General features: G+C 37.6%; 4 protein-coding genes and 2 long non-coding RNA genes across 6 annotated transcripts; 2 read left to right on the plus strand and 4 right to left on the minus strand.

The window, feature by feature from the left end:
• Positions 1–44,821: 44,821 nt before the first annotated feature.
• On the minus strand, positions 44,822–50,055 carry LOC110735706. Its single transcript, XR_002514155.1, has 6 exons — positions 49,046–50,055; positions 47,535–47,681; positions 46,734–47,446; positions 46,509–46,648; positions 45,943–46,389; positions 44,822–45,568 (listed from the first exon to the last, which is right to left on the minus strand). It is a non-coding gene; the product is annotated as an uncharacterized LOC110735706 (long non-coding RNA).
• A 7,613-nt stretch (positions 50,056–57,668) lies between these two features.
• Positions 57,669–60,309, minus strand: LOC110735803. Its single transcript, XM_021915989.1, has 2 exons — positions 59,746–60,309; positions 57,669–59,579 (listed from the first exon to the last, which is right to left on the minus strand). The coding sequence occupies exons 1-2, from the start codon at positions 60,307–60,309 to the stop codon at positions 57,669–57,671; spliced, it is 2,475 nt and encodes an 824-aa protein (XP_021771681.1).
• An 8,326-nt stretch (positions 60,310–68,635) lies between these two features.
• On the minus strand, positions 68,636–71,521 carry LOC110735707. The gene is made up of 2 exons (XR_002514156.1): positions 71,296–71,521; positions 68,636–69,187 (listed from the first exon to the last, which is right to left on the minus strand). It is a non-coding gene; the product is annotated as an uncharacterized LOC110735707 (long non-coding RNA).
• A 17,823-nt stretch (positions 71,522–89,344) lies between these two features.
• On the plus strand, positions 89,345–91,810 carry LOC110735708 (uclacyanin 1-like). Its single transcript, XM_021915895.1, has 4 exons — positions 89,345–89,795; positions 89,990–90,105; positions 90,203–90,601; positions 91,512–91,810. Exons 1-4 carry the CDS (start codon positions 89,642–89,644, stop codon positions 91,587–91,589), a joined length of 747 nt encoding a protein of 248 aa, XP_021771587.1. The 5' UTR covers positions 89,345–89,641; the 3' UTR covers positions 91,590–91,810.
• An 11,526-nt stretch (positions 91,811–103,336) lies between these two features.
• LOC110735559 lies at positions 103,337–104,785 on the plus strand. Its single transcript, XM_021915751.1, has 2 exons — positions 103,337–103,547; positions 103,665–104,785. Exons 1-2 carry the CDS (start codon positions 103,403–103,405, stop codon positions 104,372–104,374), a joined length of 855 nt encoding a protein of 284 aa, XP_021771443.1. The 5' UTR covers positions 103,337–103,402; the 3' UTR covers positions 104,375–104,785.
• A 6,272-nt stretch (positions 104,786–111,057) lies between these two features.
• LOC110735709 lies at positions 111,058–113,428 on the minus strand. Its single transcript, XM_021915896.1, has one exon. The coding sequence runs from the start codon at positions 112,759–112,761 to the stop codon at positions 111,568–111,570; it is 1,194 nt and encodes a 397-aa protein (XP_021771588.1). The 5' UTR covers positions 112,762–113,428; the 3' UTR covers positions 111,058–111,567.
• Between the last annotated feature and the right edge of the window lie 13,796 nt (positions 113,429–127,224).

Consider the following 127,224-nt stretch of genomic DNA (forward strand, 5'->3'; position numbering starts at 1 on the left):
TTGGTGTTACTTGACTCATTGTGCGACTCAATGCACTCAACTTGACTCGATGTGATGTGACACATATGTGCAGACTCAACTCGATGTGGTATGACATGACTCAACTGTATTCGTGTGACTCGAAAATGCAGAAAAGCGAAAATTTTCCGCCATTTTTGTGGAGGGTATCGACTTTCTCCCGAAAAAGAAAGACGTGAAAAGGAAGAGGTAGAGTGTTGGTGAAAGATGAAGGTTTTGAACTTTTCCAAATGGAAAAAGAGATGAAAAGAATAAATCAAGCGATGGTTCATGTTGAATGAGCTTAATCAAGCGTATGTGTTGATGTTGTATCACGTGGTGCAAGGATTGTAGCATCCTAGACTATCTTAATTAATGATTCGATAATGAAAGTATTTGGGTAACTTAGGCGCGGAGGCTAAGTACTTCATACTTTGTGGTGCAATGATGATAATGAGTGATTCTAAGATGACAAGGCGTGCTTTGGAGTTGTTTCAAGATTTCATGACAAATGGTTCCTAAGAGAAGGATTATTTGGCCATGTATCTGTGATGTGCTTGAAAGTGACACTAAGGTTAACCTACAAAGGCTAAGGGTGTGGAAAAATATTTTGAGAAGAGCCAAATGATGGTGACTCTTAAGCTGGGTAGGCTAATGAAGTAGGGATCAAGCCCCCAAGTCTAGCTCTAAATGGATAAGGATGAGCATTGGAGTTCCCTCGATATGATCACGCATGGATGTAAATATGAATGTGATGAATACATTTTTATTACGACCAGACCTCAATGCGAGGTTGCTTACGTATCCGTTAGGAATCAGGCCGAACGTAGCTCTAGCCGAATCTCGCACAAGTGTGTGTATACCTCAAAAGGTCTTTTAAGTGTTGTAACGGGGTTAGGCTAAAGGTTGAATAAGAAGGGATAAGGCCCAAGACCCAAAATAAGCCCCCAAGGTGTGCAACCTTGCATTTAAATCTTGGTATTTGTATGCTTGAGGCTTCTCACTTTTGAACTCATTTTTCTTTATTTTTTGCACTTGAAATTTGTTTTTGAATTTTCTTTTGTATAAGTGTGGGCAATCCCGGTCATGCGGTCTATTATTCACTTGGCATTCATGTTTCTCAGGCACGGTACCAAGCACTCGATAAGAGACGCAATCTGAGACGTGTTCATGACAAAGACATGTTCATATCAAAGACATTAGAACACTTGCCCTTTTGCACACTATTATTGTTTTTTTTTTTTTGATCTTTCAAAATTTTCTTTGGTAAAAATCACTCAAGCTTTTGTATTTTGCTTTGAAAATTGCATAATTTGCACACCATCCCATCCCATGGTTAGATAGATATGGGTTGAAAAAATGAAAGGTATATCGTTAGACGAGGCTCAAAGTTGTTTATCAAAAGAGGTTGTATATTTGAAAGGGTGAAGGGGATATGACGTGGATATAAGGGGTGCCTCAAATCATTGGTATACCTTATGCTTAGTTCGGCGATTTTTTTTTTTTTTAATGCAATTCGATGATCATATGTAAGGAAAGAAATGCTCATTTTATTAAAATGGAAAGGGTAAAACAAACTCATGAAGTAAATCTAGGAAATGATGGAGGGTGCCTATGCTAGACTTATTGGGGAAGGGGAAATCAAAAAGAAAAAGAATCATAAAATCTTGTCGTTGAAGCCCGCCTCGCGCTTCGTGCTGATCAACACTCGGTCTTCTTGCTGGCTGGAGGAACAGGAAGCTTGTTATTATCCATCAAATGTTGGATGACCTCCTTTAGGTTTCAACAACTCTCGGTAGTGTGACCCCTACCTTGATGGTATTTGCAATGTGCATTTGGATTCCAACTAGGCAACCTCTTTTCAAGTGCGGGATCTTGAATGGGTCCGATAGGAGTGATATGTCCCTTGGCATGGAGACGATCGAAGGTAGTATCATAGCTCATCCCAATAGGGGTGAAATCTTTCCTTAGTTGCTTTCTTGGGCCTTGATTATCCATGGCTAAGACATCATTAAGATTAAAGGTGCTAACATTGTTACTAGAGTGGGTGTTTTCGGAAGAAGAAGGATTTTTGTTCTTCTTTCCTTTCCAGCCACTGTTGTTACTATTGTTAGCAGGTTTCTATTTTACGAGATCATCTTCAATTTCAATGCCTATGTTGTAAACAACTTTGAAAGTGTTTAAATTGCATTGATATTTCAAATGCTTTTGATACTTGTCTTGGAGGTTCTTAATGAACATCCTTATAGATTCTTTTTTACTAGGAACTTCAATCATTTTAGCAAAAGTTTCCCTCCACTTACTATAGAAAGCAGTAAATCCTTCATTTTCTTTCTGTTTATGTATCTCAAGTTCCCTATGATCGGTTTGAATATTACATTTGTATCTATCAATGAAAGCATGTGTAATAGATTCCCAAGTAGCGATCTTCTCTTTGGCTATAGAGAAGAACCATTGCTGGCATACTTTTTCAAGGGAAAGTAGGAAGAGTGAATGGAAAACTCGCCTATCAATTCCCTTAATGTCCATGATTGCTTCGAAAGCTCTTAAGTGAAAGTAGGGATTGTCAGTTGGCTTGAACTTAGGGATGTCATTGGCAGAGAACTTTTGCAGAAGAAGTTCCTTATGCAAAGAGACCCCTTTGGAGCTAATCCCAAGGTACTTGTAGTCATTGGACATTTGACTCAAGCTTTCTTCTATACGCTTGATGGTATCGACTGACACTTGCTTGTTAGGGTCGTTGACTTGAGTGGTAAGCTCCTTAAGTATTTCAATGAGTCCATTGACAGTTTCTTTGAGTTGGTCAAATTCTTCTTAACTGGCCATTATTACGAACTTTTTCCGACGTCGAATTGGTTTATAAAAAAGTAGTACTTGAACAAAGATGTTGTCCTTGATTAAACGCCCTTCTCTCCTTGTCAAACGCTGTGGAAAGGGAAACCATGAACACTTATTGTCAATCACATGACTCGAACTCGATTCTACATGCATAGGTGTATGAGGTGAATAATATGTATGGGGAATGCAAGTAAGATGAGAGAATGTGGAAAGTGTTATAAGAAAGAAAGTGTAAGGTATGTGATGGTGTAAAAGGAAAGAGTGTATTTGTGGAAAGATGTGGAAAAATCCGGGAATAGAATGATCCCTCAACTCAAATGACGGAAATGACGACTCATGTATGGACCTAAGACATGGTCATGGTGTGAGAAAAGACATGTACAAGGTGTGTGCAACAGTGCAAGGACTCGTGAGTGTAACTGTTATTTACAAGACTCGTGTAATGACCATGTGACTAAACATGTGGTTAGGCTCATATAAGACCAAAGAAGACCTTGTTTATTCATTGAACCGGTTAATTATGAAAATTAGACTTGACACAAAAAGAAATAAAAAAAAGGTTCGACACTAATAAGAACTCCTAAACTGGACAAGCTGTAGTATTTCAGTCATAACTTTTGATTTGTGACTCTAATTTAGACGAAACGAACGCCAAATGAAAGATAAAACCCGGGGCTACAGATCCATAGGTTATAAACTCGTAAATATTTCTAGAACTCTGGCAATGACCAAAACAAGTTGACGCTTGTCCAGGATACGGGAATAAAAAATCCGGGTTGACTCAAAATAAAAAAAAGAACTATGACTTGACTTAATAAAAAAAGAAGAGGGTTAAATAAGAGGAACAAGTCCTTGGTTACTATGTTAAGGCTTTATTTACAAAGACAATTCAACACAAAGGGTTAGTTTAATCACAAACAAGCTATGCACAAGTAAGATATGCACAAGTAGTCAAATAGTCACAACATGGTGCAATGAGTTTGCAAACTAACCATGGCTCTAGTTCTCTAAAGTTCAAGGATTATGGTGGTCAAAAGAGGGTCCATGGTTATGAGTCTGGATGCATCGCGCGGAAGCCTTACGTTTGGAAGGGTTGGCGCGTATGGATGGGATCCCGCAAGTTAGGCTTTCTTCCATGGTTTGGTGAATTCACAAACTCGGATGTACCCGTCGTTGCACGGAGCGTTTGATTGGGTAGATGGAGCGTGAATTCCCAAGGTCTATAGCCATATGTAGTACACATATGGGTTAAGAAAAGAAGGAAAAACTCAATCAGGAAGTAGAATCGGCGAAACAGTACTAGAATCGGTCAAAACAAGAAGGTAGACCCCTGGCTTGATGTTGAAAGAACATGGTGCGAGAAAACGGGGTCCATCGCGCAGCGATAGCAATATCGCGACACGGTATTGCTATCACATGGCCATAGACTCCGCTGTCTCACGTTAGTTCCTGCGCTTCACGATATTTTTCTGTGTTATTCGGTTTTTTCGATTTTTGCAGTATTTTTTTCGATTCTAGTTGTGAAAGATAATTCTTGCTTTTCCTACGTGTAAAAATCCTATGTTTTTGACGCATTACGGATGGTTTTTCCAATGCGGACCTTTTTATGCTTATGCCACAATGTTAATCAAAATTACGCACATGAATTTTTAGAATTTTTCAAGTCTCATCCACTCATTCTAAAGTTAATTGCCAAAATAAATTTTAGAAATCAAAATTAGAAATCCTCCCCAGTGGAGTTGCCAAAAAACTGTAGGGAATATTTCAAACATCAACTTTGAGCCCCACTGTGATCATGCACTTAAGCATGGTGGCGTCTAATGGGAAAGAAGCTAGAGCAAAAGAGTTGCCAACAAGTTTTAGGAACTTGTAAACCGTTCACGGGTGTGAAGGTTACACCCCATTCACGATCACAGAGATCGCTAACTCCACAGTGGTCTGGAACCATGACCGGATATTCGGGGATGATGGTACGAATCCAACCTAAAAGAGATTAAACCCGTCCTAAATCGGCCTCTACTTAATTCTTATGATATTCATGTGCGCTTTTCGATCAACATACATCCAACAAGTTAGCCCTAAACCTGTTTAATCTACGTTGGTTGATTATCTATGCACAAATAAATCTATTATTGGTAATCACTTGAAATAAAATCATATTAGCCTAAACAAATTATTAATTATCTTATTAGGCGTGATTCAAGTACAAATTCCCTTTAAACCTACAAGAAAGGGCGTGATCAAGCAATAACAACAAATCATAGAATAATGAAGCAACATGATAATTAATGACACAACAAATCATCATCATGATAAAGCAATATCCTCAAAATAATATTAGCAAGATCCTAGGCATGATACTAAATGGATTAATAACAAACCCTAGCATGTCACTGAATAATAAAGATCAAAGCTTTAGCCTAAACATGATACTAGAAATCAACATGATATTAGAAATGTTAAAATAAAACCCTAACGTGATACTAGAAATCATGATTTCTATATCAAAAGCGAGGAATAAAGATAGTAGATCCACTCACTTTGATGCTTCGTATCTCTTTCTATTAAAACAATACACACGTTAGTAACTTCAAGAAAGATTAAATCAAACAAACCAAATAAATCAAATAATTGAAATAGGGATTTGGGATCAAACGCTTAGAACTATCAACCTTTCACGTCAAGGTCGAAGGCGAATTCTAGCTTGGCTTGGAGTATTCGAAGCTCGTGAAGGAAGTATGATATCAAGAAGGTGTTGGGATGTGTTTAGGCTAGGGCTAAGGTTAGAAAGAAAGAGAATAAGCTTTAGCTTAGAGAGGGAGGGGATTAGATGATGATTGTTGGTGATCAAGCTTGTTGATGATTTGAACCGAGGTGAAACGACTTCTATTTATAGGGGAAAAAGTGGGTCGAAGGATTAGAAAAGATCCGAATTCGAATCGGAATAAAACTTCGTCGATGGACAACAGCTTTTACGGTTTTTGTTTTTATCATAACTTTTGATCCAGAACTCGGAATAAGATAAATAATATGCCTTTGGAAAGCTTTAGAAGTCTACTTTCCAACCCAATTATAAGCAGATTAAAAGATTTTGTAGAATAAAATAAATAGCCGAAAGAGTAGGACGGTGTCAATTTTGAATAGAGTTTGGGATTTCATTCATATCTTTTTCGTTATACCTCGAAATTGGGATTATAATATATCATTAGAAAGATAATTTCAAGAAATATGCAATCATACAAGATTTAGATAAAAATTATGAGACACGAAAATAATATGTGACTGTCTTTCAATTTGAATGGATCAAGGATTATCAAAAAGAGGAGTTTTATTCAATTTCAAACTCTCTTGATCTTTATCTTTCGAAAAGGATAGATTAGAACCTTCTAGAGACCTCTAGAAGCTCCTTATAAATCCTAATTGGTTTTGGATTGGGATTTTGGTTAATGGACCCTCCACATGATCATTGGGTCGTAGGTAAGATGGACCTAAGTCCGGTTTGGGCTTGGTTTAGTATTTTGGACATAACTTATTTGTTTTAAGTCGGATTTGGGCTTATAACATATCGTTGGAAAGCTTTTTCAAACCCTATCCAACTTCAAAATCATTGGAACCAGATTATGGACCAAAATAGACTGGTTTAGACGATTTTATAAATTGGACACGAAATGAATGATTTTAAGGACACGAAATGAATGATTTTGGGTTTAAAGACAAGAAATGAATTATTTTAGGTTTAAAGACACGAAATGAATGATTTTGGCTAAAAACATTTTAAGAAAAGGTTAGAAATAGTCAAGGCTTAAGGGAAATTCAAGAGATTCTTCAACTCTTCACCTAACTTGATAATCAAAGACATGAAAGGTACTCAATACTGGGTTTGGTTTTTAGGGAGACATAATCAGGTGTCTACAAATTTTAAACCCAAAATCTTGCAGAGCACGAGACAGCTTCGAAAACCACTGCATCGGGGCTTGTTTCAAGCCATCCATATTAAGACTTTCGTAAACTTTGCCAGGTGTCAAAGTACTGTACCTTGGAGTAAAATGCATGTATACTTCTTCATTCAAATCACCATGAAGAAACGCATTATGAACATCCATCTAATACAACTCCCAATTCAAAGACATAACAACAGTTAGATTAAGACGTACCGTACCCATCTTTGCAACAAGAGCAAACGTCTCATTGTAATCAACCCCAGCAACCTGTGGATTGCCATGAACAACCAAATGAGCCTTGAGACGTTCCACCTTTGACTTGTCAATGTACTTGATTTTATACACCCAACCACTTCCAATTGCCTTCTTGCCGGGAGGAAGATCCTCAACGGTCCATGTGCCATTACGCTATAAAGCGTCAATCACATGTTGCATTGCCTTATACAAACCGACGTCTTTAATCGCCTCTTTGAATGATGATGGTTCCTTTCCCTTAGTAATCGTCGCCAGAAAACACCTGTGTCTCATAGAAAAACGATTATATTCAACATGACAAGTTATGGGGAAAGGTTTACCAGAAGAATGAGATTGAGGTAGGACCACAGTTAGGGGTGTACATAAACAGGACCGGACCTGAAAACCGACCTGATCTGGACCTGTTGGGACCGGACCTGACCCGGACCTGTAGATTCAGGTCCGGTCCCGGTCCTTAAAATTCAAGGTTCCCGGTCCCGGTCCGGATCAGGTCCAAACCCGGGGTGTTCAAGTCTGGACCTGAAACCCGGTAAAAATGTATTTTTAAAAAAAAAAAACTTTTTTTTCCCAAATATCAAAACAAGAAGTCAGTTCATTTCTAACCCTAACTTAATCACTCACTCCCTAACCCACTCAGCCGACACAAGTCACACAACACACTTACAAACCCACTCCCTCACGCTGCACACTCCTCTAGCGACCACTGGATCGCGCGACTCTAGCAACCCCAGCCACTAGAACGTGCGACTCTAGCAACCGCAACCACCACATTGCGCGACTCCAGCAACCACAACCACCAAAACACGCGACTCTAGCGACCGCAGCCACCAGATCGTGCGACTCCAGCGACTGCAGCCACCAGAACGCGCGACACTAGAGGCCGCAACCACCAGATCGCGCGATTCCAGCGAACGCAGCCACCAGAACGCGCGACTCCGGCGACCGCATCCACCAGATCGCGCGACTCCAGCGACTGCAGCCACCCAATCATACACCAATCGCCCTCTTACTCGCTTCACGATCTACCCCGACCTTCCTTCGCGACCATCTACTTTGAAGGTGGTAGATCTGGTGGTTGATGTTGTCTAGTATTTTTGGTGTTTGGGAATTGGGACTTTAGTCAATTTATACAATTTATGTAGTATTCATGATTGATAATATCAGATTTTATGTTATTATTTATTTTATTTTTTAAATAAAAAATCAAAAAATAAATAAAAAAACAGGTCTATTCAGGTCCGAACCCGGACCGGACCTGATTTTTCAGGTCTAACCCGGAACCGGACCTGTTGAATCAGGTCCGGTCTCCGATCCTCAAAATTCCCTGATTCAGGCCCCGGTCCCAACAAGTCCGCTCCAGGTCCGGTCTGGTTTTGGACCGGTGTACAGCCCTAACCACAGTTGATGTAGCAGGGTCTATATTTTCAGTTATAACAATATTCGTAACATAATGATGATGTCTTGAAGAAGGACGTTTTTCATGATGACCACGACCTAAGTTATCCAACAAACTCCCCCTCAAATTCAATGGCGAGATGACAATATTTTCATCGTCAATTTCATGCTCAAAAACACTATGAGGTCGCGCGTCACCACCAAGACCACCAAGGGACGGCGAACCACCATCAAACGCCACCACCGGCTGCTAGACAACCACTGACTAAGGTGTGGAATGCCAAGCACCGATGGCTGGCTCGGACAGCCAAGCCTGCGCAGCACTAGATGGGTGGTTGTTGCTGCTATGCTGCCGCGGATGGTCAGCTATGCTACTTAGAAGTCACCCGTAGCACCCCCCTTGCACACCTTGATACACCAAAACAGCGCCGTCGTCATCTTCCCACACCGGGGGGTTTGCAAAATACTTTTTTCACAAAGAACGCTGCTCATCAGGAAGAGATTCGAGATATGGGAATTTATCTTCGAAAAATTGTACATCCCGACTTGGCTAAAACTCCTAAAAGATATACATGACAAATATACATACATTAACATAAAACCAACCGACTTATATTACTCCCTCTGAAGTTGGAGCATGCAAATCACGAATGCCCAACTTGCGTTGTATATAGATTACCAAAAAAATTCTCTACAAATTAGCTTGGCTTTGATACCATGTTAAAGTCAATAAGAATTGGAGAAAACGGCTTAAGCCTTGTATTGATATTCACAACAATATATATAATACAATACAAAAGAGACCCGACTTGCTTAAAACTCTTAAAAGATATGCATGCCAAATATACATATATTAACATAAAACCAACCGAATTATATTAATTGTTAACATTAATGATGGAAAGGATACCTCTCTATTGTATCACCACTAGATAGGTGATAACTGATAAACCTCTATATATACTTCAGAATATAATTATCCCTACTCACTAGAGAGTTTCTAATATAGTCAGAAACAATGAATGGTTTCTAAATGATATTCCTTACATTATCCCTCCTCAAATCCAACTTTTAATTGAAGCTACTCCCCTCACTAAATTCCACTCAACTTCCGACTCTTTAAGATGGACCTTAGATAAGACTGGCAAATTCACTATTAAATCAGCTTATAATTCCACCCTCGCCAGTTCCAACCTAAATACTACTTTTCTTCAAGGTACTTCTTGGAAGAAAATGTGGAAATTTAGGGTTCCTTATAAATATAATATGCTTCTCTGGAATCTAGTGGAGGATCCTTCCAGTTGCTTTAGTTATAGCAAGGAAAATTCCTAATTTCGGTATCACTTGTACTAGATGCGATGCACCTGTCAAGGATAACTTGCATCTATTCCGTGACTGCCCTTACATTGCGGTTTTTGGTCTTTAATATTAAAAAAAAAAAAAAAAAAAAGAATCCTTAGACAGATTTCAATTACAACTCCTTTTTTAACACTAATTTTTGTGAATGGCTGAATCTTAACTAGAATCTTAGTGAACCTTGGAATATACGAGTAATATTTTATGTTTCCATCTGGCATATCTGGTTTATCAGTAACATGGCGGTCTTTGGACTAAAAAGGATTTCTGTCACTCCTCTTTTAACAAATTTTGGTTGATTATCAGACGACTCTAAAAATGAAACAGGTTGATTTGAATCTTCCCTCTGTTCTTGTCTGCTGCTCTCCACGTGTTTGGGTCCTCCTCAAATAGGCTACTACAAGTTGAACACTGACAGTTCCTAGATCTCCATGGATAACGCTGGTGGAGGTGGTGTTACTAGATGCGAGAAAGGAATATGGCAAATTGGGTATTTAATGAAGTTCAAAACTATTGGTGTTGCATCTGCTGAGCTCCTAGCTATTCGAGAAGGTCTACTCACAGCTTGGGAAAGGAAGATTAAATTCCTCGAACTCGAAATTGATGCCCAAGCTATAAAATATATGCTTGACAACTCTGCTGCATGCGTACATTAATCATGAACTAGGAAGTATAGTCAGGGATGTTTTCGATCTCCTTCGCAGAGACTGGTCGGTTACTGTGTTTCACGCTATAAGGGCAGCCAACTATTTGGCTCATGGCCTTGCACACAAAGGGAAAATCCAATCTACCCCTTCATCCCACCTGCAGGATTGGCAGATATCTTAGGATCAGCTTTAGTGTTACTCTAATCCAGGCTACAGCTCCACTCTTATCAAACAAGTTTCTTTATGTTGCAAGTTCTATTTCTGTGTTTTTGGCTCTTATAAGCATAGGTATGGCTTTCCAATCTATCCGGTCTTCCTATTCCTACTTTTACTATAAAACTTTTGCTTTCCAAGGAGTTTTTGACTCCTTGATGTAATGTACACATCTTCCTTTATGCGTAAAAAAAAAAAGAAGAGGTGGTCAGAGTTTAGGCGGCACATACTCTACCAATTCTCGTTTAACCGTAGACAATTAGGATTAATTATTGTGAATTCTTAGATCAACAACAATGTCTTTTTTTAAAGCAAACTACGATCGATCTTAGAGTTGCAAGTTGCAACAATGTCTGGTTTCGTCGGAGGAGTACAATTTTGATGACGATTTTGACACAGATGTTATAGGAGTAGGAGTATATATTTAGAAGATGGATCCCAAGGAAAAACATTTATAAAAAATTTACAAAGTTGTCATAATATTTCAGGATTTTAAACCTTGGAGTTTTGTACAAGAATACTATCAAGTTGCTTTGTCTTTAGCATTAAAAGATAGTTAGCGATAAAAATTGCTAATAAAACGATACGGTCTTATTCGAATTTAGTTTTTCTAATCTGATCTGAAATAAGTAATAAGATACTGAAATAAAGTGAACTAAACATAGCCTAATACTACCTCTATTTCTTTAAGATATTTACACTTGTCTTTTCATAATAATGCACATTTTTAGCCATAAATATTTATTGAAAGGAATTTAACAACAATACAACATGATAATGTGTATTCATATATTTTGTAATTCATTACTTCCACTGTTTTTTTTTTTTTTTTTTGTTTGGTAAGTAAGGAAGAAATTATATTAACTCATCAAAGGAAATAAACCATTACAACCTAGCAGAAAAGACAGACAAAAAACAACCCAACAAGGCAGCAACATAAAACAAGCTAAGGACAGACAAACCTAGGCACCATTCAACAAAGAATTGGCCCACTCATGGTCTCTGTCTTTCCATTTTACCTTATCTAAGCTATTAATCCTACTTCTAACATCATGCTTAATAAGGTTACAAAGTACATCAATTCTAAGGACCGCAGAGTCCCATAAAGCTTTGTTCCTAGCTTTCCATATATGATAGATGATAGCTGTAAAGATACAAAATATAATCTTCTTTTTCACCTTCCCTTCATATCTATTCTTCCACTCTTTCCAGCACATAAGGGCACTATTCCCTTGCAAAACACTAACATCAGTCAAGCCCGTTTCTAAGATTCCAGTGGCCTATGGCGAAATAGCAAATTGGGCCCTAACTTATAAAATAAAGTAAAAAAAATTACATTTGCATGTATAGAATATTTTTTCTTCAAAATAATACATTTGTTTTATTATTACAGCGGTTGAATATCTTAAAATGCACATTTCAAACTTGTCTTTTGTTTTAGTTTATGTTTTGGTTATGTGTAATTTGGTAAATACTTAAAGCACATTTGTAGGCAGTCATGTAGTAGGGTGGCATAGTTTATTGTCAACACTTTTGTTACTAACACAACTTTTTGAATGAATGAAAACAAAAACCTTTTGTAGCTAGTCCATCAAATAGGGTATTTTCACTCAAATCAATCTTGAAAATGGGTACCTCAACAGCAACTTCAAGTTGAAGTCACTAGAGCATCCTCTCTTAACAATAAGCTATCAGCTGAGTCCTTTCATCATTTGGAACATAAACACAGTGATGCATTACATGGTTAGGGACTCAATGCATCTAGCAAAGGACCTAAGAGGGGACTCAGATGTTAATAGGCAATTAAGGGCAACACCATACCAACAAAAGTTGCCACAATTACTCAAATAAGGCAACAACAAGTAACATTAATGAACACTAAATAACATCAGGCCACAAAGTAACATCAGGCCACCATAATGGTCAAGACAAGTAACATAAGGCCACCAAGTAACATCATACTAACAACTAACAGGCCACAAGTAAAGCCAACCAGGTGAAACAGAAAGATCAGGGTTTCAACAAACAGCCCACAATTACAAACAAAGGCACAAAACCACAAAAAATAAGCAACCAGTAACAGTTCAAGGAAACAGAGCCAACATCAACCCAATAACATGGTGAAAAGCCAACAAACAACACCATCACAATGCAATAGTTAGGGTTTCCAAGGCAAACAACAATCCAAACCACAATTAACCAAAATTCATCCAAAAAAATGTTAGGGTTTTAGAATTTACGCTGCCCAATTATTAGTTTGGGGGAATGTAGTACTGGGGGTAGTAGATCTGAAGATAAGCCATGTACACATCATCTGGCTCAAGACCTTCAGGGAGGCCAGATCTGACGTGCTTTCCACCAGAACTAGGCCTAACAGCACTCTCATCCATCATAGGATGGGAATAAGGTGACTGGAGCACTTCCAAGCATTGAGCTCAACAAAGCCGGAGTCCCCAGTCTCAGATCCTACATCTGGGACCCCTCCAGCACCTTCAACAACCACCACATCATTAGAGCTCCCCTTAGCGGCAGGTTTCTAATTAAACCAGATCTACGGCGGGGAGTAGGTGGAACGCCGTTCTTAGATCTAGAAGCCCCATCAACGACCTTTGATGGTTTCACCTCCCCGTCGTTGGAGATATACTCCATGAGTTTAGCCCCACGAATCTTCTTCCTTGCAATTATAGAAGCGCGGCTTACTGGTTTCATGATACCAGATCCACGGCGAGGTTTGTACCTCTGAAAAGATGGACGAGGCAAAGAGAGTTGAGTAGCAGAAGGAAGGTACTCTAGCGTTGCATATCTGGGTTTTCTTCGTTTGAAGAACTCATGGTGAAAGAGAAGCGAAATTAGAGAGAGGAAAGCAAGAGAGGGAAAGGTGAAACCCAGAAATTGAAGAGAGAGAAAAAGAGCGTTTTTGGAGAGAGGGAAGAGGGGGAATGTGAAGAACTAGGCTTTGGGGGTGGGTTTTCTGGAAAAATTTCCAGAATTGAATGCACCCAACCATCTTCAAGATGAATTGAATGTAGATGCATTCAATGAAGGTGGTTGGGAGATGGGGGATTTTAAAAGGTTGGGGGGTAATTTTGGTGGGAATGGATAAGGTAATTAATCTGATGTTAAAAATAATGAAATTACATTAGGAGTAGTAATAAGGTGTTATAAAAAAGTAAGGGTAAAATAGTCATTTTGCAAGAAAAAGCTTACTAAATAAGGAAAGAAAAATATTTGTTGTGAGTAATGTGAAGCAGCCATTTTTGGCAAATGTTGCGAGTACTATGAAGCGGAGGTAGTATTAAATTTGGAGAAAATAATTGGTGGAGAAATTATGCATGCGGATTGCGAAAGTAGTAGAAAACAGGAGCTTTTATTATTCATCTAATCTAAGAATAATAATTTAAAAAAAAAAAAAAAAAAAAAAAAAAAAAAAAAAAAAAAAGCTAAGAATTTATTCATCAAATTCCTATAGCTAAATTGAACCAATTGTAAGTGGGCCCCTCATCCCTTGGGAGGATAACACTGGTAGTATAGTCACAGTTGAAGAAGAAATGGCTTATTGATTGCCACAAAATAAGCAAATATCATAAGCACTAATACTAAAATGAGAGAGCCTGTCTCTAGTTTTAAGCTTTTCTAGTGCCACCAACCAAGAGATAAAAGAGTGCTTAGGAGTATTGTATCTTTTCCACACCCAAGCAGTCCAAAGAGCATCCTGAAGCCAAGCATAACCATCAGCAATGGTGTATTTGTGAACATTAGTAGCCCAGCTGAAAACCCATGATTCAAAACCTCTTTGACTTTGTTGGTTCTGGTGTGGTTTTGAATGATACCCATGGGAACAACATACATGAAGAGTACCTATTCAAATTCAGTTTGTTGGTTCTGGTGTGGTTTTGAATGATACCCAGCAGCTAGGCTTATCTAGAAATTTTGTGGGCAAGGATGTGAAAGATGCTTTGTTTGATATTGATGATGTTAAGGCCCTCCGTTACTTGACAGGCTAAAGTCGTATTACCTAATCAAAAGTAATTCCTAAAACCACTAACTAAAATAGATAGGGAAGTAGGGTCGAATCTACAGGGAAACAATGTTCTTTTATTCCTAATTAATTATTATAATCTAAATTATCAAGTAACAAATATGATTTTATGTGAATTAAAGTAAGGGAACTAATTAAACTAAGCAATAAGACTAAGAGAATATCAATAAAATAAAAGCCTAGGGCATAGGTCACCAATAAATAATACTCCGAGATGAAAGACAACAATCAATTATCAATGCACACTAGCATAAATTAACCAGATTATAAAGGGCTTTCGCTATGTATTACAATCACAGAATTAAATTAGCGGTATTAAATCGCATCTCTCGAATCTTGACTTAACCATTTATAAATTAACCTGCCTATTGAAACTAAGCCTAAATATCAATTCTCATCTGTCGAATCTCGAATCAATATTGCAGAACTCATACAATTAAACCTAACCAAATCTAATTGCATAACAGTAAATCAATCAATAGGAATTAATCTAAAACATTAACAATCAACAATAATAAATCACCCCTTCATATTATTAACGGATCCCCAAGAACCCTAGAATAAGACTACTCAGACATAATTAAATCTAAGCTAATTAAAACAATTAAACAAAGCATCATTAAAAGCAATACAATATTAAACTAGATATGAAAAATAATATTTTTGCTTTTTTTTTTTTTGAGGGAAATGAAAATAATAAATTAAATAAAAGCAAAACAAAAGTATTAATATAACTAAAGCAATAAACTGAACTAATGAAAAACTAAATTCATAAAAAAACAAACCTAAAAACTAAAACTAAAAGTAAGCTAATAAGTACCTAATCTAAAAGCTAAGCTAAGAAAACTTGCTAGCCACGAACCTACGTACTACTATTGTTTTTATAAAACAATGAAGAGGAGTTTTAGAGGAAGTCAAACTACTACTCCCACTAAAACTAATATTACTACTCCTAAACCGACATTCATCAATCATCAGCAACCGGGCCCAAGAATGCACAAGCCCAATAGCTGAAGTAGCCTAGCGCTGATATCCGCCCATTTGAGTGATCTTCAAAATCTAATTTAATTGTTAGGCTCTTCTCCTTTGGGACGTAATTCCTTCTTTTCCATATTCAAGTATTACACTACCAACAAAATTAGTATTCCAAACGAACCGAGCCCTTAATCACCGAATCAAATTTAATTAGCTCGACCTTAGGCTTCAAATATACGGTCATAAAATACGATCAAACTCTAATATCTTCGTAGTGGTCTAATAAGCCCGGAAATTGTCATAATTATGCAAATTCCTACAAAATAATACTAATTATACAAAAACACTAGAAAACGTATATTAGTAATAAAAATAACTCCGTATAGCTCAAATAAGCACAAATACGACCGTAGGATGGAGAATAAAAATATATATAAAATAGACTCATCACTACTCAAGCAAGTTTTTCAAGAGTGCCTGGAGCATTGTTGGTGAAGATTTCATTGTTGCAGTTGTGGATTTTTTCAACTCTGGTCAGTTGCTCAAACAGGTTAATACAACCACTCTCACTTTGATCCCTAAGGTTGTTGTGCCTACCCATGTATGTCAGTTTCGTCCTATTTCTTGCCTTAATCATCTTTATAAGATCATTTCTAAAATCATATGCTCGAGACTTCATGAGGTTTTGCCTGTGCTTATTAATGATGTCCAGAGTGCTTTTAATAGTGGTAGATTGCTCAAAATATTTTTCTCTGTCAGGATGTTATGAAGCAATACAATTACAGTAATAAACCCCCCAAATGCACTATCAAAATCGATCTTAGAAAGGCATATGATTCCCTTAGCTGGGAATTCATTAAAGTGATGTTGATTTCTTTGCATTTTCCTAAAAAGGTGGTAAACTGGATTATGTGTTGTGTTTCTTCTCCTTCCTATTCCCTTCTCATCAATGGTTGTCTTCATGGTTCTTTCAAAAGAAAAGGGGGGATTAGATAAGGTGACCCCATGTCCCCCCTTTTGTTTGCTATTGCTATGGAATATCTTTCTAGACGCCTTTGTACTCTTGGTGACAATGTGGGTTTCAAATTTCATTATCGATGTGCTAGAGAGAAGATTAATCATTTCATGTTTGCTGATGATTTAATGAATTTTTCTTATGGTGATTGTTAATCTGTTAGTCTCAATTTGGATGCCCTGAATGAGTTTTTTCTTGTCTCTGGCTTGTATGCTAATTTGGATAAATATGCCATTTATTTTGGTAATGCCCAAAAGATCTGAATAGAAATCAAGGAACGCTTCAGCGACACCATCAAAAGAATCCCTCCCATTACCCTGCATATTTGTAATTTTACACCCCATCAAGGAATCAAGGAACGCTTCAGCGACACCATCAAAAGAATCAAGGAACGCTTCAGCGACACCATCAAAAGAATCCTTCTTTTATTCAGGCTAGCATGAAAGTAAGCAGAGTTGTCATCACCATGTTTACTCCATCTGGTTTTTGCTTTCTGAGTTAGGAAACTCATCCTTGCCTTGTGAGTTACAGTAAAATGAGCCCTAGCTTCACTTTCAGCCTACTTCAAAACCACATCACCGGGCTTCTCTTGGATCTTCAACTAGCAAAGATTAAGAGCATGTTTGGCAGCCTCATCAGCCTTTTTTAATATCATTGAATAATTCATAGTAGTTCAGACTTTTCAAAATGTTTTTCAACATTTTCAATGTAGACACCACTTTGAACATAAACACTTTTCACCTTATCTAAAAAGAAGTCGGCATAAGTCCACATGTTTAAAAATCGGAAAGGTTTCTTCCCCAGGCCATACTAGTATCATCAAAGAATCTAAGGACACAAGGACAATGATCAAATAAACCCTATGGAAAGAAACAAGTTGTAACAGTAGGAAATTTATTTTTACATTCTATATTAGACACCAATCTGCTTGTCCATTCTGGAACAAACATTAAACTCATCCAGCTACTTATTAGTCCAAGTATAAAATGCACCAGAACAAGGATGATCAGATAAATAACAATCATCCAGACAAGATTTAAAAGGTTCAACCTCGGAGAGTGAAATAGCAGAACCTAGTCTTTCATTAAGGTTCTGAATAGAGTTAAAGTCACCACCAACAAACCAAGCACCATTCACACCCCTACTTATTCTTCTCAAAGCATCCCATAATTCCAATCTTAGGTCTGGGTTATTGTATCCATACCTAAAGGTGAAATCAAAACAATCCCATGTCCCAATATGAGAGATAAGTACATGGATCCATTGATTTTCTACATCAATAATGTTAACAGAATATACATAGGGAAACCACACCAAAATAATTCTACCATTATCATCAAAATCGTAATTAGCACAGAATCACCAATTCGAACCTAGAACATAAGAGACTCTAGCAAAGCTTTGAGGCTTTACCTTTATCTCTATAGAAACACAAATAGACCAATGTTTTGTTACTTAAGAAACAACACTACATTATTCAATCTCCCCCGTCTATTTAGGCCTCTAATATTCCAAAAACTATCCATTTGGGATAATCTCAGCAGGCACCCCAACATCATGCATTGTATTTGAGTTCATCAAGACTCCAAAAGAATTATTATTTTGCACACCGAGAATACCATCAACCATATCAGCACTACTATCTTCAGTCATCTCTAAAGGAGCTGCTAATTGTATTTGTTGCTCATTAATATTAGGAACATTTGGTTGTTGCTGCTTTCTAACCCAGACCTTTTTAGTCCTCTTCTTAGGCACTTCATTCCCCTCGAAAATGCCCCATACCTTTACAATGATTACATTTAATCGGGATCCATTCATAATTAACCTTCTGATATACCATATTGCCTAGTTCATTATCAAAAGAAATTTCACTAGGGAAATCTTGCTGAATTTTAACTTCCACCATAATGCGAGCATATTCCAAAATGTCCTTTCTAGTAGTCGCCTTATCAGTTTTGATTGGTTTACCAATCAGGCTAGCAATTTTGATTAACGCACTTCTACCCTAATATTTTAGATCAAGCTTATGGAGCTTAACCCAGATAGAAACCGTACATATCAGCTCAAGGTCCAAATCCATGCCATCCAACCATTTTTTTAACAATTATTGGTCTACCATCAAACATAACAGGATCAACATTAAGAGTCTTCTCCCTTCCTTCAACATTCTTAAAATGAACAATGAAGACCCCATTTCCCATTTTCATCACTTTATCCACACCAAATTTCCCCCAAACACTTCTAGCAAAAGCATTTAACACATGGCAAGGTGGTTTACCACCATGAACAAGCCCAACAATAGCACAACTCCAATATTCAAGTTCAATTTGGATATCATCAAAAGAAATTTTCAAAGTACCATTATCAGAATTATTAATCACATCAGCATGATTTGGTTCGAGATTTATACCTTCATCACAGACGTTTTCAAACAAAGAAGCTCTCCATGTTTGTCTAGCATTGTGATAACTTGATTGTCTAATTTCAGAATCTCTGATTGTCCCCTCTCTACAAACTCCAACAAGGACTTTCTCAATAACCCCCATACAACCCTCACCAATATCAAACAATGATCTCAAACCCACATTTGCTCCAGCCATAGGACGATTACTCACACCACCAATCCTAGCGACGCTAGGCAATATTGCAGACCAAGTGTTTGTTGTTTCCACCTGCACCTGAGGAGTAACCAGCCCCGAAGAAATTCCCACACCATCTGTTTCGGGCTTTTTTATGTGTCCTACAGGAGAGTCACAACACCAAGACTGGATCCCCGCGCCTGTACCTGCAAAACAACGGAGACTCTCGGGGGTGGGAGTTCCGCCTCCGACGATCAAGTTAGCACGTGTTCGGATGTAAAAAGTGCGGAAAAGTAAAGGGGATCAGGCCTCTCTTAGGAGAGAAGTGATCATCCGGCTGTCTGAGACAGCCTCAATATCCGAGAGTTTCACTCACTAATTTGTGTAGATTGAATTTGTATTCAATTGAGTTCTTCGTAACTGATGTATATGATTAATATTTATAGCCCTCTGGGGACAGGTGCCCTTTTAGGTTATTTTAACCTAAGTAGATTGGCTTCCCACCGTTTTACGGTTTCTAGGGTTATGGGGTTAAAGCCCGTTTTCCCCTTTGAATGACACGTGTTATGCTCTAATTGGCTCATTCAGCGCTGATCTTAGGGACACGTGTCGCAGTGGCGTTGGTTCTTATGTCAAGGGTATTTTTACCCTAAACATTAGCCCCTCGGAAGGAGTAATCTCTATTTCAAGAGGGATTATTCCTTCCAAATATAAGACCCTTAAAGCCTCTCTGGTCGGCATTGATACCTTTTAAGAGGGATTGTTCCTTCCGAATATAAGACCCTTAAAGCCTCTCTAGTCGGCATTTAATAAAAGAGGGATTTGATTAACTTGGAAAATTTTGATACCTTGAACGGTATGACATTTTCAAAGTTAATCAATCATAATAATGATTGCCGCTGAACTAGACAGATGTCGAATCTTATTGCTTTTAGCCCCACTATGTTGATAGCCCCAGATCAGGCGGACTGTCGACTATCGAGTAGGGGGTAAGTGCTCAATATTATCTAGCCATTGGCCTCTTTTAGGTTGTTCTAAAAGGAACAATGCTTAGCTGCTTAGTTTTTGGGCTTAGCTTACGTCTGCTCATGTTGGAGTAGACGGCTTTAAATATCATCCGGCCATCGGCCTCAGTATCCGGCCATAGGCCTCATAGAGTTGTTCTTAAAGGAACAACACTTAACTGCTATGCTTTTGGACTTAGCTTATATCCTCAAATGAAGCCGACGGTATTGCTTTTGAGCAACAGCAAGCGGCATCTGACCAAGATAGTTACTGGGTACCACTGGTATTTAATAGTCGGCAGTTTGTTATCTTGGTCTCGTTTGATCAATTCAAATGGCTGCAAGCTTGCCTTTTTTGACAGTCGTAAGTTTATAGAGCAATGTGCCACCCGAATGGGAGATGCTCTCTGCGACGAATTCACCCAAATGGATGTCGCCGGACGCCTCCTCATGTTGGAGCAGACGTATTGTTTAATTTAATAAGATCATCCGGCCATAGGCCTCAAGTTGATCATCCGGCCATAGGCCTCAATTTGATCATCCGGACATAGGCCTCATTTGGTTGTTCTAAAAGGAACAAAACGTAGCCGCTAAGTTGTTTAGACTTAGCTTATATCTACTCATGCTGGAGCAGATGGTTGATTTAGATTTTTCCGCCTGTACATTGCACAGGCGGTGCTTCTACTTAAGCCAATTAGACCTTTTCGGTTGGTATGCTGCCCTTGAGGGAGACTTAATCCAATATATAATTTCTCAATGGGAGTTTGAACGGTCTTTTTAAGCCGTCAAACTTTAGTGTTGAATCAATAATAATATTAATAATAACGTAATAACAATATAATGTTTATACCGAGTTATTAGAACGGTACCTTTCAATGGAGGATTTCATCAACATGCTGGACGACATGATGCCTCCTACTTGATTCATGAGAATGAGCTCTTCAAATGGTGATAGGCGACCGTGGGATGCCGAGTAACCGAGCTCGAGAAACGAATTTGCTCTCGGATTATACAGACGACTCTTTATTGAGATGCCTGCTCTCTTTTTTTTTTTTTTAAATCATAATAATGATAATTCTTAAACACTCATGACAACCGAGCTATAATAATGGTTTAACCATGCCGCTTGCTTTCATTCGGCCTCAAACCACACTCATGATAATACTTGACCTCGAACTCTATTCATTCGACAGGGTATCCAAACACTCGGTTATTACCCATGGAATTTCATGAGGTTGCATTAGACCATATACATTCGGCAAGGCTTGAGCCATACACAAGGGCAATCCGTTCAGCTTCGAAGTCACGCTTGCGGTGATGCCGCTTGTTGTTAGTACAACCACGAGGCTTTGCTTGATTGTGCCGGCCATCCAGGCTATTCATGGCTTAGCTTGTATACATACAACCAGACTATTCATGTCGTATGCTAGGTGATTGGGTTATTTTATGCATCCCATAACTCAAACGGATCTATTTGAACCATACTCATGCCGGATGATAAAGCCGACCACTCTAAAATGCCCGGACATCCGGACTGTCCATGGTGGCTTTGAATAATCACAGCCGTTAGCAACATGGCCGAATGCTCGCTCGGCAATGCTGCCATTTGGACGCACGAAGGAGAGGCATTCCTTACATGGAGCTCGGTGAACAACATGCTAGATGCATCATAACTTAAACACTCACAACCGGTTTTTAATGTCATTCTCCTAGTCATCCGGACACTAAACGGCGGCTGAACTTCCTGATAGCCACAACATAGAGAACGTCTCTCTCAAGGATGCTAGTGTCGGCAGCTTATTATTTAACCCGTATACACACAGCCGGTGAGTATGCCGGCTGCATGGTTAGAGCTGGCCGGACGCTTGGCTTGTTAGAGCTGACCATGGCGTTGTAGTGTGCACCCACAACCGGTTTTATTATTGCAACCCATGCGGCACCCCTCCGGACAGTCGGGCTCGTCTAGCCTTCATACAGCCGGCTAAACATTTTGCCGCCTAGCCGGATGCTCGGTGGCTGGGATTGAGCCGGTTGTGCCTATTAATAACAACAGCGTAAGAACCGTAATGCTCATGCATGATAATGCCAGTTGCACGTAGCTTATCCCGTATATACACAGCCGGATGCTTGGTGGTTGGGATTGTGTCGGTTCTATCACCACCTTGGTGTAGCATTGTTGCCGCCTGCCAACTTAAAAACCAAGAAAGGTGCCGCTTGAGTGCTCTCGAGATAAAAAAAAACTAACCAGCTCATGGCTCCCTCTATAATGTCGCTTGTTGTTCGCATTCAAGGTTTGGCACTGAAGAGTTGAACGCTCACGGCTGCTGCCACCAAGTGCCGCCTGTCAGCTTATTTGCGAAGACCAAGAGGGTGCCTTTACCAATGCCTAACATTGAAATGCCGGCTACTCAAGCTTAGACGGTCACGAGGATTGGCTTGATAGTCTTGGCTTTGGGTTTGTTAGCTTGCTCTCGGCAAGGAGAATGTCGGCTGTACCCATTGAGTGTAATAGCTTAAGAGCCACCCACTCAATGCACGATAATGCCCTTAATAGTCATGAGGACTTGCTTGATAGCGTCGACCATCCGAGCTATTCATGATTTAGCTAGTAGACAAACAGCCGAACTATGTCAACATTTATATAGAGCACGTTTTTGAATAATACTCATGCTAGATCTAAACCAGGCCGCTTGTGTGTCAACATGTTTGGGCATGCCGACCGGTTTACCACGCTAGTAGCACAGCCAGCAAGTGTAGTGCCGCTTGTGTGTTATTCTCACACTTTGGCTGCTGGTCCGGCTGACCCTGTTTCATTCCTTGGCTTGGTTGCCGTTTGGCTTAGATGCCGCCTATGCTAACACACAGGCTCTCATTCACGCAGGAGGTGCATCCTACTTGGCTTTTATAGCGACTCATCCATTGAATACCGAGCCTAAGTTGTTGGAGCCCCTCTCGGCAAGGATAGTATCAGCTGCCCCCATTGAGTGCAATAGCATGCTCTTGATAGGGATAGTGCCGGCTGACCCTATGGATTCAACCAAGCTATTCGACCGGTTGTAGGCTTTGCTTATATGGAGCTCTTGGATGACTACGTGTACCAAGCAGCCCCTGCTCACACACATGAACGGACCCATTGAACTTGGCATTGGGGCCGCCTGTATTTGCGAAGACGAGGGGTTCCTTAAATCTATCTCGGAACAAAAGGTTTATCCCCAAATTTAAGCAGATGGGACTGTCAGTCCAAAGGTTGATCGCTCTGCACCGCCTGACCCCCACAGAGGGCCGACTGCATGTATGGTTGTCCATACAGCATATATGGCTACTGTGGCGCATACGGAGCCAAATGGATTATTAGAGGGCCAGTGTGGACGGACAAGCCGCCTGAATAACTCACTTTGCTTGATTGCGAATACCTCATTGAGGTATTCTGAAAGCTGTCTGGGTAGGTCGATGTTGAAGCCGACTTAGACATTTAGGATGGGGAGGAGGCACTCGGTCCTCGACTTCGACCGTAGGCCGTTTCTTATGTGCAAGCGGTACAGACTGCTGTGAAACCATCTTAGTAGTACTCTCCCCACAGACGACGCCAAATGTTTCGGGGTTTTATATGTGTCCTGCGAGAGAGTTACAACACCAAGACTGGATCCACGCGCATGTACCTGCAAAACAACGGAGACTCCCGGGGGTGGGAGTTTCGCCTCCGACGATCAAGTTAGAACGTGTTTGGTTGTAAAAAGTGTGGAAAAGTAAAGGGGATCAGGCTCCTCTTAGGAGAGGAGTGATCATCCGGCTGTCTGAGACAGCCTCAATATCCGAGTGTTTCGCTCTCTGATTTGTGTAAATTGAATGTGTATTCAATTGAGTTCTTCGTAACTGATGTAAATGATCAGTATTTATAACCCTCTGGGGACAGGTGCCCTTTTAAGTTATTTTAACCTAAGTAGATGGGCTTCCCACTGTTTTACGATTTTTAGGGTTATGGGCTTAAAGCTCGTTTTCCCTTTTGAATGACACGTCTCATGCTCTAATTGGCTCATTGAGCGCTGAGCTTAGGGACACGTGTCGCAGTGGCATTGGTCCATATGTCAAGGGTATTTTTACCCTAAACACCATCCATTGTAAGAGTAAGAGGACGGATTTTTAGGAATTTGTCTAGACCTAACTCCATTACCACCATGTGAACTATCACCTCCTTACACAATTGTATTGCCCAATTGTCTCTACATTTCGGCCGAACCAGAGTTCATAACCATCATCCAATGGTTGAACTGATTGCGCATCGTCTCCCTATTAATATTAGCTATTGAATCAACCACACTTCTATTTCGGATTACAAAATTCGAGTCGAATGTTTCAATCAAAACCGAATCAGTACCAACACTACTATTCAATTGAACCTCCTTCTGCAATTGTAATTGTTACTGTTTCTTTTTATTTTGATTTTGCTTTTGCTTTTTTTTTTTCTTGCTAGATGCAGATTTTTTGTTATTCTTCTTCTTTCCCCCCTTAGCCATGGCGGTAAGAAGAAAGGAACAAACCCGGAAAAGTTAGAAAGCTAGAGAAAAGGAAGAGTTTCTCTCTCTAACATTTATTTTGCGATATATTGACTCTCCACTGTTTATTTTACAAGTTATATATAACACTTCCTCCGTTCCCCTAATATTACAATATGGGGGGGGACATGGATTTTAAGATAAGGAAAGAGATAGAGAGAAATAAAGATAGGGACTCCATGTGATGGAGAGAAATAGAAGGACAACATGTGCAAATACGGAAATTTAGCAATATTGTAAAACTTTCAAAAATGGTAATTGTTGCATTATTAGGGGAACGAAAGGAGTATGACTTAAACCTCAATAACACAACATGTTTCTCATTGAAAATTGCATAATACACCAGGGTGCACCATCTGGTGATGTGGCATAACTACTTAGCATTAAATTAGTGGAAAATAAAAATAAAATAGTGGAAAAAAACAAAAAAAAAGAAATAAAAAAAAAAAACTGGGCGACATTATAGGGATTTATTCCCTTTAAACTGCTTTCATTTTTAAATTATTATCCTTAATGGACATTTTCATTTTTAAACATTTTAGAGATAGAAAATCAATTTTTAAAATTGCAGAGATTAATAGATTCAATTCTTCAATCGGTTTTCCAATAATTTAATTCCACTGTAATAGAATTCTTTGTAGAAGAAGTTAATAATGGTTTAGCAATCCGAATTTCGCCATGATTCTAATGCTAGATTTGTTGGTGTTGATGATGATGATATCAACAATGAAGGTGAATTCGAGGATATCGTAAACGAAAATGAAGGTAAATTTTATTATTGTTTTACAAATATATATTTATTTTTAGAGCAATATGTTTAAGGTTGAAAATGAAGTTCTTTTATTATTTAATTATATTCTTTTTTTCAACTTATTATATCTATTAGTGCTAAAATCAATGTTGATATTATATGTAAAACGCATGCACATTTGCTAAATATATATGTACTTTATTTTACTTTTTATGTACTTTTGCTGAACTCAAGTTGTTGAAATTAATGTTGATATTACGCATATATATTTGCTAAATATATAAGTACTTTGTTGTACTCTTTATATAATTTTCTAAAATCAATGTGCTGAAATCAATTTGTATATATTAAAAAATATTATTGACATATCCAAGATCGTTATTGATATATTAAAGAACATAGTTTTGTAAAAAAAAAATTAACAAATACATATATTGATCTACTATCTTAGGTTTTACTGAGGCAAGTGAATCAGAATTGTTTGACAGAAAAGTTAAGTCTGATGAAGAGGCTTATGAGTTGTATAATAGTTATGCCTTTAAACATTGTTTTGGTATACGTAAGGGTAAGTTAAATCGTAAAGAAGACAAAGTTAAATCGTAAGTAATATGTTCTTTTTTATAGAGGTCAGTGAGGAACAAATTGCAGCTTAGCAGTTTGATTGATAGTGGTATACCTGTTGCTGATGCAGTACGCGTTTTAAAACATCAAGCTGGTGGTGAGCCATGTATCAGTCTCATGCGGTATCTGGACCGCCTGGCTGAGCAAGGCAATCTTGACTCTTATGTCAAGAAATCTAAGGGGAACACTTCCTCGAAAAAGCAGTCGGCCAAAAAGAGTCAACAGGCTGACAGCTCTGATACAGATGATGCAGTCGTCTACACCATTGCAGGCGGCTTCTCAGGAGGCGGCCCCACTATCAGGGGCAACAAGAACAATATCAGGCGGCTAGACGTCAATTCCGTTCACCAAGACCGGTCCTCCAAATATTCATTTCCTGAAATTGTCATCACTGAAGAGGATTTAGGAGGGGTGAGGGGGCCGCATGACGACCCCATTGTTATTGAATGCAAAGTGGCCAACCAGAGAGTTGGTCGAATCCTCATAGATACCGACAGTTCTACGGACCTTATCAGTAGCAAATGTTTGTCAAAGCTCAAGTATCAGACTGACTGCATACACCCGGTATCCCACCCTCTAGTAGGGTTTGGAGGAGAAGTCGTCCACCCGGTTGGACGAGTGGATTTACCCTTGAAAAAGGGAAGGTCGACACATGGTGGTCCGGTTCCTGGTAGTTGAGGAACTCTCGGCCTACAACATGATTCTGGGACGACCAACCCTGAATTAATTCAAAAGCAGTTATAATCCCGTCTCTTATGTTGCTAAAATTTGAGAGGGACGACGGAACAGTCGGCTCCCTAAGGGGAGATCAGAAGATGGCCCGAGAGTGTTATCTCTCGGATATCAAGCCCACTGTCATGGCCGCTGGGTCAAGTGGTGGAAAAACTTTCCTTGACATAGTCAAGGAAAGTGCGCCTGATCAAGAAGCAGGCGGCAAGAAAAGAAAGGCTGCCAAGATGAGGGCCGCAAGAAAAGAGAAGAAATAGCAATCATTGGCAGAGGAGCGGTCAGATGAATTCCGCCCTCGGCCGGCTGGTGAGCATACGGACCTGATCCTAGACGACTCGTGTCCTGGCCGAACAGTCAAGGTTGGGACGACTGCTCGGAGAGTTCTTGGTGAGGAATTCTGTCAACTGTTGAAAGAATACAAAGACATCTTTGCATTCGAAGTCCATGAAATGTCAGGCATCAGTCCTGACCTGGCGGTACATAAACTGGTTGTGGATCCAAAAAAGAAGCCGGTAAGGCAGAAAAAGCGGAACCATGGCGAATAAAGAAGTCAGGCGGCAGCCGCCGAATTAAAGAAACTTCTTGATGCTGGGTTCATTCGGCAATGTTATTTCCCCAAATGGGTTGCCAATGTAGTGCTTGTTAGAAAGCCGAATGGTACCTGGCGAATGTGTGTGGACTATACAGACCTAAACAAGGCGTGCCCCAAGGACAGTTACCCTCTGCCTAAAATTGATAATCTGGTCGACTCAACAGCCGGCCATACTTTGTTGAGCTTTATGGACGCCTACTCTGGTTTCCATCAAATTCCTTTATGGAAGAAAGATCAGGAGAAGACGGCCTTCGTCACTGATCAAGGGTTATACTGTTACACGGTCATGCCGTTTGGTCTGAAAAATGCCCCGGCCACCTTCCAGAGAATGATAAATACTGTGTTCTTTGATCAGATTGGGAGAAACGTCGAGGCATACATTGACGATATGATTGTCAAGTCTAAGCTTCAGACATATCATCTGGAGTAACACCATGTCATTCTTAATCCCAAGAAATGTGTATTTGGGTTGAGTCTGGAAAATTTCTCGGATTCCTTATCAATCAGAGAGGAATAGAAGCGAACCCTGAGAAAGTGCAGGCAGTTATTGACATCCAATCGCCTAAACCCGTCCGAGAGGTTCAGAACAGGTTGTCTGGCGACCTTGGGAAGATTTCTAAGTCGATTAGGCGACAAATGCCTATACTTTTTTAGGCCATAAAGAAGAAAGCAAGGTTTGAATGGGGGCCAGATGATGAGGCGGCCTTCCAAAAATTGAAAGTTCACTAACATTCCTTGCCGAGGTTGGTCAGTCCTTTGCCCAAAGAAGTGCTTTACATGTATCTGGCCGTCTCAGATCATGCTTTAAGCGCTGTCCTTCTTGCTGAAAGAGACGGCTGCCAGCTCCCGATTTACTTTGTCAGTCATATACTGAAAAATGCCAAGTTGAGGTATCCCTTAGTAGAGAAGTTCGGCCTCGCACTCTTCATGGCCGTCAAAAAATTAAAGCCCTACTTTTTGGCACATGCAGTCGTATATACAGATCAACCTATCAAGCGGCCCCTGACCACCATGGAGTCGTCAGGCGGATGATCAAATGGGCCATAGAAATTCAGAGCCTCGAAGTCACATTCGAGCCTAGAAAAGTAGTGAAGGGGCAAGGCTTTGCTGATTTTATTGTTGAGATGACACGTCCCCCTTATTCTCAAGTCCCAAACCAAGTCTGGAAGGTATATGTGGACGGAAGCTCTACTTCAAATGGTTGTGGAGCAGGCGTCATATGTCAGTCGCTAGAAGGCGACAGGTACGAGTATGCTCTACGTTTCAACTTTCAGGCCTCAAACAATGAGGCAGAATACGAAGCTTTACTAGCCGGAATCCGCATGTGCAAGGCGGCTGGGGCAAGAAAGATAGACGCCTGTTCTGATTCACAATTGATAGTGAGTCAGTACAATGGTAAATACGAAGCGACCCATCCGGCAATGATCAAGTACTTACAGGCGGTACAACAAGCAGTCGGATCCCTTGAAGATTTTCATTTGATTCAAGTACCAAGGTCTGAAAACAATCAGGCGGATGCTCTTTCAAACTTAGCATCCTCGACTTCCTGTGATACTCCACGAACTGTTTTGTGGGAGGTGATGGAGAAAAAAAGCATCAAGGAAAACCCTATTGGAATCTTAGACAGAAGTTTAACCTGGATGGATCCAATCAGGGCATATTTGACAGACGGCACCTTGCTGAATGATCATTACCAGGCAGCTGCACTGAAAAAGCGAGCAGCCAGTTTTGAAATGATAAAGGGAGAATTACACAAAAGAGGGTATTTTCAGCCTTTCTTGAAGTGTGTTACTCCAGAAAAAGGACGAGAGATCCTAGAGACTTCATTCCTCCTAACCTATAATGCGGAAGCTGTTCTTCCAATTGAACATTACGAGCCAACTCTTCGAGTAATGTACGACGAAGAGGCGAACTAGGAATCCATGCGCCTTGCCTTGGACTCACTTCCAGAAAGGAGAGACAATGCAGTTTTGCGCCATGAAATTTACCGCCTGAGAATAACCAAATCCTACAACAAAAAAGTACACAAGCGTCCACTCAAAGTGGGGACTTTGTACTAAGAAAGATGGAATCAGTCGTAAGGCTAATGAGTCTGGAAAATTAACTCCCAATTGGGAAGGACCCTACTGAATCTATGAAGAGGTCAGGGACGGTACCTACCGTCTGGAAGCACCAGACGGCCAACCGTTGCCTCGAACCTGGAATGTAGATAATCTTTAAAAATATTACTTTTGAATGATGTAAATAGCCGAGAGCTACTTAATAAAAGTTTGTTATTTCATCCAATTTAATTTGTACTAAGAGGGGCATGCCTACTGATGAACAGTCGGCTACTCTCAATGCTTTATCTTTTACATGCTTAATTAAGAGGGGCATGCCGCTTGTTCCACACAACCGGCTACTCTCCCATTACACACTTCACCAAGAACTATCAAAGGCTCATAGCCGAAATGATCAGACCAGGCGCCAGGCCAACTGATCCAAATATTAAACTAATTCGACCTGTCCCAACATCATAGCAAACGTCCGGCGGCATCCATCCGGATGAAATTCGTCGCAAAGAGCAGCTCCCTTTTGGGTGGAACATTGTTCTATAAAATAATTACACGGCACCTATACGACTGTCTAACCAAGACAACCACGTAGCCGTTTCTCAGACAAGGATACCTCTCACTTGACCGACTAATCAGGTCCAACAAGTGTTTGCAGTAACCATCCAAGTCAAATAACCGACTGAACTACTTGGGATAAAAACAGCCGGTACCTTATGAGTTAATAGCCAACAAACATTGGCGAATAAAGGAGAACAATCGGTACCCACCGCTTCAAACCCCTACTACTCAGTCATTCGGCGACTATGTAACAATCATGTTTACTTAGTCACTCCTTAAAACTTTGTGTGAAACTAAAAAAGGTCTTCATATATCGCCTGTTCTTACTAAGTTAACACAGCAGGGACTAGCCGGCCTAGAACGCTTAGTGTCTCTTGCTTAAAACCATGGCAGGTAGGAAATCACCTTCCTACTTGGTTAATTCTAAAAATGACAGCACCGCCTGCCTAAAGGGGATCCAGTCTTTAAATGGAGTCAGATACCGGTTGGATAAATGGCCGACTGATCGCCTAGCCTGGAAACAGACAACCACTCGTCCAGGGGCATAGGCAGTGTGGCTACATCTTACCTGTCTACAACAATCGGCCAAACAAAACTGTCGGTATAGTATGCAACTGGATATCATGAGTTTCGATACTTAGCAAAACAAAAAGCACAAATTCGAAGCATGGCAAATAAGGCGACCTGAAATAATGGTTGCCTAAGTTATATTAACAGCCGGCCATAAAGACCAGCATAAATATTCAAAACCCCGGCCCCTTGGCCGGGTAAAGATACAAAAAAGAGCCGGTCATAAAGACCGGCAAAATAGTCAGAACCCCGACCCCCTGGCCGGGTAAAGAAAAGCAAACGGCACGCAGGCCGAAGAAAAAGAAGACAAGAGCTTAAGATGGGGGCAGATCTTCAACAATAGCAGCTGACGCCTGGTCAGCATTCTTCTTGCTTGACTCGGCCTCAGCTGCATCTTTCTTCGACGCATCTACCCCAATCGGCACTATGGCCACTATCGGATCCTCCTCCTCCAATGCCTCGTCCTTAGCAGCCGCCAGGATCTCTTGATTATATCTCTTAGAGCACTTGGGATATGTTTTTTCCAATGAGGCAAAGTCGGCATTGGGGAAGAGGCGGCCCCAGGTCAGGCGCTGGATTTGAGATGAGTCTTACATCATCTCTCGGACCAGATCCTTCTTTTCCTGCTCGGCCTTTGCCGAGAGCTCCTCAGTAAGACTCTTCTCTTGAGTCGCCAAGCGCTCCTTAATGTGGCCAAGGATTTCTCCAAGGTGTCGTATGAGGACATTTTTTGGCGGAGAGGTCTCAACTCGGCCTTGAGAATGTTGATGGTCGCCTCCAGCTCATTATTTCTCTTCTGCGCCGCCTCCAACTGAGCCCGGATAGTAGAAGTAGCCTGCGCCTGATAATAAAGAATATCAGTTGTCAAAATCTCATTTTGGGCAATTTGAAACATTGTCTTATCACAGTCAGAGGTGGCCATAGCTTTAACGGGCTTTACTTCTTTGTTCTTCCTATCAAGAGGCTTGCGAAGGCCGTTCACTCGGAGCAGAGACTAAGTAAAAGGAAACAGGCGTCAGGTTTTCAAACAAAAAACAGGCGTCCATAAATTAAACAACAAAGATATGCTAAGTATACCTCAGCAAGGAGCCCTCAATTTCGTCTAGGTCAAGGGTGCCGACACCCCTGACCGCCTCTCTCTCAGCCGGAGGGACGGCTTTGATCATGGACCTGGCCACCTCGACCAGGTCCGGTTCCTGAAGGCCGACTGTATCAAGCATAAACAAGCATGTTAGACATAGTAAAAAGGAAGTAGATCCGAATTCATAAAGACAGTTCCATACTTCTCGGCGGCCTGCTGGAAATTTGAGAAGGAGCGGCCGGCTGTTTCTCAACCGCCGCATTTTTCCTGACAGTGCCAGGAGAGCTCGCAACAGTCGTCCTCCGGGTCTTGGAGTCCGGCTGTTGCGAGGAGGAAGTTCGTGGTGTGCCCGTCTATAAAAAAAAGAGAGAGAAAGAGAGCACACGGTCAATATATGAACCCAACCTCAAAACACAAGAGGGGAAACGGTGAAAAGCTTGGAACCTATCAAGGGCGCCTCCTTGTTAGGGGAGTCGGAAGATTGTTGCATGATAGAAGCACGCAACATAGCAGCCTGATAGGCTTATCGCGTACCTAACAAAAATAACCTAACTATTCCTTCTAACTGTGTAGTAGGGCAAGTAAGGATCGAATCCCAAGAGACTATGGTTCATTCAATTAATCAGACTCAATTAATCACTAAGCACGTCACCAATCAATAATGGATGATAATAATCAACTAATATATTAAATAACACAATTAACTAGAGGAAATATTAATCAATAAACTAAAGCATCCAAGATCAAGCATTACCACGATTATGATTGATAAACTAATAAATCTACCCCCAATATATAAATCAATTGACAAGAAGAAAAGCAATCCCTAATAATAATACCAAAGGTCTCTTCCAAGTTATCAATGGCTTCCCAAATTAACTATCAAGCCTACTTCCGTGGAATCAAGCGAATAAGGGACATTAAACACCATGCCTAGATTCCTAATTATTCAATCATCTACTTCCGTGATGATCTTCAAACCCTTAATTGGAATAACCTAATCCCGTTAATACCCAACTTCCGTTGCAATAAGAACAAAGGGATGATAACAATACTAATTATTCCTAATCTAGTATTGGCATAAACACAATCAATTAAGCATGTCAATTGGGATTATTATTGGGGAATTTAAAGATCTACTTTATACATCAATCATAATCGAGCTTAGCAAGATCCCGGATTAAGGAAACTACTCACACATCATAATAAAATCAAAATCAAGTTCAAAAACAAGAAACAGTAAAGAAAACATATTTAGAGAACAGTGAATATCAGAAAAGAGTGAAGTAAGATAAATACCAATTACTCCAATTGAAAGAACTCAAATTGTTGATGAACAATTGATTAATCTGGGATTAAAAGATTGAAATTGCTTAAAGGAAATAAAACTAGGGTTCTTGAGAGTTTTCTAGGGCTTAAGGAGAAAAACTAATGAAAAACTCCCTTTAAAAGTTAATTACAAAAGGGTATTTATACCCCCAAAAGATAGAAATTCGGAAATAGCTGAAATCGCGCAATCTCGAACATCGCCCGGTCAGACCGGGCAGATCTCGCCCGATCGGGCGGAGGAAGGCTGCGTAAAATACGACAGTTTTCCTTCTTTGCCCGGTCAGACCGGGCGAACCTCGCCCGGTCGGGCGCGCGTAACACGTTTCCAGAATTGCATCTTCATAACTTGACTTCTTCATCGCCCGGTCTGACCGGGCGAAGCCTGCCCGATCGGGCGCGCGTTGCACCGTTCAGAATTGGGCTTCTTCCTGTGAACTCTTCATTGCCCGGTCTGCCCGGGCAAGCCATGCCCGGTCGGGCACTCCACATAAATTGCAGTTCTTGGCTATCAACTCTTCCGAATCTACTAAAAACACGTCCAATTGCCTAGAAACGCTTCATATCCCTGAAAAGCTTACTAAAACAATCGAATACACTAAAGAAGAGATTGTTAGCAAGAAATGGCTCCGTAGAGCTCAAAACCATATAAAATTACTAAGTAAAACCGGGGAAAACCATTGTATAAAACACGTATATCAAATTCCCCCAAGCTAAACCTTTGCTTGTCCCTAAGCAAAGCAATGAATAAATAAATCAATACTTCACCCCAAAAGCAATTCAAATCAATAAATACGATTAAAGGTAAACTCGACAGTTATGCATCAAAGTCAACCAATCAAATCCATCTGACTACTCATCCTGTCTGACAATAGTCAAATAGAGCAAACCCCAAGAGCATATAGAATTCAAGACTAGTGTTCACACACTCAACTCTCATTTATGTGGCGAGTAAAAGATATACTCGATCGCTCTCCATCCAACTCCTTTAAATGTGAACAATGCCCTCCCAAACTCACGCACTCGTGTGTTTAAAGAAAACAAGCACTCAACCTAGCAGTCGACTCGAAATATATCAAATCATTCTTTGCATTGGAAAACAACTAATTTCACATTCACACAACTCTATGCACAAAGGTCAGAAGGTCTTCAAAGCTTGTAATGTAAGGCTAGGATAAAAGGTAGGAAATATTTGGGAAAATGTAAGAGTAAAGCTATGCTTAAGGGAGCCAAAATCCTAATAAATAAAACCAAGGTCAAAATGAATTAATGACCAAATCATCTCCAACACAACTCAACTCTACCAAAAATTCACCAAACATCCAATTATATTAAAAATTTCCAACACTTAAAATTTCACTCATATATACAAAATATAAAATTATAGAACTTGAGTGAACAAACAAACTTTGAACTCTCCTTTTTTTTCTTGAGCAGCCTTCAATTAGAACACTTGAACATTGAAACAATTTTTTTCTTTTGCTCTTTCTTTTCCCTTTTTTTCATCTCACATTGGAATTTTTTCTTTGCACAATAAATTTTCAATTTTTTCAATCCACAACAATAAGAACAAATAAAAACTTCTCAAATCCACCCAAAATTGTGCAGATTACATGCACACTACAACTCCCTCACCTCACTCACTATTAGCTCCCCCAAGCCAAGCTTGGGACTAGTAACCAATGGGGCTTAAATAGGCTTGTAATGTGGCAAAATAAACAATAAAAGGGCACAAGCAACAACATGGGTAGCAAGAAGGGAACAAATGTATCTAATATCGTCTGAAAGCCACCTAGAGGAACAAATGCCTTCGTCCTCCTCAATGTGCATATTAATGAGTCATGCAAACATTACTCAAAGTTATAAACCAATACTCAACTTCATTGACATACCAGGAACTAACACACATTCCTAACCAAATCAACTAGTCAAGCACTATATTCACAAGTAGTTGGGCAAAATTGACTCATGTTAAGACATCCAAGTAATCAAACATCAAATCATGGCTAACCTATCCACAATACTCGTCATCATATACCAAGAATTAAAACAATTTTCATGAATGGGGCACAGGGAAGCATGATTTATTATTCATTGGATCGTATTTTTTGTATGTTTTTTTTTTTTTTTTTAAGATAAAAACAACTAAAATAACTACACTAAAATAAAACAAGAAAGATAAGAGAGATAAGGAGAGAGAATACCACATGTACGAAGCAACTCCCCCAAGCTAAATGCGGCAATGGCCTCATTGCAGCTTAAGGAGAGCATAGGAATCTCGACGGCTCCTCAAAAGGAAGCGGAGAAGAAAAGAAGACGCTGAAATCCCTAATATAAGCCCGCAGGATTCCGTCGCGCCCGATCGGGCGCTCTTTGCCCGGTCTGATTGGGCGGAGAAAAGCTTAACTTCATATTCTCTTTTTGGCTCTTTGTTTCTCGCGCCCGATCGGGCGGAATTTGCCCGGTCTGCCCGGGCGAAGAGCAAAAACGCGGTAACTCGATCTTTGACTGCTCTCTTGACATCCCACTTCGTGCTTAGCTTGATACTCTCTGTAAAACAGCATAACACAGACATAAACTGAAAGATAAAGTATAAAATACTAAGGAAAAAAAAAAAAAAAAAAAAAAAAAAGAATCGGGTTGCCTCCCGCAAGCGCTTGTTTAGAAGGTCATTAGCTTGACCGTATTCATCCTCATTGAGTTTGTGGTGGGGAAGAGAACGTGATATCTGACTTCTCTTCAATAGGATCTCCCGCTCGATAGTGCTTCACCCTTTGTCCATTGACTTTGAAGGTGCCCCCGGTGTTGTTCCATAATTCAATGGTGCCATAAGGATATGCTTTGTAGACCGTGAAAGGGCCCGACCATCTTGACCTGAGTTTCCCTGGGAATAGTTTCAACCTTGAATTGAATAGAAGGACTTGCTCTCCTTCTTTGAATTCTCTTCTTATGAGGCCCTTGTCGTGCCACCTCTTTGTTTTCTCCTTATAAAGCTTTGAACTCTCATAGGCTTCGAGGCGGAGCTCATCTAGCTCATTCAACTGCAATAGCCTCTTCTCTCCCGCGGCCTTAGCGTCAAAGTTTAGGCTTTTGATGGCCCAGAATGCTCGATGTTCTAGCTCGACGGGTAAGTGACAAGCTTTTCCGTATACAAGTCTGTACGGGGTTGTACCTATTGGAGTTTTGTAAGCTGTTCGGTAGGCCCAAAGTGCATCATCAATTTTGTCAGCCCAATCCTTTCTCGTTCTTGCAACTGTTTTCTCTAGGATGGACTTTATCTCTCGATTTGATACCTCTACTTGGCCACTGGTTTGGGGGTGATAGCCAATTCCAAGTTTATGCTGCACTCCATATTTCTTCAACATTGCTTCGAATCGGCTCTCCATGAAGTGTGTTCCCCTGTCACTAATCAACACACGTGGGATACCAAATCTATTGAAAATGTTTTTCTTGAAGAATTTACTTACCACACGGGCATCATTGCTTGGTGTAGCAATGGCCTCAACCCATTTTGACACGTAGTCAACGGCTACCAAAATGTATCGATTCCCCTTAGAGGAAGAGAAAGGGCCCATGAAATCTATCCCCCACACATCAAACAACTCGACCTCGAGTATGTTGGTGAGTGGCATTTCGTTCCTCTTGGAAATATTTCCCGTTCGTTGACAACGGTCACAGGCCTTGACATAGGAGTACACATCCTTAAACATAGTGGGCCAGTAAAATCCGCATTGTAGGATCTTCGCACTTGTTTTCGAGGGGCCTGCATGTCCACCACAAGGTAAGTCATGGCAATGAGAAATTATATTGCTTACCTCACATTCGGGAATGCACCGTCTGATCACTGCATCGGCACATAGTTTGTACAAGAAAGGGTCTTCCCAAAAGTGTCGGTGTGCCTCATAAAGGAATTTCTTCCTTTGTTGATAGGAGTACCCGTGAGGCAGTGTACCTGTAGAAAGATAGTTAGCTAAATCAGCATACCAAGGAGATTCAACCTGTAAAAGAGCTAACAAACGCTCAGCGGGAAAAGAGTCGTCAAATGGGAGGTTATCCTCATCCTCCTCATCAAGGAGGAGGCGAGAGAGATGGTCTGCGACGACATTCTCTGTCCCCTTCGTATCTCTGATCTCTATATCATAATCCTGCAATTGGAGGATCCATCTAAACAACCGCGGCTTGGCATTGCTCTTGCTCATCAGATATTTCAATGCCGCATGATCTGTATGGATAATCACTTTTGACCCAACTAAATAAGAATGAAACTTATCTATTGCATATATGACAGCTAGCATCTCTTTTTCAGTAGTTGCATAATTCATTTGAGCAGGGCTAAGAGTTTTACTAGAGTAATATATAGCATGCAATTTCTTATCCTTTCGTTGCCCCAGGACGGCCCCTATCGCATAATCACTAGCATCGCACATGATTTCAAAGGGTAGGGCCCAATCCGGGGGTTGCATAACAGGAGCAGAGGTTAAGGCTTCCTTCAACCTGTTAAAAGCTTCAAGACAAGCATCATTAAAATCAAATTGGGCGTCCTTAGCTAACAGTTCGGTTAAGGGTCGAGCAATTTTTGAAAAGTCCTTGATAAACCTGCGATAAAAACCTGCATGGCCAAGAAAACTTCGTACTCCTTTCACAGAATTTGGAGGGGGAAGTTTCTCTATTACCTCTACTTTGGCTTTGTCCACTTCAATCCCTTTGTTTGAAACTACATGGCCTAAAACGATTCCCTGTTGTACCATAAAATGGCACTTCTCCCAGTTCAATATCAGATTGACATCCTGGCATCTATGGAGCACCTTTGTTAGATTATCAAGGCAAATATCGAAAGATGAACCATAAACAGAAAAATCATCCATAAAAACTTCCATAGAATTTTCTATGAGACCTGAGAAAATAGCCATCATACACCGTTGGAACGTGGCTGGGGCATTACACAATCCGAATGGCATTCTGCGATATGCGAAGGTGCCATATGGACATGTGAATGTAGTCTTTTCCTGATCACAAGGGCGGATGGGGATTTGAAAAAAACCGGAATATCCATCCAAGTAACAGAAAAAGGAATGGTTAGCCAATCGTTCGAGCATTTGATCAATGAAAGGCAAGGGGAAATGATCTTTACGGGTGGCTTTATTTAATTTTCTGTAATCAATGCACATCCGCCACCCTGTAACAGTTCTTGTGGCAACAGGCTCGCCTTTGTCATTCTTGACAACTGTCATACCTCCTTTCTTTGGTACTACTTGTACAGGACTAACCCACTTACTATCTGAGATAGGGTAGATTATTCCTGCAGCAAGCAATTTGAGAACCTCTTTCTTGACTACCTCCATCATAGTTGGATTTAGCCTTCTTTGAGGTTCTCTAGAGGAGGCATGATCGTCCTCAAGAATGATCTTATGCATACAAAAAGAGGGATTAATACCCTTGATATCATCAATGGTATACCCAATAACATTTCTATATTTTCTTAAAACAGCGAGAAGTTTCTCTAATTCAATGTTATTAAGCTCAGCATTAACAATAACAGGGTATGTATTTTTAGGACCAAGATATGCATATTTAAGATTAGATGGAAGGGGTTTCAACTCTACCTCGGGAGGCGTCGAACTCTCCCCAACACTCGATGTACTAAGGACTTCCTTGACTGGAGCGATGATTGGATTAGCTTTTGCGTCTTCTAGTAGCCTCGTGTACTCCCTTACTTCCCAATCTTCATCATGGATACTCCCTATCAACACCGTTTCAAGAGCATCTTCCTTTTTGATCAGGGGAAGTTGTTCTTGTTGTAGATCATCGAGGACATCCACTTGACAAATAGTCTCACCCATAGACGGATTTCCCATAACATTCAGTAATGAATACTCCATTTTCTCATCCCCTACTTCAAATGTTATTTTCCCATTCTTCATGTCAATAATTGCACCTGCAGTAGCTAAGAATGGTCTACCAAGAATAATAGGGACATGGGCATCTTCTTCCATTTCCATAACAACAAAATCACATGGAATAAAGAATTTACCAACTCGCAATGGAACATCTTCAAGTATACCGAGGGGAAATTTAACTGACCTGTCTGCAAGTTGCAGAGATATCCTTGTAGGCTTTAGCTCACCCATTTGAAGCTTTTCGCAGATGGAGAGCGGCATAAGGCTTACACTTGCACCAAGATCGCATAGCGCTCTATTGATCTCTATATCTCCGAGCTTCACTGGGATTGAATAGCTGCCTGGATCACCTAGTTTCTTAGGAAGAGTGTTTTGCAGAATGGCACTACATTCTGCAGTTAGAGAAACAGTAGCATTCTCTGCAAGCTTCTTCTTGTTAGATAGCATGTCTTTCAAAAACTTTGCATAAGAAGGCATTTCAGAAATTGCATCCAAGAACGGTATATTAATGTGAAGTTTCTTAAGGATGTCTAGAAATTTACCGTACTTTTTCTCTAACTTAGCCTGGGCTAACCTCTGTGGGAAAGGGACTCTTGGCATGTATGGGGCGAGAGGTGGGATCGGTTCCCGTGGCTTTTCTTGAACATCATTCCTTGGAATTAGGCTGTCTGGATCTCCCGCCCGGTCGGGCAGTGATTGCCCGGTCTGACCGGGCGAAGAAGAGCTGCTTATGTTCTTCTGTTTGTCTGGAATTTCTTCTTGCGCCCGATCGGGCGGACCTTGCCCGGTCTGACCGGGCGAAGAAGAAATTCGCACAGTCCCCTGTTTTTCGTCGACTGCTTCTCGCGCCCGATCGGGCGGACATTGCCCGGTCTGACCGGGCGAAGAAGAATTTTGCAAAATCCCCTGTTTTTCACTCATTCCCTCAATATCTATCGTTGATGGTTCCCTTACGGGAAGGTCTTCCAACTGTTTTCCACTCCTTAAAATTACAGCATTCATGTGCCCCTTTTGTGGTTGCTCTGTTTGGCCAGGAAACGTACCTGGTGTTTTTGAAGATTGGCCGACTTGATGAGCAAGTTGGCTTATTTGATTTTCCATGAGCTTATTCTGGGCTTGTAACTGTTGGATGGAATTATTTGTGGTGTTGATGAAGTTCTCCATCATTAGTTCGAGATTGGATTTTTGAGGGAGTGGTTGCATAGGTTGCATGGGTTGTTGTACTAGGGGTGGTCTTGGTTGAAAACCAGGTGGATTATAATTGTTGTTTCGAGGTGGGGGCGGAGGTGGATTTTGCTGAGCCTGGGTGTTTTTGTATGAGAAATTTGGGTGATTCTTCCAACCTTCATTATAAGTATTAGAATGGGGATCGTATGGTCTTTTAGGGTTGGAATTGTAGAAGGCATTGGCTTCCTCAATTGATACCTCATTCGAATTTCGTGGGCAATTAGGTGCGATGTGACCTTGAGTATTACACATTTGACAAGTTTCTAGCACATTATTAGAAGATCCAGTTTGTAATCTATCGAACTTGCTTGAAAGTGCCTGCACAGAACTAGTTAAAAGAGTTAGAGCATCAACATCTAATTTACCTCCTTTCTTGACACTATTTCGGCCGCCTGGGTGATAGTTGTCATTGGCTGACATCTTCTCAACCAGCTCCTTTGCTTCGGTTGGATTTTTAGTTAAAAGGGAGCCTCCAGATGCGGCGTCGATATAGATCCGGAATTCATGGGTTAGACCGTTATAAAAGGTTTGGATTAACATCCATTCAGGTATGCCATGATGAGGGCACTGTCTCTGTAATCTCTTGAATCTCCTCCATGCGTCATATAAGGATTCTTCATCTGATTGCCTGAAAGTGGATAGCTCGTTCCTTAATCTTGCAGTCTTTTCTTGTCCCAAGAACTTGACCAGAAAAGCTTTTACTAGTTTATCCCATGTATCAAAGGAACCAGAACCCTCATCTCTTAACCATTCCTTCGTCCTATCCCGTAATGAGAATGGAAAAAGGCGAAGTCTAAGAGCATCATCTGTAACACCATTCAGCTTCATAGTGTCACACTTTTCCAAGAAACCATCTATATGATTCACTGGGCAATCAAGAGGTGTGCCAGCAAATGAATCATTGGATATGAATTGAATAAACTGCGGTTTCAATTCAAAATTCTGAGCGGTGATAGGTGGTCTAACAATGCTAGAAAGGAGTCCGGTTGTTGTGTCAGGGATACCGTACTCCAAAAGAGACTTTGTTGCTTGGTCTTCCATATTTCTGTTACCTGCTCTTCTTCTACTTCTTCGTCTTCTTGCAGTCGCTTCAATTTCTGAATCGAGAGGCACTAAGTCGTCTGACCCTGAGCGACGTGTTTGCATACAACAAAGAACTAGGCAAAGAACATCAAAAACACAGGAGGCAATAGCCGAAGCAACAAACAACGCTTAGTAAAAACGAATCACGGAAAATCAATATGAAACCGTTAGTCCCCGGCAACGGCGCCAAAATTTGATAGGCTTATCGCGTACCTAACAAAAATAACCTAACTATTCCTTCTAACTGTGTAGTAGGGCAAGTAAGGATCGAATCCCAAGAGACTATGGTTCATTCAATTAATCAGACTCAATTAATCACTAAGCACGTCACCAATCAATAATGGATGATAATAATCAACTAATATATTAAATAACACAATTAACTAGAGGAAATATTAATCAATAAACTAAAGCATCCAAGATCAAGCATTACCACGATTATGATTGATAAACTAATAAATCTACCCCCAATATATAAATCAATTGACAAGAAGAAAAGCAATCCCTAATAATAATACCAAAGGTCTCTTCCAAGTTATCAATGGCTTCCCAAATTAACTATCAAGCCTACTTCCGTGGAATCAAGCGAATAAGGGACATTAAACACCATGCCTAGATTCCTAATTATTCAATCATCTACTTCCGTGATGATCTTCAAACCCTTAATTGGAATAACCTAATCCCGTTAATACCCAACTTCCGTTGCAATAAGAACAAAGGGATGATAACAATACTAATTATTCCTAATCTAGTATTGGCATAAACACAATCAATTAAGCATGTCAATTGGGATTATTATTGGGGAATTTAAAGATCTACTTTATACATCAATCATAATCGAGCTTAGCAAGATCCCGGATTAAGGAAACTACTCACACATCATAATAAAATCAAAATCAAGTTCAAAAACAAGAAACAGTAAAGAAAACATATTTAGAGAACAGTGAATATCAGAAAAGAGTGAAGTAAGATAAATACCAATTACTCCAATTGAAAGAACTCAAATTGTTGATGAACAATTGATTAATCTGGGATTAAAAGATTGAAATTGCTTAAAGGAAATAAAACTAGGGTTCTTGAGAGTTTTCTAGGGCTTAAGGAGAAAAACTAATGAAAAACTCCCTTTAAAAGTTAATTACAAAAGGGTATTTATACCCCCAAAAGATAGAAATTCGGAAATAGCTGAAATCGCGCAATCTCGAACATCGCCCGGTCAGACCGGGCAGATCTCGCCCGATCGGGCGGAGGAAGGCTGCGTAAAATACGACAGTTTTCCTTCTTTGCCCGGTCAGACCGGGCGAACCTCGCCCGGTCGGGCGCGCGTAACACGTTTCCAGAATTGCATCTTCATAACTTGACTTCTTCATCGCCCGGTCTGACCGGGCGAAGCCTGCCCGATCGGGCGCGCGTTGCACCGTTCAGAATTGGGCTTCTTCCTGTGAACTCTTCATTGCCCGGTCTGCCGGGCAAGCCATGCCCGGTCGGGCACTCCACATAAATTGCAGTTCTTGGCTATCAACTCTTCTGAATCTACTAAAAACACGTCCAATTGCCTAGAAACGCTTCATATCCCTGAAAAGCTTACTAAAACAATCGAATACACTAAAGAAGAGATTGTTAGCAAGAAATGGCTCCGTAGAGCTCAAAACCATATAAAATTACTAAGTAAAACCGGGGAAAACCATTGTATAAAACACGTATATAAGGAAGGTGCTTCTCCAATCTTTCCATCTGTTTTCTTTACCTCTTGTCATGAGGTAGCCACGGTGGCTCGTTAATTGGTACCAGCCGGTACCGCCTACCTTAGGGGTCCGGCTGAGATAGTTTATGTGGGCGAAAGCCTCGAAGTTTGGCTGCACCCCGTGCAGTTCGCACCCGGCCACATAGCCGAGAACGTTGAACCAGGAATTTGGGGCTAATTATCATAACCTCAACTCATACCCATCCAAGATCCACTGAACAGCCGGATGTAGGGGGAAGCGCAGCCCAGCTCTAATGGCCGCCTCATAGCAGCCAAAACAGGCGCTATCGTAGCTGGTACCAACCGACCAGACGACTGTGTCCTCCGGGTCTGGCACAAAAACTAAAAAGTCAGGCCCCATTATGTGGTTCGCAATAAAGCTGCCCACTTTCTCTTGCATGGCCTTGATCCGGCCTTTCGGAACTGTGTAGTAGTAGGGAATGTTTTGTTCTCTATAGGAGGCGGATGGCTCCGCCCAATTATCTACTTTCTCAACTGCGTGAGAAAGCCTCGCCTCTTGTAGGCGGTTGTTTTTCTCCTCTGTGTATAGAGAAGCATGACCAGAAGAACTAGACTCGGACTCGTCCTCTAAAGAGTCCGAAGAGGACGACTCCACTCCTCTCCCAGAGGGGCCCTCCCTCAGAGCTGTCGGCGGTCAAGCCACCTTGGTTCACTTCAGCATCTGGCGCCTGGTCAGATGTCTCACTAATCGGCACCTGGTAGGAGGAGCCGTCTGAGTTTGTGATCCTAGCAGTTCTTTTTGTTCTGACCATTATGTTCTGCATAGATACAGAGACAGTCGGACTTTGTATAAAGAGTAAAGATTGGTTCGGAAAAGGGCAGGCGGCACTCCTAGTCCTAGATTCAGCCGTCCCTGGTGACCGGCTGATCACTAACCTAGGTCGTGTCGTGTGCTTCCGTGGTGCCATTTCAAAAAGGAAAAAAATAAAGAAAAATTAAAAGAGTCAGATAACCGACGGTTACCTGAACGAGTGAGAAGTTGATGAAGTTCTGAAAATTCTGAGTAAACAGCCGACTTGTCAGAGCAGGCGGTAAGCAGAAAGTGTCAAGAATGTCAGAGCAAGTTCAGGGGTCCGAATGTTCACTTCAAAAGTTCTCAAGTGTGAAAAAGACTGAGGTCAACACACCCTTATATAGGCAAAATGAAAAGGCGAAGGTCACTCCCAAATTCAAAATTTGAGCGGGAAAACTTCTCGGCCTTTCACCAAGTGACACCTGTAGCAGGCCGTCGTCTGTTACGGTGCGACACCTGTCACAGGTAACACGTGACCAGTTACGTGCCACCTGTGAGGGCAAATGATTAGTGGATTTTTATCCATCAATCACCATTTGACAAGTGGACCAACCATATTCCGCCACGTGTCCTTCACGTAGGCCAATTGGAGTCTGCCACGTGTCAATCAGAGATTCGTCCTCCATGGACCAATTGCGACGCGACACGTGTCCACCCACGCCAAATGGGAAAACCGGCCAACAAGGCCCTATCCTTGTGAAAGCCCAGTCAGCCCTAGGTTTAACCTAAACCTAGGTATTGGCACGCATCCCAAGGCATATAAATATGCTCGTTAATCCTCATAAAGGGGGATTACGCACATTAAACATTCTCACTTAGAGAGATTCAATTATATTATTCCGCATTAATTACTCCTTAAACAAGTATTAACTTGACCGTTGGAGGCGGATCTTCAATCATCCGGAATATCCGTTTGTTTTGCAGGTACAGGCGTCCGGTTTCAGTCTCGGAATTGTAACTCTCCCGAAGGACATCAGAAAACCCCGAAACACGTCCCACCTTCCTAACTCTCTTTGTAGTCTTAGGAGAACCTCTGCAAAATTAATTAACAAAAGATTACACATAACTATAATAATAAAAACATACATCCTTGATAAAAGAACATATAGCTAATTAAAAAAGAACATAGAGTATAAGTAAAGAATATTTACCTATTTTCCTCCATTTTTCCCTTTCTTTTTCTCCTTTTTACCCAACAACCTCTTCCACATTTACAATTAAACTAATACATAGTATAGTAAAATAAGCACCATGTTAATACATCAAAAAGCATTTTAAAAAAATATGATCATACCCTTCACTTTTTTCACTTTCTAGCTGTTCTTCCCCCACATCTGCTGTTTCCAAAACAACCTCATCTACTTTCATATCAGGTTCATTAACATGAACATGAGCATGTGGTGGTGTAGGATCTTGAATACTAGCCATCATCACATTCTTCACAACATCGTCAATCATGTTCCCAAACCAATCTGATGCAAAGAAGTCAATGTCCTGACTAAGAATTGATGCTCCCTCGACATGTTTACTTTGTGTGTGTTGTTGTATTACATTCGGCAAATTTACTCTGGCACACTTGAACCACATGGTTGTAAGATTGTACATAGTGGTCTCTTCATTCAACGAGGTTGTATGGAACCTCTCACCTAATTTCAAGATATTCGAGAGGCGTGTTAGCAATCCTTTCGATTACCTCTCGAAGCATTTGATTATACTCCTGACATTTTAATAATGAATGAAAGGTGTATTACTACACATACTATATGATATAATACGATAAACTATTTCTTTAGAATTCACCAAATAGTATACATTTAAATAATTAACATAATAGAAATGCATCCCTATTATATATACAAAGAACATAATTGACTGACAAAAAGAGCATTTGATAAAAATGTAAGAACATTGATTTAAATTCAAAAGAACATATATATTAAGAGTTGAAAATATTACCAAAATACCGTATTGAATATAATTCTATATCAAAGTGAACATTGTTTTGAACTACGATGAACATAATATTTTATTAAGATGAACATAACATATAAAGTTAAGTACATTATATCAAAAAATACATATAAATTGTACCTGCACACTTAGATGGGACTTTTTTCTCTTGTTTTTGTTATTCTCCACCATTTTGATGTTTATTTTGTTGTTGCTCTCCTTGAGGTTGTTCTTTTTGTTGCTGCCCTCCATTTTGATGTTCTTTTTGTTGCTGCTCTCCTGATTCTTCTTGTTGTTGTGCTTGATCTTGCCCAAGTTGTTCGTTTACATTACTTTCCTGTTGCTGCTCTTCCTCCTGTTGTTGTCTTATTTCATCTCTGGTTGGTTCTCATCTAATAGATGTTGTGAAATTGGGATGTCCACATTAATTGGTGGTTGCACTCTATCCAACAAAGTACCAAGACCAAAGCCTAACCTCAGCTCAAGATCTAATTTATACTTGATAAGATCAGTAGTCCAGACCTTAATGAGAGGGAATTCTCTACTTTGCTCCAAAGTCATCTTTTGAAGCCGATCAAAGTAGCACACCTGCAAATCATAGCATAATAGATTTTCAATTTAAAAAATAGATACCAAAACAATTATATGCATAGTAAATATGATAAGATTAATAGATGAACTATTTTAACTAAGTGAAGCATCCATACCCAAAGAAATGGTAATGGTCCACAGAAAAATCTTGCAACACCCCTCTTCCAACAAAGAACCCACTCAATCAGGCTCTCCATGGTGTAACCACACCAGTCATTCAAAAATACAATTTACATTGATCGCAGTGTGCAAAAATCTGCTTAAAAAAAATGTTAAAGAACTCTTCATATTAAGATAATGCATATTAGAAGGTACTTAGTAAACGGTTCTGTACAACAGACCTGAGATAAGGTTGTTGATTTTGAATACTCTTAATGCAACAGTTTACCACCAACACCAAGAAACTCCTCTTCCAGTCATCATAATTTGCTCACAAGTTTGTTCACATTATTGGGAAGTACTCCCCAAGGGTATCTCTTATAACTATTTAACACCTCCTTATGATCTTCATTGCCATCCTTTGCATCCATTATTTCCTTTCCTCTACTTGGTATTCCATATACCATGTGAACACCAGCAGCTTTCACATCAATTGATCTATTTCTATCCAAATTAAATTTCATTCCTACGGCATCAAAATTCAACACAAGAATTCAGGATAATTGTGGGGAAAATCCAAGTGCAAAAATCCACCAAAACCCATATCCTTTATAGCTTGAAGCTAATCAACTTGGTTAGCCAACTGCTGGACCAAGTGCATCAAAGGCATGACAGTTTGCCTCGTTGACAGCTTTATTCTAGGTCCTTCCTCATTAGCAACATCATCACAAGGTACTACATCTCTTTGTGCAATTCCTTTCGTGGCTTTCTTTATTTTAGGCTTCTTCTCTATTGCAACCACCTTTGGAGCCTGAACAATTGATTATTTTGCAGACTGAGATATTGATTTTGCAGCACCTTGTTCAGGTTTTTCCTCAATAACCTTCACCGGGTCTCTGATTGATCAACTTCCTCTTCCTCATGTTTATCTTGAACTTTCCCACCCATCTTTTTGCTGAAAATTAAAAATAAATAAATTCAGCATGCTTATAAGGATAATTTATCTGTAATAATTTGAACTACTAAGTTATAAATGACCTTACCCCTTTTTCCTTGCTATTTGTTTAAATCGGTAAGGCTTCTTTTTAGTCCCATCATCAGCCTCATATTCTTTGTCTCGTTTGGTTTCATCCTCAGTTTCAGGCTCTACTACAGCAGATTGCTTTGGAACTTCAATTTCGTCTTCAGCTCTTCAATATTAAGTTAAAGATGCATAAATAGATTAAATGCTTATAAAATGAACATTGAGTCTATAGAAAATGTACACATAAGTATATTATAAAGAACAAACATACTATAAAAAAAGAACATTGTTTTCTATTATAAAGAACAAACATACTATAAAAAAAGAACATTCAAACTATAAAAAAGAATACACCATATCCAAATCTATTCCAAGGTACAAAGAACATATACTTTTAAATAATGAACATTACACTACAATATAACGAACAAATTAAACAAACATGTTACAATAACAAGGCTCACTATATAAAATAATACTCCTATTATTGTTCACAACTACCAATCCAATAATAAAATAAAATAGCTGTGAGATCTCAAATAAAACCAAAACAGAAGCATTATATTAGAACCTAAATAGCAGAGCACATTTTGCCTAGTTAAATTTGCCTAGTAAATCAGTTAGATTTTATCAGTAGATTCGCGCGCCTAGTTAATCAAGCAGCATATTCTGAATTTGCATACAAGCAAACTGTGAAGTTAACCATCATTAGAAATATTTCTTGTGACAAAAAATAAATAAAATAGTATGATTTTAATGAGTTATCTAAGTTCTGAGTTGTACAAATGACCATATCTATTCTATATCTGATTTTGCACCTTTATTTGTGTCCATTTGATGATTGGAGGCGACAAATATCATACCAATTTTTCGACTTCACTTTTACTTTGATACTTATTCATGTTTTTTCTAAAAGTTCAATTTGGCCCAAAATGGGTGAGAATGACAAGGGATAATATATAAGAATCCATAATTCCTCTGTTTTGGTGATAATCCCATACAACATCAGTTGGGAACTATGCGTCTTAATGGCGATCTGCGACTCTACGTACTAGTCTAACTACAACAGATCAAATGTGACTCATGGTACAGGCATTCTTTGAGATGGGATCGAGTTAGGTTCGTATAATAATGCTTAGATACAGGAACTAGTGATCATATGGCAATTGATAATGCTTTACAACAAACCTGAGATAAGGTTTATCATAGAAAGAACACTATTTTTTATTATAAAGAACAAACATACTTTAAAAAAATAACATTCAAACTATAAAAAAGAATACACACTATCCAAATCTATTCAAAGGTACAAAGAACATATACTTTTAAATTATGAACATTACACTATAATTAAACGAACAAATTAAACTAACATGGTACAATAACAAAGTTCACTACATGAAATAATACTCCTATTATTGTTCACAACTACCAATCCAATAATGAAATAAAATAGCTGTGAGATCTCAAATAAAACCAAAATAAAAGATACAATAAAGCAATTTTGTAATAGTCAAACCATGTACTTACTTGGTAATGGCAATATCTTTATTAATGGCTTTCAAACATCTCTGGGTCCACAATTGGATCTTGAACCTCTCTACTACTTATTCCTTCAGTTTTCCTCTTACTTTTACCCTTTTTCTTTTCAAGGTAAGATATTAATATCTCACCATCTTGTTCTTCGTGTTGCACACTACATCAAAAAAAAAAAAAACAAATAATTCACGGATCCATACAAAAATCACCAAATTTATATAAATTAAAAGAAATTCAGCCCAAATATTACAAAATCACATGGAAAGGACATAAATATTACATCAAGGTCCATTACTGTATCAAAGGCTCATCGAAAGTTTTAGAGTTGGCAAAGTAAAAAGGAATACCCAATATCCCTTTAACCAAAAGATGGGTAAATTATTGGCTATGAACTTTGAAAACATGCCCCATTACACTTTTCTACTCAATTATCACATCTACTCGTCCCCGATACAACAAATTTTATCCCAAAATAAAACAAATAACTCACAATCTATACAGAACATCACCAATTTTGTATAAATCAAAACAAATTCAGCCACACGAAATCAGCAATTAGCACGAATTAAAGGAGAAAAAAAAAATCAATTGCATATCAAATTACTCACGGATTTATACCAAAAAAAAAAAAAAACACCCAAAAAAATAAAAAAACACTGAGCCACACGAAATCAACAATAAAATCGAATTAAAGGAAAAAAAAAAACTACAATTGTATGTTTCTTCAACAGATCTTTAGTATGAGTGTTGAAAATCAAAAAAAAAATCCCGAAAAAAAAATTTAAATATAACAAAAAAAATAAAAAACGAAAAACGTCGAAACCCATCATTACAGTACTTTGAATAAAGAAATTAAACTTACATATCATCTTCTTTCACCATCTTCAAAAATCTTTGAAGCACAATTATGGTTTTTAAGCGTAAAAATCTATTAGGGTTTTAGTTTTTTTCAGAGAGAAAATAGTAGAGAGAGACTTTGATTTTTAGAGAGAGAAAGTGATTTGAAAAGATTTTACTTTTTATTTGTGGTAAATATTTTTTTTACTTTCTGTTTTACTCACATGGTAAAAAAAATTCGTGATCTTTCTAATTGTACACAACGTTCTCCGTTTTTTTTTTTATTAATTGGGCTTCACGAGACTTGGTTTAATGAGCATTTGGATGTCAGTTTTGGGCCGGGTGCACCGTGCTCATGGTGCACCCGGGTGTAGGGATCAAGAATTGGTTTCTAATACTAGTGTTCAAATTATATTAGCTAATTTGTTTGTTTACCTCTTTTAAAATACGTGCTAAAGTAACATGTTCATTTATATTACTCCGTATAAAAAATGGAGGAAGTATCTTTTTTCTTAATTATATAAATAAATAAAAAAATTAGTTACGGTAATTTATGTGAATAAAAAAAATTAGTTACAGTAAATTAAATGGGGTTGAAAGATTTTCCTACAAAAAAAAAAGGTTGAAAGATGAAAAGAGTAGTGAGAGCCCTTTGTAGAAAACACGGAAACATCTGACGGATTGAATACAATGATTTATGCTGAATAATTTAGAGAATGGTAGACTAATTTCAATGTTATTTAATTGATTCACTTAGGTTAAGGTGTTAGTGCATATTAATTAAATAAGCAACTATGTCAAATGACCTTCGTAGAAAGGAATAAAAGTTTTCTTGGTAAAACGAAAAAAACTGAACTCGGTAAAGAGGAGCAAAGCCGCCCGGTCAGGGTGGTGCCCTACCGGGCGCAAGCCTAGGTTTCTGACTACAGACTGTCAAATATATTGATCATGAATGTAAATCTTGTTAGCTTATTAATGCAATTGTTGAATATATTTGGGAATAAAATGATATGATGATGATTAATGCTATGCAATGTAATTAATGAGTGGTTGTAAATGTAATAAAAATATTTGTGAGTGTGTTTATGTTACTTGTTGTCTCATCTATTTGGTTGTTCATTAAAAAAAGCCTACCTTGTAAATATGGTATTATTACATGGTATTAGTGTTACAAAATAAATATCACAATTGTGTAGATCAATTGGTAAGCCATTTGCACTCCCGGTGATAGGTTGCAAGATCAACTAGTTCATGTATTGGGAATTTGGTTGTATGCTTTGGTTTAATGCATTTTAGTACGTACAATTTGACATTTTTGGCAAGCTAAATTAAATTGCACCGCATAAAAACGATTTGGTTTAATGTTTTTCAATTTTATGTATTAACTACTGGAGCTATCTACTTGTATAAGAAATAACTACTACTCAACAAAGTTCGTTGTGGAAGTGAACGTAGCATTTTCCTCATATAAGTTATAACTAAATATATTTTTTAGCCTATATAAAATAATTTTAACTATTGTGTTTTTTATTTAAAAAACATACGAAGTATATCAAGACTAGTCTCCAGAAACAATGTATTGCGGTTTTTGGTCAGGTTTGGTTTCCAATTTTGGAAACTAAACCAAAGTGCAAAATGTGATTTGTTTAGAAACCTAAATCAAACCGTTGTTTCGGGAATTGGGAATCGAATCAAACCTCATTGTGAAATACCCCTAATTACGAAACTCAGAGTTTTTTTTAATGCTTACATAAAATTGTAGGTTGTCAATCAAACTAATCAATTTATTTTTTCTCCATTGATTATTTTTTTTTAGGGAACAAGAATCACGAAAAGACATCAAACTAACTTTTATAAATAGAGTCAAAAGTCAAAATGTGTCAACTAAAATTTTTCAACAACTTGATATTTTTAGATTTATTTTTGATGAACTTTATATATAAATATATTTATTTATTTTACAGTGGAGGTTTCATGCTCCTGCCTACGGCAAACGATGAGTCAGTTTATGCCCAGTTGCAGAGATATGCTGATATTGCTTTGGAAGAGTACAATATGCGGAAGGTTAGTTTTTCTTCTCTCGTTCTATGTCCTTTATTTTCTTGCTTTTATTTCTAATTAAATGATACCTTTGAAATTAATAAATGTGAAAAACATGGCATTAGTTATAACTCTTATAAGCAATTAAGTGATAATTTTTCGTAATCAATTAAAACCGAAAATAAAAGCACTTACATTGTAAAAGTACTTACATTAATACTCCTTGTTTCGGTCATGAAACAATGGACCTTCAGCAGGTCCTTCGGATGAGTGGAGATGAAGCCCAATTTGAGTGATGACCGAATTGAGGATTTCCTGCACAGCTGAACAAACGTAAACTGGTCTCAGGAGTTGTGCCGAGGAAGGCCCCTTCGATGCCGAAGTCAGTACGTGTGTAAGGTAATGAGAGAAAAGCTATGCAAGATAATTTATCGCTTGAGGCAATTTGTGTGAATGAATCTAATTGTACAAAAATATGAGCTTTTATACCTTACTCCAATTGAGTGGACTGGGCTTGAGGAGTTAAATGGGCTGCCATTTAACTGGGCCTTGCTTTACCTGACTTGGCTTGTTGGATTGAGGGTTGAACCTTGCCTTGTGGGTTATACTGATTTTCATATATGGACCGGGCCCAAATAAGTTATTTGGACCCAAACAACTTGCCCCCCAAACCCGATTCGTGAGGATAACGGGTCGGGTTTCAGCTGCTGAGGAATTTGGAGGGAAGTAAATGAAAATCATTTAAATTTTTGAAGAATTTGTACGATTTTAATAACCGTTAATGGTAGTTAATTGACCTTAATGACGGTTTAATTAAAAATAGTGCGGAAGTGGAGAGTGTTTAGTGGATAATTAATTTTGGCGGTTTGCAATTGGCTTGGGAAAGAACTTGAAGAGTTTGCTAATTGAAATTAAGTGAGTGGGGTTTTTTGCTGGATATTTAACTTGCTCTTGCATAATTGTTTCCGGCATTCTCAAATCAAACCACACTCGCAACTTTGCTCTTACTCCCGGCGAACTCACGCAAACACAACTTTCCCTTTTCACTAATTTCTGCATTTTCCGAAGCTTTCCCGCATAATCTGTTGCTCCGAACTACTAGATCGGCGAATTCCGAGTCTGATAGAGGTAATTTTCTCCGAATTCCATTCGGATTTCCCCCTTTTCTAAGCTTTTCCCCTTTTACTCGTCTTTTTCACGTCGCCGCCGATTTTGAAATGGCCGGCAATCCCGGAAAGAGACCAATGGAATCTGAGGCTAGTGTCTCAGAAGAAGAAGCGCCGCAATTAATTTTGAGACGTAATCGTCCTCTAGCAATGATGTCGTTTCTGAGCGGCCGCAATCCCAATGCCCGAATTGAGGTTGGCTCCTCCTCGAGTGGCGAGGGAATGAGAGCCATTCCTTTAAACAGTGCCCCTCCAAATGAAGCAGCCAAAGCCAGTACTTCTGGCCGAAGGGCTACCTCAAGACCCAGGCCTTTAACTCTTAAAGAGAAGGAGTGGACTGATGAGTCTGAGAACTCAGGCTTGCTGATGACCGAGCCATCCTCTTGGTGGCTAGAAAATAATGCTCGGTACCGCTTTGCCGAGCAACTGGAAGTTTACTACGGCATTATGGAAGCCGATGGCTATTGGTGCCGAATGCCCACGGCGCTGGAGAGAATCTATCGGGCCCCTCCTAGTTATATTGGGGTTTACGTTCGGCAGCTGCAGAATGGGCTGCGGTTTCCTGTTCACCCGTTCGTCATCAAAGTATTGAACGGGTACAACATCTCTCTGGCCCAGCTGACCCCTGTTAGCATCAAGAGGGTCATGACCTATCTGTGGGTATGCCTCTTCTATGGGCTGGAGCCGAGTGTCCACTGCTTTCGGTGTACGCATAAATTGGCGCCAAACACCCAATCGAGCAAATGGCATGGTCACGGCTGGTGGCAAATAGAAGATGAGAAGGGCTACCTGACCACCTATCCGAATGACACTTCAGACAAATTTTGGCGGGGCCAATGGATCTGGGTGCGAGCCCCTTCGGACGAGAGTCGCCCTAATTATTTTAGGGGACCTCGCTATACAAGGAAACCTGATTCTTCCGATGTCTAGCATCGGCCCTGACGATTTTACCAAAGCGGATCGTCAGCAGATGGAGCTCTTCGGCCGATCTTCAAATCCTGGCGCTACTGGCCGAATGACCACTGTGCCCACTGTCTGGCTACGGTGCTGTCATTACATCTTCCAAGAGAAGATGTTAGCAGTTGTCGGCCTCAGCCGAAGATACCAAGTTGGTAAGTGATTCGGCTGGGGCCGAAGCTTTTACTTTCTACTTTTCAGTTTCTATAATCCGCAATTTTTCATTTGAACTAATATTTTGCTCTGACAATTTTTTAGAGATCTGCGAAGAGAATTCCGGTATTAACTACGAAGTGCTGGGAATCAGCCAGAAAAGGGAGCTGATCACCAACACTCCCGTTATCACCGCCGTAAAGGACCGACCACTCACGCTGCAGCCGAGAAAGCTAGAAGTGGTCAGCGCCTTCGAATACCTGGCGCAGAAGCCTTGGTACAAGAAGCTTGATCCCTTTTTCCTTCACTCAGCTGAAGAGGAGGTTGATGCTGCTGCCGCCGCTGCTGCACCGAGAGGTGATATCGCACATCCACCACCCCTCCATCCGAACCACAGAGAGAGGAGGGTTTAGACGAGGAAAACACCGAAGAACTATTCGGGCCTTCAGTAAGTCCACGATCCTTCTTCATTTTTTCCATACTTGAATTCGCATGAAATTTCTATAAGTATAGAACTTCAGCATTTTGATCTTTCGTCTTGTGAAGAATTTTTCTGAGTATGTAGCTCCAGCTCTTAAGTATGCATGTTACACGTAGCTTTTCTTAATCTTGCAAGAATGTTTTGCTAAGTATAGATCTTCGGATGCATATTCTTCTGATGTAGTTTGTACTCTTAAACTGCTATGTATGAGGCTTCGGCTGAAAGATCTGCGTGCCTTTACTTTGAGTTTGCTTGTTCTGTTTGTTGTTTTGTTTGTTGTTTTTTTTTGTTTCTTACACGTCCTCCTGCCCCCTCTCTCTTCTCTTCTATAGTCTGAAGAGGAAGAAGTAGAGAAAGAAGAAGCTGCTCCCTCTCCCGAAACCACTGCCGAAGACATGGCTGGTGGAAGAAGAGTTCTTGTCCGTCCAGGACAGTTTAAGGCGTCGGAGCCGCCTGCCAAGAAGCCTCGGCACGAGGAGGTCCGAGTGGAAGAAGAGATGAGGGAAGTCACCTCTCCATCTCGGGAGGTATTTGTAGAGGTCGTCGAGTTGCAGACCTCTCCTCCAACTCCTCCTCGTGACTCTGGGATGTTTTCAGAGAATATTCAGCAAGAGATGGATGCGCTGAATATTTCCGCCGAGGGTGCTGCTGCAGCTCATGTTGAATCGCAAATGGCTGAATCTGAAGAGCCAAAAAATGAAGAAATGCCCTCCATCTCTGCTGCGGATTCGTTTAAGACTTTTCAGTCTTCCGATATGGGCTTCGGCTTAGCACCTTTGGTTCCCGTCCCAGAACATGCCCGGGTCTTCTTTGAATCCAAGCGCGATACTGCTAGCGCTCACTTCGGCCATCTGGCCAACTTATCAGCGTTGGAGAAGGCTAAGGCCTGGATTGCGGGCGTTGTTGCTGCGGCTGCTGAACCTCTTGACAAGGTGCCAAATCCCTTTGTGGAGAACCAGCGGCTACTGATGCAGGTGAGTGTCATCACCAGATTTCCTCTATTCCTTCCTCTCCTCTTCTTTTCTTTTCTTTTTCAGAAAATTTTTCTAAGTGTCGGGCCTCGGCTGATCTCCGATTTTCAGACTGATTGACGTTTTGCAGGTTGTTAATAATCATTTCTTAGCTGTAGAAATGGATGAGGACCTGCAGTCCAAGGCTGACAAGGTTGAGGAAGCTGAAAGCCTGGCTCGGCTAGCTGAGCTGAAACAGCAAAAGGCTGAAGAGGAGACCTCAGCTACCAAGCTGGAGATGCAGAGGATGGACGAGAATTTTCGCTCCTTCTGCCGAGGCCTGGAACAGACTGTCTTCCCCTGGATCGAAGAGGGCCAGTCTCTGATGAAGGAATACGGAGCCGATACTATTGCTGAGTTACAGGCTCGTATCGAAAAGAAAATGAAGGAAGAGGCTGAATCCCGGCAAAAATTGATTGTAGATCATGAAAGCCAGATTGACCTTATCCGCACACAAGCAAAGGATAAGCAATCTGAGCTTGAAGCCAAGGTCCAAGAGCTGAAAGATGCGCTAGAGGCTGAGAAAAAGGCATCCTCTAAGGCCTCGTCTGATCTCGCCGCTGCTGAGGAACTGCTGAAAACCAGGATCTATACTGAGGCCGAGTATGAAGAAGGATATGATAATGGTTGGAAGGTTGCTCGGCGACTGGCCTTCCATCTTGAGCCCAGAATCAATTGGGATCAGGCTGAGGCCTGGTCCATGGATCCAGCAGATGTTTATATGCACGAGGCCAGTCCAGCTGAGGTTGCATTCATGGCTCGGCAAGCCGAGAATGAAGAAAGAGAGAAAGAAGCCGAGAAAGAGTTGAATGCCACCCATCCTGCTTCCTCGTCAGCCGATGCTGAAGCTCTAGCTGCCCCGAATGATGTTCCCAAGAATGCTGAAGCATAGGAATTCGGGCAGTCGTCTACTGAGTCCTGCGGATCAACGTGCACTTAATTTGTAAACGCCGCATCAACTTTTGCTTGTTATCTTTTTGTTTCAGCCTGCCTATGTACAAACTTTATAATTTGTTTTTGTGTACTTTCGGCAGCTGTGTTTTCCGCTATGTGGGCGGCTGCCGACTTTGAATTTCTGTAACTTTTAAACTTGAACATTTTCTCAGCGTTTCTGCTGATGTTCCTTCTCAGCCCTGATTAATTGACTGGCTCTGTCTTCTAACTGATTTGTCTTTTGAATTTCTTCAAATTTTTTCTAAGTACAAAGCTTCGGCTCATAAATCATCTGGCTTATAGGGTTTACCCATTGCATGTTTCTTCTGCTTTGCTCATTTTACTCGGGTGATTTACGGAATTTTTTCCAGGAACTGAGCTTCGGCTTGGAGCTCAGTATGTGAGTACCTCTTGCCCCCCCCAGAACTTTGAAGATAGGGTCTTCGGAGTTCTGAGTTTATTGCTTTCGTTCTTTCGGCGTGGCCGAAGGTTTGTTGCCACACCATAGTTCAAACACTTGTGTTGTATTTCTTATATTCTGCCTGGTTTTAATTCATCCGAGGGAACGACTATCTTGGACACAATGCCGGGGCAATGATCGCCTGAAGTACAAGGCATCATTATGCAATACTTCAGAGGTGTAATCATCACCCGGAATTGACTTGCCGAAGCACAGGGCATAATTATGCAATGCTTCGGGTCTCTTATCAATTCCTATTTTTTGGCTATGTCTTAGATAAGCCTATGACCCCTTCGCCGAGGGCAGCAAATCCGTCCGAGGTACAGTGCATCATTATGCAATACCTCGAGGTTCTATTTGTTGCCCCCATATCGGCAGGTTCTTCGGCTTGCCGAAGTACAATGCATCGCTATGCAATACTTCGGACAGCACCGGGTGTAAACCTTGAATTTTTTTCAAAAACGACGAAGGCAGAAATAATGAAAACATAATGAAATTGTGAATAATTGCGGCTCAAAGGCCTTTCACTGATCTGAAGGAAATGTACTTACACATATATTTCTCCCGCATTGGGGTTTTACACATGAAATTTCCTAAGTACATCTGCATTCCAGTGGTTTTTCAACTCAGTGCCACCTAACTGCCGAAGCCGATAAGTTCCTGGTTGGAGCTCATCATATAATTCATAAGGCCCCTCCCAGTTAGCCGAGAGTTTTCCATGGATGCGGCTTTTCTGGACAGCGGCAACATTCCGAAGAACGAGGTCCCCAACCTTAAGGAGCCTTGTCTGGACTCTTCGGTTGTAGAACTTGCTGATTCTCTGTTTGTATGCTGCCATTCTGTCCCTTGCCGAATCTCGGACCTCGTCTAAGAAATCGAGGGACTCTTTCATGAGATGCTCATTTTCTTCGACTGAGAACTGATTGACTCGAAGACTTTCTGAGCCAATCTCCACTGGTAAAACAGCTTCGGATTCATACACCAATTCAAAAGGTGAATGCCCCGTAGCCTCTTTTTCTGTAGTCCGAAGTGACCATAGAGTTCTGGGAAGTTCCTCTATCCACTTGGACTTTTGATCTTCAACTCTCTTTTTGAGAGCGTTGAGTATCTGCTTATTTGCAGCTTCAGCCTGGCCGTTACTTTGAGGATGACAGACTGCCGAATATTCCAGCTTTATGCCAAAGTGATCTGTGTACCACCTTAACGGCAGATTATCGAATTGCCTCCCATGGTCAAAGACAAACACCTTCGGAATGCCGAAGCGAGTAATAATATTCTGCCAGATAAATTTCCTGACAGTCTGCTCAGTTATGTTTGAGGCTGCTTCGGCTTCTATCCACTTGCTGAAGTAGTCGATTCCGATTATCAGCCACTTTTTCTGATAAGGAGCCTCAGGAAACGGACCTAGAATATCCAACCCCCATTGAGCAAAAGGGAGTGGATTCAAGATCGGCTGAAGGTCTCTCGAAGGCCGATGGATAACTGGTGCGAATTTTTGGCATTTTTCACATTTCTGCACCAAGTCCTTGGCATCCTGGATCATGGTTGGCCAGTAATACCCTACCCGCAATGCTTTATGGGCCAGGGTCCTTCCCCTTATGTGGTTTCCACAGATGCCGAAGTGGATCTCCCGAAGGATGTAATCTGCATCTGTTGGACCCACACATTTCAGCAGCGGGGCTGAAAAGGACTTTTTCAGCAGTTCCCCATTATAGACAATGAACCTTGGGCCGACCCTTTTTATTTTTACGGCTAGGTTCCTGTCCTCGGGGAGCGTTCCTTGAAGCTTATAAGCCAGGATGGAGTCCATCCAGCTCGGTTCAGCTTCGACACATTGGACCTCAATTTCTTGGTCAATGCTTCTGTTTCGGCGTACTTCCACATATACGAATCGGTTCAGCTCAGTAAGAGTTGAACTTGCAAGTTTGGATAGTGCGTCGGCTTGAGCATTCTGACCCCTTGGGATCAGCTCAATTTCAAAAGTTCTCAACTTCGCTATGACTGACTTGATCTTGGCGAGATAAGAGATCATGGAGGGCTCTTTGGCCTCATATTCGCCCCGAATCTGATTAGCGACCAGCTGAGAGTCTGTCTTCAAACAGACATGCTCGGCTTCGAGAGCTATGCATAGTTCTAAGCCAGCGACTACTGCCTCGTATTCTGCTTCGTTGTTAGAAGCCTTGAACGAGAATTTGAGTGCATACTCGAAGTTTTTGCCTTCGGGAGAGGTGATTACTACCCCAGCTCCCGAACCATTTATAGTGGCTGAGCCATCTGTAAACACAGTCCAAGTCCCCTTCTCTTCGTCGAGTGTTTCCTGATAGGAACATTCGGCTAGGAAATCTGCTAAGGCTTGGGCCTTAATGGCTGCCCTCGGCTGATAGCTTATGCTGAACTTAGTGAGCTCGAAGGCCCACTTTGTTAGCCTGCCTGACTTTTCAACCTTGCCGAGGATTTTTTCCAGCGGTTGATCTGTTAAGACCACTATCTGATGTGAGTCAAAATACGGTCTTAACTTCTGAGCTGCCACTACCACTGTATATGCAACCTTTTTCGAGCAGGGGGTAGCGCGTTTCGGCATCAGTCAAAGTATGACTGACGAAGTAGATCGGTTGCTGAACCTTTTCTTCTTCCCTCAGCAGCACCGCACTCACTGTAGCGGGGCTAACTGCCACATATAAGTACAAGACTTCTCCTTCGGCTGGCCTTGCCAGTGTTGGGAGATTAGCCAGCTGCTCTCGGAGCTGTTGGAAGGCTATCTTTTGCTCATCTTCCCACATGAGCTCCTTGGATTTCGGCAATTTCAGCGCTTTGAAGAAGGGCAATCCTTTGTCCGAGGCTTTTGAGATGAACCTGGATAGGGCGGCCATCCTCCCAGTGAGACGCTGAATGTCCCTTTTTGTCTTCGGCTCGAGAAGATCAAGAGCTGCTTGAACTTTGGCGGGATTGGCATCAATCCCCCTCTTTCTGACCATGAAGCCTAGGAATTTCCCTGACCTCACTCCGAAGACACATTTCTTCGGATTCAGCTTCATTTGGTGTTTTCTCAAAGTGGCGAATGTTTCTGCTAGGTCTGAAACATGGTCTTTCGCCTCTTTGCTCTTGACGATGGAATCGTCAACATAGACTTCCATGTTGCGGCCTTTTTGCTCGGCAAACACTTGGTCTACCAGCCTCTGATATGTCGCTCCGGCATTTTTCAGTCCGAAGGGCATCATTTTATAGTTGTACACCCCGACACTTGTAACGAATGCCGTTTTTTCTCTCTCATCGGGGTGCATGAAAATCTGATGGTACCCAGAAAATGCGTCCATGAAACTGAGCAGAGCATGGCCACTTGTCGAGTCGACCAGCTGATCGATTCTCGGCAAGGGAGAGAAGTCCTTTGGACAGGCCCTATTCAGGTCCGTGAAGTCAACGCACATTCTCTAGGTGCCATTAGCTTTCTGAACCATCACCACATTCTCCAGCCACTCTGGATATTGGCAAGGCTCGAAGAACCCTGCATCTAGAAGTTTTTTTTACTTCGGCTACGATGTCTTGGTTCTTCTGAGCAGAGTAATTCCGCTTCTTCTGCTTAATTGGCCGACATGTGGGGTCGACATTAAGCTTGTGAGAGATAAGGTTCGGATCAATTCCCGGCATGTCAGCTTCCGAGAATGCGAACACATCTCGGTTGTCCCGAAGGAGTTGGATTAATTCAACCCGGAGGCTCGGATCGAGCCCTTGTCCGATGCTGACACATTTTTCAGTATGTCCTTCGGTCAACGGTATTGACTCAGTTTGTTCATCTGACTCCATTGCTTTGGATCCAGGCTCTTCTGGTTCAGGTCTACTGTCAATATCAGCAGACTTCCCATTCTTGGGCTGATCTTCGTCCGAATCTTTCGGTCCAGCCGAAGAGCTTGCCTTTCCAGTCCCCAAAGATGTTCTCTTTTTTGGGGACCCCTGAGCCGAAGCACTTAGGCCTTTCGGCCTTTTGGTACCTCGCTCCTTTTCTTTCTATTTTTCTTCCTCATCATCCTTGTCACTGCGGCGACTCTTGGATGGTTTGAGGAAATTGCATTCTCAGGCCTCTCTTTGGCTGCCCAAAAATTTTTCGGAGCGTCCTTCGTCTGAAACGTAGATCATTGCTTGATGATACATCGAGACAACTCCTTGAACATCATGGATGAGGGGTCTCCCCATAATGACGTTGTAAACTGATGGGGCATCGATGACCAAGAATTCGGCCATGATGCTTCGTCTCGCTCGATCTTGGCCTAGGCTGACGGGAAGAAGAATTTTCCCATCTTGATATGAAGAAGAGCCGTTGAACCCAGTGACCGGGTAGGGAACTGGAGTCAAGTGCTTGCTCTCCAACTTCAGCTGGTCGAATGCCTTTCGGAAAAGTATATTCGCCCCGCTGCCACCGTCTACCAGTGTCCGATAGACGTTGTGGTTTGCGATGTTTGTCATGATAACCAGTGGGTCATCATGGGGATACACCACCCCCCTGCAGTCTTCGGATGTGAACATCATGTTCGGCACCGGAGACTGTGGTTTTCGGAACTCAACGTGATGAATCTGATGGGTGAGACCCCTCAGATGGCGCTTCAGTGCATTCCGAGAAATACCTCCGGAAATGGTCAGGATATCATTATTTCCTCCCTCGGGAGGTTTGTCCCTTTTCCGGTGGTAGTCCAGATCCTACCGAGAGTCTCTCTTAGCTTTCTTTTCTTCGCGGCGTTCCGCGACATATTTCTTTAAATACCCTTTCTGGATCAGCTCCTCAATCTGGTCCTTCAGCTGAAGGCAATCTTCGGCGCGGTGTCCACGTGATTCGTGGAAATCGCACCAATGATCTTTCCCTTTCTCCTGATGCCAAGAAGGAGGCGGCTTCGGCTTCTTGAATCTTCCCTCCTCCCTCGTCGCACTAAAGATCCTAGTACGTGGTAAGGTGAGAGGGGTGTAAGATTCAAATTTTCCCAGATAGGGAGCCTTATCCTTCTTCGGCTCTGCGGTCGAGGGAGGTTCTGAGGCTTTTACCTTCCCTTTCCTCGACCCTGGAACTTCGGCTGGCTGCCCTTTTGGCTTTGCAAGCCCTGATTGAGATTGCAGCTTGGCCCTATTCCATTCCTCGGCTCGGATGAATTTATCCGAAGCGTCGAGGGCTTCTTCCAAGGTCTACGGGGGATGCATGACCATGAAATCCAGAAATTTACCAGCTTGTAAGTCGTTCCGTAGTGCGAATACGGCTAGGCTCTGATCCAAACTTGTGATTCTGGACGACTCGTTGCTGAAGCGAGTCAAGTAATCTCGGAGACTTTCGTCCTCCGCCTGCTGCAGTCCCATGAGTTCTGCAGTAGTTTTCTCTCGGCGGTTAGCCGTGGAAAATTTGCTCTTGAACTTGTTGGCAAGATCACTCTAACCCGTTATCGAGCCTTCCTTCAACCCTTTGGTGATCCATGATTGGGCAACACCTTTAAGGGTTGTAGGGAAGTATTTGCACCAGGTAGCTTCGGACCTGGGGTTAAGGTACATATGCCCCTCGTAAGAGGCTATGTGGTCCTTCGGATCCAAAGTACCATCGTACGTAATGTGTGCCGGAATTTTAACCGTCGGCACGTGTTCCTCCAGTATCCACCTTTGGAATGGGGAACTGGTCGGAACCATTACGGCCTTTCCTTTCTGCCGCGACGAAGGAACCCTACTTCTCCCTCTCAAAGAGGTGGATGTAGGGGGTATCCCTTCACGTGACATGGCGGGTTGAGACCCTTCTAGATAGGTGAGGCGGCTATGCACGCCTCCCTCCTTGCCACCCAGGCGCTCGTGAACGCTTCGGCGAAAGGCGTTATGGCTGTCATAAAGACCCTCGGAGTTCCGAGCTTTGGAGTTCTCAAAGTGGCTGGAGCCCCTTCTCTGTTCCTGCCCGGACCCACCTGGGTGTCCAGCCCTTCGGCTTCCTTCCCCTTTAGAGGACAGGGCCTACCTTTCTCCCTCCGCACCGCTTTTTCTCTTCCGATCATGCGATTTAGGAGGAGGAGAAGGTGATTTCTTCGTGGATGGGAAGCGTCCTCCCAATGCGTTCATGAATTCCATGCACACAACCATAACCCTCATCACCTCTTCAATCGAAGGACCCGTTGGTGGGGTTGATTTTGGCTATGAGTGAGAGTGCCTACTCTGCTGAGGACTCTCAGGCCGAGGCTCACTTTCTCTTGGTGAGTCAGCGTTTCGTCGTCTCTGTCGAGGAGGAGATTCCCCATACAGTTCCTCTCTTCTCGGAGAATGTGGAATCCTCAAGACTGAGGCGGATGGCTCAGGTGACGGCGTGGGTGATCGATGGTCCCTCGTCGTAATAAGAGTCATCTTTTTAGCTTTTTTCAAGTTCTTCCCGTTCTTAGTCATTTTTTGCGTTGGCTAAGATTGGTATGAGATTTTGGCTGAATTTTTGTAAGTATCCCCACAGACGGCGACAAATTGTTTCGGTCAGGAAACAATGGACCTTCAGCAGGTCCTTCGGATGAGTGGAGATGAAGCCCAATTCGAGTGATGACCGAATTGAGGATTTCCTGCACAGCTGAACAAACGTAAACTGGCCTCAGGGGTTGTGCTGAGGAAGGCCCCTCCGATGCCGAAGTCAGTACGTGTGTAAGGTAATGAGAGAAAAGCTATGCAAGATAATTTGTTGCTTGAGGCAATTTGTGTGAATGAATCTAATTGTACTAAAATATGAGCTTTTATACCTTGCTCCAATTGAGTGGACTGGGTTTGAGGAGTTAAATGGGCTGCCATTTAACTGGGCCTTGCTTTATCTGACTTGGCTTGTTGGATTGAGGGTTGAACCTTGCCTTGTGGGCTTGTACTGATTTTCATATATGGACCGGGCCCCAATAAGTTATTTGGACCCCAAACACTCCTTACATTGTAATTTGTATCATAATTAAAAGTACTCCTTACATTGTAATTTGTATGAAAAAACTACCATCATATAGATGAAACCTAATAGAAAATTTTGGAATAGTAATCCGAAGAATTAAATATTAAAAGAACAAAAGAATAGAGAGATAATGGAAATGACAGTTGAATAAACTTGTCGTTGATGTGGATGAAAAATAACTTTTGTAGTAGTTACACGAAAATTTTGCTAATCTTTTTCTCAAGTAGTTACATGAAAATTTAAAAGATATTGGAGTAATGTTCGAAACTAAATATTGGTTAATTTTAAATCAAATTTTGCAAAATAAAAGAAATATTGAAATGAGGGAGAAAATGGAGAAACAAGTTTAAGGATTCAACAATGGCATGTAAAGTGAGATGAGGAAGTTGAAAAGCTAAGGGGGATTGAGGATTGTGGGATTCCAACGACATTACGCTAACGGTAGCAGTCTCCCTTGCCATCAATAAGTTACTAGTTTCTAAGTTAACGGATTAGACAAAAAAAAAAAACACTTGTGAGGTTTTGGGGGGATTTGAAGGGAGTTTGGGAGGGGAAAAAACTTTGCTTTAGTGTAGGTAGATAGATTTTTTTCCACGTTTACTTACTAATTTATTGTTCTTTTTTATGTATTAGGGGTTTTATTATGAGTATGTTAGTATGGTTAAAACAATACCGACATGTTCATCGGACAACCCTGACCTATTTGGACAACATATGAATTTTTGGGCTAGGCGCCAAGGCACAGACACTTCTCCAGAGCTCTTTTTTGGCTCGCTAGGTTATGGCATGAGAGGAGTACATGGTTGTAAGCTTGATCCCGATTCTGTTGGTATGTTCAACTATTTATTTTTTCCCTTTGTTTCCATCCTATATTGTATTGTATCCGACAAACATGCTAATTTGTTTTGCTTTTTTCATATGCTTCTTTTGACAGGTGAAAGTCTCGATCATGGAATTGTACATTGTGAGCACGTGAAGTGCTCGGAGTGTTCTTTATGGATTTCGCCAAGGGCTTAAATTGGACATTGAATGTTAAAGGCAACATTAGGATTACTTTATTTTCTTACTACCTTGCTTTTTGTTAGGTATGAAAATAGTTACTTTCCCATCTTTTGTCGTTAGTCGATAATATCGTAATGACATTGAGGCATAAATTTTTTATTTATCTAACACCACCCATACCTAGCGCGAATTTATTCCAGTTGAAAGTGAGGGGTTGATGAGATTCGAACCCGTGACCTCTGTGTCACGTTTGCTCCGATATCATGTTAGAGAATCATCTCAACTAAAAGCTTAAGCTGATGATTGAGGCCTAGGAATATGTTATATACTCTATATGCAAGTAATAGCAGTAAGGCCTATTTCCCAAGTGAACCAAGTTCTAAAATACCCCAAATCGTGCATGTTGTGATTTGCAACAAAATTCCTGAACTCTAGCACCGATCTCCTTTCTCTATTAACACCACCCTCCTTCTCAGCGTACGAAAGAAATTAATTGAAGTCACCCTCGATGAGAACCGGACCCTCATACTCATCACACAAATCTCTAAGCAAAGCCCAAGTTTTGTGTTTATTACTAGCTTCGGGCCAACCATAAACACCAATGAATCTCCATACTGTCTTGTTGAGCCACTTCTCTACACATATGATTTTTGAGACATTGACAAGAGAGTAAAAGTGATGTTGTCACAATTTCAGTAAATACATAAGCCTCCAGCAAGGCCAACACGACTAACTCCTAGGGAGTTAGAAAAGCCAAGTCTGCTCTTTAAGTTTTCAGCTATAGATTTTTTAACCTTCGTTTCTGCTAGAAAAACAGAGTCCGGGCTAAGTAAAGCACACTAAACAGCGGAGTGCTCTAACTGCCTGAGGATTGCCAATTCCCCGGCAGTTCTAACATAAGGAACTCATTGGGATTGGTTGGACACCTCCAACCTCCGCTGGACTCGAACTGGTGTATAAAGCCAAGGTAGCAATTTTCGTGCGTTTTCCTAGATCTACATCCACAACATCACTGTCATAACTTCCTCAATATTCCTCTTAGTCATCTGATCAGCCTGTATCTCCATGATTTGAGGACCTTCACTCAATCCCCTTTGCAATCTCTTCCACTTTTTGCCTTGGGCAACCTGTTGGGGGGCTGTTATAGCAGGGTCTACTGTATCAGAAGGAGTTGTGATAATAGAATGGGTCTGGCTGTTCACGATTAATGGCTTAGGAGTTGTGGTCAGATTTTGAGCAGGGGAGGGAAACAACAGCTTTCTAGCCACTGCGGGGGGTAAGGGGGAAGCCGTATAGCATCCGGGTCCTTGTACTCTGATCTTCTCAAAGAACATTTAGAATTCGCCACATTCGCCAGTAACTTCTTCTCTCGCTCTCTAGCAGCCAGGGTGATGCGAGTTTTACTGTGAGGGGAGGCCATCAACCAAGGTCCATACTGGTAGATCGTGCTTCCGCTGTCTCTATCTTCTTCTCCTTGAATGTGGCAATCTCTGTCAGTGTGTCCCAAACGTCCGCAATAGTAACAGAAATCCCTGAGACGCTCATATTTAGATCCTATCCATTTCTCTGATGAATTTCCAGCATCAATCTTGATTCCTCTTCGCAAAGGCTTATTAATGTCATGGAGAATTTTGACTCTCATAAATTCACCCCACCCTAAGGGGTCATCATCATCATCATGTTCAAGGAAGCCCCCTAAACTTTCTCCCGGATCATAAGCAAAGGATGAATTCCGAAGGCCGAACGGGACATCCAACGTTCTGATCTACATCGGGGTATGTTTAAAGGCAACCTCATAGGGTTGTTCACCCTTCAATATTTCTTTCAGTAACGGAATGTGATTGCCAAAAGACCAGGGCCAGCCTTCAAGCACACGATCTTTATCTAATTCTTAACAATCTAGACAAACTACTAAAACGGAGACTCGAACTGCGAAACTCACTCGCCCTAGAGAGGGACTATCGTACTGGAACCCTAGGCGAACTTTTTGCCCAATTGATTCATTTAAAACATAAGCATAACCCCGATATTATTTTTTGTATAGGAAACTATGGCTAATACTATCAATAGCAAAGGACATACATTTTGAGAATAAATTTATAATATCATTCAGTCGTGCTAAAAAAATAAATAAATAAATAAATAAAAGCTATGAAAAAGAGAAATAGTGTAAAACTTAATACTTCATCCATTTTAGTAAAATTGCAACACTTCTCCTTTCACACTTGCCAATGCATTATTTCACTCACTAATATCATTAATTATCAATAAGAAAAAAACAAAATTTAAAAATTTGGTATTATGAAAATATAAATTGAGGCGAATCTAATAAGATCTCACATGACTACGAGTAAATCATAAAAATTAGTCAAAGTAGGACATGTAAATAGTGCGTAAGATAAAGTATTGCAATTTTAGTGAAATGGAGGAAGTATTAGAACAAAATATGACATATGGGTCAAATTGTAATAAATTCGAGTTCACTTCAGGTCCCGTTCGAGTTTCTCTTAGTAACTTTAGGTTGGGTTTGGGTATTGGAATTGCCAACTCTAGCTATGGGTTAGTTTGTTTGCCACCCCTCCTTAATGTGTGTACCAAGATAAAGTGTGTCATTTAATATAAAATGGAAGAAGTATTTACTTATTTTATCACATGAAGATCACATAAATATCCAATAAACTTAGGAAGAAAAGTTCCAAACAGACACATCCAAAGAACATATTTAATAAGAAGAAAGAACAAATGGGTGAGATCAAGTACCCTTACAATGATCGACGTTAATCATTTATCTTCTCTAATTATTGCGGTAAAAGATATTTCAATAGAGAAGTTTGTTAAGAACTTATGCTTGTTTCACTATTAAGAAAACCAAATACCTGCTTTAAATTTCCTCTGGATGGCCGGGCATTTGTAGAAAACTTACATATACATACGAGTCGTCTCCTCATTTCCAATTTAGTAATCTCTGTCTCTTTAAAAGACCTGCCATCATCAAAGGATCCTATGCATCAAAAGTACCGAGCAAAAAGATTTTACTAGTATATCGTATTGTAAACATAATAACTCAAAACTATTGAATTCGGAGACATGAGTGGAACAATTGATAATTACTCCCTCCGTCCCATAATATAATTTTTGTTTGTGTTTTTTTACGGTATTTAAGAAATAGGAGGAAGAAGTAGATGAAATACATTAATAAAAGTAAAAAGTACAATTATAAATAAAAGTTAGAGAGAGAAAGTGGAAAAAGGTACAAGACATGTGCAAAATTCAAGGGTAATTTAGGAAGTACAATAAATAAAGTTAAAAAAGTGAGGGTATAATAGTCTTTATATACTATCCAAAAATGGAAACATGAACATCATTTTGGATCTCCAAAATAGAAAAACAAGAACTATATTATGGGACGGAGGGAATACGAGTACTTAATTTTTTTTATACCTTGTATTAGAAATTGTTGTATTTCACAGAGAAACAAGAGAACTTACCATCTTCACTAAACAATAAGATTAAGATTGCTAGGCAGATACATACGCTGATGTCTTCTCTTGGAAAAAATACTGACAATACTTAGGGGGTGTTTGGTATGGAGTTAGTATAGAAAACGGAATGGAAACAAATTAGGAGGGGAAAGGGTAACAATTAGTGTTACCATTACTAGTTGTTTGGTACATCAAAGGAAACGGAAACAATTATCACCATTCCGTTTCCTCTTGTTTGGTATAACAAACGGAAACGAAAAATAAGAATGAATAATACAATATTGTCTATGCTCATATTTTACGGGTAAAAAAAAATAAAAAAAATAACCTAGATAAAAAATATTGTCTATGCTACATATTTTACGGTTAAAAAAAAACAATATATATATAAAGCAAAATTGGCACTCATTAATTATCCAAACATTGACTAATAATATGTCCATCATCATATGAATAATCCCAACACATAACTTGTATTGCTCAAGTGTCCGAATTAGTAGAATTCACATCATCTTCTTCATCACTCTCGACAATCAATGGTTGCTTATCAATCTCTTGATCAATACCTTCTATGGCATCAACGAATGACTCACTTACATCTCCGGTAGCTTTGTCTTTTGTGTATATCTCCGCAAGAGTTTCATAGTGAATGAATGGGACTCCAAACAACCCTTTAGCTTTCTTATGAGTCTTCCATATAAGAGAATGCAACAAGTCAAAACATGAAAAGTCATATAAACAATGAGCATGTTAAATTCCTGAAGTATAGGCAAGTCAAATACTGCAGATTGCTTAATTTTACATGTCCCTATATTATCATCACCTCTGAGAAATCAATAGACAAGGAAACAGAAGACAATAATGCAACAAACAATTCAACAATATCATTTTCTCAGGACCAAGCCTCAGGATTGAACAAAGATATAAAGCTTACTGGAATAAATATTTATTTAAATAAAATAAAATTCCTTTGACTGAGAGCTACTTAACATAGCAAAAAGATATTTTTTGAGCTCCTGCTTTTAAGGTTAACTTCTTGTGCACTTGGATAATAGTTGTAACAGAGAATTGCATATTTAGGAATTAGCTAATTTGTTACCATAAAAGATAAAGAGTAGGAAGTGAAAAAAAAAAAAAAAAAAAGAAAGATGTCTGCTAACTCTAAGCTACTGTTCTGTTACTACCAACTGATTGCCATCTTCAGTCATTTTTTATGCTAGCTGTAGCCTGTAAGCATATAAGGATTAGCTCTTCAATCAGTGTCAAAAATAGGAAATGATGCTAAAGTATCACAATAAGGTTTTAATGAAGTTAAAAAAGGATGTGAACAACTTTACAATATGATAAAATATTGTATCAGGCATATAAATTTCTAGAGTTCTGTTCACGCCCAAACACTCCAGGTTATAGCAAAGAAAGCACATGCTCAAGGATTTTATCCTGCTTTCCTATATTAGAGCCTATAAATGATCAAGCCAATAAAGCCTCTAAACTCATGTGACATAGACGTGTATTTAACAAAGAACTCAAAAGGACAATTCCAATCAAGTCACTGAGTCAATATCTGAACAAAGGGTGGTAATGGAGGGTAAGAACAAGATACCAGCCACTGTATGACAACTTGCAAACAACTAGGTGATTCATAGAGTTCCGATGATAACAACAGATACAGCTGCAGACTCGCAGTCTCAATAGATACAAGTCATCTCTACAATAGTCTAAGTTGCAACGATAGACATATTAACAGGTTTGATATCAGCTGAAAAAGCTTCTTAATTAAGTATTAGAGGGACAACTAGATAAGCTAAGGAATTAAGCTGGACAAGGTTTCTACTCATTAGTGGAATGGAAGCAGCCTACTATAGAGGGTGCAGACTACATATGAACTCAGGTCATATGAACAGCAGCAGTTCTAAAGAAGAAAAAAATGAACAAAGAGGAATGAAATAATAACCATTGAAATAACTAGTTGTATTTGTTTAAGCTTTTTCTTCCTTATGGAACGCATAAGTCGAGGCATTGTAGAAACCTTGAAAAATCAGTCCAAAAAATGTACAATAGTATCAATATATTACCCATCAAAAACCATTAAAATACAAGAAACAGAGAAAATAAATCGCAATTGAACCCGTTAAACAGCAAAACAATAGCAATCAACAAAGAATGCTCCACATGTGGATAAATTTAAAATATTTCAATACATAGCAGGATTTTTTTATGCCATAGTTCATGCTTTCGATTTCCATCAATAGTACATCATTTGACAAGTTGACAGGGAATAACATAAACCCTCACAATCCTAATCGTATGAGCGAAATTAGTAGTCAATAATTCATAAGCTAAAGCTAACTGGTTAAATAATCTGGGTAAGTAATCAGGCAGTAGCAGAGTATTTCGATTCAAAATATGGGTAAGTAATCTAGTCATGTTGCTCTTATAAGCAAATAAACCAAAATCATGGGAAAAAATTTGGGGGAAAACACATTATAACCAGCAATTATAGGCAAAAATAGCAATATAAACCATCAAATTCAGCAGAAAATTAACAAACAAGAAAAGAAAATGTTAACAAACAAGCAAGTCACTGATGTTATGAAATCGAACTGATGTTGTGAAATCGAAATTGATATCAACGAACAACCCTAGAAATTGATATCATATTAACAATCTATGTACTACAAACAATCTGAGATAAAAAAAATAATCAAAATACAAACAATCAAACTGAAAATTATACAAATTTCAACACAAATTCAAAATCAAGGGTTTATCTAATAAAAAATTGATAAAAAACAAACCTGTGATGATTAAGATTATTGATTTCTGGAGATTTGAGCTAGGAAATTGATCAAATTGAGCAAAATCTAGAGATTCGATCGATCAAACTTGGGAATTTTTCGGAAAATTATGGAATGAGAGGAGAGAGAAAGAGTAAAAGTTGTGTTTTTTTTGGGTTCGAGGAAAGAAACGTGAATTGTTTCCGCAGTTTTTGCAACGGAAACAAATGGGTGGAATGGGTTACCACCAAGTAACGGAATTTGTTACTTTACTCATTAACCAAACATATTCTAACGAAAACGGTAATCTGATTCCGTTTCCACCCCTATAAAAAAACCCATACCAAACACCCCCTTAGCGTGCATAATATGTTTGACGAAAAACTCAAGCTTACATGAGGATTAGAAATCAATGTCAATTAGAAGGTAGAAACACTTGTTTCCGAGGAGCTAACCAATGTTTTAGGCTGACATGCCTAGGTGTCGCAACTCACTTCATATCAAAGGGTTGGACACGGAGAGGTATTTTTGAATTCAAATGAAGAGCTCAAGAAGCATAAGCTATGAACAGCTATATATGCATTGTTGAACAATACACGAGTTTTACTGATACGGAGAATGATCATTCATTCCTGGCCTGAACATGTCAAATCCCATAAAGAACCTACCACAGGCTTTGACTAACCCGATATATTGTGCAACAGTGCAAGCAAGAGTGGTTTGAGACTTTGAGGTAGGATAAAGAAACATGAAAATTCCTTGAGTTATGCATTTTTGAAGACAATAAACAAAACAAAGTGCTAAAACAAAAACTCCTTGGTTATCATGTTTAGTTGCGCTTAAATTAATTTCACAACCAAAGGAAATCACTTACCATCATGGCAACAAACTAAAAGGGATTTTCCTTTAATTAAATTTGACCTAGCAAACTTCAATCCTGAAGGAAGGTTATTTAACAAAGAAAATTGGTCCAACTTTGGGCTCTGGATAAAGAGATAAAAAGAAAGGAAAAAGAACTAAAAGAAAGCTATTAGATTTTAATCTGAATTCTAGAATAAAAACAACCAATTAACATTGTCATCCAGTTTCCTAGATTTTCCTTAGATCTTGTCCTACACAAGCTCGGCAAGTGAAATTAACGTAGATACTTTTATATCATTTAAGTCTCAATGGAAAGAGTGAGGCAGAACAGCTATTGTTAGCTACCTAACACTCAATAAAATAATTAAAAAGTCTGTAAACACTCCTTTTAGAGATTTAGACTAGTCAAGCTTCTTTTTGCCCTAAACCTTTCTCAACCATACTCCCTCCATTACTTTTATTAACTTATTATAAGATGGGTTAAAGACTTTAAGTTTATCCTAGTATTTAAAGTTACCCCTTATATACTGCTTGGTAATAAAGGTTACCAATTTCTAACATAAATTTTATTCTTGAAAAATTCTGTTTATATAATAGATTAATTAATTTAGCTTTTACAACATGTATTCATTAAAAAACTACACATTAAGGTACAATCAAACTCTCTATAATTTAATTAAAATTGTTGAAGTTTGTTGGGATTTGTTAAGATATTATTTGCTATGCTTATCTTATATTTTAGGTAGTTACCTTGATTATAGGATATGATTGATATTGCTTATATTTGTGTAAATATTCTAGAGATCTCATATTCTAGGAAAGAGGATTGTACGCTATGCTATTTATATGCTCAATGAATGAATTGGTGGGCAAGCTTTAAGCCCTTATCGAAACTTTACATGGTATCAGTCGCTTAGGGAGATTCATACACAAGACAATGGCAGGCGATCAAGAGCCGCTATCACATACAACTAAACAATATATTTCACAGCAAATTGAACCAGATTTTTTAAATTTTCTTGATCTCAAAAATCAAACAGACATCTCTATTGTACCAGGTCGGATCAATGTCATTATGGCTTCCGCCGATGGTGCTCAGGTCGGCACGGCTGCCGGGTGTGGGTCTACTACTGCCTGCTTAATTAATGGATTTACTTCTGAAAAATGGATGGCTATCAAGAGTCTTATTGGTAATGCTAAAACTCCACCCAATCAAGGTCAATTTGATGATCACTTGTGGATCGTGGATACGGATGCATCAGGACATGTTACTTGTTCCTCTGCTTGGTTATATGACATTCAAGACATATTTGACTGCCCAGTTGGACTTCCAAATGGCAAGACCGTAATGGCTACTAAGGAGGGTTCAATTCGTTTGTCGGAGAAAATTGTTCTCACTCATGTGCTTTTTGTCCCGGAATTAAGTTGTAACTTGATTTTGGTTTCTCAATTAAATGATGATATATGTTGTACTGTCCAATTTAACTCTTCTATGTGTGCTATACGACACCGATCGAGGAAGCTGATTGGAACGGGTGTTAGACGGAATGTACTGTACTATTTCGAAGGTGTGGAATCAGTGCAACATGTGTCGGTGAATGGGGTATCTTCTACTATGGAACTTTGGCACAAAAGAATAGGTCATCCATCTGAAAAAGTAGTAAAGTTGCTTCCTCCTATTATTGATTGCAAGGGTAGTTTAAATAAAGCTTGTGAAATTTGCTTTCGTGCTAAACACCTTAGAGACAAATTTCCTTTAAGTGAGAATAGAGCATCACGTATTTTGGAAAAAAATACATTGTGATTTGTGGGGGTCATATAGGCATCCTTCTTCATGTGGTGCTCGATATTTTTTGACCATTGTAGACGACTTTTCTCGTGTAGTTTGGGTCTATTTGCTTGTGGATAAAACTAAGGTGTTTCGTATGTTCATGTCTTTTGTTGCTATGGTTGACAGACAATTTTATCAAACAATTAAAGTAGTTCAAAGTGATAATGGAACTGAGTTTAATTGTTTACATGATTTTTTCTCTGCTACGGGCATATTGTTTCAAACCTCATGTGTAGGTACTCCACAACAAAATGGACGGTTGAGAGAAAACACAAACACATTCTAAACATGGAGAGAGCATTAAGGTTTCAAGCCAATTTACCAATTAATTTTTGGGGGGAGAGTGTTCTTGCCGCTGTACATTTAATTAATCATACTCCTTCTCCTTTGTTGCAAAATAAAACTCCGTATGAAATTCTATTTGCCGTGTCTCCTTCATATAATGCTATTCGCACATTCGGTTGTTTGTGTTTTGCCCATTACCAAAAAGCAAAAGGAGATAAATTTGCCAGTAGAAGCAAAAAAAAAGCATTTTTTTTGGGGTATCCTTTTGGAAAGAAAGGGTGGAATTTATTTGATCTTAATACAAAGGAAATTTTTATCCCTCGTGATGTTAAGTTCTTTGAGGACGTGTTTCCTTTTCTAGATCCGGACTCTTCTAATATTACTCTGGAAAATATTGTGCCAATTAATGTGGAGGTGGATTATGACAATGTTGAGCAACATCAAGAGGAAGTGGTAATAAACAACGCAGAAATTGCGAATGATAGCATGGGTGATATTGCCCAGCCAAATGAGAATGATGAGCAGCAGCCCCTATACACTCACAGCCAGGCAGTGCAGTCCGCAGGTAGCCCGCGGCAAGTACCTGCTGACCGCGGGGGGGGGGGTGGCGGGGTGTGGAGTCTACTGCCAGGAGGACTATCTAGCAGCCACAGCAATAGCTCCTAGCCGACAACAATGAAGAACAGCTCACAGAAGCTACTGCCACAAAACAGCCTAGCGTCGAAACAATTGACGAGCAGCCCACATATCAAGTATTAGGGCGTGGTATGAGGGAGAAAACTCCATCAGTGTTGTTACGTGATTATGTGACTCATACTATTCTTACAAACACTACTAGAAAACAGTCAATCAACGACGGAAAAAATCCGTCAGCAAACCTTGAAATTCCGCCGGAAATGCCCGACGAAATTCCGTCGGAAAGCATCGTCGGAACACACTTTGTAGGAATTTCGCGATATTTCGTCGGAAAGGTCTATTCCGACGGAATTTCCGACGGATTATGTTCTGTCGGCGCTTTTGTTGACTTTAGGTGAAAATCCGTCGCAAGGTTCCGACGGAAATTTCCGTCGGAGTAGGATATGTTCCGACGGAAAATTCCGTCGGTGGGGGAGATATTCCGACGAAAAATTCCGTCGGTGGGGGAGATATTCCGACGGAATTTTCCGTCGGAAAAGGTATATTCCGTCGGAAGAGTAAATAAAAAAAATTCACCACATTCCCCACCCAGATCCACCCCCGCCACCAGCCCACACCACCCACCACGTCCCCAACTCTTTTTCCCACACCCTGACACCCCACCCCACCCCACCCAACCCAGACACCCTACCCCACCCCACCCCACCCCGACGCAGACACCCCACCCCACCCAGACCCATCTCCCCACCCAAACACCCTACCCAGACCCACCAAACCCAACCCAGAACCACCAAATAACCCACTAAACCTCCCCCACGCCACCCACATCACCACAACCCCACCCCATAACCACCGACACTACCAGAACGCCCACCCACCACCACCGACACCACCACACCACCACCATTAACCCTTAAAGCCGGAAAAACCCGAAAAAAACCCCAAAAACTTCAAAAAACCAAAATTAAACAAGGAAAATTAATAGAAATGTACGAATATATAATTATCTAATAAATTTTATAAATTAACATTACAATTACATATACAATTAACTAGATCTAAATATTTATTCAAAAAAAAAAAAAAAAAACTAGATCAAAACACAAACCTAAATTACAAGATCTACAATTGATGTTTAGGTTGTTGTTGATGAAACCAAGTCAAGCCTCATTTCGACGCCGAACCTCAGTCGTTCCCGGAAAATTCGTCGGAAAACTGGAGCCGTTTATGGGTTGCGGTGAAAGCTTCAGTGAGTGAGTGAGGGAAGCCGTTTATGCGTTGCTGTGAAAGAGGAGGTGAGGAGAGAGAAAGAGAGGAGGAGAGGAGAGAGAAAGAGGAGGAGGAGAGGAAGAGAGGAGAGAGAAAGAGGAGAAGGAGAGGAAGAGATGCAAAAGGGCGGGGAGAGAGAAAGAGAAATGAAAAGGGAAGGGGGTAGGGGTCCGGTTTTAGTGTAAGGGTTTGTTTTTGGTTTTTTTTTTTTTTTTTTTTTTAAAAAAAAAAACTTTCCGTCGGAAATTTTCCTACGGATTTAAAACCGTAGGAAATTAATAGGTTCCAACGGATAATATTCCCTCGGAATTGAAATCTTCTGACGGAAAATTCCGTCGGAAGAAGTTTTCTAAGGGAATATTCCGTCGGAAGCAGTAAATTCCGAGGGATAAAAAATCCGTCGGAATACTTCCGAGGGATTATCCGTCGCAACTAACATTTTTCGACGGATTTTTTTGACAGACCAAAATTCCGTCGGAATATTCAAATTTTACAACGGAATTTACGTCCGTCGGAACAAATCCGTCAGAAAACGACCTATTTCTAGTAGTGAAACAATCCATCCACTCCATCTTTTAACACATCTTCTCCTCAGCGTTCCTCAGGTACTCCTTACCCTATATAAATTGTGACAATTTTTCTGCTAATTATCGAAATTTTCTTGCAATAATTACTTCAGGTTAAGAACCTCGGTCTTTCAAGGAGAGCATGAAAAGTGCAGGTTGAAGGGAGTCAATGAAAAAGGAAATAGAAGCTCTTGAAAATAATGGAACTTGGACCATGGAAACTCTTCCTCCCGGGAAACGAGCTCAAGTACAACTCTGATGGGACAGTGGAGAGATTGAAGTGCAGATTAGTTGTCTTTGGTAATCATCAAAAAGAAGGCATTGATTATACAGAAACTTTTGCTCCAGTTGCCAAGATGGTCACCGTTCGAGCTTTTCTTGCTATATTGGCCGCTAATAATTGGGAACTCCATCAAATGGACGTTCACAATGCATTCTTACACGGTGATCTTGATGAAGAGGTGTATATGAAGCTTCCCCCCAGTTTTAGGTCTTTCGAACCCAACAAGGTGTGCCGTCTTCGAAATTCTCTTTATGGCCTAAAGCAAGCACCCCGATATTGGTTTGCTAAACTAGTTTATGCTTTAAAAGGGTATGGTTTCTTATAGCCCTACTCTGATTACTCATTATTTACCTATACTAAAGGCAAAATTCAAATAAATGTTCTTGTGTATGTTGACGATCTCATCATTCTTAGTAATTGTTTTCACATGAAGGATCTTGGCTCTCTGGAATATTTTTTGGGCATTGAAGTGGCATGTAGTTCCTCTAGTTTATTTCTTTGTCAAAGGAAATACACACTTGATATAATTTATGAAGCAGGAATGTTGGGAGCCAAACCAGTTGATGACTTCCCAATTGAACAAAATCATAAACTTAGTTTGGCTAGTGGCGAGTTTCTTTCTGATCCGGAAGTTTACAGAAGACTTGTGGGAAGACTTATCAATCTAGCAGTCACAAGACCCGATCTTGCTTATTCAGTTCATATTCTATCACAGTTTATGCAGGAGCCGAGAATTGAATATTAGGAAGCGGCCTTGCGGGTGGTGCGTTATTTGAAAGGCACCCCCGGGCAAGGCATATTGCTTCGTGCAGATAGTGAATTATTTGCAGGGTTGGTGTGATTCTGATTTGGTTGCATGTCCCATAACTCAAAGATCATTGACAGGATGGCTCGTGTTTCTAGGTCACTCTCCTATATAATGGAAAACTAAGAAGCAAAACATGGTTTCTAAATCATCCTTAGAGGCGGAATATCGCTCTATGGCTGCTATCACATGTGAATTAACGTGGCTGAAAGGTATTCTATTGAGCTTAGGAGTGCATCATCGTAAGGCTATTAAGTTGTTTTGTGATAGTCAATCGGCTCTTCATATTGCTAAAAATCTAGTTTTTCATGAGCGAACAAAGCATATCGAAGTTGACTGTCACTTTGTCCGCGATGCGATCACTGACAATACTAGAAAACAGGCAAATTCCAATGGACTTGTTCTGACGGACACAAAATTCCGTCGGAAAAAGCATAATTTCCGACGGATTTATGTTCCGTCGGATATTTCCGACGAATTCAAAAAATACGTCGAAACTCTGTCGGAAATTTCCGTCGGAATTTACAATTTCCGACGGATTTTTAGTCCGTCGAAAATTTCCGACAAAATTTTCGTCGGAATATAATTAAAAAAAATTAAAAGCTTTTTACCAAACCCTACCCAATAAAAAAGCCGGTTCCCTTTCTTCCCATACCCAAGGCGCCCCTCTTTCTTCTCCTTCTCTTTCTCTCTCCTCTTCTCCTCTTTCTCCTTCCTCTCCTTCTGCTTTTCTCTTCTCCTTCTCTTTCTCTCTCCTCTTCTCCTTTGTTGCTCTTCTCCTCCTTCTTATTCTCTCTTCTCTTTCCTCTTTTCCTCCTTCATTGCTCTTCTCCTCCTGCTTTCCTCTTCTTCGTTGTCGTGCTTCTCCAGAGATCGAATAATGGTTATTCTGGTCAAATTCGACCATGAAACCTCTTGATCTAGAGGTTTTATGGTCGAATTTGGCCATATTAAACCAAATTCAAGGTGACATTCAAAGCATTGTAAAGGTATGTTTTCTTTTTTTTTTTTTTAATTTTTTTTACACATTCTTCGTTGGTCGGTTGTGGTTGTGGTTTTGGGCGGTTGTGGGTGGTTTTTGGTGGGTAGTTGGTTGGAATAGGTAAGGTTAGGGTGGTAATTCTGGGTTTTGTTTGGGTGGGTTTAGGTGATATATGGTGGGTCGTGGGTGGTTTAAGGTGGGTGGGTTCGAATTTTAAAGGTATGTTGGTTAAGGTGGTGGGTCATGCGTGGGTTCGGGTTAGGGTTAGGTGGGTTAAGGTGGTGGGTGGATTCAAGTTAGGTGGATTAAGGTGGTGGGTTAAGGTTAGGTGGGTTTGGTGTGTGGGTTCAGGTTAAGGTGGTGCGACTGGTGGGTTAAGGTGGTGCTGGTGGGTGGTGTGGGCTGGTTAAGGTGGTGTGGGCTGGTCAGGGGGACTGGCAAGTTAAGGTGGTGCTGGTGGGTGGTGCGGGGTGGTGGTGGGGGGCTTTTTTTTGTTATTTTTAAAGCATTTTCCGACGGACTTTTTCGGTGCCGGAAATCCTCTTCCGATGAACTAATTCCGACGGAAATTACGTCGGAAAAGTGTTTCCGACGGAATTTCCGTCGGAAAAGGTCATTTTTCCTACAAAACCTTTTCCGACAACCAATTCCGATGGAATTCAGGGTGTTTCCGACGGAATTAATCTGTCGGAAATGGCCTGTTTTCTAGTAGTGTGATGGCTTAATCGATCCTTCATATGTTCATACAACCTCACAGTTGGCTGATGTTTTCACCAAAGCTCTTGGAAAGTCTCAATTCGATACTTGATCCGCAAGTTGGGCGTCTTTACTCCAACCGCTCCAACTTGAGGGGGGGGGGGTGTTGGGATTTGTTAAGATATATTATTTGCTATGCTTATCTGATATTTTAGGTAGTTACCTTGATTATAGGATATGATTGATGTTGCTTATATTTGTGTAAATATTCTAGAAATCTCATATTCTAGGAAAGAGGATTGTACGCTATTTATATGCTCAATGAATGAATTGGTGGGCAAGCTTTAAGCCCTTATCAAAACTTTACAAAGTTACCCTCAAAATGATCGTTTTTTAATAAAATTAACGAAAAATCGCCTTATACCAGACTGGTTGAACTTCTTATATAGATTTGATCTTATAAGAAATTAGTTTCAATTTATTTATATGGCTTAATTTATAGGAAATTGGTGTTATTCGTTTGTCTTGTCGCCTTTGTTCTCGTACTACCCATAAGCTTTTGTCGTTACATAACATACAATATGAAATACCATGGAATCCTACAATATCTAAAAGCATACCAACAAGTGTGCTCTTCATTTGGACGTTAATGGCCTGATTTTATCTTCTGCTCTTCCTTGCTTCTAAAAACTAAACATGTTTAAAGTTCTTTGTCACTTGTGAATAGAATAATGAGAATTTTTTTGTAATTAAAGTGTTATTGATTCCCAATGTATTGGTGATTAAAATAAATCTAAAGTTTCCAATCACATAGTCTACGATTACTCAAAATTTAAAGAGAGATTGATCATATGTTGCCTTGTGCAAGGGGATCATTGCCAAGGGAAGCCAATTGGCAAGATAATTTATAATGACAAGACAACATATAAATTATGGCTAAATAGATACTAATATAACTATATAAGTATGACTAATTCTAGGGTTGATGCATACATCAATCAAGGCTTGGGTCACTTGGTAAAATTTTTACAGTACCTTGAATCCGTTGAGCTTTGATTTAGGCTGGCTATAAGGCGGTCCAAACAAAGCCGCAGACCAGGGCCTTCTAAGCTCTTTCTCTTTCTTCCCTGTGCGGGTCGAGCCAATGCGGTTCATTGGTCAATAGGGGGTCTATAATGGACAGACAAATAAAGTATCAATTGAGAAGAATATAGGACAAAGCCATAATTATTAAGTATATATATGAAAGACCAATCTTCCGTACCGCCTACGAAAAATATTCGTGGATTTTTTTTTACATTATCGGTTTTCTTTATCAATTAAATTGGGCAAACATTTTAGCTCTATATTGACCCTACTCATCACGGCCCTATAAAATTAAAGATATTGTCGATTAAGAGCTCTTTAACCTTGACATTAACCCTATTATTATTAGGTCACCCTACCCACTAGATCTTATCCCCCCAGGCCCCCCACACATAAAGGTGTAAACCTGATCTGACTCCGATTTAAATTTTAATTCGCATAAACACAATAATTTAGTATGACTAAAGTATAAAATTAAATCCAATCCAATCCGACTTCACTGAACCCGATTCGAAATTCTGAATGGGCATCTCTACGGCCACCCATGCGTTTGGACTAATTTTTCATGAAAATTTAACTTGGAATTCTTGTTTTTACAATGCATGTTTCATGCAATATGCTTTTTGCTTAGGATGTTATTTGGTGTATCTTTTTATTTGTCATCTACACTTTTTGATTCACGTCTTTCCATGCTAATTTAGGCTTTAGTTTACTTGGCTAAAAGGGGTGGAAAATTAATAAAATAGACTAAAGATTAGGGGTGAGCAAAGACCCAGGGTACCCGGTACCGGACCCGGAACCGGTTAGGATCCGCCGGGTCCGGACCCGGAACTGGTCCCACCGGTTCCGGGACCGGGTCCAAAATGTCGGACCCGGTTGTAACCGGTTCCGGGACCGGGTCCTAAAATTTCGGACCCGGTACCCACTGGGTACCCGGTTTAAACCAATTCCAGTTCCGGGTACCCGGTCCCGGATCCAGACAATCCGGGTACCCGGAACCGGTACTGATTTAGTTATAAAAAATTTTTTTGTTTTTTTAAAAAACCCAACAATTATGGCCCAACCTAGCCCAATATTCCAGATTTTACCCTAAGTATATAAAGCAAAAAAAAAAAAAAACCCTATTCTATCCTCTCACTTTCTCACCCTACTCTGCTTCTCTGCTACAGTGGTACTCACCACTCTCACACTCTCGCTCTCCTCTTGACTGTCGAGTGTCGACCACCGTTCACCGTCGAGCGTTCACTTCTTAATTCCTCCAAAGGTAATTTTTAAACTTTGCATATCAAATTATCAATTGCGAATTTGCGATTATGTATTTATTCGGTTTAGATCTGAAAAACGAAAGCTAATTTTTAGGGTTTTAATCATGAATAGTGTTAATTATGAAAATTACTATTAAAGATGAGTTTGAATCATGATAAAATTACAAATTACAAGTACAAATTAGTTAAACATTCAGATTTGTTCCTTCCCTTGAATTCTCTAGTATTTTGGGTGAATATAAACTCGATTGTGTTGATTGTGCTTCTTCCCTTTCGTTTTAACTTATGTTTTTTTTTTTATAAAAATCATATTATCGAAGAAGAATCGTGGGGTTTAATACTTTAATGGGTTTAATCGTTTATTCTCAGATTTCGCAAGTTTAATGGTTTTTATTCTGTTTATTTTGCTATTTTTTAGGCATTTTTATTGCGTAATCTATTGAATTACTGATCTTTCAGTTTCTAGGTTTTACTTTGATATGTTGTGATGTTGTCATTGTGTCAAGTGTCTTGATCTGTTTAGTCTCAAGGTTTAATGTATTGATGTTGTTCTGCTTCTTTGCATTGCTGTTGTGTTGGTGTCAAGTTTCATGAATTGATTTAGTTTATGGGTTTAAGCTATTTCTTGTTTTATTGAGCTGGTCTTTTCTGAAATTTGTAGTTGTGGAGAAAGATGTAGATGGTGATGCATGTGCAGGAACTACAGTTGGATTTCTATGTAGAATTCTGCTTGTTTAAAAGGTTTTTATAGAGGAGAAAGTGTTTCAACAACTAAAGGAACCTTCTTTTCATAAGATTAATTACCATTTTTTCTTTATTAAGTTCCAATTCCTTTTTGTATTCTTCATGAAGATGATGTACTAGGATCTGTGCATATTGTCTCTCCTTTCTTTCTTTGTGTTTATGTGAGTGAGACAATATCAGTTCTGACTGTTGTATGTATTTGTGTAATGCATATAATCACTCTCACTTTGTGTAATGTTTATGTCTTATTAAAGTTTAATTTGTTCCTATTTCAGAACTATGAGCAATACCGACAATTCGTCAGTCCCTATGGATGATGAAAGTGAGGTTGGAAACGAGAATGCAACAACCAAATCAACCAAGGTTGGTGACAAGAGGAAGTCTGAATACTGGAACCATTTTTGGGATTTTAGAGATCCAGTAACCAAAAAAATTGTTCAAGTCAAATGCAAATATTGTGAGAAAATGCTAACAGGTAATACTAATAATGGAACTTCTTCATTAAAGAAACACCTTGGTGCATGTTCAAAATACCCTCCAAATGTAGACAAAAAGCAAAAACTCATTTCTGTTTACAAGTCTCCTGAATCTGATGCTACTATAGTCTCTAATTGGAAATTTGATGAAACTGCTTGTAGACTTGGTTTGGCAAGAATGGTTATTGTTGATGAACAACCATTTTCTATTGTTGAGCGTGAAGGTTTTAGGTATTTTTGTAGTGTTGCTGTACCTCAATTTCATATACCTTCACGTTTTACAGTTGCAAGAGATGTGAAGAATATATTTGTTTGTGAAAGTGGAAAATTAAAGAAATTAATTGGGTGTTTGAAATCGAGAGTGTCACTAACAACTGATTGTTGGACCTCCATTCAAAATTTTAATTATCTTTGTTTGACTGCTCATTTTATTGATGATGATTGGAAGTTGCATAAAAGAATTTTAAATTTTCAATTAATGGATAGTCATAAAGGTAAGGAAATTGGAAAAGTTGTGGAGGCATGTATTCTTAAATGGGAGATTGAGGATCGATTGTTTTCTTTAACTGTTGATAATGCTAGTTCAAATGATGTGGCGGTTGGATATTTGAAAACACATTTTCATGATAAACTTGTTTTGGAGGGTTCATTTTTTCATATGAGATGTGCTTGTCATGTTCTAAATTTGATTGTGAAAGATGGTTTATCTAGTGTGAAGTCTTCGATTGCTCGAATTCGTGCTGCTGTTAGATATGTGAGGAGTTCACCTTCTAGAGCTAAATTGTTTGCACACTCTTCTATGTTGGTTAAAGTTTCTTGTAAAGGTTCAGTTTGTCTTGATGTGGCAACTAGATGGAATTCTACCTTTCTCATGCTTGAAACCGCATTGAAATTTGAAAAAGCTTTTAATAGGTTTGCGGAAGATGATCCTGATTTTAGTAGGGAACTCAAGGATGGAGTACCTACACAAGAAGATTGGGTAAATGCTAAAGTGTTGTCTTTGTGTTTGAAATTATTTTATGAGTCTACAAAGAAAATGTCGGGTAGTTTATATGTTACTACAAACTTGTATTTTCACGAGGTTTTGGAGGTGTTAAGTTGTTTGATAGAATGGGAAAACTCTACAAATATGGATATTCGTATTATGGGTAGACAAATGAGGGAAAAGTTTGATAAGTATTATGGGGATCTCGGTAAAACTAATATCATGATGTTAGTTGCGGTTGTTTTAGATCCTCGATATAAGCTTAGGTTTTTGAAGTATTCTTTTAAAAAACTTTATCCTAACGACTTTGCCAAAGTCGATGTTATTTGTGACAATTTGTATGACAATGTTCAGAAGTTATTTAACCATTATGATGCTATTATTGCTTCTTCCTCTTCCAAGAATAATCGTAATATTAATGTTGCCAATGTGGATAATGGTTCTGAAAACTTGAGCTCTTCAAATAGTGAGCAAATGAAAAAGTTTTATGATGATTTTGATGAGGAAGAAAGTGATTTTATTGTTGAAAAAAGTGAATTGGATTATTATCTTGAAGAAGCTCGGGAGAGAAGGGTTGAAGGGGAAATGTTTGATATTTTGGGTTGGTGGAAAGAAAAAAGTGACAAATACAAAGTATTGTCAACATTGGCTAAGGACATTTTGGCTATACCAATTTCTACGGTTTCTAGTGAATCCGCATTTAGTACATCGGGTCGCATACTTGATCAATTTCGTAGTAGTTTGGGGCCAAATATGGTGGAAGCTTTAGTTTGTACTCAAGATTGGTTAAGGGCGTCAAATGTATGCATTGATATTGAGCGCTTCCTTGAGGATGTTCAAAAATATGAAGAAGGTAATACACTAATACTTCTATTATTTTGTATATTTATCTATTTTATTTCTCTAAGTTTATTACTTATATTGTTTACTGTTTTTTTTAGAATTGGATGGTAGTGACACTGGCATCACACAAGTTAATGAATTTGTTGGAAATAATTGATGTGACAAAGGTTTGTATAATTGTATTCTTAATTATATTGTATGAAAAGATATCAAATGACAAATATTCTAAGGACATTTTGGCTTTTGTTTATAGGGAATTTGTGCTTCCTTGTTGGCTGCTGCCTCTTTGCTTTGTTGTCTGCTGTATGCTGTCTTTCTCCGTTGCTTAGATGGTTGCTGACTTGCTGCTGGTCTTGTTGCTGGCTGATGGTGTGCTCAGCTGCTGCCTGCTGATGGTGTGCTCAGCTGCTGCCTGTTGCTGCCCTTCCTTTTCTTCCCTTTTTTTTTCTGAACTTTTATTTAAGTAGTTGTTTTGGTTATGTTTGGATGTTTGGACTTTGCAGCATTGTTGAAGTTTGTTGTACTGATATTTTAGGTTGTTGAATTGGTACTTTTTGGCTTATTAGTTTGTAATATTTGTATTTTGAAATATTTGTATTTTGCTAGCCTCCAAAACTAATTTAGGGATATTATTATGTTAATATAACTAGCCTGCAAAATTCCATTATATATAATAATATATTATATAACAATTATAAAGAAAAAAACAGTATTTTACTACGTTGAATAATACCGGGTACCCGGTTTTGGAACCGGTTCCTACCGGGTCCGGGACCAGTTCCAAAAAATTTGGATCCGGTATTAACCGGTTCCGGGACCAGTTCCAATTCTTGGGACCCGGTTATAACCGGTTCCGGATCCGGGTATTACAAATATGACCGGGTACCCGGTCTTGCTCACCCCTACTAAAGATAACTGAAATCTAGTTGGAAAATAACATGTAGTCTTTCCTCGAGTCAACAATAACAATTCCTATCATTTGCTAATAATAAGCAGAATAATGTAGAATTATTGTAGATTGCTCAAAGTTTAGACTTTAGAGTACTTACATTTAAGTTCTATCCGCATAACTCACCTTAATTATAATTTTTCATTGATACTAAATTTAATCTTTTATGTTGATTTCGATTTTAACTTCCAACTATTTCCCTTTGTTGGTTACACTTAGGCCTTATTTTATTCAACTTATTTATACTTATTTCAGAAAAAATAAGTTCAGATCAGCTCAGATCAGAACATCATTTTACGTACGGTTTTTTATCGCTAAATATCTTTAATTACGTAATGAAAAAAATTGTGAAAAATTACATATTAATAAACTACACATTATAACGACTCTAACAAGATCCCACTTGATATATTTTTTCCTTATAGATTATCGTACACTTAAGGTCAAAGTTTGGTCAAATCACACAATCAGATCAAATCAGATCATATCAGACCAGACCAGACCAGATCAGATCAGTAAAAATAAGGTGAACCAAACAAGGCCTTCATTTATTTCTATATTATATGAGATTCTTCTTTTCTACTTTTTTCTTACAATTACATGCCTTCATTCACTTTGGCTCTTGAATTACCCTCACTCATAAGATCCGATCCAATTTTTCACTAGTTATTAGTTGGTCTCACATCTATGTGCCTTGACCTAGACTCAAATCACACTACGTACAGAATATTTCAACACAAAAAAATAAAATACAATCCGATAATGTATGCGCTATTGTATTGGTTATGTGTGAACCTTATTTTTCCCAAAGAAGCATAACACGACATGTTAGGCATAATAAACCACAACAACAATTGTTATTCCTTCGTGGCACGACTGATGCAATCAACATTTGTACCTACGATATTTATTTGAAAGTTATGGCACGACTAGACACTGTTCATGACTACAGGATTGTGCTTTAATTTGCCAATCAAATCCAAAAACCCTAGACATGTAAAGACGACATTACCAAATATCATCTTTAAATTTAACGGTGCCCTAACAAAAATGAATAACAAAATTTAAACACCCTCAATTTTTGAGACTCTAACTGCACGACATGGTAGGTAAAACTTTCAAATAAACATCATTACACCAACTATCTACAACGTACGAAAACGATGTAAAAATCTAGTAACATTAACACATTTTCGCTTGATTGATTGGGATATAAATTATGTTCATCTTTTCTTCTGATAAACTAATTATGGAAAGTTAGAAGTACGAGTACAATACAATACAGTACATTATTGCCTCTATAAGTCTAGAATACTCCGTATGTCATTACTTTTTTCACGGGTATATTCTGTGTCAGACAAAAAATCTTCAGTTCAATAAATTGTTAAACTATCATTAAAAATTAATTTCTGATTAAATAAATAATTAAAATACCTTAAGATTTAAAACTCGAGAATTACAACATTTTTATAAAGTCAAAACATGGGTTAAAAAGAAAAAGATAAGGTAAGAGCACTACCAATTGTGAGCTAAAAATTTTCTCATGGGCATTTTGAGTGGGCATAAAATTTGCTCATGCATTACAATGGTGAGCAAATGAGAAAAAGCCAAAAAATGCTCATGAGCATTTCTGAAAATGCCCGAGACTTGAGCATTTTTTAAGATGAATAGTGCTCTGGTGGGCCCCACAATTTGCAATGGTTATATTTTTTGTAATGCAAATTCTGAAATAAATATTTATTAAAAAAAAAATTAAAATTTGCAACGGTCATAAAATTTAATTCTCTATAAATAGACATGCATTTTGGTATATTTTGGTATAATTTCAGAAATACCATAAATCCTCCATATTCTTTATTTTAACAATAAAAACGACACAAATAAAAAAAAATAAGTTACACAAATTTAGACTAGTTTTTATTTATTTGGAGTAATATTGTTAAAATATAAATGAAATTAATAAATAAAGAAGTGTTGTGTAGGAGAGAGAAAGTAATGGTGGGGTATTGAAAAAGTAAGAGAGAGAGAGAGAGTAGTGGCAATCATTTTTTTTTGCTCACTATTGGGAGAGAAATTATGAAAAAAATTTGCCCATGACAAAACAGATTTGTTGAGAGAGAAAGTGGGTAGAGAGATATTGGGTGAGCATTTTTTTTGCTCATCATTGAGAGTGGTCTAAGGAAAAAGATAAGCAGAAAAGAAAAAGTAAAGCAGTGAAAAATCAAAATGCTACTGCAATAAAAAGACTCGTCTAATAATCTCGTTTCCCGATAAAAAAAATCATAAACTATTTCGCACTACATTAATGAAAGTTATCCAAAAGACTACAAATATAAGAAAAATATAATCACGATTGTAATCATTTTTGAATGATAATCATCTTATCATACCATCAATCACAACCACTTATTTCTTCCCAAATTATAATCCTTTTTTTTTCCTCTTCTTATTTTCTTAATACATCGGAGTAATCATTTTTACTTAATAATTGCACTAGCAATTTACAATGAATACTATGATAGTGCATTTGATTTTTAGTTCGGAATACATGGTGATTGAATCGATTGTAAAGTCTAATAGATTCTAACTAATCTAAATTTATTTCGAGTATAATGAAACCCTCTCAACAAAAATTATGTTATAATGATTAGTCTAAAAACATTTGATTAGATTCAAATTTGAACAATTCTTACACTAATTAATCTAAGCATGTACTCCCATCGTCTCAAAAATTGTCCTATAAGAGAATTGTTACCATTTAACGTTCAACTAGCTAAACTTAATTAAATGATAAGAGAAAAGTATGCTCAAGAAAAAAAAGTTATAAGAGAAAAGTAAAAAGAACAGTAGTGTATGTGAAAGCTAAGTTATAGTCACTCCTATAATATGAGGCAAACTCAAAGATATATCAAAATAGAGAATATGTGGCAATTTTAGTGAGACAGAATTGACCTTGTTCTTTTGATTTTTTGGGCAGAACAGATTTTAGCAGAGTAAAGCAAATGTTAGCAGGTTAATAATATTTAGCAGAGCAGGCTTAGCTGGATTCAGTAAAGCAGAGCAAAGTAGAGCAAATTTTAGCAGACCAGAGCAGCTTAAAAGAACAAGGCCTTATATCCATTTTCAGAGTGCATGTCGCATAGCTGATATGCATTTACAAAGCATATAGGAGGGAAAAAATGTAAATTTGGCAAGCTTATGAAAAAAAGCTAACTCTACAATGGTACATTATAATGTACCATTATTCATGTATAATGTACCATTAAAGTATAAGTTGTCTTAATAGTACTTTTTTGTACTATTATGCATGTAGTAGTACTTTTTACCATCATGTAGGTTGAATATTTTCCCTCAAAATACTTACCACCTATCACCAATTATACATATAGTGGTACATTTTTCTATTCTATTTATTTGCTAACAAATAGCAGTTATGCGGTAAGAGTTAATCCCATTTTCCTACTAATGGTCCTATTATACTCCGTACTTCGGCATTAATGAAAAGAGAGGAAAAAAGATTACAGAAACCAAAGTATGATGACTGTCATCCATTTAAAACTGTTGCCATGAAAAGGCAAACACTCTGACTCCCAACACCACCACTACTCTCTCTCTCTCTCTCTCTCTCTCTCTCTCTCTCTCTCTCTTCACAAGACTAATCCTTCACTCATTTAAAGTGAGCGCCACTATTGACTACACATATCCCATTTCTTGTGACTTTGTGAGTGTTGTAACTACTTCATTCTCTCTTCAAATTCCTCTTTTTTAACTCAGAAAAAAACTCTGCAACAAAACACATAGAAACATGAAAGTTTTCAATTTCAGTGGATTCTGTTGTACCCTATTCTTCTTCTTCACAATCTTCTTTCTTGCTTTGCAAACATCTAATTGTGCAACCGTGGTTGTTGATGGTGTCACTCACTGGAATCATCCTTCTGCCAACATTGGAGATACTATCAGTAAGCATTCTCAATTCACCAATTTTTTACTCAATTAGGCTCTACATTATAAACTTCTTGTGTGTCGCAAAATGACAATGACGTAAACGCGATTTAATCTCAGGAATGTTAGATACCACCACTTTACCAACACATCCATATTTTGAGCTACATTAACTATACTAATAATGTCAAATGCTTTTATTTCTCTGCAGTATTCAAGCACAAGAACCAGTACAATCTCTACATATTCAGAACAAAAGAAGCATTCAACACCTGCAACTTCACTCAAGCAACACCACTCTCCAACCACAATTCCACAACCTACACAGTAAGTAAAACACCCCCACAAAACCCTCATTCTCTAATTCCTTACTTTTTCATTCACGCATTTCATCAAATACTTAATCTGCATTTTTCTTTCCCAGTGGCACCCATCAAGAACAGGGTCCTTCTACTTCGCATTCAACAATGGCACCAAAATCCCATGTCAACAAGGTCAAAAACTAGCTATTAATATCACAACAACAGCAGAAGCAACCCCAACTTCTCCGGCGCCGGAACTTCCACCTCCAGCGACTCCAGGCGGCGTCGTTTCGTCTTCTCCGTCATACCCTTGGCCATTTCAGCCACGAGAGAAGGAAGGAGCTAGTCCCGGACCAAGTTACAACGACATCGGAATCTCGCCGGTGCCGGCGGCTTCACCGGCGGCGATGGGAAGTATACCCTTTATTAATAGCAATCCGGCGGTTCCTTTACCTACTGGTGAGGTTGATTCTGCTACTATTCGACCCTTCCCAACTTCTGCTAATCAAACTTCTTCTCAGGTATATTTTGTCTTTCCTTTTTTAGCTTAATTTAATTGGGTTTTTTCTATTTTTGGAAGACAGAGGTTTTTCAATTGTTAAAGGACAATTTTATTTTAAATTTGGAGATTAATAAAATTAGACATAAGAATACAAGATAATTTATGGTTCAATTATCGTAGATTTTAGGGCAGTTTATCTTACTTACCTAAAAAATATGAGTACTTAGAATGTGCTAAGTATTACAACGTACATATTTTTTTGTTTGGGCTTGTAGAACAAGGTCTAAGTCGTATATCAATTTGATTTTGGTTTGGGTCAATTTCAATTTGAAGTCTTTGTGAAACTCTAAATTGTTTTTGGATCATTTTAGGCTTTTGGCTTATTTTTGTAAACACTTATTAGGTAGTTATGTGCTTGGGTTTAGTTAATTTTGGGTTTTGGGTCATATGATTACAGTAATTGGGTCTATTTTGGAAATAAATAAATAAATAAAAAATAATCTGACGAACTATAATGATTGAAAGATTAACAATGATTGAAAGATTAACAATAATTGAAATATTAGGAGTTGATTTCCATCACTTCCGACTTTAAATCAAGTTATGAGAGAGATTAGGGGTCGACTTCAAATCGAGTTTTTAGAGTTTTTCTTGTGGGTTGGGATCCTCATGAGTCATATAACTAGTATCCCTCTTTCAAAGACTAGCTGGACACAGCCAACAAATTTCCAAATTATAATGAAATAATGTCAATTAGTCATAGATATACATTGTTTGGATTTATGTCATAAAATAGCATTGGAATGCAACCTTTTGGGAGTGTGTTTGGATTGTTCCAAATTTAAGGGATTTACTATAAACTATTATGTTCTCTGTTAATTGTAATTAATTACTACTGACACCCTTTTACTTTGTTAATATTTTTTCAGGGAGTGAAGGTGATGGGGTTTTTCAAAGGAGTAATACCTCTATGTTATGTAATTATTGTAATGGTTACAATAATATAAAAATGAGAGTTTTTATTGATTAATGTAAAATGAAATATATATAGAATTAGTAGGATTAGCCAGGTTGTTTAGAATGGGGTGGGGTTAGATTAGGAGTGTGAGAAAAGTAGCTTTAGAGGGGTGGTTGTTAATGATAATATGCTCTTTTAGACTTTATTACTTTGGAATCATTGTTATTATTATAATTACCACTTTTAGTAGTCTTTTCTTTTCTTTTACAATTCATATTGCCTATTTTTGCATTTTAATAATCATGCTTTTTCTTTGCAAATGTTTTGGCTTTATTCTATTCATTATTTTTGTAACCAAACTTTGAAAGATTTTCAACTTGCACGAGCATTACAATGATGCAATCACGGGCGAAAATTTAAGGTAGGCAGATTTAGGGCCTTCAAGAAAATTGACCCCATATGACCCGCAATCCAATAATTATTGTAGTGACCTAAAAAATAAATCATCGTATTCAATTTATATCGACACATGAACCCTGTAGAAACCATTATATGATATGACTCGAATTAATTAGATTTGTTTTGTAGTCATTGTTGACTTAATTTGTAACCGGACTACAGACTTGACTTGATAGCTCTAGACGGAGTGAAGGGTTAAGGTTTTGTAGAAATTTGTTGGTGGTCACGAGTTGTAATTTAATCTTGTAATCTAAGAGAAGAGAAAGAAAAGAAGATAGGTGATGATGGTAATGGTATCCAATGTAGTGTAGGACAATCTAATGTGCATGATTTAGGAAGAGTGTCCTCTGTTTCTGTACCTACCTCGAATTCCCATCTATGTCCCCTGATAACATGGCCATTGTTTGGTGTGGATTGTTTATCCTAGTTCGAATTTCTTACTGAGTACTACTCGTAAAATTTACATGACGTGATTTTAAACCGTGTTGAAATTGGCAATGAAATTCATTAAATATGATAATCATACGGGTAATATTACCACAATTGATTTATTATAATAATTTGTTATAGAATTCATTATTATAGCTTGAATTAAAATGATCGTAGTGACTCGTTTACTGCCTCTAGATTGATGTCGTATCCAAGTGATAAATCATTCAGTTAAATCTTGCTTTTATTAGTGTCTCATCCTAGTCTTTGGCATATTAATTTTTAAGGCCGGATCAATTTTTATTTTTTTAATGTTTAATTTGTACAAAAATGAATTAATGTTGACTATTTATTTTTTATTAGGCCAAGGTGATTTGTAATCCTATTTGGGTTTGGACATGAATCGAAGTATAAATTTTATTATGTGCTCCACTTAAAAGTCATAAGTGAGATTGTAAGAAAACTATAACTTCATATATACCATAAATACGTTACCTCTGATACACTAACAATCATCCTACATAATTGTGAAGATATCTTGTTTCAATGTGCTAAGGTTGATCTAGTAGGAAAGATTGCACTTTTCATCTTGAGGTTGAGGGTTCAGTTTCCATTAGTGACTAGGGGTGAGCAAGACCGGGTACCCGGTCATATTTGCAATACCCGGATCCGGAACCGGATATAACCGGGTCCCAAAAATTGGAACTAGTCCCGGAACCGGTTAATACCGGATCCAAATTTCTTGGAACTGGTCCCCGGTATTATTCAAAGTAGTAAAATACTGTTTTTTTTTCTTAATAATTGTTATATAATATATATAATGGAATTTTACAAATAATGTTTTTTTGTTTTTTTCTTTTTTTTGGTAAATAGAACTTTGTATTACCAAAGAGGCTAGCAAAATACAAAGATTACAAACTAATAAGCCAAAAAGTACCAATTCAACAACCTAAAATATCAATACAACAATGTTGCAACATAATCAAAACAAGTACTTAAATAAAAGTTTAGACAGAAAAGGGGAAGAAAAGGAAGGGCAGCAGCAGCAGTTGAGCACACCAGCAGCCAGCAATAAGACTAGCAGCAACCATCTAAACAAGCGACCGCCGTCCGGTATCGGAGAAGACCGAGAGAATCAAGGAGTTGAGGAGAACGAAAGAGGAGAACAGAGAAGATCGAGAGAATTCAGAACACCCTAGAATGAATGGATGAAATGAGGAGGCTGAGTGGCTGACAGAAACCCTAGAAGAAATGAATTGGATGAAATGGGCCTAATGTTGTACTGGATTGGTGGATTGTTGGGTTTTTTAAGAAAAAAATTTAATGTTTTATAACTAAACCAGTACCGGTTCCGGGTACCCGTTTTGTCTGGATCCGGGACCGGGTACCCGGAACTGGAATTGGTTTAAATCGGGTACCCAGTGGGTACCGGGTCCGAAATTTTAGGATCCAGTCCCGGAACCGGTTACAACCGGGTCCGACATTTTGGACCTGGTCCCGGAACCGGTGAGACCAGTTTCGGGTCCGGACCCAGCGGATCCTAACCGGTACCGGGCACCCTGGGTCTTTGCTCACCCCTACTAGTGACACATTGAGGGTGAGGAACCCTGTTAATTTCCAGAGAATTCTGGAAAGAAAAAAAAAGAGAGGAGAAAACATGGAGAAGAAGAAGGATTGAAATTTTATTATGAGAGAATTAGTTATTACATAAGAGCAAAATAAACATTTATACTAGAGGTTGTTACAACAAACTTTCTGATCATAACATAATTTGTTGTTTAGGACAGGCTGAGATGGCATAGAGCATAGCTAAGATTAGTTGCTCACTTGCTGAGCTACGTTGCTACTTTGTTGTGCTATGTAGGCAGGCTAGTTATTCTAACACCCCCCCCCCCACCCCACCCTCAAACTTGGGATTGGTTGAGAAACCATACCAAGTTTGAGAAATAAGTCTCTTTGCTGATATACAGGAAGTTGCTTTGTGAAAACATGCATCATCCAACTGTTGATTAGTAGGAATATAGCTCAATTCAAGAAGACTTTCAAGCACTTTATCCCTTGTAAAGTGACAATCCACTTCAATGTGTTTTTTCCTTTCATGGAATACAAAATTTCGAGCAATGTGAATGACAGATTAAGCGTTACAATATAACTTCAAATTTGTGACACCAAATTCTTCAAGTAATCGAACTACCTAAGCAACCTCACTAGCAGCATGAGCCATGGCTCTGTACTCAGCTTCAGAGGAGCTCTTAGAGACAGTGCTTTGCTTCTTGCTTTTCCAAGATATAGAGGAATTACCAAGTAAAAACACATAGCCAGTGACTGACTTTTTGGATGAGGGGTAAGAAGCCCAATCCGAGTCAGAAAAAAGCTTGCAAACTAAGTTGATCAGTAGCCTATAAAAGTATGCCTTATCCCATAGTATTATCTAGGTATCTCAAGGTGTGTTGTAAAGCATGAATGTGAGGCAATCTAGGAGCATGCATGAACTGACTAAGTGTTTGAATTGCAAAGGCAATGTCTCATCTCGTATTTGTCAAAAAAATTGAGCTTCCAAACATAGCATCTGTAAAGCTCAGGATTGTAATATAAATCACCTTGATCAATATGGAGCTTGAGAGAAGAAGGAAAAGGAGAGTTGGCAGGTTTTGAGACATCAAATTCACATGGTTGAATGAGCTCCTTTGTGAATTTTCTCTGAGTGAGAACATAACCAGCATCACATTTGCTAACTTCAATCCCTAGGAAGTAATTCAACATACCCAAATCTTTGATACTAAAGGTGTGATGGAGGTGAGATTTCAGATCAGAAATAGTTTATTCATTTGAACCAGTGATGATAATACCATCAGCATAAACAGCAACAATAGTTATATCTGCCTCATGTCTTTTAATGAACAAAGAATAATCATTCTTTGATTAAGTGAAGCCTTGAAATTTAAGTTCTTCAACCAATCTTGCAAACCACTGTCGTGAAGCTTGTTTCAAGCCATAAAGAGACTTAGTCTGCAAACATAGCCTTTAGGAGCAGAAACACCCTCTGGTACCTTCATATAAACTTCTTTATTGAGAGAGCCATGTAAAAAAGCATTATTGATGTCAAGTTGAAATAAATTCCAGTTGTTCCTTACTGCCAAAGAGATCAAGCATCTTACAGTAGACATTTTGACAATAGGTGAAAAAATTTCTTCATAGTCAATGCCCTATTTTTGAGTAAAACCTTTAGCTACTAGCCTTGCTTTGTATCTTTCAATGCTGCCATCAGCTTTTTCTCTTTATTATGTAAACTCATTTGCACCCTATAGCCTTCTTTCCTTTAGGGAGCAGGACAATATCCCAAGTGTTATTCTAATTGAGAGCCAAGATTTCTTTATCCATTGCTTCAACCTAGGAAAAATCAGAAGCTGCTTCTGAGTAACTGGTTGGTTCAATGAGAAGCTGAGATGAGTTGATGATAATTTTCTGCTTTGAATCAGGAAGGGAATCAAAAGAGACCAGATAACACCAGTGACTGGAGCTGGTATTACAATAATAATCTGAAAAATGAGATGGAGGTTTAGTTGGCATGGTTGATTGTCTAAGAGGAGCTGCAGTATTTGTCTTAGAATTTTCAGAAGTTTCATAAATGATATGTTGTGTTTGTGAGTGGCTGAGCAATGAAAGAAGGGTCTATAGATGGTGGAGTAGAAGTGTCAGAAGAAGATCGAAAAGACATCAGGTAGATCAAAACAAGGAACATAATGAATGTTTACAGGAAGAAGAATTTGGTTGCATAGGCTTTCTTTGGAGAGGATGAAAAATGGAATGGAAAGTGTTTCTCATAGGAAACAACATCTTTAGTGTTTCTCATAGAAAACAACACCTCTAGCAATAATGATCTTGTTTGTGGCTAAGTCTAAAACTTTTTAAGCTCTAGGATCTAATTTAGATCTGTGGACTCTGGAAGTAGCAGTGTAACATAAGCATCCAAACACTTTCAAGTGACTAAGGACAGGAGCAGTATTATATAACTTCTCATAAGGTGACTTGAAATCAATACTTTTGAGAGGCATTCTGTTTATCAGAAAAGCTGCAGCTAGGATACAATCACCCAAAAAACGAGCAAGAACTATTAATTGGATGAACAAAGCTCTTCAGTTTCCAGAAGGTGCTTATGTTTTCTTTCCATAACACCATTTTGTTGTGGAGTGTCGGAACAAGATCTTTGCTCCACAATACCATGCTTTAAGAAAAGCTATCTCATATCTCCTTTAGTGAGACCAAGAGCATTGTCTGATCTTACAGTCATGACTTTAGATGAAATTGAGTCTCAACAAATGATAGAAATTGAGACATGATTGAAACTGATTCTATCTTATTTCTCATGAGGTGAACCCAAGTCACATGTAAGCATCAACAATGGTTAAAACTGATTACAACCATATTTAGTGACATGAACATAAGGTCCCCAAACATTAATATGGAGTAATTCAAATGGTTTATTAGACTTTATACAACTAGTAGGAAAAGAAAATCTAGACTGTTTAGCCAGAGGACAAATTTGACACAAATCTTCAGCTAAACAACCTTGAACATCTGTCCCTTTAATGGAATTTATTTTTTCAAAAGACATATGACCTAAACAAAGGTGCCAAAGTTTAGCTTCTTCAACTATTGTAAAGCTATGACTCTCATGGTCAGCAACATTATTACTTGTACTCAAGAAATCTTCACTCATACTGTAAAGTCCTCTGTCTAGTTTACCAAGCACAATTGGCCTGGTCAAAGAAGGACCCTAGATCAAACATGTATCAGTATTAAATGATAAATAACGTGAAATATCTTTCCAGAGTTTTGATATAGAGATCAGATTGAAATGAAATCCTACCACATGTAACACATTGTTGAGTGTTATGCCTGAATTTAGAACAATTACTCCTGTATGTTCAACTTTCAATCTCTTTCCATCTGGTATAGTTATGAATGGATGCACCACTATCTAGAATCCACTTAGACATTAAATATGAAGCTAGGAAAAAATTACCTGCCAGATGAGATGTTGCTGTCAGCTCAAAGGAACTTGAACCTCCAGAGAGTTCACCTTGTCCAGTAGCTTGCTGTTTTTCCAGATACTAAATGACTTGCTTATGCTGTTCTTGAGTAACAGTCATATTCACCATATCACCAGTCTCATGAATGTCCTAAGATTCATCCGAAAATGCCGAAGCAGCAACTCTCTTGCCTTTGGCTTTGAAATCAACAGGAAATCCATGCAGCTTGAAACATTTGTCTCTGGTATGATTCCTCATTTTGCAGTAATCATAATACAGCTTATTCCTTGTGTACACAAAGTTTCTTGTATTTCCAAATCCAGAATCAACTGGTTTTCCTGTAACTCTAACAAAACTAGAAGGCTGTTGAGGCTTATACTCATTGAATTTCTTTGCATAGAAAGCTGTTGTCTCTAAATTATGCTGATTTTTTATATTATTCAAATTCATGTGAGTTTCTTCATGTAGCAGTAATCCATATGCTTTAGATACAGTTGGCAAAGAATTCATCGTCAAGATAGTGCTCTTAGTAATACTTGTCATTTACTTTCATCAAGAAGTGAATTAGCCTCTAATTTTCTGAGACTTGAGCAGTTACTGTGTCAAAGTACAACTACAGCCAGTACATACACAAGCAGGTAGAGGATCTAAACCATCTAATTTATCCCATAGTTACTTAATTCGAGTGAAAAATTCAAGAATACCTTTAGTTTCATTCTGAGAAATATCTGCTAACTGTTGTTGAACTGAAAACAACTAAGGACCAGAAGATTGACTGAATCTCTCATCAAGATCAAGCCAAATTTGCCTTGCTGTCTTCAAATACAAAACACTTCGAGCAATTGAAGCATTAAGTGAATTTGGGAACCAGGAAATTACCAGATTATTGCATCTGGTCCAGATTTTGAAATTTGCTGAATTATTTGCAGGTTGATTTAAGCTTCCATCAACGAAGCATAATTTGTTCCTGGATGACAATGCAATTGTCATAGAACGCTTCCAGTCATTGGAACCAGTTCCATCAAAAATTATATTCACCAACTTTGTTGTTGTAAGACCAGAATTGCTCAAGAAGTATACAAAATTTGGATTTTGTGATGAATAACCTTCTGCATTTGCATCATTTCGAGGTGCCATTTCCAGAAAAATTCAAGCTATAACAGGAAGATATGAAGAACTTTGTTCAATTTTGAACAATTGAAGTGAAAGTAGAAAGAGAAATCTAGAGCTTAGAAAACGGAATTTGGATTAGATTTGAGCAATATTATGCACTGATACCATGTTGATTTCCAGAGAATTCTAGAAAGAAAAAAGAAAGAGAGAAGAGAAAACTTGGAGAAGAAGAATGACTGAAATTTTATTATGAAAGAATTAGTTATTACAGCAGAGCAAAATGAACATTTATACTAGAGGTTGTTACAGGTTGTTACAACAAACTTTCTGATGATAACAAAATTTGCTGACTAGGATAGACTGAGATGGCATAGATCATAGCTAAGATTAGTTGCTGACTTGCTGAGCTACGTTGCTGCTTTGCTATGCTATGTAGGCAGGCTAGTTATTCCAACAAACCCCTTACCCTCTGTAGGCGTCACTCGAAGCACGCCTACTTAAGCATGTTGTGAATATGCTTGGCACTCATAGGAAGTTGGAATTGACATTATATGATTAGGGACAGGGAAAGTAAGGAGCCGCCAACAAGTTTTTAAGGAACTTGTAAACCGTTCACAAATCATTTAAGGCAACCACGATAAAGGGACAACGATAGGAAATAACAATTGACCCGTGAAGGTTACAGCCCATTCATAATCCATGAGATTACTAACTCCATATGGTTCGAAACCACGAAAGGAGGATCGGAGATGATGGTACGAAGTGAGTCATGGAGTCACATTCGCCCGTATTGGCCTCTACTCGATTTTTATTGTGAAAAGTATTTCCTGCGATCTCAAAGGCATGCAAACAAAGATTCAATTTGCTCCAAACTAATATTAGGCTAAATTGGTTGAATGTTAATGCAACATATAATTCTATAATATTGTGATCACTTTAGTTAAACAACAAGATTAAAAAGGAACCTAAACCGGTCGTCCAAATTATCTTATTAGGTGTTACATTCAATTACATATTCCCTTTAGCATGCAATATTGTCATCAATATAATAGAATAAACATCAACATTGGAAGCAATTCAACCATAACATCATTAGTCAAATCAAATCATAATAATAACCCTATTCATGATACTAGATAAGAATAATAATAAGAGTAATTAAGTGAATTAATTACTCACGTTCCACGCTTCTTTAAATTGCTACATCATGAATAAAAACGTTAGTACCTTTAATAAATAATAAATAAAATTGAAATAAGATTAAAGGAAAATAGAGTTGATTTGGTCCAAACCCTCAATCAGTAACCCTCAATCAGTTCTACCTTTCACACCTTGGTTTAAGTATGGAATTTCGAGTGTTGTATGGAATCCGGGGAGTGCTAAAGGGAGGGATGATGTAATTAGGAAAATAGGTTTAAAGCTTAGAATATGAGAGAGAGAGATTAGAATGTGTGTTGGTGCCCCGAAACTGAGAAATCAGCCTTGTATTTGTAGAGGAAGTGCGAGAGGTGAGGCACGAAAACCCTAGAAATGAGGCGCTCCGAAGAAAAAAAACCCTAGAAATTGCCTTGTCATGACGCAAATTGACGTGACACGGTACAATTTGCCGTGGCACGATAGAGTCTGCCGTGGCGCGGAATTTTTATCATGACAAGGCAAATTCCTTTTCTGAAATTCCGTCTAAATTCATTTTTATCTTTTTATTTAACATTAAGTACGGGCACTACTAGAAAACAGGCCATTTTCAACGGAAAAATTCCGTCGGAAACACCTTGAATTCCGTCGAAAATGGGGGATTCCGACGGAAATTCCGTCGGAACAGGTTGTCGTAAAACAATTTGTAGGAAAAACGGCCTTTTCCGTCGGAACAGTGTTTTCCGACGAAATTCCGACGGATTTCGGCGTTTTTTTTTACTTTAATTGAAAATCCGTCGCAACGTTCCGACGAAAATTTCCGTCGGAGTTGGAGAGGTTTCCAACGGAATTTTCCGTCGGAAAAGTCAATCAAAAAAAAGCCCCACCTGCCCAGAAAAACCCTCACCCACACCCACACCCACCTGCCCAGAAAAACCCCCACCGACACCCACCCAGACCACCTCCACCCACACCCACCCCACCTGCCCAGAACAACCCCCACCCACACCCACACCCACCCACACCACCCACACCCACACCCACCCAGACCACCCCCACCCACACCCACCCCACCTGCCAAGAACAACCCCTACCCACACCCACACCCACCCAGACCACCCCCACCCACACCCACCCCACCTGCCCAAAATAACCCCCACCCACACCCACACCCACCCAGACCACCCCCACCCACACCCAAATCTACCCGAAACCCAAAACCACCTAGATCTACCCGAAACCCGAAACCAAAACCGTAACCAACTCTAAAATCGTCACCCACCACGCCACAATCCACAAAACCACCGAAACTACCCCAAAAAACCCAAAACCACGCCAGAATCCACGAAACCACCCACCACCATCACAAATCGCCACCCACCACCAGCCCACACATCACACACGCACACACAACAACTTAAAACCCAAAAATTTAAAAAAAAAACGAAGAAAAAAAAAATCACAAAATCACAAAATTAAATTGAAATAAGCTTGAATTTCACCACGAAAACAGTTTAACAAGGCCAAATTCGGCCAAGAAAAGTCTAGATATAGGCTTTTAATGGTCGAAATTGGCCTAAAAACCTTGAGATTGCACTTCATTAACACCTTCGAGCCTTTTCTGATTTCATAACAGGATGTTAGCCATTTTTGTATCAAATTGCTCCTGTGGTTGCAGAAACGAAAGGAGAAGGAGATATGAGAGAAGGAGGAGAAAGGAGAAAGGAAAGAGAAAGGAAAGAAAAGAAGGAAAATGGAAAGAGAAGAAGGAGAAAGAGGATGGAGGAATGAAGGAGGACCGAAAAAAGAAGAAGGAGAAGAGAGTAGAGAGAAGAGGAGAAGACAGGAGAGAGAAATGAGAATATAAGGGTGGGAATCTGGTTTTTTTAGGTTAATGTTATTTATTTTATTTTATTTATTTATTTATTTATTTTAAATCATAAATCCGTCGGAAGGGTTTAAAATTCCGTCGGAAATTTCCGACGAAATTTAAATCCCTCGGAATTTTCTTAAGGATTTTAAATCCGTTGGAAATTTATATGTTCCGACGGATTTTTGTCCCTCAGAATTTATAGCTTCCGACGGAAATTTCCGTCGGAAGCAGTAAATTCTGAGGGAAAATAAATCCATCGGAATATTTCCGAGGGATTTTCCGTCGCAACTTATCTTTTCTGACGGACTTTTCTGACAGACCAAAATTCCGTCGGAAAAAACGAATTTTCCAACGGAATTTAAGTCCGTCGGAACGATTCCGTCGGAAAACAGCCTATTTCTAGTAGTGGGGATAATTAGACGTCATTTCAACTATTCCGGGTTTAATTAGGTTTTAGGGTACTAATATTTATTAATCGGGCTGAATTAATAAATAGAATTAAATGAATTAAAAGGGTTTGGGATAGAATGAGGATTGGACAGAGTTTGAATAAATATTTGGACTAGTTTGTGTACTGATTTGTATGCTATGTTTGATTGAATATGGATTTTAAGTACTCACGAGATTAAATACTCGACTCGACCAATAATGGCGGTGAAAGGTTGTTCATCATCGGGTTTGGTTTTAGGGAGACATTTTTAAATATCTACATCCTCCTCCCTCACTTTCAAAGTGTCTGACCCGCAAATATTAGACAAAAAATACGTAAGGATTGAGATCTAGTCAGCGTCCTCCTTACCTTAATTTTTTTTAAAAAATGTGCTAAGCTAGTAAGCTTACTAAACTCATCCTCTCAATAACAACAACAACAATAAAATAAAAAACCTAGCTAAACTCGTCTTGCAGTTGGGTACTTGGGTGCATACACTTGACAAAGTTTTCGGGTGATTGTGAATAACTGTGATTACGACATTACGTAAGTCCTGCTTGACAGTTGACACAATATGCTTTACCACTTAAGTAAATTACTTGTATGGGAGTTTGTCTATTTCTTCAAACAAAAAATCTGTTTTAGCAAACCTAGTTCGGTTGTAGACAAAACCTTACTTTCACATAATCTCACGTGCAATAATCTTTATTGTTATATCATGTATTTGGCATTTGGCCACTTTTGTACTACATATTTGAATACAGGTCATCCTCACCCATTTTACAGTTGAAGTTGATAAGTTACCCTTTTTAAAACGGTCTATACAAAATAAAATAATACGGAGTAGAACCTAAAAATGCAACTAATACCTGATTCATGTACGAGTAACTATCATAAATTTGATGCATTTAATATTTTTAGTGGTACAATAGGCACGTAATTTTATCATTCTACTCTGTAGTTTCTTGAACATTTAGCTGCATATCTTTAGCAGTGTCCTAGCTTTATCTATCTAGAATTCTCACATTCAAAACGAGGAGAAATAAAGGTTGTAATTTGTATAAATTGAATTAAAGCTTAAATTTGGCATCAATCAAAGCGTTATCTTCCCGCCAAGCTAAGGCAACCAAACTTAAACCAAAATTTAACAAAAGCCAACTTAAAGAAATGCATATATTCTTTGCTTATTCTCAATTCTTACGGCCTGCTTCACATTTTACTTTCACACACACTTTTATTCCAATGTATTTCTCTTTAATACCCATATATTATTTGTATAAATATAACTTTCAACATCATGTAATATATCGTAATATATGGTACGGTGTACAAGTCATATTTTTTAGTACATTTTTTCCATGTAGTTTGTTTTTCTAGTGCATATTTGATATATGGAGCTTGAACTAGACCTCAAGATTACCACAACTAAAGGTGATCATCATTCTACCGACTTTCGAATTGCTAAAGATCGAGCTGGTCCTGTGTTTCTATCTAGAGAGACCGAAACTAAGTTTGTTCTTACTGCTCATCTTAGAGGTATCACATTGTATATATGTAACTAAATATGATAATCTTCTATTAATGCATTTTTTACCTCTTTAAATTAGGAAGGTTGCTGATTTTTTCTATGATTTTTTTGGGTTGTTGTTTTAGGGTATAGAAGGGAAGATGTCAAGATCGACATAAATGAAGATGGAACACTAATTTCTATAAGTGGTGAGAAGGCGGTGCAAGAAATGGTAATGAAAGGATGGGAAATGCACAAGAATGAACCAAATTTAAAGAGTTTTATCAAGGTGTTCAAAATTCCTCTTGAGGTGTTATTGGATCGAATTAAGGCCAATTACAACGATGATGAATCGATATTGACAATCTATATGCCAAAACAAAATGAGGGCATAATGATTGGAGGTGGGATTGAAGAGGTCAAGAACGACGAAAAACAAGTTAGTGATCATGAAACTTTGCAAGAGGAAAGTATAAATAAGGATGTTACAAATATTGATCAAGTAGAGGAAATCATGCATGAAAGTGACGAGGACAATGAAATTGAAGAAATCGTCCTTAATTCACGAAAAACGGATGAAGAAGTCTCATCATCATCGGTTCAAGAAATCGAAGGAGAAGAGTGTAGTAGGATCAATGGTGAGAGTGACAAAATAGAGGAAAAAGTTGAGGAAAAGGTAGAAGAAGGTTGTAAAACAAAACAAGGTATCAAGGAAGAAAGAAGTTATGATCAATATGAATTGGAAGAGAAAAATAATAAGTGTACACTATTTGGGCCTTGCATTTTTATTGGATCGACTTTATTTGCATCTCTTGTAATGTTGCTTGTTAGATTGGTTAAACCAAAAAGGCATTAAGTATTGGGCTTTGAAAAGTCCATTTATATGCTGATGTTTTTTTTTTTCTTTTTTTTTTAAAGAAATATATTGATGTCTATGTGAATAGCTTTGAATTCAATTTTTTTCTACCATAATTTATTTGATACGATTGTTATATAAATAAGCTGTAGAATACTAAAGTCCAAAAAACAATAAAATACTTTGTATTATGTATCATGTTTTATAGTGCGCAACTTCTACCCTATTTCTGGAGTACCGTGAGCATGATACTCCAGGGTCAAATGACGTCGTTTATTTGCTTGGACATTAGGTATTTAGGTACATAGTCAGCCTCCCTGTATTATCCCTTCCTCTCCCCTATTTTCCCCTTTTTCTTCCTGCTATACTTAGTTTCCTCTGTTTTCTTTCAATTTTTATGAATTTAATCAATTTTTTCTTCCAATAGCATTTTCTGTAACTTAAAAACAGCACTAGTTTAAAATAGAATAACATAAGATATGGTTTATTTGAATATCACATGTTTAAAATAAAATAATAATAGACTTTAAATATAATAACATCAATTTTTGTACGAAGTAACACAAAGTTTAACCTAAAATAACACTTAACTTGATAAATGAATAACTAGAGGTGGGCAACGTGTCGTATTGGGCCGCCGCGGGTCATGCCTGGTGGTGGCTCGTGCCGTGCCGGGCCACCATTTAGCACACCCCGGCCCATGGCACGGCACGGCCCACGTGTTTGGCGTGCCGTGTCGTGCCGGGCACCGGGCCGGCCCATAATTTTTTTATTTTGTTTTTGAACAACTTTTAAAATGGATATATTATTTAAATAATTTTATAAATTTATGTTTATGTTTTTTTATTATTATATTATTATTATTGTTCTTTTTATTATTATTATTATTATTATTATTATAATTATAATTATAATTCTTATAATTCTTTATTATTATATATGTTATTTTATGGTCGTGCCTGGCGTGCTGTGCTGGCGGGCCAAACTACCGTGCCGCCCGTAGGTTCGTGTCGTGCTCGTGCCAGATTCTTGAAATTGTGTTCACGGCCCACTCCTCGGTCACCGTGTCATGCCGTGCCTCTGGCGAGCTCGTGCTGGGCCGGGCCAATCTCGTGTTGGGCCCGTGTCGCCCGAGGGTCGGCACGGCCCATGCCCACCTCTATGAATAACTTAAACTTCTACTAAAAATAACACAAGACGATATTAAACAATATAACAATAACTTAACTCAAAGGTTAAGTAGAATAACAAAAGGATACATTAAAATAACAAAACAATACAAAGTTAGGATTTCATTAAAATAACACATGATAAAAACAAAAAAACATTAGGTTTAAAACAAAATATCATCATTTATGAAACAAAATAACAAATGTTGTTTTTTTTTTTTTTTGAAGAATATGAAATAATTTTGCCAAAACAAATCTACTTCCAAAGACTAAAACAACACATGATGAACCCAAAATAACATTAGATTTTACATTAGATATTAAGAAAAATAACATGATTTAAAGAAAAAATATAATAAAACATTTTAGAAATATAAATCCGACTTCACAACAAAATAACATAATAGTCAATGCTGAATAACACAAGCCTAGATACAAAATTGATCAAAATAACAAGTTTGGAACCAAAATTCAGCTAAATTCATCCATTCTTGAAATATATTTTATAGTGAAACACAATAAATTTGTCAATTTCACTTATATCTAGTTCAAAAAAAATATTTTCGCAAAGTAACATAGGTTTGATTTAGAAAAACTTATCTATAATTTTTATTTGTAAATATGCAATTCTTTCATCTAGTTCTTCATTATCATTTAATTGGTTTACCGTATTTACATGTTTTTGCAAATTTCATGTTATAAATGTACAATTGCGAAATAATTTATAAAATTAAACAAATACTTCTCTTGATGCACATTTCGGTAATTTATGTTGGTTTTGGACATGATCTTAAAGTTGAATTTGGCCTTCAATGGACACAATTGAAGAATTATGCAGGATTAGTTCAAATGGAGATAGAGAGTAAAGACAGTGAGAGTACTGGAGTAGTAATGATTTGATTTGATTTTTTTCATCCACCTTTCTTTTATATATGGAGTTAGTTTTATGTTATTTGCTTTTCCTAAGTTGTTATTTTGTCAAATTTAGTCTTGCATGCTTTAATTTCGTTAGTTGGGTTTTAATCCCATTTATTAAATTGGGCCTGGGCCCGGAGTACAATACTAGGTACTCCAGGACTACCTAATACTAATTGTTCATGAGTTCAGATAAATTTAATAAGATAAATTCATAAAAATAAATACCAACGAGTTAATACGAGAGTTATTCAAGTTTAATTTACATTTAACATAAATTTTAATAAGATGTCAGTTTACTCTCAACTTTCACTTTTCGCCTAATCTTTAACGGTTAAAGCCTCATAATTATATTGTACTCGAAAACCAATTCAGCATTACTCTGTAGTCTCCATTGACCATAATTAAGCCTCTAGAAATTCAAGATAAACAAGCATGAAACTTGATTATAGAATTATCAAATTGACAAATATAAAGCAAGAAATCAAGGCACGTTATCAAGTGGGTAAAGAGAAAGGAGTGCACGTTCTCAAGGATGTTGAATATAATTTTGAAGTAGGTCGTTTGTACATATCAAGCCATTAAACGACGTGTTGGCATCAACAATTTGCAGTCTAACAAGTCAAAACTAATCCGAAAATTAAAGATAACACGTACAATTTTTAATTAATAACAAACAAAGAAAGATCCAACCTACATTTTTCCGAATAATAATGTTGACTTGGTCAAAATTCAATGAGTTGACATACTATTCTATGAAATCAAATTAATATAAGGTCAAACAATACTGTATAACAAAAGAAAATATAAACAGAGCAGTGGGAATCATTAGTCCATCGAAAGGTCCAATGAGATTTTTTATCAAACCAGAATAATTATATTGAGGTTAATAAGTTATGAAGTAAACTTATTAAGATAAATGATTGAGATAAAATAAGTTCAGATAAAATTAGATGAATTTAGAGTTATAAGATAAGATATTATTTTTTACTTGATCTGTTTTATTTATCACGCTTGTCAATTCAGAACTTTAAACATCAATAACTTTATTTTTTTATAAGTAACAAATTATAAAAGTTATATACTTCATATTATAATATAGTAGACCTGGCAATCCTAACCCGACCCGAATGACCCGACTCGCAACCCGAAATCATTGACCCGAAGCCAAACTAACTTGATCTGACCCGTACTCGACCCGATGTGGAGTTGACTCCGAGCATGACCCAATGCCTGAAATGAACCAACCCGAACCCCGAAATTGACTCGACTCGATTTTAACCCAAATTAATTGACCCAAACGGACCCAACTCAAAGTGACCCAACTCGAAATGATCAGACTCGAAGTGATCCAATACCCGAAGTAAATAGGGTGAAATGGTGAATTACCACGTTTTTTATTTTTTTTATTTTTTTTTAAGAAATTTACTTTTTTTCCCTTAATTATTACTCCCTCCGTCCCATAATACATGAGACATTGGACTTTTTTCACTATTTATGCATTAGCTTTGACCATAATTTTTTACTAATATAATATAAACAGATTTTATCATAAAATATGTTGTTAGATAGGTATTAATATAAAGTTTCATAATATAATTTTTAAAATAATTTTCATTAATATTTAATTGTATAAAAATAAAGTCAAACTAGTGCATTGACATGTGTGCAATATTGACTGTGTCACGTATTATGGGACAGGGGGAGTACTTGTATAAACTTTATTATTGAAATAAGAGGGAATTTTCCCACAATTTTTGTAAGCGAATTTATTTTTTGTGACCCAACCCGAACTTGACCCGACTCGAACTGACCCAACCCGAACGTGACCCGAACCTAACTGGCGAACTCAACCCAAACCGTTGACCCGAAACTCGAATTGACCCGATCCGACCCGAATATTTGCTAACCCAAAATCGGCCCGACCCGACCCGAATAACTCGTTTGCCAGGCCTATTATTCAATATTACTTATTGATACGATTCCAACAAGATCCCACGTAAATATATTTTTTCTTACATATAATTCACAAAAAACGATTAAAGGAGGGATTGTGAATAGGGGGGTCAAATAAAAAAAACAGAGAAAGTACAGTATAATTTGAAATATACTCCCTCCATCTCAATATATGGTTCCTGTTTGTGTTTTCTCACGGTATTTAAGAAATGGGAGAAGAAAGTAGATGAAGTACATTAAATGTAGAAAAAAGCTAGACAAAAGTAAAAGACAAGTGGATGATTTAAGGCGAAAAAAGATAAAAGTGCTATTATAAACAGAAGTTAGAGTAGCAAAAAAAAAAAAAAAAAAAAAAAGTTAGAGATAGAAAGTGAAAAAAGTACAAGGCAAGTGAGTTATTTAAGGGTAAATTAGAAAGTTTAATGAATAAAGTTAAAAAAAATGAGGGTATAATACATACTATCCAAAAATAGAAATGAAAACAATATTTTAAATCTCCAAAATAGAAAAATAGGAACTATAATATGAGACGGAGAGAGTATATATTATGTAGGTAAAGATGACACTATTAAGATAATTAATTGGAACCGAGAGAGTATATTTGAGAATAATCCATAAGTAACAAAAAAAGAAACAGTCAAATGAACCCAAAAACAATCTGCCAAATGCCAAGCATGGGCGTTTACCATAAGCCACCCACAAGGCTACAACTCCACAGCCCAAACCCACCTGTAACTCTGTACGTTGTGCTGAGCACAGTAATCCATAAGCTATGAACTATGCACCTTTCCAAATTACGAGTAATAATATTAATAAAATAAAACGTTAATAACAAAATAAGGTCAAATTTCGCTGGTCACTGCTCACCCATTCCAAACTTTCTTTCGTTTTATTTTATTTTATTTTATTTTATTCCTGACAAAAGGAGACAGAAGTCACAGAACCACATTTTTGGGAAAATTTGTTATGGGATATTACCAGAAATGTAAAATTAGTAAGTGTGATTATCACTCTAACACTCCAACGTAATTGATGGTAAAATTCTTATTTTCATTTTTTTTAATTACTTATGCGGTATATTTGAAGTTACCTTTAATGAAAATCACCTAATATTTTATTGGTCTAGTTGTTCTCTTCACAAAATACATCAAAAAATTCTCTCATAAAATCACTTCTTAATATATACACAAAGATAATCAAAAGAAGTTAATAGTGATTCTATAATTGAAAGTTGGACAATAAAAGTATTGTTTTATTAATTATAGTTCGTTAACTACATATATATACGAGGTAATACATCTATGTATGTACGCCCATAGCACCTTATAATGAGTTCTTGACTATTGTCAAATCTTGCATTGAAGCATGAATGATTCAGTTGATAGAAATGATAAGATTTGAAAGAGTAGTTAACGTAAAAAATGTGTAAGATGGGGATGTTTTGCTTGCTTGACTAGGATTGTGAAGATCGAGTGTAATTAAGGAGTAATCTTTATTGTTTAATTACGTCTCTAATACTTACAAATATTTATTGCCTGCTTCTTAGGAGACAACTATTCCAAACACACAGCCTGGCCTCACTCTTTCTCATGTAAAATCTACATTTTTTTTCTTCCTTTTTTAATTTTTATTTATTTTTTCTTATTTTTAGCCATTACAATAAGAATTCCTGTTCTAAAGCTTTGTCTTTTGGCACAACGGTCAACACCACAAGGATTGCGGCCTCCCCTATATAATACTCTCTCTGTTATAAAATAAAATATTTTTTCGATTAAATATAATTTTTTTATATTTGATATGATTAATAATACGTAATACTGAAAGGATATTTGAAACGTACATTTAAATTATTTTGAGTTGATACGAACAAGATTGAAGGTATAAAAATATTGAAGTTCTACTCTTGGATTAACTTTAAAGAGTTTGTGACTAATAGTCAGTCACATAATGAAGATGAGAAGTATGGAGTCAAAAGAAACAAAAGAGCTTAGACATATCAATATTGTTGTCTTCAAAAATGTGACAATTCCAGACATCAGGTATCTAGAAGTATGGAGATAACTGGCCAAATTATATTCAAAATTGACAAGTGTTTTTTTCTTTTTTTTCTTTTTATTTTTTTTTTTATTTTTTTGCTTAAAACAAAAAGAAAAAGAATACAATAGACAAGATGTTGATAAACAGATGAGGACAAAGAAATAAGAGTACAATAATTTAATCATACAATTCATATACTACTTGCATACTCTAATCAATATTCCGTAGTAAATTATGGAGTAATCAATAATTAGAGGCATGTATTGTACATTTGTACATGTATAGTTGTATACTATGTTAGTAGAATGTTTCATATGCAATTTCTTCTACTTGTATATTTATTTTTAGAAAGGTAAAACTTAAATTTGAAATGAATGCCTACAATACTGGTATCTAGAATCGTTGCTTGATTTGCTTCATGATAAACTACATTAGATATTAATCGCTGCTTGATTTGCTTCACAATAAACTACATTAGATTTAGATATTAATGCATATAACAAACAATTTTACAATTGAACTATGAGTAAAAGATTTCAGTAAAGTCTAAAGGTTATTTTTCTCAGCTTTGTTTTTGCTTTTTTTTTTCTTTTCTTTTTTTTTTTAAAAAAATTTCTTTCTTCTTACAGAAGTTAAGTATCCAATATCCATAATCCCAAGAAAAAAGAAATCCTAAATACACATAAATTTTTTTTAAAAAAAAAAAAAAAAAACACTAATTTCAAAACCTAAAAAAAAAAAAAAAAGAAAGAAAGAAGCAGTCAAGATTGAAGAACATTGTTCAACTACACAACCCAGAAGCAAAAAGCCTGTCTGAAACTCTGGATTATACAAACAGCAACAGCATCCTGACAGACTACAGATAATCCCAGCAACAACAGCAGCTGAATTATGGATCAAGAAGATCCCAACATTTTTTTGTTTTCTTAATCTACACAATTATATTTGATGCTGATCACAATCATAAATACAAGACACATTCATTTTCTAATCCACATATTTCTTGGTAAAGCAGCATCAATGTTGATTTTGCTACCCATTAGAAACCAAAAACTCCACAAAACAAATGTATTCCATCTATCCAATGTAATCCAAACTATCGAAAGCAGTCGATTTTCATTCAGAACTGCCTGCACGACCCAACGAATCGAGCCCTTCAGTTCGACTCCTAACAATCCGATGAAACACCTCTCTGACCTGCCTCTCCAAGGGGTATAGCCCTTGTTTCAGAGTCTCGAAAACCTGCTTAAGCTCCTCGACTCGTTGCCTAACCTCAGCCTCCTTCTCCTCCGACAATGGGAATTGCAACGAATCGAGTAATTCATTCATTTGACGAGTCCATTTCTCAGTCTGATATATCTCTTTCAACAATCCACAAGCATTCTTCCTATCCTTCTTCTTACTCTCCTCCAAGATCCTCTCATGAATTGACGAAACCAGGGGTCCCCAAATGAACTGTCTAGGGATCGAAAAATGCGTCTGCAGTCCGCGGTCCTGGCAAGGAATAGCAGCTACTAATGCCCACATTACCAATAACAACACACAACTCATAGTGTACACAGCAACAGCAAGTCCATTAGTTGCCATAACATCATTCGCCCTTGGAGCATTCAGATTATACCCCATTGCTTGGAGCTGCCTCGAGGCCGACCACGACCTCGAAACACTCCAAGATAGTGACCGGAAATGTCCCATATTCTTCTGCTGATCCTTGCCGCCACCACTACTACCATTATTCCTTCCAAATGACCTATTCCTATGTGCTAGAGCCGCGTTCGATTCCTTCTCATCCAACATTCCAATCAAGAGATCAATCAAAGCTTTTTTCGCCCTGCGAATTTGACCTTCACCTAAACTCTTCTGATTATCAAGAGCACAAATCACAATTTCCAACAATTTCTCCCATTGTCTAACCTGTTCAATTCCATCTCTAATTGCATTACAAACATCAAGAGCTTTAACACTTCTTTCATAAAATTCACCAATTAATCGGTCCATTGGTGCTCGATTCAAATACCCTTTATTATTAAACAAAACAATACGAAATTCTTCTTGACAACAAATGAAAACATCTAACAAATTACGAACCCAAGAAAGAGAAAGTAGCTCATCTGAACCTGCTGATGATAACTCATTGAATTGCTCTGCTACTTGTTTTTGAAACGTTTCGAGCTCGAATTCTTGATTTGTTGGGTCATGTGAACCCTCCATTGTTGAATGAACTTGACCTTGATCACGTCTTATACTCAAAATCGAACGGCCGAAATTCGTCAACGGACTTCCTGAACCTTGGTAATCTGTTGCGGGCATTTCTCAGAGAAAATACCACTAATTATTTTTATTTGGGTATAATTAAATTCAATCAATGACGAAAAAATTGAGATTTTTGGAGAAATTATGAGATAACCAGATACAAAAAGTTCATCAAAATCTAATCTTTTGCCGGCATTTCACAATTTTTTTGATTTGGGTATTGAAAAAATTGCAAAAAGATGTCTAAAAATTGTGAAAATTGAAGAAATCAAGAAATACCCAGAAAGGGAAAAATGAAAAAAAATGAAAAGAGAGGTTGATAATTGACGAAAAGATTGAAGATCGCAGAAAATTTAGGAGAGAGAAAATGGGGGTGGGGTGGATGAGAGAACCCTAAGGCAGAGAGGGTGGAGTTATATGAGGAGATGAAGCACCGCGTTTTATGGGTGGGGAGGGTGAAATTATAATTTTTTTTTTTTTTTTTGGGTAAGAAGAGCCAAAATTAGGAAATTAATTTTTACTGTGTTAAGTAGGATGTTAATGGTGGTAATATGAAATTAGGAAAGGTTAATTTATTATCAGAGGAGGCTAAAATTAAGAAGGAGAAAAGGGGTAGGACGCACTTTTTTGGACACGCTATTCTACACGCCTTGAACACGTCGTTACTCGTTTGCTAAGAACAAGTAAACGGGAGAAAATGGAAGGATATGTTTTGCAATATTATTTGGTGGATGTATTACTACATTCCTTTCAATTTTAAAAGTTTTTAATACATTGTTGTAATGAAACTTTGAGCATTATCTCTAATTTTAATTTGAAAAAATTTAAAGGGTAATGCTATATGTATCTCTTAGGGTTATGAATAAGCATTTAAGATCTTTCTTAATTTGATATTAATTTAGAAATGCATGACAAAATCTCACGTAAATTAGTATAATTAATGTTAAATTTTGGTTGAAGTGAAGTTTGTAACACTTTAAGAAATGAAAGTAAGTAATACTTCGTAGATGCTACTCCCTCGTTTTTTTAGTTGTGACATTTTTTTTAACAACCTACTACAATTAAATATTACTTCGTACATCTTCTTTTCTCACGGTCCTCACACACATCCATTATTACTTTAAAAAAAATTACTCCTCTCACATTCAATACTTCTCAATAAATTATTACACTTACTATCTTTTGATGATACCCTAATTACCCCCTTACATCTTATTATAATAATGTCAATTAAAGCGGCTGAACTATGTGTCGATCAGAGTGTAACACTTGATCGAAAAAAATAAAAATGGAGGGAGTATGTCTGTTCCTAAAAGCTCTTCTCATTGTGATTGCAATTGTTTGTCAATGCATTACTTTAACCATCATTGTAATTTTGCATATTAGTAAAAAGGATATTACAATCGAATATCAATGATCTACTTTGAGACAAATCAAATAACATCTAGTATGACTATGTTATGTTTTACGTATATATAAAATGTAATTTAGAAGATACTCTCATCTTATAAATGATCCAAAATTCCAAGTGTGAAAAACTTTAGAAATGGAGGGAGTACATAATATTCTTCGTTCATCTCTCATATAACTCCTTGTTTCTCTCTTATAGGCCCAGATGATATATTATTTCATACTCCGTAATATTTTCCTTCCCGTCCTTCATTTTAAGTAGCGATTTTACCTTTTAACTATACATGTTAAATGCAATAGAATTGCAAGGAGTTTATGTCCTCAAAACAAAAAAGGGCAAAGATAGAGGTTTTACCTGCAATTAATACTTGACATGTCTTCAACTCTTCATTCGAATGGTGCTCTCAACTGAATATGTTTATCTAATTGGTATCTTAGCATAAGATCGAGTTCATTATGAGAAAAATACACCTTGTTGTTATGAGTAGTATATTACAAATATATTCTATTATAACAATTATGAGGAGTAGGGGTTTCTTACCACAATTGTTTTTGTGTATTGCCATTTTTTTTTATCAACATTGATGTCTTTTGCTGTTTGCAAGTTTGGTCAACAGTTTTATGTAAAATTTATCTTGGGGCATAATGGTACTTAAAGTAGTGATTTTACTTTGAGTAAAGGTTATAATTTGTTTGGAATTTTTTATTTCTTTGAAAAGAAAATTTTTGTACCCATTGATGACTTAGGCCTTGTTCTTTTGAGCTTGTGGACAGAGTAGAGCAGATTTCAGCATTGGTCTTTTGAGCTTGTGGGCAGAGTAGAGCAGATTTCAGCATTATTATTATTATTATTATTATTTTAAGTATTATTTATATTATTTTCGCATTATTTAATTATTACATTATTATTATTATTATTTTAATTTTAGTATTATGCATATCATCGCATTATTTAATTATTATTATTATTATTAATAATTATTAATTAATATTATTATTATTATGATTATTAAATATTAATTATTATTATGATAATTAAATATTAAATATTATTACTATTATTATTAAATATTAAATATTAATTATTATTATTATTGTTATTATTAATTATTATTATTATTAATTATTATTTTTAAACAGAGCAAGCAGATTTCAGCAGCTTAAAAGAACATGACAGTTCAAAAAAACAGGGCCTTAATGTGAGTAAATATATTTTATTTCGATTCAAACACGTAAATAAGTTAATGAAATACCACGCATACGTACATTGTCGCTTTTCCTTCCCGTCTAATATTAATATGTTGGCAGTATATCAATAAGCACCATTCGTCATTATGCGTGCAATTTAAACTCAAATTATTAATCTAAACAACATTTTTTTAAAGAAACAACATCACCATCAAACTATATTAAAAAATTGCTCAAGTACTTCTTGGTTGGATAATTGCATATTTAAGCCTGAGTAAGAAAAGGGTATCCCTTTCATTACGTCATGAATCATGAAAAGGACAGAGTTTAATATAAAAACGATGGCAAATAATAATACAAGCAATTTAATTTATACACTGAACATCGACGAACTATCAAAATCATAACTTGGATATTAAAATACATGATTAATTTTTTTATTAGAAAAACAATTCTATCTACATCAAGCTCTTAAACATTTTATTCTTACATACAGAGTACTAATTAATGTATTATACTATTATGTATGTATGTAAGTATGGCTTATAACGTGGAGGCAATTCTTGAACGTGCAAATATGTAGCTTTTCACACGTCTCTTAATATAAAGACTTTGATGAGACAATGTTCAACCATATTCACCTAACTATGCGGAGGCATGCATGGAGGGATGCCAAAATATATCCTTAAAGTTTGTTCTATTCATCTTGTAATAAAAATTTATAATAGTAACTTATTTTTATCATAATTAAATCAGATTAAAAGAGATCAGATATTAAAAAAACACAGTACACCACATCAAACTAATAACTAAGTCCAAAACACTTTAGTTTGAACTTTAAATGTAAATTAAAGAGCATATATTTATTTTGCATATTATTAGCGAGACAATATGTCCAATAATTTTTTTTAAAGATAAATACAAGTTAGAATAGGCATGTCTTTTCACAAGACTATGACTCTTAGTATTAAATATCAAAAGATAACAACTTAATAAATACAGAATAATTATGGTACATTAGCTAAATATCTTTTTAAAATCCGAGATAGAATGTACGGAATAGTTTATGTTGGCAGATAATGAAGAAACATAAAGAAAAAAAATAAATGGTTATTAAATAACCATGCATTACCATTGAAAATTAAAGGTGTTTCCAAATATAGGGAAAAATAATTAACGGTAATAAATATTGAAGGCTAAATTTTAAATGGCTTAGGTTGTTTTAGGAAAACTATAAATTGAGCATTTCCTTCATTTGTATGTAATAATTTTCAAGAGAAAATCTAAGAGAAGAAAAATAACTCAGAGAAAAGAGGGGTTGTGTTTTTTTGCACTTTGGTATAAATAGACATTTTGTTTATGTAATTTATTTCTCCCTCAAATTTGATTAAATAGAAAATTTGCATTATTTTCTTAACAATTGGTATCAAGAGCTTGGTTGACAATTAGTCCACATTACGATAAAAATAAAAATGATCCTAAAAGAAAAAGTCAAATTTGAGTGGGAGAAATGACTGCAAACAAAGGAGAAGTTAAACTTGAAAAATTCGATGGTAAAGATTTCGGATTTTGGAAAATGCAGATTGAAGATTATTTATACCAGAAAAAACTCTATCAACCTCTGGAAGAGAAAAAGCCAGATGGCATGCAAGAAGCAGAATGGAAGCTTTTAGATAGACAAGCACTCGGAGTTATTCGATTGACGTTATCACGCAATGTGGCGTTTAACATTGCAAAGGAAACCACAACGGCAGGTCTCATGAAAGCTCTCTCTAATATGTATGAGAAGCCATCAGCCTCCAATAAAGTTCATTTGATGAGGCGGTTGTTTAATTTGAGGATGTCGGAAGGTGGATCGGTAGCTCAACACCTTAATGAACTCAATTTTGTCACAACCCAATTGAGTTCTGTTGAAATCAAATTTGATGATAAAGTATTAGCGTTAATACTTTTATCTTCCCTGCCAGATAGTTGGAATGCTACAATCACAGCTGTGAGTAGCTCATCGGGAAATAACAAGTTGAAGTTTGATGACGTTCGTGATCTGGTTCTTAGTGAGGAGATTCGACGAAGAGAATAAGGTGAATCTTCATCCTCTTCAGTATTGCATACAGAGTCAAGAGGAAGAAATTTAATCAGAAGGAATGAACGTGGAAGATCAAACTATCGAGGACAATCCAGAGATAGGAGGTCAAAATCCAGGAATCCAAATAATTTCCAAAACTCAAAGACTGTGGAGTGTTGGAATTGTGGAAAGATTGGGCACTATAAAAATCAGTGCAAGGGAACACCAAAAGGCAAAAAAGTGAAGGCAGAGGCAAATGTCACTTCTACCGGAGAAGGTGATGATGCGTTGATATGCTCATTGGAGAGCAAAGAAGAGTCTTGGGTATTAGACTCTGGAGCATCGTTCCATGCTACTTCTAATAAAAACTTTTTTGAGAAGTATGTCCATAGAAACCTTGGACAGGTATACCTTGGTGATGACCAACCTTGTGATATTGTTGGTCAAGGTAATGTCAAAATTAAGTTAAATGGGTCAGCTTGGGAGCTGAAGGATGTCAAACATGTTCCCGACCTAAGAAAGAACTTGATCTCAGTTGGGCAGTTGGCTCGTGAAGGTTACACTATAATCTTTCAAGGTGATAATTGGAAGATTTCAAAGGGAGCAATGATAGTTGCTCATGGTAATAAGAATGGTACTCTCTATTTGACAGCTGGAGCGTGTTATTCGATTGCAGTTGCAACAGAGAATGAAAATTCCAAGTTATGGCACCAAAGACTTGGTCACATGAGTGAGAAAGGAATGAAGATCATGCATTCAATTGGAAAACTCCCTAGTCTAAAATCTGTGAATTTAGACATGTGTGAAGAATGCATACTTGGAAAGAAGAAGAGGGTAAGCTTTCAGACATATGGAAGAACTCCAATGAAAGAAAAATTGGAGCTTGTTCATTCTGATGTGTGGGGACCAACAACCACCCAGTCTATAGGTGGAAAACAGTACTTTTGTGACTTTTATTGATGATCACTCTAGGAAAGTATGGGTTTACTTTCTAAAATACAAGTCCGAAGTGTTTGAAGTTTTCAGGATATGGAAAGCTAGGGTTGAAAATGAAACAGGTCTGAAGATCAAAAGATTCAGGTCCGACAATGGCGGAGAATATGAGGACAACAAATTCAAGAAGTTTTGCTACGAGCATGGTATTAAGATGGAAAGAACTGTGCCAGGTACGCCTCAGCATAATGGCATAGCTGAGCGGATGAACCGAACATTGACAGAAAGAGCCAGAAGCATTCGTATACAGTCAGGTCTACCAAAACAATTCTGGGCAGAAGCAGTCAATACAGCAGCTTACTTGATCAATCGAGGACCATCAACCCCATTGGAGTACAAATTACCAGAGGAGGTATGGAGCGGCAAAGAGATCAAATTGTCGCACTTAAAGGTATTTGGTTGTGTAGCTTATGTGCACATTAGTGATCAAGGCAAAAATAAGCTTGATCCTAAATTAAAAGTTTGCACTTTTATCGGTTATGGCGAAGATGAGTTCGGATACCGCATTTGGGATGATGAAAGCAAAAAGATTATTCGTTCAAGAGATGTAATTTTCAATGAGAGAGTCATGTACAAAGATAGGCATAAAATTGAGAGTTATGAAACAAATAAAAAAGAATCTACATTCATTGATGAAGATTATGTCCCAGACAATACGATGCAAGAGTACACTATCATAAGTACTCCGCAACAAGAAGAACAGACTGTACAGGGCAGTACATCGCAATCAAATGACATACAACAACCTTCTTGTCCAACTCCTACCCTAAGAAGGAGTACTCGACCACATGTGCCTAATAGAAAATATATGAATTATTTGTTATTAATTGATGATGGGGAACCAGAAGATTATTATGAAGCATCCCAGACCATAGATGCTAGCAAGTGGGGGCTTGCAATGAAAGATGAAATGCAATCCCTGATTTCAAACCAGACATGGGAACTAACTGAGTTACCCATAGGTAAGAAGGCCCTTCATAACAAATGGATATATCGAGCAAAAAAGGAGCACGATGATTCCAAGAGGTATAAGGCTCGACTAGTTGTCAAAGGTTTTCAACAGAAAGAAGGAGTTGATTATAATGAGATATTCGCTCCTGTTGTGAAACTCAATACCATTAGAACAGTGTTGAGTATTGTTGCAATTGAAGATCTTTATCTCGAGCAGTTAGATGTGAAGACTGCATTTCTTCATGGAGATCTTGATGAAGAAATATACATGCACCAGCCAGAAGGTTTTATAAAAAGTGGGAAAGAGCAGATGGTATGCAAACTTAAGAAAAGTTTATACGGGCTAAAACAAGCCCCAAGACAATGGTACAAAAAGTTTGATAACTTCATGCACAAGGAAGATTTCCAGAAGTGCAACGCTGACCAATGTTGCTACTTCAAGAGATATCAATCCAGTTATATCATCCTATTACTTTATGTTGATGATATGTTAATAGCAGGTTCTGATATGAATGATATTATAAAGTTGAAGCATCAATTGTCAAAGGAATTTGACATGAAGGACTTGGGTCCAGCAAAGAAGATTTTAGGAATGCAAATCACAAGAGATAAGCAGAGAGGCACTTTGCAGTTATCACAATCAGAGTACATCAAACGTGTTCTTCAGAGATTTAATACGGGTGATGCTAAGCCTGTTAGTACACCGTTGGCGAGTCATTTTCGTCTATCAAAGGATCAGTCCCCTCAGACAGATGAAGATAAAGAATATATGGCCGAGGTTCCTTATGCCTCGGCTATTGGAAGTTTGATGTATGCAATGGTTTGTACAAGACCAGATATTGGACATGTAGTGGGAGTTGTAAGCAGGTTTATGTCCAATCCAGGAAAAGTCCATTGGGAAGCTGTTAAATGGATTTTGAGGTATTTACGAGGTACAATTAATAAGTGTTTGTACTTTGGTAAAGGTGAATTGAAAATACAAGGTTACGTTGATGCATACTTTGGCGGTGAAGTCGATAATAGAAAGAGCACAACGGGTTATGTATTTACAGTTGGAAATACAGCCGTAAGTTGGATGTCCCAACTACAAAAGATTGTTGCTTTATCCACTACAGAAGCTGAGTATGTGACAGTGACCGAAGCTAGTAAAGAGATGATATGGCTTCAAGGTTTATTAGATGAGCTGGGGTTCAAACAAGTGAATAATATTTTGTATAGCGGTAGTCAGAGTGCTATACATTTAGCAAAGAATTCGGCGTTTCACTCAAGAACAAAGCACATCGGTATTCGTTATCACTTTATCAGGTCTCTTCTAGAAGATGAAGTGTTAACTCTTAAAAAGATTCTTGGCAGTAAGAATCCAGCAGACATGTTAACGAAAACAGTGACGATTGACAAGTTGAAATTGTGCTCAACATCAATTGGTCTTAAAATGACAGAAGACTAGTTGAGGTTCTACGCCTTGGTGTGAAGACAGATTGAAATCAGTCTTCAAGTGGGAGATTGTTGGCAGATAATTAAGAAACATAAAGAAAAAAAAATGGTTATTAAATAACCATGCATTACCATTGAAAATTAAAGGTGTTTCCAAATATAGGGAAAAATAACTAATGGTAATAAATATTGCAGGCTAAATTTTAAATGGCTTAGGTTGTTTTAGGAAAACTATAAATTGAGCATTTCCTTCATTTGTATGTAATAATTTTCAAGAGAAAATCTGAGAGAAGAAAAATAACTCAGAGAAAAGAGGGGTTGTGTTTTTTTGCACTTTGGTATAAATAGATATTTTGTTTATGTAATTTATTTCTCCCTCAAATTTGATTAAATAGAAAATTTGCATTATTTTCTTAACAGTTTATTGTTCAAAAATAGATTGAGTATATAGTTGAACCATTGACAAGAAGCAATCCATGTAATGGCAAAGAAAAATAAGTAAGCACTCGATCTGATATGTTTTTTAAATTATTCCATATTGATTTCAACAGTAATATGTACATACCTTACCGTGACCAAACATTTCTAGCTAATTAATTATATATAAAACAAATGTTATTACGTAAAATGATATAGATGTTGTCTCAATGTAAGTTTTTTTATCAACTTTTATAATTTTTTAATTTTAGATGATTAGATGTATTAATGGTTAAAGTTGTAACTTGGAAAGCGTAAAAACTAGCTAATGCGGATCAATTAAAAAACAAAAAAACAAAAAATAACAAAAGTAGCAATGAACCCTCCTTAACTTTCTCAACTAATTAAATACGAGCAAGCCCCAATTAATCTTTATGATTGATAAGATTCGTCAATCTAATGACATTGTTATTATATATACTGATAAACAGTACTCGGATGAATGAAGATAACGGTGTGATGGATGAACAGTACTCGTACTCCACCGACACCACCATTGAAGCTTTCTCCATTGAAGCTGTCTTCTTCATTACTCGATCTTCACCCACCTTCCACCAACACCACCATTTCCATCATCTTCCTCGTGTTACTCTTCAGATTAATTTCATCTCTATTGATAAATAGCCTATTTTGATAATTAAATCAATTTCAAATTATTAAATTTGATTTTGTTGAAATGGTTGTTGTTAGGTCAATTTAGCTCATTTTGTTTGAGTTATTGTTTGGGATCGTATTAAGTCGATTTTGAATCGTTTAGTTTTAGGTATGAGTTCAGATCAATATAGTTAATATAGCTACAATACATATATACTTAGGTAATGATCATGCATGTAGTTACTCATATAACTTTTATTTATTTATTTTTTGAACGAACAATGTAGTTGCTCATAATAATATCATTAGCATTGCAACTTTATCCTTGTAGATGTGTTTTACCATCACTAAAATTGCTTTAAAATAAGGTTGTATATAAAACATACAACTTTAATTATGTACATCGTGGTTTTGAAAACAACAGTTTTTTTATTTTATTTTATTTATGTTATTTTATAACATGACTATTTAGACAATTGTCACTTGTACTCCATATTACTAACTCTCTATTCTTTACCACTATGATTATTGTTCTTATCAATAAATTTAGAAAACAAGTACTTAGCAATTAAGGTTTGTCTAAAAATATGTGGTTGACTTCATCAATAAAAATTGAAATAGTGCACATCAATACTACTCTAACTAGGTAATGGATGAAGTAGGACAACCACATCAAGAGTAAAGACCAATTGAATCAACCAAGTGAGTGACATACTTTTACCAAGTGTTAGGTTGAATGATCATATCATACCAAATTGAGGTGCAAATCAAATTAAGTTTCATAATAAATAATAAACAAATAAATAAATACTCTATATAGAAATATGTTATTAAATACTTAGATAATTAAGTAATAAATCCAAAAAAAACGTTATCATATGCTTTGCTGTTGCCTGTTAGGCAGCATATGATTTGATTGGATTAATGAGCTCAACATTAGATATTGACCCTACGTACGATGGCCTTATGACACCCAGTATTGGTCCACACAATTATTTGCGATTCATATTATAGAAGCTACAAAAATTCATGAATTTTGACTTTTAAAGAACCAAAAAAAAAAGAGGGCATAAAATGTCTGTAAAATAATATTGGCAAGCCATGTAAAAAGGACCACATTAGACATCACTAAGACACTAACTATTGAAAGCAACTTCCTATTTCATATCAACGTTCCATTTTTTTTTTAAGGCAGGTGTTGTCGTGCGAATCAACTTTGGTTTTTCATAGATATATTGTTTCTATGTGCATGATGTATGCGTAGTTCAAAAGTGTATCTCTTAATTCTAAATTATTGCAGATTACTACATTTTTTTTATGTTAGTTTTGCAATATATCATCTAATTTGAGTAGAGTTGGAATATAAGGTGAGTTTTAAGTTTGTATCGGTCTTGAATTTTCATATGTCGATTCCTCTCAACCTTAATTTGACCTATTTAAATATATAGATCAACAATGATCTACACTAACCCAAGTATGTTAGATATAGTTCCCTCGTCTCGTTTGATAACTCATTTTCCATATGCACACATTAACATAAATCAAATAAATTGACATGGTAATTTATTAATTAACTCACTTTATTGATCTATACAATTACAAATGTCAATCTTAAAATAATAGATTATATAAACTGTTCCTAGGCTTCAATCATTAGCTTAATCTTTGGTTGAATTGATTCTATAACATTGTATATATTAAAAGTTGTTGAGCTAGTATGACTAAAATGTTTAGAGTTCAAATCTCATCTATCTACTCTTCCCTTCCAAGTGAAATATTTAACCATTGGGTATGCGGAAGGTCCATGCTGCATATACATTTTAAGTTCATCTGATGTGAGGAGACTTGATAATATAAAAACTATCCTAATCATAATTTAAACCATCAGTTTGAACTTTTAATTGAATTGGTCATTTAACCTGATATGAAAAACATGCATGATAAAAAGGTCACAGTTTAAATTTCATCCACCCAAGCACAAAACAACAAAAAAACAAAAAACACAACAAAAGCAACTCTAAGCGAATGGCTATGCAACATTGCAACAACATGACACCCTCCTAGCCAACGTCACCTAGCTCAATCCCTCCTATAAAATAGCACAAAGGCCATCCGAGACTGCCTCAAACACTACAAACTTTTGTTTCTTTGGCGGTGATTTTCTTTTTTCCTTACTAGTTGGGCCGCCGCATGCTACACATGCGTCAACCAACTTTAAAAGAAAATAATTGTACAAAATGTTGAATATATCAATTTATCTTCACAATATAATTATTTTAGTGCATAAGTATCATACATGCACTAAGTTAATAACAAATTTTTTTTATAGTCTATAATATCTATTTTGATGTTTTATGGTCACATTTATAATCAAATATTTATGAGTTAATTACTATGTTCTACATGAATAAATCAACATTTATACAATCATAACAATAATTTAACCTTAATTTATTTAATATGAAGGTAACTAAGTCACACATTTATTTTAGACAAACACACATATTTTAATATTTTATATAATGTGCATTAAACATAATAATCCTCGCTTCCTCGGGCATGACAACTATAAGGAAATAAACTAACATTGCAAACGCGTATATTACAAAGTGCTAAATTAATTACATTGCAAACACGTATATTACAAAGTGCTAACACGTATATTTGTTTCGCATATCTCAAGAATCACCGATGAACGATGGAAGGAGGATAACGGTGTCCAATATTTGATCCATGAGACTCTTTGGTAACCAAATTATGAAGAACTTCTTTGTCAAGTTCAGGTCTAATTGTTTCATGGTTCTAATGAATAAAGTTCAAATGTGATGTCTTAATTTTTACATACATATCAACAATGTATTGCCACAATCTCAACCACAATGCAAAAAGAAATGAAGAATCCTAAAATGTGTTTACTTTTATTAGGATATTAACAAAGCTATGACAACTTTGTCGAAAATGACAAAGAGCTATTTATATGTAGCACAATTTTTTTGAACAATTAAAAAGATCATAATTTTATTTTTTTTTTTTTAAAAAAATATACTCTTGCCAAAAGACCTTTATGCTGACATGCAAAGTACCCTACTATTAAAGATATATGTTATGTGTAGTGTAGATAAGTATACACATACTCATAAAAAAATAAAAAATAAATAAAAACTATGTAAAGCACATATTAAAACAAATTTAAAATTACAATTATCTAACACTACAAGTAGTAATCAACATGCAAAACTAAAATTTCCTTAATAAGAAGCATAAAATCTTCAGAAATATAATCATAAACTCAAACTATTTGTTTAATTACATATCTCCTCTAATAATTAATTTAAAATATTTTGGGATAAAGTGATTATTTAGGATATTTTTTTTTTGAAAAAAGATTTTTGTTCATTTAAGAAATGAAGCACAACCTTTTTTCTAATTTAATTAACTCGTGTATGTAATCTTTAAAAACTACTATTCGATTTCTTTGTTGTCTATATTCTTTACAATCACATAAAGAGTATTAAACTCTGTATATGAATAGTTTGATTAAAAATACTCCTTATGTGATTGTATTAGTATTAAAGTCATATACGCTAAAACATTAAAAGTACTCTTTATGTGACTGGTTGAAAATATTAAAGTCCTTATACGAATATTTCTTATTTGATTGTATTAAAATTACTTTTGATCAATTATTAATCCTAAAACATTGAAAACACTCCTTATGTGATTGTATTATAGCATTACTTTTGATCAATTATTACAACCCTATATTTTTTTCAATTGATATATATATAAACTTAATTACTGTTCATATTTTAAGAGTAAAACAAAGTTGTGGGAAAAGAAATACAAATATGCAAGATCAAAATACAAATATGATTATTTTATTACATATGTATTGTACATACATTAAAATGTGTTACCAAAAATTGGAAAAAGGAAAGATTCCCTCAAATTGTAAATATTTATAAAATCTCAAACAATAGTATAAAAAAAATTAGATGGAATATACAATCAATTTAATCTATGTGTTATATTAATTTAGGAGCCACTTATAATGACATATATATCTAAGAGGGTAATCCTTTAATTATAGCACTACTCCATCTAAAAATAAATCTCAATACCTACCCCATCAATAGTTTTCCAATCTTAATCTTCTAAATGAGGCAGTTTTAATTAGGTGTATCACTTTCTTTTTAGTTAATAAGTTTTTTCTATCTTATATTACATTGGCCCTTTTTTCCTTTCGCTTTATCTTTCTCATCTTCAAAAATTACCTAGAAGGCCGTATTTTGTAATGTGATACTATGCCTCTAATACAAAATGAGCAAATATAATATTTCGTACTATAATATTTTGTAATTCATGAGTTCGTTTTCCAACTTTGAATCAGAATTTTCAAATTATTTTATTTTCAAAATATATGCACTTTTTTTTTCCATTGTCCAACACAAATTAACTCTAAAAGCTAAACATGTTTGGTTTTTGTCACATTAGTTAATAACTCCTCACATAACTTTCACTTGTATTACTTCTACTTTTATAGTCATAATTATTTTCTTTAAGCATTAATATGTCTAATATATTACCAATATACGAAGTAAAATATTTGTTCTATAGCTAGAATATATGCCTCTGCTTCATTATTATTATGGACTTTTTTATATTTTAAAGTGAGCTAATGATTTAGTATGGAATTATAGAAGGTGATTATAATAATGAGTATAATGGTTGATTGCTAAATAGGGATTAGTTATTCACTTATTTGTAGTAGTCCATGGAAAAACACTGTTCAAATCAAACCAAAAAAAGGGAGTCAGACAAATTATAAGATGCTTTCTCCCTATTTATTACTTGCTCCATTTTCTTTTTGCGGTCGTAGTTTGCTTCATTTCCCTTTTTTAGAAATCTTTCACAATATTGTACTAATTTTTTCTTCCATAGTGGACCCTCTAACTATCATCCTTTAATATTTCTAGATTATCTCTCTTCCTAACTATCATACTTTATTCTTCAACCAACGTACTCTACTTCCTTCATATTTTATTACTTATATTATTTCTCCTAGAACTCTGTGCATGAAAAAATAGAGCAAGTTAAAATATACAAAAGAGTATAGTTTTTGGGAATTTGGGTGTGTCCTAAGGTAAGTTCGATTGTAATCATTTTTAGTGGATTCCATACTTATTTATTAACCTTTAACAGTCATTAATCAATAAAATGTCCGCTCATAGATTGCTTGATACAAATATATTTTTTGGTCTAAAGAGAGTTGTAAAAGACACATAATATAGGAGAGATATGATCTCGCGACTCCAAGTAAAAAAAAAAAAAAACAATATTTTGGTATGTACTTCCTCCGTATTTTATTACTTGTACTTTTTTGCCCTATTTATTTGACCTACTTTGAT

This window comes from Chenopodium quinoa, unplaced genomic scaffold (genome assembly GCF_001683475.1).
Source record: "Chenopodium quinoa cultivar QQ74 unplaced genomic scaffold, ASM168347v1, whole genome shotgun sequence".
NCBI lineage: Eukaryota > Viridiplantae > Streptophyta > Magnoliopsida > Caryophyllales > Amaranthaceae > Chenopodium > Chenopodium quinoa.

Bases quoted from the DNA above. Each gene is read 5' to 3' on its own strand.
- LOC110735803 (XM_021915989.1), bottom strand. From the start codon at position 60,309: ATGATGCCCTTCGGACTGAAAAATGCCGGAGCGACATATCAGAGGCTG. The intron at 59,580-59,745 runs GTGAGTGCGGTG...GACTCACATCAG, and splicing joins TGGCAGTTAGCCCCGCTACA to ATAGTGGTCTTAACAGATCA.
- LOC110735708 (XM_021915895.1), top strand. From the start codon at position 89,642: ATGAAAGTTTTCAATTTCAGTGGATTCTGTTGTACCCTATTCTTCTTC. The intron at 89,796-89,989 runs GTAAGCATTCTC...ATTTCTCTGCAG, and splicing joins CAACATTGGAGATACTATCA to TATTCAAGCACAAGAACCAG. The intron at 90,106-90,202 runs GTAAGTAAAACA...TTTCTTTCCCAG, and splicing joins ACAATTCCACAACCTACACA to TGGCACCCATCAAGAACAGG.
- LOC110735559 (XM_021915751.1), top strand. From the start codon at position 103,403: ATGGAGCTTGAACTAGACCTCAAGATTACCACAACTAAAGGTGATCAT. The intron at 103,548-103,664 runs GTATCACATTGT...TTGTTGTTTTAG, and splicing joins TCTTACTGCTCATCTTAGAG to GGTATAGAAGGGAAGATGTC.
- LOC110735709 (XM_021915896.1), bottom strand. From the start codon at position 112,761: ATGCCCGCAACAGATTACCAAGGTTCAGGAAGTCCGTTGACGAATTTC.